The sequence below is a fragment of the Salvia splendens genome, chromosome 2 (assembly GCF_004379255.2).
Source record: "Salvia splendens isolate huo1 chromosome 2, SspV2, whole genome shotgun sequence".
NCBI lineage: Eukaryota > Viridiplantae > Streptophyta > Magnoliopsida > Lamiales > Lamiaceae > Salvia > Salvia splendens.
In genome coordinates, this window is record NC_056033.1 from 38,384,134 (window position 1) to 38,495,229 (window position 111,096).

The 111,096-nt window shown below is 39.9% G+C and overlaps 9 protein-coding genes and 3 pseudogenes across 14 annotated transcripts; 5 read left to right on the plus strand and 7 right to left on the minus strand.

The window, feature by feature from the left end:
- Nucleotides 1-1,777: 1,777 nt before the first annotated feature.
- On the minus strand, nt 1,778-4,661 carry LOC121792675 (annotated as a pseudogene).
- Nucleotides 4,662-8,720: 4,059 nt separating this feature from the next.
- LOC121779600 lies at nt 8,721-9,137 on the minus strand. The gene has a single exon (XM_042176944.1). The coding sequence runs from the start codon at nt 9,135-9,137 to the stop codon at nt 8,721-8,723; it is 417 nt and encodes a 138-aa protein (XP_042032878.1).
- A 372-nt stretch (nt 9,138-9,509) lies between these two features.
- Nucleotides 9,510-17,800, minus strand: LOC121779609 (annotated as a pseudogene).
- Nucleotides 17,801-18,910: 1,110 nt separating this feature from the next.
- LOC121792670 lies at nt 18,911-21,333 on the minus strand. The gene is made up of 2 exons (XM_042190705.1): nt 20,973-21,333; nt 18,911-20,619 (listed from the first exon to the last, which is right to left on the minus strand). The coding sequence occupies exons 1-2, from the start codon at nt 21,235-21,237 to the stop codon at nt 19,025-19,027; spliced, it is 1,860 nt and encodes a 619-aa protein (XP_042046639.1). The 5' UTR covers nt 21,238-21,333; the 3' UTR covers nt 18,911-19,024.
- A 7,731-nt stretch (nt 21,334-29,064) lies between these two features.
- On the minus strand, nt 29,065-32,384 carry LOC121792672. Of its 3 annotated transcripts, none has more exons than XM_042190707.1 (3): nt 32,174-32,384; nt 31,743-32,052; nt 29,065-31,152 (listed from the first exon to the last, which is right to left on the minus strand). In XM_042190707.1, exons 2-3 carry the CDS (start codon nt 31,843-31,845, stop codon nt 29,558-29,560), a joined length of 1,698 nt encoding a protein of 565 aa, XP_042046641.1. In that variant the 5' UTR covers nt 31,846-32,052; nt 32,174-32,384; the 3' UTR covers nt 29,065-29,557. The 3 variants fall into 3 exon arrangements, with proteins under 3 accessions (XP_042046641.1, XP_042046643.1, XP_042046642.1); XM_042190709.1 differs by having other exon boundaries at nt 31,743-32,099; XM_042190708.1 differs by having other exon boundaries at nt 31,743-32,384.
- Nucleotides 32,385-33,284: 900 nt separating this feature from the next.
- On the plus strand, nt 33,285-39,185 carry LOC121792700 (annotated as a pseudogene).
- A 2,011-nt stretch (nt 39,186-41,196) lies between these two features.
- LOC121792668 (WD repeat-containing protein 70-like) lies at nt 41,197-46,317 on the plus strand. The gene is made up of 8 exons (XM_042190703.1): nt 41,197-41,982; nt 43,191-43,403; nt 43,486-43,686; nt 44,484-44,591; nt 44,736-44,873; nt 45,012-45,263; nt 45,451-45,771; nt 45,847-46,317. Exons 1-8 carry the CDS (start codon nt 41,344-41,346, stop codon nt 46,012-46,014), a joined length of 2,040 nt encoding a protein of 679 aa, XP_042046637.1. The 5' UTR covers nt 41,197-41,343; the 3' UTR covers nt 46,015-46,317.
- A 588-nt stretch (nt 46,318-46,905) lies between these two features.
- LOC121792669 lies at nt 46,906-50,369 on the plus strand. The gene is made up of 3 exons (XM_042190704.1): nt 46,906-47,500; nt 48,486-48,572; nt 48,657-50,369. The coding sequence occupies exons 1-3, from the start codon at nt 47,138-47,140 to the stop codon at nt 50,157-50,159; spliced, it is 1,953 nt and encodes a 650-aa protein (XP_042046638.1). The 5' UTR covers nt 46,906-47,137; the 3' UTR covers nt 50,160-50,369.
- A 7,146-nt stretch (nt 50,370-57,515) lies between these two features.
- On the minus strand, nt 57,516-60,713 carry LOC121792682 (alcohol dehydrogenase class-3-like). The gene is made up of 9 exons (XM_042190718.1): nt 60,626-60,713; nt 60,398-60,534; nt 60,034-60,080; nt 59,622-59,947; nt 59,132-59,214; nt 58,988-59,063; nt 58,189-58,346; nt 57,935-58,096; nt 57,516-57,845 (listed from the first exon to the last, which is right to left on the minus strand). The coding sequence occupies exons 1-9, from the start codon at nt 60,657-60,659 to the stop codon at nt 57,729-57,731; spliced, it is 1,140 nt and encodes a 379-aa protein (XP_042046652.1). The 5' UTR covers nt 60,660-60,713; the 3' UTR covers nt 57,516-57,728.
- Nucleotides 60,714-70,911: 10,198 nt separating this feature from the next.
- On the plus strand, nt 70,912-76,396 carry LOC121792666 (receptor-like serine/threonine-protein kinase ALE2). Of its 2 annotated transcripts, none has more exons than XM_042190699.1 (9): nt 70,912-71,379; nt 71,584-71,664; nt 71,932-72,036; nt 72,112-72,219; nt 73,110-73,478; nt 73,565-73,831; nt 74,292-74,681; nt 74,808-75,048; nt 75,406-76,396. In XM_042190699.1, the coding sequence occupies exons 1-9, from the start codon at nt 71,331-71,333 to the stop codon at nt 76,130-76,132; spliced, it is 2,337 nt and encodes a 778-aa protein (XP_042046633.1). In that variant the 5' UTR covers nt 70,912-71,330; the 3' UTR covers nt 76,133-76,396. The 2 variants fall into 2 exon arrangements, with proteins under 2 accessions (XP_042046633.1, XP_042046635.1); XM_042190701.1 differs by having other exon boundaries at nt 72,118-72,219.
- A 121-nt stretch (nt 76,397-76,517) lies between these two features.
- LOC121792671 (FT-interacting protein 3-like) lies at nt 76,518-78,647 on the minus strand. Its single transcript, XM_042190706.1, has one exon. It carries the CDS (start codon nt 78,628-78,630, stop codon nt 76,792-76,794), a length of 1,839 nt encoding a protein of 612 aa, XP_042046640.1. The 5' UTR covers nt 78,631-78,647; the 3' UTR covers nt 76,518-76,791.
- A 6,000-nt stretch (nt 78,648-84,647) lies between these two features.
- On the plus strand, nt 84,648-89,440 carry LOC121792676 (WD repeat-containing protein 25-like). Of its 3 annotated transcripts, none has more exons than XM_042190712.1 (6): nt 84,648-84,776; nt 86,013-86,394; nt 86,553-86,705; nt 87,407-87,891; nt 88,283-88,710; nt 88,882-89,440. In XM_042190712.1, the coding sequence occupies exons 2-5, from the start codon at nt 86,097-86,099 to the stop codon at nt 88,685-88,687; spliced, it is 1,341 nt and encodes a 446-aa protein (XP_042046646.1). In that variant the 5' UTR covers nt 84,648-84,776; nt 86,013-86,096; the 3' UTR covers nt 88,688-88,710; nt 88,882-89,440. The 3 variants fall into 3 exon arrangements, with proteins under 3 accessions (XP_042046646.1, XP_042046645.1, XP_042046647.1); XM_042190711.1 differs by having other exon boundaries at nt 84,649-84,760; XM_042190713.1 differs by having other exon boundaries at nt 84,649-84,760; nt 86,577-86,705.
- The last annotated feature ends 21,656 nt before the right edge of the window (nt 89,441-111,096 follow it).

The following is a 111,096-nucleotide window of genomic DNA, read 5'->3' on the forward strand; positions in this document are numbered from 1 at the left end:
ACAAATATTTTATGAAATAAATATTTCACAAATTATATATAATACAAATAATGGAGTACTAAATACAAAAGAACTATAATTGCGTTTATGCATATATATAAAATTTTGTTTAAAAAAAAAAGAAAATCTCACTATAATCTATCCTTAAAAGACGCCTCTAACATTACATAAATTTTCAAGAAGGAAACTATTTATATAATCAGCCAATAATTGCATAATCATACACGTTTATAATTGTAATTCACGTATGTGCCTATTTGAACATTTGATGAGTTTATTAGCTGATAAATACTACTACATGTTAACCCAGCAAAAATAGTTGCCATTCTCATCTTCTTCACCAAATATTTATATATCTTCTTCACTTCAGACGACAAACATCTTCCTATCCAAGCTTTGCTCGTTGGCCAGTTCAACCAGTGACATCTCTCCTTTTTTCTATTCAACAAACAAAGAAGCAATAATGTAAATGAAAATTTTAAAATTTGAAAAGAAAAAAATATTTAGAATTACTATAATTCAACACAATAAATCGTAGAAACTATACAAAATAGTAAAAAAAGAAGAAAATAGGATACCTTTTGTATAATGGTTGGAGCTAATTCAATCCTAACAATGATTTGCAGTATTGTTGAAGTTGTCATTAGCAAGAATGAATTTCCATCAATTCTTCAACCTTCTTCGCTTGGTGGAATTCAATTGTCTTCGTGTTTCTATTTGCACAAAGCATCTTCGTACAAGCCAAATTTATAGAAAACGGGTAGCTCTTCGTATTCTTAGTGACTTTAAGGCCAATAGTATTTGTTATAAATTAAATTAATAACAAATGAATTATAAATTTTTTGACCTTTCAAATTATAATTCATTAATAAAAATAAATTGAATCAATAGAATTTTGATCAAAGTTGTCGTTTATAACTGCCACAGTATAAATTGATTGCAGAACATTAACTCATAGAAATAATTCAAACAAATTAATTGGGTGGTGGTGGTAAATTGCACTAATTCTTTAATGCCAATATTGAATAATGGTAATGGTAATAAATATGATAATGATAATTAATATTGTAATGATAATAAATATACATGATAATGAATTAGAACGTACGTGGCAGTTACAATTCCATGGTTGAATAAAGTAAAACTTCCACCACATTATTTAATCTAAATTTATTTTTTAAAATGCAAGCTCCAAATGCAATATTATCTAATTGATCCCATATCTTATGTATATTTTTTAATAAGGACAAAACTTATAAATATTTCAAAAAACGCCAAAATTAGTTTATTATATATATATAGATGGATAACAACCTATTACAAAAATATCAAACTATTACAAATTTTAATAAATTAAACATATTAATGGTGTCTGTACCATATTTTTCACAAATTGGGTGATATAAACTTCATAAATTTCATTTACAAACTCTACACATTTTTTACTGAAAATTTATTTTGCAGAATTTAAAACTATATAACGAGCACGGTGATCCATGTTATTCAAGATTGACAATTTCAGAATAAAATCAGCCACTAGTCCACATTTCTAACAGCATCCATAATAGGAAGGACTTCCCCACGGACTAGCACTAGGACTTCCAAAAACACCTTCTATCACGTCACTAGAACTTCTCACCCCACTGTCACATCACTAGGACATCCCACTGCACAATAGTGGACAAACACTAGGACATTCCGAAGGACAAGAACAATAATAAAAATTCACAAATTCACATATACGCAATTACAGAATTAAAATTTCGACACGAATACGGGCGGAGAAAGTGCAATAATAATTTTATTAAATAAAAAAAATTAAAATAATACTACAATGCAACAAAAAAAACAACAATTTAAACAAAGTTTAGCATGCCTTCAATCTTTATAGTTTGCCGCTAGCCGAACTGCTTGGGGGTCCGAGGGGGCGGAGTGTCCCCTGCCCGATATTATGATATGTTTTTGTTTTAGGCCTTCATTTTCGACGATCGTTGTGCATGAAATAAAGTGCAACGAGCCGGATATATAGAGTTGAAATTTAAAAAAAAAAACGAAAAATGCTCTCGTCCGTCGGGACGTCCGTCGAGTGCCCACAATAGCGGACGAGCGTCTTATCCGACGGACGAGAGGTCGTCCGTCGCGCGCTCGTCCGCCCCAATAGTGGACGTCCTGGACGGACGACCCGCTCGCCGGTCGGATGTCAGCCGGGATGTCCGCTATTGTGGCTAACCCTCCACATGGGAAAAATAATGATCTCACTTGTAACAATGAAGCATAAAGACAATAGGATAATACAAGGTGGTACCACTTGTCAGATCGAGCCATCTTTGGATAATTCACTGACATATAATATTATAAGCAGATTTATATGCTCGCATAATCAAATTAATTGTATAACTGTTAGATCTAGAGTCTAGAGAGCTTAGTATACATACCTCACCAGGAACCTCTATGCTCAACACAATAAGCTGACAGTATATCCCATAACTCATCATTGTTGGGATCGGTCTAGCCATCTATTTTAGGTTGTGAAAAATATGGATCCCATTCATGAGGCCCTGCAGCTCGATCTTCACCCGGTAATTCATATTTCCAGCTAATTTCCTCTATGAAATCATCATCTCTACGCCCCTCGATTGTGTCCTTCCTCAGTTTTGTCACCTTGTCAATGACTGCACAAACAGCCACGTCAAAGGCATCTCTAAAAGTCTCCAGCTTGGAGCGAGGGTCGGCATATATCAGTTGTGGGATGAGATTTATAACTGCCTCTCTCATTTCCTTCACTCTCTCTGCAGGAATTTGACTGAGCCTTTGCTCTATGCTGACATTCTTACGAATGTCATCCTCTGGAAGGAACACAGAATATATTGAATAGTTCTTTGGTAAATGCCAGGTGTACTGAATGTAGGCAGACCCTGGATGGGAAAACACGGGTATGCAACCAGCAAGCATGGAGTCAAACGCTGATCTTCTTGTGTATGAATCGCCTTGAGGTTGCATACAGAAAAGTGAGCTCTGAAACATCTGCATAATGCTACTCGGAGAATGACACTTACTTTCCCCAAAACCGCACTCCAACAATTTGCACACTGCCGAATTCTTGCATTGATCAATGATCTGCCCTCGGATTGATTTCGCATTGCCTGGACGGGGTGCTCCAGCGAAACAAAACAGATACTTCCTCTCAAGTTTCCTCATCCTATCCTGCCAAATGATCACATCAGCATCCTTAGCGGGATGGAAGTAGGTTGGATATGGAATTCCAAAATCATTTGCATTCCATGGACTTGATTCCACAACAAGCATAGACATGTTTTGGACGCTGGCATGAACAAAAGCTTGTTACCCCAGTCTGACTCTTGGTCAGATAGTCGCCTGAAATCCCACGTTATCCTGCCAGCCACGAGAAAGTGATCCTTTCCTCCCATAATATTCCATTCAGGCGTCTTTGCGAGCCAATCAACCAAAGCGAGAGACGCAGCATCCCTAGTTGATATGTTGTGCCCCCAAAGATACCTTGCAATATCTAACCCAGCGTAGAAGGGCACAAAAATAGCAGCAGCAAGTGAAGAGTCATTCGTCAAGCACTCATACTGCTTCATCCGATTACTGAATATCACATCCACAGCAAACTGATTAGTCGCGCACCACCCAGTATTCGAGAAAACCCCCTCAACATTCTCCAGTGGAGGACCTAGACCAGCGTTCGTGGTGAACTTACACATGTTGGTCCACAGGCTAAGGCTCCTACACTCCTTAAGCATATCCTCATTGAACCTTGGAGGAAGATCGTGAACATAAATATACCTCCCCCCACACGGATCGCTCTTATTCTCTACAGTCCTCAACGCCCTCACAAAAGAATAGGTCGGCCTCTCCTCTTGAGGCCTATGAATCACATTGTTAGACTTCTCTTGATCCCCAGCTCGATCTTTCGGAAAGCCCATAGAACGACTAACTGAGGAGGGATTCGGATAAACGGGCAGAGTGTTAACCGATTTAGCATCGATGAAAACGTGCTCTAATCGACGAGAACTATCAGCAATACCACCATTACCAATCACCATAAAATGAAAGTACAAGAGGCATAACCAAAAGAATGCTGATAATGCGGCTAACAAACAAAGCCGCGAATAATGCATTCTGCCATACCCTTTCTCCATCAGATCAACTATAACACAAGTAGTTGCGCAAAGCACTAAAAATCATATAAAAGGAAATCGAGATGCACCAGCACATAAACCCTAAAACAACAAGCTACAATTGAGATTCAGGATGCAAACTTTTACAGCAACAGAAATCGGAAAAATGCAGCCGGAATGAATTAAACAACACGAAAAAGCGTAAACGAGCGGAAATTCAGCGGAACTAACCAGCAAGAATAAGAATTGAAACGATTCAGCATGCGGTAATTTAGACGAGTAGAACTGTTACAGCTGATCTCACGCGGAAACTCATGAAGCTAAAAGAAAAAAAATCAAAAATAAAAAATATCTTATTGTAGTACAAACTAGGACTTTCTCTAAAAAATGTAAGCACAAAAAGGTGCAGAATGTAGAGAGGAGAGAATTTGAGGAGAGAAATCGCAGTTATTTATATTTCCATTCTCAGTAGTGAAGCGAAGTTATGGAAGGGAGGGAGGCGTATTGTAGCGAGGGACAGCAAGAGGCGTATGTTAGAACCCCGTACGCCGTGGAAATTATCTTTGTCGCTTGTCACACCGCCGCTGGACACGTGGATACATGCCAGCTCAATCATATAGTATTATAATACTCCCTCCGTCCCCCAATTTGAGTCACTCTTTGACTCGGCACGAGTTTTAAGGAAAAGTTTGAATGTGTGGTGTAATAAATGGAGTTAGGTAGTGAAATGTGGGGCCCCTTTGACTTTTGGTGTAATGAAGGGTAATTTTGATGTCCAAAAATGGTAAGTGGGAAGAGTGACTCTTATTGGGGGACGACCCAAAATGGAAAAGAGTGACTCAAATTGGGGGACGGAGGGAGTAGTATGTTGCATGAAATTCATGAAACTATTTAATTTAGAACTAAATGAGATTTATATATTCTACGTCTGATTTATATGTTGATATATGAAATCATTTAGAGTCGGAAATTGAGATCTATATATATATAATCATTTTCGAATGGTGTAGAATTTATGGGTAGCATAATTTGTTGGTGTCAAAAGATAGTAATTACGCTATAATGACGGCATACAAATAACACAAGTAAATTTTAGACAAAGCTATCACACTGTAAATAAAACTATTGTATTTTAACAAATATACTTGTTGGATTTCCATTATTGTGAGCTTCAAATTTCATTAAACAAGTATGTATATGGACTTTGTTAGCATATCCTAATTCTCAAAATATAATCTACTCGAGATAAAAGTGAAATTTCATTAAACAAGTATGTATATGAACTTTAATAGAATATCCTAATGCATGGTAGTGATCAAGATATAACTAATCTTAAGTGTATAACTAGAGAACAAATCTCAGCCACACATTTTAATGGAACAAATATTATTTATTTTAATAATACAAAATAGGCCAAGGGTATTTTTGGCCTATTTCCCTCGAAGCCGCTGTGCTATTTCCCTCGAAGCCGCCAATTTCAACGAAATCTTGCTGCAACCAATTCAACACCTACTAGTTATACCTCTAATACACCAATTCGTAAAATGGAAAGAAATCCCTAATTTGGTTGATAGAACCAGGTCGTTAACTGCAGCAGAATTCCTAGACAAAATTGATGATAAAAAGGAAAACGCACACACATACTCCACATGATCTATATATCTGAATGCGTGGAGATTGAAGAAGATCTACCAATTTGTTGGATTAAAGCTCCTGGAAAGCATGTCCTTTGAATTCTGCAAAAACTTTGATTTCTTCATCTTCCAAAATTTATGCTAATATTTGTAACTGTTCGGGCAGTAGAGATTAGAATACCGGATTATGCCTCGAGATTTATATGTACCACTCTTAGCATGATTTTACTTCACTTTTATTTACAAAACACATCACTCTTATTTTGATTTTACTTCACTCTTGTTAACAAAACACATCACTCTTATTCTGATTTTACATCACTCTTGTTAACAAAACACATCACTCTTATTCTGATTTTACATCACTTTTGTTAACAAAACACATCACTCTTATTCTGATTTTACTTCACTCTTGTTAACAAAACACATCACTCTTATTTTGATTTTACTTCACTCTTGTTTACAAAACACATCACTCTTATTCTTATTTTACTTCACTCTTGTTAATAAAACACATCACTCTTATTCTGATTTTACATCACTCTTGTTAACAAAACGCATCACTCTTATTGTGATTTTACTTCACTATTGTTTACAAAACACATCACTCTTATTCTGATTTAACTTCACTCTTGTGTACGAAACACATCACTCTTATTATGATTTTACTTCACTCTTATTTACGAAATACATCACTCTTATTATGATTTTACTTCACTCTTGTTTACAAAACACATCACTCTTAGCTTGGTTTTACTTCACTCTTGTTTACAAAACACATCACTCTTAGCATGATTTTACTTCACTCTTGTTTACAAAACACATCACTATTAGCTAGATTTTACTTCACTCTTGTTTACAAAACACATCACTCTTAGCATGATATTACTTTACTCTTGTTTACAAAACACATCACTCTTAGCATGATTTTACTTCACTCTTGTTTACAAAACACATCACTCTTAGCATGATTTTACTTCACTCTTGTTTACAAAACACATCACTATTAGCTAGATTTTACTTCACTCTTGTTTACAAAACACATCACTCTTAGCATGATATTACTTTACTCTTGTTTACAAAACACATCACTCTTAGCATGATATTACTTCACTCTTGTTTACAAAACACATCACTCTTAGCATGATTTTACTTCACTCTTGTTTACAAAACACATCACTCTTAACATGATTTTACTTTACTCTTGTTTACAATACACATCACTCTTAGCATGTATCGACATGCTTCTATGCACCAAAAATAATTCCTCTCATCGAAAAAATGCTAAATTAGTTGTGTTTCATTCAACTATTTTACCAAACAAATTTTGTGTTTGGCAAAGTATCTGACACCTATTAAAAATCAAGATCCTTCTGAATCTTGAGATTTTAAAACTGGCATTTCGATTACATTGACCAGTTCTCAAATTATGCACCATCAAACTTTCTAGCATATCATAATAACAGAAATGTGTAAAAATTTGCACAAAACAGAAAGAATGAGCAGCCAAAAAAAAGAAAAGAAACTGTGGTAGATAATCGTTTTTCGATATCAGCAACCAACAAGAGACATATCCACAAATAATTCACTCTTAGATTGAATTGAACCAAAAATCCTCCGAGCTTTTACCAATTACTACGTGACTACATCCAATTCAAATTCGAGATCAAAGTAGTAACAAGAAATTGAAAAGACATTTGACGCATATACAAAATGGCGCAACCAAATACGAAACCCTCAGCCCCCGAAACCGTAGAGCGTGCGGCCCTGCCTCTTCAAGGCATAGACGACATCCATTGCCGTCACCGTTTTCCGGCGAGCGTGCTCCATTTGTCGGTTTAATTTCCAGAACGGAGAAGAGGAGAAGATAGAAGAAGAATCGTGGGTTCCTTTTCAAATGAATTCAATTTGCTGATGTTGGAGTAAATTCAATTGGTTATGCAATGACAATAATACCCCTGACTTGTTATTATGGAGTAAATTTGTGATTGAGGGAGTTAATATCTCATTAAATTCAAAAATTAATACTAGCCATTGATTTTTTTGATCTTGTGGCTATTATTTGTTCTCTAGTTATTTGGTTAAGGGGTGTTTGCCATAGATCATGACCCTCCTAATGCATTTACAACGTGTATATCTTGTGTCAATCTGCGGCCGCACAATGGGTATTTAATTGAATTAATTATGATTAGATTTCCGCGACAAAAATACGATTAGATTGATTATTCATTAAAATAGTTATTTTTGGGATTTGGACACTAAATAATTAGATTAGAATAAAACCGGGTTGCGTGTCTGTTTTTGATCTATTAAAAATGGGTATAACCGTAAAATCTATTCCGCAGGTACTTGATTTGAGTTCACTAATTAATTACTCCACTTGACATTAAGACAAAACTCAAAATCTTGGAAACAAATTTTAAAACAAAATCAATAAAATAAAAGAGATATAAAAAGAAAAAGTATTCGAAGATATTAGAAAAAATATAACTCATCTTGTGAAAAACATATAAAAACTAGATAATTAATTTTGGTTTACGGACGGACGGAGGTATAAAAAAAGAAAATTATAGTTAGTAAATAATTAGTCAAAAGACCATAATTGATTTAGTTTCCACGAAGTACTTTTGAATAAATGATACTCAAATGATAGTAATAATCACTATCAGTACATTGGACTACATACTTTATTGATTTAGTTTCAATTTGTTTTATACATTAAATTTGTTCCAGTCTACGAGTATTAAAATTGGTATTAATATTTTTTTAACTTACATGAAATCTGAAGCTCAATTTATCCATCTAAAATTATAACGAAAATGAACAAATCTTTTTTTTAATTAACTTATAGATTTGACGACAACAACTAATATAGACCAAACCAAACCAAACCAAACGAGAGCGATGCTCATAAATTATGTTGTACAATATTTGTACGACATAATCAAGCGAAAAAATAAGCTAAGATTGAGACGATGAGCGTTACAAAGACAAGCAATAATACCAAACGAGTAGTAGAATCAGTTGCCTTGTTCTTGGTCACAAGGCGAATCCCTCTATCCAAATCCAGTCCTTCCAAAGACAAGCTGACTCCAGGGTCCCCCATTCTCACCTCACTGCCCAACAACACACAGTTGTTGATGCCTTGCACATCATTATTTATGTATATATTTATGCTGCAGCTTCCCCGTGCCTCACCGCCCTCATCATCCCCGCCACCCGCTACCATCGATGCTCCCACATTCCGGCCACTCAGCCTCACATTTTCGAAGGCGCCACGGATGATCGCCGGAGGGAAATGGTGGCTCATGGCTTCAGAGGACCTGAACCTGCTTTCTTTCTTGAGAGAGAAGTTTTTCATGGCTACGAGTTTCTTGATCATATATAGAGATTGGTGTTTATGCATAGAGTTTTATATATAATGAGGGTGTAACAAGGAAAGTAGATATTCCAGTGGAATGACTTAATAAGCACTCAATCAAACTTTTGGGTTGAGGGATATGCTTTACTCCTAGCTAAAGCCTAAACCCTAAGTTTGCTCCTAGCAAAATGCATAAATCATTAATCAAGTAGTTTAAGGGGTTTCTTTGATCATATTTTCCCTTTCAGTAAACATGTTTATCCTTATTGTTTAGGGAGTTTTTTTTTTCCCTCTTTTTCTATAACAGCACTACCTTCAATGAGGCCAAAATGCTGAAATAGGATGACCACAATTTCCTTCCCAACACTTCACTAGTGAAAATACTTAAGTTTTATTCACTTCATAAAGAAAATAAAACCTAGCTCTAAGTACAAATATGCTGCTGCTCTCTTTCAGTTGGTCATCACTATCAACCTCATCCTACCAAAACTTATTCTATTGTACACTTTGTGCCTCTGAAGGCGATACTCACACAGTCACAAGCACCCACCGAGATGGGAAACAACGATGGTGTGGTTCTCGTTGGAGTCGGGCTACAATCCAGATGGTCGGTCAATTGTCACCGGCTCTTCAGCCTGATGGATCATCAGTAGCAGCTGGAAGTGAAGGAGAGCAGGCGGAGTGGGGAATGCATGTTCTTAGATAGAACAGAGCCTCAAATTGAGGACTTGTATCAGAAATCCGGAACACCACTGGACCATGATGAGTACTCCGACACCAGCTTTAGGAACATGGACGATTTGTCCTCTAACAGTCGTGCTGGAGTATCATACTCTGCAACCCGACCTGCAAAACGTACACACAAATATCCGGAGGGATTAGTGTAGCTCCATGCATGTTCTGCTAGCAATCCCATTGGTAGGATTCAGTTTAGATAACTGCAAGATTAGTAACCCAAATATGAGATTGCAAACACAACATCTAGCCTTTCATCTAGATTGCAATGCACAGGAAAATATAATGGGCCTTGAATGTGAAAAAACAAATGAAACTGGGCAGATGCATGCGCTTAGTGACATGAGCTATTGGTGGAGTAAGAGATAAGAGAAACTCCATGAAAGTACTAACAGGACCTGCACTATTAACAATCATAACAGGTGCAGAAAGAAGGGGTCCGCACCAACATGTATAAGAAATTTAGGCTAACGCTTTTTTTTGGTTTGAAATATTCTCTCAAAATAAAAACCAAAGACAAATTTTCTTTTCATACACTATGGTATTCTTAATTTCGTATACATGAAATTATTACTAACGAACTCCTTCAGAAAAGACCATTTGTATGAATCTTGCAAGGTATGATATTCTTAATTTCATATACATGAAATTATTACTATCAAACTCCTTCAGAAAAGACCATTTGTATGACTCTCGCAAGGTAACGCATGATAAGTTTAGTATAAGTGAAAATCTGAAAGGGTATAGAAGCACACCATCACTGAGGACCAAAACCATGTCGCTGTCAATCACAGTTGGGATGCGATGAGCAATTGTGCATACAGTGCAGTCCTTAAATTCTGATCTTATTATCTTTCGGATGAGGTTATCCGTCGCAGAGTCAACCGAGGCCGTTGCCTCATCAAGCACCAAAATTCTCGCCTGTTTAAGTAAAGCTCGACCAAGTGATACCAGCTGTCGCTGGCCCACACTCCAGTTATCTCCATTTTCTATAACTGTGAACATCAGATGCAACAAATCACTTCTTGTTGCTCAAAACTACGTAGGTTGGGCTCATTTGCCACTAAAGAAGCTTGATTCAAGTTAACTACTAGGATAGTTGCGTACCAGGGTATCAAGCTTTTGCTCTTTTTGACGAACGACATCGCCTAGCTGTGATTCATCAAGTGCCAGTCGCAATTGATGTATGGAATGAAATCATGAAAATTTTCAAGACTTGGCACAAAAAACACCAAACATTGAACAAAATTCGTTAAAGGACTGGTTTTTTATATAATCTTAAGAAATCTGTTGCTCTTTAACACACAGCATTTGTGTCCAAATCCCTACCTGCCAAATATCTTGATCCGGATGCTCCCCAAGTGGGTCTAGATTGTCTCTGATAGTTCCTTCAAACAATGTTGGATCTTGGGGAATGATGCTCAGCCTGTTCCTCAGGTCGTGAAGACCAATTTTTGAAATATCAATATTATCTATAATTATTCTACCCCCGGCCGGCTCAATCAACCTAAACAGAGCCTGGATCATGGTCGATTTACCACTTCCAGTATGCCCAACAATTCCAATTTTCTTTCCACCAGGAAATATGCAGGAGACACCATGGAGCACGACAGGAAGACTCTCCTTGTAACGAACCTGTAGAGGACAAGATAGTCAGATAGGACTCTTTAAGTTCATCTCACTCCCAGTTTTACTTAATTCTATCACTGCTTGAGCGCAATCGGCTTATAGCATGCAACTAAAGACTCCATAAGTACATTACATGGAAATTTGGGCATATTTCAAATTTACAATGATCAAGCTAAAGGATGGACAGGTTTGCCTCCTTGGATAGGATATTTATGCTTAAACTTGACATCTAAAATAAATAAACAGGAAGGTAAACAGAACAAAAAATATGGCATACCTTTAAATCAATTAGTTCAATTGTGCCATTTTCAGGCCATGAAAATGGAGGTCGCGTGTCTTCAATAACTGCTGGTGCTTCGCTAGGTATATGGCAGTATTGATGAATCCTTTCTATGGATATGATTTTGTTTTCAAGCTTGCAAAAGCTAAGAATCCAACGTGATAAGCGGTTATTCATATTGAGGCCATATGTCACTGCAAGGCCAGCCATGCCTGACGAAGATTTTACAATTAAAATATTAATAAAGTGACCTGTTGTCCAGCATCTTCTTCATTATTTTCTCAAAGAATGTAATTAACAGCTCATATACAATAAGTAACAGTTAGCTCAACATATCTGTTATGTGGATTGTAGATAGACGCCCTTTTTTATCTAATGCTTACAAACAAAATAACTTTATTCATGTATGAAGTTTTTCATAATCATCACAGTAACATATACAAAGACAGAAGCCATCATCCCTTTTGTCTAAAGTTCACGCATGACAAGAAAATGTACGCTTTCTCCTCATTGAGGTAAAAGTAAAATGTTATAGAAAGTATCAACTAGATAAAGACTCGAAATAATCAACACTTTTGGAATGAAAGAAGAGTGATTTACTTACTTGGATCTGTACTTCCAGCAGGTAAGCTCACAAGCAAGACTATGCAAAAGGCAAACACAAATGTGGACAACAATTCCATGCGCAAACAAAGCCATTCTATAGCTGCAATGCTGCAAAAGAATGGACGAGCAAAGCAATCGAGAAGATAAAGATTCCTCTTCATGAATCTCTTTTCTTGCCCAAACCCTCTGATTGTAGCTGCTCCAGCAATAGATTCAGCAAAAAGATGAATTATTGGAGACTTCTGGATACTAACTATGCGGACTAGTTCTCTGGATGAAGCCATGTAATATTTCTGCATATGTAAAAGAAAAACAAACCTCATCTTATTTCTCAATAAATCTTGAAAAGGACAATTTTTTACACGTCATAGTAACAATATAACAGAATTGAACAAGTGCATGCTAATGAGATTCAAAATACTCATCATCGAAGTCATTCGAACAAAACCATGCAACACAAGACAAGTGATAAATCATTATACATATAGTTCATTGTGATGGATTCAAATATATAAGCAACAATATATTGCAAACATGCTGATCATGCTTTATGTGGCTATTTTGGGTATATATTTTACGTACATTAATGGCCATCCATGCATAAACCATAAACTAAAGATGATTATATTGTTGGTGCAGACAGGTACATGCATTTACTTAGTTTACAACATCTGAACCACCAATTTACATAGAGGGGAGAATTTTCTTGGCATAATTCACCTGCATCCACACGCAAGCAATTGCCATTGGGATAACTAGAAGCAAAACTTCCCAGGTCACTTGTGTCATTACACCAATAATGCCAAGAAGTTGAATGGTTGTCGAAGCAAAACCACCAAGTCTGAATGGAATATCAAGATCAACAACACTTTGATCAATCGACACCTGCTAATCACAGAAGATCATAAGAGGTGAACAAATGTTGAGAAATTTTGGATGTAAAAACAGAACGAGTGGGCATGAAAACCCCATACCCAAAGCCCAAAGTCAAGAATAGAAAAGGAAGAAGGGAGTGGAACATGGCTTACACGATTCAGTATTCGTCCAGATGGAGTAGAGTCAAAGAAAGACATTGGCGCCCTAAATACTGTTCTGAGCATTTTCATAAATAATTTTTGTGCAGCTGCAAGACCAAATGTAGCGACAAGAACAGCCCTGATAAATATGAACCAGGAGCTTCCAAAGGAAAGTGCCATATAAACACCAATAAGCATCATGCTACTGGTTTTAGGTTCGTCCCCAACAGTCTGTGGATTTGCCCAAGCCATCCACCAACTCCTAGCTATTTGAAGGACCTGAAACATTGTTTGGGCAAGAATAATCAATGGAATCAATAAACCCTTATATGCAGCTGCCATATATGACAAATACACGCGCTCCCGGTCCTCATCCTGCACAAGCTGCTTTTTCCTTGAACGTTTAAGCTTTCTTTTTCTCTTTAATTGCTTTCTTTTCTGATGAGGATACCCCTTCTTGGACTTCCTTTGCCAAACCAGTAATACTATTACTAGCTAAATTGGAATTTTCAACTGTGAGAAGAGACTTAAGATGATCATTTTCATCAGATTCTTCAGAAACTAGGTTGCAAAAATCCATTGCCTCAATTGCTTCATGATGAGCCTCTACCAATGTACTAAAATCTGTTCCTGCTTGCAAGAGTTCATCATATATTCCAGCTTGAATAACTGACCTTCTTTCATAACCTACACAATAAGGTAGAAGGGATGCTGAAAGAACAAAAAAGGTAATATGAATGTCTAACAACTATATATAATTAGTCTGAATCATTTATCTCCTATTTTATGAATGGGTTTGCAGCATGTGCAGTGTCTTCTAAAATTGTTTGCAGAAATTTCTCATATTCAAAGGATGATCCATGTCGAAGGCGGTGAAGAAATTGACCACAAAATCTGGACAAACTCAGCTAGTGCATAAGTTGATTATTTCCAGAGCTTATTAACGATAATTGAGAAGCCTAGAAAATATAGCAATACAAGAGTAGTTATACACTAGCTACACTGACAAAAAAATAACTTATTCTCTGTACTTTACAACGTCTTTTTTCTCAGTTAAGCTGATAAAGTCGGACGATTTTAGAAGGCTTGATCTCTGTAACAATCATAACTAGTTTAAAATCAATCCCATTAGATGCTGCCACTACCACAGTAAATCTGCCACTAGGCAGAAGTTTACTAGCATTCTCGTTCATGCTGAGCAGCATGAAAAATTTGTATCCTAAATTCCTAAGTCCTAACAATTGGATATCTTTCATTTATGAGGGAATTAGTTTACGAGAAGATCCAGAAACACTCACCAATTAACTGTAATGCTCACATAAGCATGGAAAGAATTCATGAAATAAGTGAGCATGGCATTGGAAGATGACGCAAAGCAACAGAGCACCCTAAGCAATAACTCTAGGCTAGTTAGTGACCATATAAAACTGACGTAAACCAAGGTCCAAAACTCTACTGTAGGCGACAACATAATTAAATGCTGAAGGCAATACCAAAATCAAGTCAGCAGCAGGTAAAAATTCGACTTGGTGGGTGACAAAAATGACAGTTTTTGTAGCTAGAGCCATGAGTATATATTCCTGCAGTTCCAGAAAAAAATAATTGTCAGCCAGATTCAATTTTCTAGGTCCGCAAACTGCAAATAACATAATAAAAAATTTTGGAAACCTTAAATAATTCTGAGCCAGTATGTGCATCAACAGCACTGAAGGGATCATCAAGCAAATAAATATCAGCATCTTGATACAGTGCCCTGGCAAGCTGCACACGTTGCTTCTGACCACCACTAAGATTTATCCCTCTATCACCAATAATGGTTTGATCACCATGTGAGAATAGCTCCAGGTCTTTCTTCAGTGAACAGGCTTGAATAACACTCTTGTATTTTGCCTTGTCCATGGGACTTCCAAAGAGGATATTTTCTTTTATGTTTCCTGATTGAATCCATGCAGACTGAGAGACATACGCTGCAGATCCGCAAATTCTAACCTAACATATACAGCCAGAGATGAGCAGTCAGATTCAACCAAGTTTCTTGAGGTTAACTATGAGAACGAAGGGTAGGCAGAAAGGAAAGAAAGTTAGCAGCCAAAACATCAAACTTACTTCACCAGAGATTTTCGGAATCTCACCGAGGATGCAAGAAAGTAAGCTCGACTTCCCAGAACCAACCACACCACAGACGGCCACACGCATTCCCTTCTCTACCTTGACATGTATGTTGGAAAGGGTTGGAGTAGGCGAACACTGATCCCAACAGAAGTCCCCATTTGTTATTTCTATGGCCACATTTGAAATGCCTCTGGGCAAGGTAGTGATTGCATCTTCTGGAAGCTCTTCCTCCTGCAGAAATGCAGAGATCCGATCAAGGGAGACTTTAGTCTGTGCCGTCATGGATACCAAGTCAGGAAAATTTCTAAGTGGTTCTTGCAGGATCCGGAAAGTAGCCAGAGCAGAAAGAACACTGCCAGCTGTAAGCTGACCACCTAACAAAATGCAAGTCCCGAATGTAATAGCTGAAACAAATATAGGAGAGCTCCAGAATATAAATGTGATGTAAGCCTGAGAGTAAAGAGCTTTCTGCAGATACTTGAATTCCACATTCCGCATTTCTTCCAGAATCAAGCGGTACCTATCCTCCCAAGCCTGAGATTTCAGAATTCTCATGTTCCTGAGGCATTCTGAAGTCTTCCTCATCCTATCATCCTTGGCGGCCATCAACTTGTCTTGATAGCTTTCCTGAATCCTTGCCACTGGAACTGTTGCAATAATGGATACAACAGTGGCAATGAGAGTGGCAAGTGAAGCAATTCCAACGTTCTTGTACAGAATTGCAAGAGCAAGGATAATCTGGAGAGGAAGCATCCATATATCATGCAGATACCAAGAAAAATCCCCTACTCTCTGAACATCCACGGCCATATAGTTGACAATCTCTCCACTAGGGTGATTTTGCCTAGCTGAGCTTGAAAGCTTGAGGCCTTTCCTGTATACCATTGCTGTGAGAGCTGACCTAACATGCATACCCATAATATCAACCCCAAGATACCATTGTCGGCTTGTTACAGTCTCCAACAACTTTGCAGTGAACAAAATTCCAGCAAGAACATAACCCTCATTCGGATAAGTCCCCTTTCCACACAGGTAGTCCACAAAGTAGCTTATCATATATGGTCCGACATATGAAACCAAAGTGTTCAGCCCAGCAAATATTGCATTGCGCCAAGCTTCTCTCCAGAAAGACTTGAGGATAGCCCAAGCTAGAGACGGGGTTTTCTGGGGATCCTTGGCTTTCAGTTTCTCCCAATTTGAGTTCAATATCTTGTAATTGGTCTTGGAGCGGTCTTTTGGTGCAAGCAATGGAATATCCTTAAGCTCCAGTGGCCTCTTTGCTCCAATTGAAAGAAGTGGGTCCAGCCATGAAAGAGAGATCAAACTGAAAAGCCCAGCTTCACTGTAAGGAGTAACCTTAAGACACCCTGCTTCTTCTTCAAGCAGCAATGGCTCTTGAAGATCAGAGTTCCTACAGACTTGGATACCAGTAGCACCCCCGAACGCAACGAAACAGATAAAAGCAAGAGCTGGGGTAACAATAATGTTAGCTAAAACATGAGAATCCAAGTGGCCTGATCCTTCTTTAAGAAATCCTTTACCATCTTCATACAACATACACAGAGAAATGATAAAAGATGCAATCCACCAAACTCTCAACAACAGTGAATATTTCTCAGCAGCCTTGTATTTACAGTAAAGAACTGAAAAGCTCAGCACAAACCAAGCTAAACTTAGAGCTGCAGGCAGCAATAGCACAGTCCAACCAGAATTTCCACTCTCACCTTGTGCAGCCTCCCGTATTAGACCAATTCCATCATACCCTAATACGAATATGTAAACCAACAATACATAAAAGCAACACACCACCGAAGCTTTGTAGCTTTTACCAATCACAATGTTATGAGCTTCCTCAACATCTGCAACTCCATTCTGCCTAACATTCCCTTCACTCCCAACCAAGTCCTCCTTCCACAGACGAGCCCTGCCAAAACACAAGGCAACATACCTTGCAGATACAATGAACACGAACACAAGAACCAGTGCCAAATTGAAGCAAAATGAGGCTAGTTCCAACAAGGACAGCTCCTTAAAGGCAAGCGCCACACCATTTGAAGCTCCAGAAACAGTCGTTTCAGCAGCCAGTAAAAGATTGATACCCACAATAATCACCAATATTCAAACCAAGAACGCCAACACTATGAACGAAGTCCAGTGGCAACGTCAAAACGGGCGAGGGATCAAATAGTGCGAAAGGGCATTTCACCATCTGGCAATATAATGCGCAAAGAATTGACAAGTCACGGACGCAGACAAAAACAATCTGCACACGGAAACAAATACATCTTTTTCATCAAAGCCAAATACAGAAACACAGAGCAGACAAAAGGGGAAAAAACAATAACACTCAAACTCCTCTCTCTCTTTCCTGCCAAATCATTTCTAAGACCATCCACTACTCTGTCTTTATACCGTCCCTTAACTACTATTTGACCACTATTTTGACATAAAATTTAACCTCATTATTCATCAAATTTACACTCAAATGTCATTACTTTCATAAAAATAAAACAAAACAAAATCTTAAACATACAAAAAATCAAAAGGGTTTCATTTTCCACTACCTCACTTCAATTATTACACACTCCAACAACCACTGCCTCACTTCAATTATTACACGCTCCACCAATTTCTTTAAACCCTTGACATAATGAAATCCTACTCTTAAACTGGGACGGAGGGAGTATTTATAATAAAAATTAAACAGAACTCTTATTTACAGGACCAAAATGATCAAACAAAAATTCTAATCCCGGACTGGTGGTGGAGTATTAAAATCGCGTTGTTCACAAATTTTTTAGTAATATTTAAATGTTGGATGAAGTATTAATTTTATGAATATTTTGATTAGCTGGATAGACAATTGTGTTAGTGCCGTGTGACAATATAACTCTGATAAAAATTGGTGATGCGATTTGTATTTAGGGGAAAAATCAATTTTGCACCATTATGTAAAGACATAGGTGGCTGGGTTGGGTTGGGTTGAATTGAGCCAAAATAAAAAAGAAGGCTACTAAACTTATTAGAGAGATAAAGGAAGTTAGGTTCATATACTAATATATCATGTGATTTATTTACTTTTTTTGATACTATGTGCATATCTATATAACTTATTACGATTTGGTATATCCGCCAACTCATTATTAAACTGGCACAGTCGGTCGGTTTTAAATTTTATAGATGGGGTAGTATATAAAGTATTTTTCTCATATTACACTAACCGTTCAACTCATTTTCTATTACATTTCTTAAAATTCATGCTAGGTTGAAAGGTGTTAAATTTTACGGAATAAAGATGTAATACAATCATTGACTTTTGTGAGTAATATCACGGATTTTAGCTTCAGCGTCATGCACATTTTTTTCTAAATACAAATAAATTAAGAAGTTAAACAAAAGGTGAAAGTTGTGATAACTTTCTTAAATTGATAACTGATAATTATGTCAACAACCTATATTACAGATTATATTAGTCATGACAACAAGATTTTGAGAGTCTTGGTTTAAGGTTACCATCTTTCATCTCCAAACCAATTGTTCTTCTCCTTAGGACCAGTGGGACCATCTTCGCCATAGAGCTCCAACGGCAACTTGCTGAGAATGTTGTTCATAGAATTCCTGAACAAGGGGGGCAAGCGTTTGACAATCTTATCCAACTCAGATTTGGAATCATAGACAATTCTTGGCCCCCACTTCCTCATATATTGTAACCAACAAGGTTCTTTAACTACATCTCCAAGATACTCAGCTGCAACGACTTCATATTGCCTACTAGAATCAATGAAATAGTCACTTCTAGCAGCATCGTTCCTCGCTCCAATCCTGAGTTTTGGATTGCCCTGGATGTAGGTTCCTGGGTAAGGATAGCTAGCATGACCATTTCTTGAAGAATAAATGATGGCTTTGTTCCCCTCATTAAACTCCAAATCATAAGCATCTACCCATTCACCTCCACTATGCTGGGAAAAGTATATGCTCCACAGCTCCCCGGTGAAATTGCTTATCCGAAGAGTGAAGTGCTCCCAGTCACCTACATGACGACCAACCTTGCTGAGGCCAATGCTCATCTTCCCAATCTTCAATGTGCCCGGCCCGTTGAAAGGGCAAAAAACCCACATTACAATATCCGTGAAAGTCCCTCCAAACGCTGGTTTAACATGTAGATAAAGAATGGCACTTTCTATGTTCCCATGCTTAAGTTTCTCCCTCCTACCATCACAGGGCAAATCTATCCAATAATGTCCATCATCTGACCCACCATAGGGAAGAACGGAACCTTCAGCGTCAATGGCCTGCATGGACTCACCCGTACTATACAAGAGTGCTCCATTTTGGAAGAACCATGAGACTGAAGATGGCAGATAGACCTCATTAGGGTGAAAGAAAACAGTAGGTCCATAATGCTCGACGATTGCATGAATTTGATCCATGTTGGGCATTGCATGTAAATTAGGATCCAAGTTCTTCAAGCATGCAATATCAAGCTCTTCCCCTAAACTACAGTTACTACACAATGCCCTGCAATAGAAAGTACCCGTGGATACACCTCGTCCATAAATTCCACGATTTAGAGGCCTTGCATTCCAAACAGTAAGAGGGACTTTCAAAAACTTGGAATACGTGCATGCTATCAAGGGACAAGCCTCACATGTATCAGTTAGGTCAGCACGAACACATTTCACCTCATTCGTCTCTGGTTTCTTTGACTTGTTGGTCACCACAAATCCCAACGATTTATAACCCTCTGGCGGCTGTGGTAACCAGAAGTAACCACATCCATCAAAGTTCTCATCTCCTCCATCGTATGAACTCCATACCAATGAATAATCCACAGGATCCACAAGGGATGGCATGTGGTCAGTCGAATGATCATGTCGACCAGCTGCTTCCCTAGCCACAAGAACAAAGCCTCGCAAAGGCTTTTTATCTGGTTGACAATAGTGACCAAGACAATAAAATCCATCAGGGATTAAAATTGGTTTATAAAAGCTAATGCTTTGTTTCCCATCCGTGGAAGGGTTGGAACACCAAATAAACTCAAAGTTAGTTATTTGGCAAACCTCTAATCCTCCTAATTCAATCCTTGAGGTAGCGAATCCACAACCTGTGTATATTTAAATCTAGTTAGCTCATAGCACAAGCAAAAACTGAATAGTAAAATCCATCATACCAATGGAATCAAATTGAAGATTATCAGCTTGATTGTTATGAGCAAGCTATAGACATCAGAATTTGAATTCACATAACCTAAAATGATCAGAATCAATCTTAGAAATGAAAGCCAACAACAAAGTCTCTCCATCTCTCTACACGGAGAGAAACAAAACAACACATAGTAAAGTTACAATAAAAAAACTAAAAAGGAAAACGTACAACGATCATGCAACATCTTCTCAAGGTCAAAAATCTAACAGCTACAAAGGCGAATCGATACGCTTGGAGATCGACATGACGTACCTTGGGGCCATTGTGGAAGGGGTTCAGGCAGAGAGAAGAATTCGGGTTTGGGTTGAGTGAGATCGGTGACATTGGTCCATGACAAACATTTACATCCCAACATCTTAAGCAACCGACACCAATTCAGGATAGCACCAAAAACCACATTAAGAGTTCTCACGATTTTGGTGAAAAAGTGGAATTGACTCAACGTAAATTGCGAAATGAATCGTTGATTATTTGGGAATTCTTCTTCATGCGATGTTCGTCTCTGTTTCCTCCTCATAACGATCGTCGGCCCTTCCGAGAATCGAGAATTATTGGTGCTGATCCGACCCGAGATCCGACCCGGATTTGCTGTGCTGGTTATTCGGGCTGGCCTGGTCTATCTGTCTTTATAGATTATCTTGACGCGTCGTTGAAAGTTGAAATGGGTCAAAGACAGCACGCAATGGATACAAAAATGCAATTATAAATTACTACTCTTAATTACATTATTTGCCCCAAAATGTCATAATTTTTTAATGATAATACGTAAATTTACAAATGGCATGTGACATAAAAGTTAAGTGGAATCCTATTCGATCCGACATGGTTCAATTTTTTAATAGCACGTGGTATAATTTTTTAAGGAATTATTATCATTTTTAAAAATTACTTCCTCCATCATTTAATATGTATCCCACTTTGACCTCACACAAGTTTTAAAAAATGTAAAAGAAATTATATTGAAAAAGTTCTTTCTATTACTTTATCATTTATCTACTTTAACTATTTATTATCATTTTTATAAAACGAGTGCACAAAAGTAACTGAGACTGCTAAAGTAGGACAGAGAAAATAGTAAAATGACGTGGATAATTAATAAAGGACGAAAATAGAAATCTGAACACATGGTGGGGGACGATTGGAGTACTATTTTAAATCGCATGAATGTTGCTTTCCATAAATACAATCGCTTTGTTCACTACATGAGTCATATTTAACATAATTAATTATAGGATAAATTGAAAAATAAAATTATTAAATTTTATCATTTTAAGTAAATTTTACTACTATCTTTTTAAAATACTAGTTAATTATTCCCTCGTCCTATAATAAAAGTCACCCACATCTTGTCATTTCGGTTTGTCACACAATAAGAGTTACGTATATTTCACTTTTAACATAAATGATAACTAGGTCTCACATTCCGCTAATTCACTTCACTCACATTTTATTATAAAACCAATATAAAAAAGTGGACTCAATATTCCACTTACTTTTCCAGTCCACTATACTTTATATTTCTTAAAACCCGAATGTGACTTCTATTATGAGACGGATAGAGTATATCATAACTTTGAATTTTTTAAATTGTCAAATGGCGAAAAATATCAGTAAGCTACGTGTCTGAATTTAATGATGTAGTGAATACATGTGTAAAAATTTAGGATGTGACTGACTATGTGTATTAAAAGACGTATGGTTGGGGATCAATCCCTACCTTATGTATGGAGCAGTATTAAATCATTGGGTCAGTTGTTCTATCCTTCAAAGTGCCTATAATTAGTACGAGGAATAGTAAGTGGAAACGCCGGTAGATACCATTGGTCTTTTAACAAAAAAAAGACTGTAGTTTAAGTATTTGAACGTTTTGTCCATCAATACATAATTTCTAGAGTGAACTACATGTTTATTCATAATTTATAAATTAAACTACATTTATAATATTATATTCATTAATACTTAATTTAACTAATCCAAATATGAGTAATAGAATGTCTCATATTATTTGATCTAAAATGTCATGTTTTTATTTAATTTTCAGTTTGTTCTATTTAATTTGAACAATGCAGGAAAAAATCAAATAAAAAACCAGAATTACGTGAAAATGAAAAATGTCATGTTTATTTATTTTTCAGGTTCAATTTTTGAAAAACCAAACAAAATCAGATTTATATAAAAATGAAAAATGATTCAAAATATCATGTTCATTCAATTTTCAAGTTCAGTTTTTGTATTTATTCTGAATGCTACAGAAAAAACCCAAATAAAATCAGATTCACGTAAAATGAAAAATAAGGAATTTAATTTTCAAGTTTCGGATTGAGTTTTGAATCGGAGCCTTGGGTGGTCCCCTCCTGCTTCGGCAGACCCACCGCCCAGTGACGTTATAGCAGAATCTGAAAACAAAAAAGGGAAAATTTGCATATCATCGTGTCACCGGCTGTCCTCATCCTCTTTGGCTCAGCCGATGGCAGAATCCCGCCATGGAACTTCAACTTGTCCTTCAAGAGCGCCTAGATGTTGAAATGCTTGAAGTCGCCGTACATTGACTGGTACGACAACAACGCTCTATTGCGCACATCGCTCAAGCTCTCGCCGCTTCCCTGCTCCCTCGAGCACTTCTCGTACTCCGCCGAGAACAGGTTGACTTGCTTCTTCACATGATCTCAGTGCTTGCGGAGCTGCTCCCTATGGCGCTTGTACGCGCTCGGCGGCTTCGCCTCATTGTAGTGCTCGGCGATGCGCTCCTAGTACGTAACCTGCTTTTGGTTGTTCGCAAATACCGGGTCCTCCGAAATATCCACCCAACACCTCGCCAAGACGAAGGTTTCAACCGGTTGGTAGTTCATCCTCCCGGGGGCGTACTCTTCATTCGTTTCCGGAGGTGGCAACTTGTACGCCCGGTGCCGATTCCGCTTCTTTCTGGCGGGGGCGGGGGCGGAGGGCGCGGTGGCGGCAGCGCGGCGGGAAGGGGCGGTGGCGGCGAGTTGGAGACGACTCCATGTCAGACAGACCGTACGAATCCGTACTGAATTCAGGATCGTACTGCGTGCTGGAGTCGAACGGCTGATATTCGTCAGGGTCTGTACCCGGCCAACTGCACCACCCCCAAACATCAGACTATTTGGACTTGGGTATTCACTGGAATTCATTTTATAGTGTAATTTGAGTGTGGAAAAGTGAATGGAAATGTTACAAATGAAGGTGGAGTATGGGGTATTTATATAAATAAATTTTTCGGAATAAAAAAAAAAAAAACAAAAACGCGTCGCATCGTCCGCGCCATCATCCGCTTCACCCACAGTGGGCGGACGATGGCGCTGACGATCTATAGCGCACCCACTGTGGGCGGACGATGGCGCGCCCGAGGCATCGGGCGGCCTATCGTCCGCCCCATTGCGGATGCTCTTATAAGGAGGAGGGTTATCCACACTTATATAGAGGAGTTAGGATCATCACCATGTCGATGTGGGACAAGATTTAAGAGTTTTAACATAATACTATATTAGAAATGGACCACTCACCCCTTAAAAGGTCTTATAAGGGCGAGGGTTATCCATACTTTTATAGATGAGCTAGGATCATCACCAAGCCGATGTAGGACAAGATATTAAGAATTTTAACACGCCACCTCACGTGTGGGCCGGAATGACACATCGGACTTCCATCACGTGGGTAGGAAAGAGAAGTGATAAAGAGATAAAATTCATCATCGACTTGGGCCCGCTTTGATGCCATATTAGAAATTGGTCACTCACCCCTTAAAAAGTCTTATAAGTGGGAGGGTTATCTACACTTATATAGATGAGTTAGGATCGCCACTAAGCTGATGTAGGACAGGATTTATGAATTTTAATAGCGCCCGTGGTTAATCCATCCATCGAGCCTGCATCTTTCCGTCATAGAGAAATTAGGGTTCAGGTAGAGAGAGTGGAAGATGGATAAACGAGATGAAGGAAGAAAAAAGGGGGGCGATTTTCGAACGGGGCGAATGAACGTTATTTTTGGGGTTGGGGAATGATGAATTAATAAAATTACAATCCTAGAACACATATATACTCCATCCGTCCACGAAAAATAGGACACATTATGAATGACACGAGTTTTAATGTGGAATTGGTAAAGTAAGAGAGAAGGGAAAAAAGTGAGAGATAAGTAGTGTTAGGCCATCCGCAACGCTGTCTCTTATCTGTCTCTTAACCGTCTCATCCCTTAACTATTCATGGGCCCCACTGTACTTTTCACTCCATCTCTTAACTAAGAGACAGAACCTGCAACCCTCCATCTCTTATCTGTCTATTAACCATCTCTTAACTTACTATTCATTCAATTTCATTTTTCATTTTTTTTCCAACAAATTCAATTAATAAAAAACACACTTCATTAAATAAAATAAAAATACAACTTAAAATCCTAAAAAAATACATAATTAAATTTGTGGCAAAATAAATTTAAAAAAAAATAATTTAAAATATAATTTTATAGAAATTAAAAAAACTACTCCGCCGGCGAATCATCTCCCGAAGGCGGTGGCGGTGCACTCAAGCTACCTGGAGGCGGAATACCAATTTGTCTTGTCATATACTCAATTCCAGCAAGATGGGCTTGGTATTGTGGAGGCGTCATGCGGGAAGTGTCCGTCATCGTGGCGGTCAAGTACATGGACAATAGGGTGTTCGAACACGAGCCCGAGCCCGCCTGGCTTGATTCGCCTCGGCCCCTCCTCCCTCTATCCGTCTTCCCGCCTTGGTCCTTTGCGGCCGACGGCGCACACGGGAGGACCCCCGGAATCGTCTGTCGTGCCCTCAACCTCCTGCGAGGTAGCCTTTTGTGCGGCGTTGCCCGAACCACCCCCACTAGACGAGTATTGGCCACCCGCCATGTGCTTCGTGCGCTTCGAGGTCGAGCCCGAGCTGGACCGCACACCGCCTGCCCACCTTTCCTTGTCTTTGACGACCTCCCAGACATCGACATGTCTGAATTCTTTGCCGATGTCGTCGAAGTAGACTCGCAAAGCCGATCTCAGAATGTCGGCTCCCGCGGCTCCGCTTTGGTAATGAGCCGCTTCGTTCTTGTAGATGCCGCAGAATTTTTTGACCTCCCTGTCGACTCGGTCAAAGTGAGCGCGGAGCATCTTCAATGTGCGGCGGCGGGACCCTCTTGGCTTGATCTCGTTAAAGGCCTCGGTGACCTTTTCCCAGAAGCACTTCCGGGATTGTTGATTCTCGATGATGGGATCGTACGAGACGCTGATCCAGACGTTGTACACCACTATCGTGTCCTTGCGGCTGCACGGATGCCGGCCTACATCCTCATCCTCCTCGACCGTCTCCGTCTCTTCCTCCATGGCGTCGAATGCCCTGGAGCTTCCACCGCCTCGTCCTCCTTCCGGATGGGGTTCATCCGGATAATCCCTGAGAATACCTCGGTGCGGAGGGACGAGCGTATGCATCCACATCAAAATGGGGTGGTCGGTACCCCCCGGCGTCGACGAGCCCTGGGTGCCCGGCATAGACGAACCGGAACCACCCAACACATTGTACATGCCCCCAGTCGCCAAACGCGTTGATGTCAAACCCGCCGGAGCCGCCACCGCCACCGCCAGAGTGTTCGTCGTCGAACATTTTGTGATGAGAGGTTAGATGAAAATTGGAGAGGAAATGAAGATAATTTGAAGGATTTGATGTGTATTTGTTTATGAAATGAGAATGAAATAGGAGTATTTATAGAGTAAAAAAAAGGAAACGGTCGAAAAAACGGTAATATTACCGTTTTCAATTTTTATTTATTTATTTATTTTAATTAAATTCAAATTTTTTTAAAAATGATTTATTGCGTCAGCGTGACGAAGCCCACTCTCGGGCCGGCGAGTGGGCGTCACGCATGGCGCCGGAGCGCGCCACGTCGCGCAAGCGCGTGGCGAGACAGCCCGCGAGGAGTCTCGGTGGGACGGACCTCTCGGCGAGACCGGGACGAGACGGGCGCTGCAACGCGTCTCGCCGCCGTCTCGTCTCGTCTCGGCGGGACGAGATACGAGCCACCCGCGAGACGCGTTGCGGGTGGCCTTAGAGCATCTCCAGTGGTTGCCCGTCCCACTCGGACATCCACTAGGACTTCCCAAAAATACATCCTGCCACGTCACTAGGACTTCTCATCCCACTGCCACGTCACTAGGACTTCCCCTGCATAATCCGCCCTTCCCATCGCCCTTCCCACTAGGACTTCCCGCAATAAAATAAATCACAATTATTTAACGGAATTATAATTTTGACACGGAATACGGGAAAATTATGTAATACATAGATGTCCGACTCGGACATACGGAAAAATTACATAATAAAAGGAAAAATTACATAATAAAAGGGAAAAAAGAAAAAAATACATAGTCCGATCGGACGTCCGACCCACAATGGCGCCCGTCGACTCGGACGTCCCGCGGATATCCGAGGACGTGCGACGTCCTACCTGCATGGGCGTATCCGACCTTATTTTCCACAATGGCGGACGTCAGGTCACCCGTAGCCGACGTCCGAGCCGGACGTCCGCCGCTGGAGATGCTCTTAGTGGAATGTTGGGTTCATATTATTAGTAAGTGAAAAGTTGTTGAAAACTTTTACCTTTTAAATGTGCTCTATTTTTTATGGACAACAAAAAATGATAAATATGTTCTATTTTTCATGGACGGAGGAAGTATATAGCTAGTTTAAACCAATGCGGATCTCCTACTACGACACTCACAATATAATAAAATAATGTTATAAACATGTAAGTGATGGTAGGAATATGGATGAAGTATGAGTGTTGGAGTAGGAGATCCTTTCCGAATTTAAACTATAGTCACGCTTTCCTAATCGGGGCTAAAATCCCAAAAATAAAAAATGCTAAAATAGCAACTTGAAATAATTATGAAAACATATCTTATGATAATATATCCATCAACAAACTTAAGAATTATATCACTATCTATTCAGACCACGAATTTTCAGACTTCTAAACTCAATATATAACCAATTTTAAGTCACAAAATAAAACCATGATCGAAAGTGTACCTCGACTTTTGCAGTATCCCACCCACCAATTAAAAATCCGATTCATTGACAAACATACAAGGAAAGGAAGAAAAATAAGCTTGAGCAGACGGTTTCTCCTTCCAAAAGCAGGGGAATATGTGCTTTCAAGATTACTTCACAGAGTAATATTTTAAACGTGTCGTGTGGTATATAAAATAGCATCAATATATTTATTAACTTTTTATATATTTTTTCTAGATTTATCTTTTGGCTTCTAGACACATTTACTTCATTCTCACACAACAAAATAAATTCGGCAATTTCAGTTTAGCGTTAAAGACTAAACTGCCCTTCTATTTAATTCGGACATGAATTAAATTCTAATTCGTATATTATTTTAATTCTTAATTTTCTCATCCTATCTCATACTTATGAAAAATATACTAACTATATTTGTTAATTATGCTTATTTTCCACATCGAATTATTTATGGAAAGTCCTGATTCTCCGATTTCCGAATTGGAATAGCAAATTCTGTCTAGGGCCAATTTTGGGGTGTTACATTTAACCCCTAGCTTTTCCAGATTTCACACCACATACCCCTAGCAAAAAAAGTTAACACCTTTAAACCCTAGTATTAAACTTATTCACGAATGAGGTCATTTTTTACAAATTTTTTTACTTTTTTGGGAGCAAAACACCCCTAGGCAATGGATGGCAGTAATAGAGAGAAAGCGAGAATAAAGAAGAAAAAATAGAGAGAATAAAGTAAGAGAGATGGTGGACTACGAAAATAGCTCAACTATAAAGGAAGTTATGACTGTTGACACTCACATGAAGGTAGGTAACATCAGTATGTTTACATTTTCAATTTTCGTACCATCTTTTGGGGAAGAATTTATTTTAACCAAGTGTATTAGCTCGTATGTTTCCTTATATTAGTCTCGGTTGTAGTAAAAGCAAGGGCGTGATCTCGACTTTGAAATAATCTAAGTATTTTCTTTTTGTGGAGGAGTAAAGTTCAAGGAAATCAATAGAAAGAATTTTAGAACAGAAACCAAACAGTTAGCCTCTGTAAGTTGAGCAAATTACAAATGCTTTGAAGATGAATTTTCATCGAACTCTGCAATTCGACTCCCAACACCAAGTAATAGCTACTGCCCATGTTTTGGAAAATAACATGCTAACTGATACTCCTACCATCAATAGTAGTGGTAGTAGTAGTAAATTCTTATAGCTACTGCCTAAACCAAATAAAGGAGATTAGTAAAGAACTTAGTAATGAGAGAAGAAAATAAAGTGTAAATCAATAAAACTCAAGTTGCAGTTGGTAATTACGTGCGAAAGTAGAACACCTTTTACTGATGAATTAAATAATACAGCTATAAAGTAAAGTTCATATACCTCAATACAACATGACAACAACAATAAGAGTCAGAGATGTAATCTGACCTTCAGGGTATCTTCTTTCTATATATATGTCTACACAACTAAGGAATATACTACCACTAGTTTACAACATACCAAAACTTCTTCAACTATATGTATTAGAGCAAAAAGATGATGACAACATTGTTTAACTCACCAATGTCACGATGATAACAGGAATTTGACACTAAAGCATAGTCTTCTCCAATTATAATGCTATGAACATGTATTTACATATCTTGTGTGAGAGTTTCGGTGTCAAGTTGTACCTTCTCTTTGCATATCAGCCAATGAAGGTCGCAATCATCAGTCGCCTAATCGGTTTGTGCTCGTTGTTATATACAACAGAATCTCCAATAGTTGTAGAGACAACAAGATTTTGAGAGTCTTGGTTTAAGGCTACCATCTTTCATCTCCAAACCAATTGTTCTTTTCCTTAGGACCAGTGGGACCATCTTCGCCATACAACTCCAACGGCAACTTGCTGAGAATGCTGTTCATAGAATTCCTGAACAAAAGGGGCAATCGTTTGACAATCTTATCCAACTCTGTTTTGGAATCATAGACAATTCTTGGCCCCCATTTCCTCATATATTGTAACCAACAAGGTTCTTTGACTACATCGCCAAGATACTCAGCTGCAACAACTTCATATTGCCTGCTTGAATCAATGAAATAGTCACTGCTAGCAGCATCGTTCCTCACCCCGATCCCGAGTTTTGGATTGCCCTGGATGTAGGTTCCTGGGTGAGGATAACTAGCATGACCATTTCTTGATGAATAAATGATGGCTTTGTTCCCCTCAATAAACTCCAAATCATAAGCATCTACCCATTCACCTCCACTATGCTGGGAAAAGTATATGCTCCACAGCTCCCCAGTGAAATTGCATATCCGAAGAGTGAAGTGCTCCCAGTCACCTACATGACGACCAACCTTGCTGAGGCCAATGCTCATCAACCCAATCTTCAATGTTCCTGGCCCGTTGAAAGGGGCAAAAACCCACATTACAATATCTGTGAAAGTTCCTCCAAACGCTGGTTTAACATGTACATAAAGAACACCACTTTCTATGTTTCCATGCTTAAGTTTCTCCCTCACACCATCACAGGGCAAATCTATCCAATAATGTCCATCGTTTGACCCTCCACTAGGAAGAACGGAACCTTCAGCATCAATGTCCTGCAATGACTCACCCGTACTATACAAGAGTGCTCCATTTTGGAAAAACCATGAGACTGAAGATGGCAGATAGACCTCATTAGGGTGAAAGAAAACAGTAGGTCCGTAATGCTCGACGATTGCATGAATTTGATCCATGTTGGGCATTGCATGTAAATTAGGATCCAAGTTCTTCAAGCATGCAATATCAAGCTCTTCCCCTAAACTACAGTTACTACACAATGCACTGCAATAGAAAGTACCCGTGGATACACCTCGTCCATATATTCCACGATTTAGAGGCCTTGCATTCCAAACAGTAAGAGGGACTTTCAAAAACTTGGAATACGTGCATGCTATCAAGGGACAAGCCTCACATGTATCAGTTAGGTCAGCACGAACACATTTCACCTCATTCGTCTCTGGTTTCTTTGACTTGTTGGTCACCACAAATCCCAACGATTTATAACCCTCTGGCGGCTGTGGTAACCAGAAGTAACCACATCCATCAAAGTTCTCATCTCCTCCATCGTATGAACTCCATACTAATGAATAATCCACAGGATCCACAAGGGCTGGCATGTGGTCAGTCGAATGATCATGTCGACCAGCTGCTTCCCTAGCAACAAGAACAAAGCCTCGCAAAGGTTTTTTATCTGGTTGACAATAGTGACCAAGACAATAGAATCCATCAGGGATTAAAATTGGTTTATAAAAGCTAATGCTTTGTTTCCCATCCGTGGAAGGGTTGGAACACCAAATAAACTCAAAGTTAGTTATCTGGCAAACCTCTAATCCTCCTAATTCAATCCTTGAGGTAGCGAATCCATAACCTGTGTATATTTAAATCTAGTTAGCTCATAGCAAAAGCAAAAACTGAATAGTAAAATCCATCATACCAATGGAATCAAATTGAAGATTACACAAGCACAAAAAGACAAGCATCCAAATAACTTAATACTGTATGATTTCACAAGGAGGAAAATGATTCTTCAATTCCTCAAGAAACAGAGTACCTTAGAGCACATTCTGTATCCACTATTCATCCTGGTCTTAACTCTAAAATACAAACCGTGAAACTAATCAACTATAAAAGAAACTGCACATCGATCATGAACACCAAAACCCTCAAGATTATCAGCTTGATTGTTGTGAGCAAGCTGTAGACATCAGAATTTTAGTTCAGATAACCTAAAAATATCAGAATCAATCTTAGAAATGAAAGACAACAACGAAATACCTCTATCTCTCTCACACACGCACAGAGAAACAAAACAACACATAGTGAAGTTACAATAAAAAAAACACAAATCTCAAAAAAATTACAAAGGAAAACATATAACGATCATGCAACATCTTCTCAAGGTAAAAAAAATCTAACAACTACAAAGGCGAATCGAGCTTGGAGATTGAGATGATGCACCTTGCGGCCATTGTGGAAGGGGTTCGGGCAGAGAGAATAATTCGGGTTCGGGTCGAGTGAAATCGGTGACACTGGTCCATGACAAGCATCTACATCCCAACATCTTAAGCAACCGACATTAATTCAGGATAGCACCAAAAACCACATGAAGAATTATCAGGATTTTGGTGAAAATGTGGAATTGACTCAACGTAAAAAGCGAAATGAATCGTTGATTATTTGGGAATTCTTCTTCATGCGATGTTCGTCTCTGTTTCCTCCTCATAACGATCGTTCCTTCCGAGAATCAAGAATTATTGGTGCTGAGCGACTGTATATGAGCGCAATAAATTGTTGGAACATGAACGGATAAGACCCCTTATCAATGGAAAATAAACATGAAATTCTCAATTTGAAAGAAGAATTGCAGAACAAAAACTAGAAATAAATACCCCTATATTCGCCAAACGGGACAATGGAAAAAATTAAGAATTTGGCCCTTGTGTTGTAGCGCATCGTTGTGGCGATAGAATTTCAGAACCATGAGAAGAAAAAGTGGAGATAGAGGGATGGAGGATTGTGCAGCTCTGGTTGAATAATACGGAAATACATTAGATGTTCACAATCGCTCATTTTAAGTCGGCAAATCATTACAAAACTATCTTTGAGAGGTTTTTACGAGGCTCGAAAAATTTAAGTTATTGAATTTGAAATCATTAGGTCATCAGCTATGACACCTAGTGCACCGCCTAGCCGAGCGCTGGCGCTAGGCAGTCCGCTAGGCGGTCCATTGCAACCGGCCAGCGGATTTCGGAATTAAAAACCGCCGAGCGCTCGGCGGTTTCACGGCGCTAGGCGGTGCGCTAGGCGATCCGCTCGGCGCTATTGCAGCGCTCCGGATCGCCGAGCGCATCGTTTTTTTATGAAACTCATTCTTGGTTGTTTCTCTTTTATAGAGACATCCGTAAATGTTTTATGTTTCACTTTCGATATGTGACAAACTCATTCTTGGTTATTTCTCTTTTATAGAGACATCATTGAATGTTTTATGTTCCACTTTCGATGTGGGACAAACTCATTCTCAGTTGTTTCTCTTTTATAGAGACATCCTTGAATGTTTTATGTTCCACTTTCGATGTGGGACAAACTCATTCTTGGCTATTTCTCTTTTATAGAGACATCCTTGAATGTTTTATATTTCACTTTCGATGTGGGACAAACTCATTAATGAGGATGTTGTAATGTTATTTTAATTTTAATGAAGTGTATTTTTTTAATTAATGTACTTTTTAAAATTTTAATATTATTATTGAATTTTCCTGTATGTGTGTGGTAAATTTAATTCCGTATTTTGTGTGATTGTTAATTATTTGTTTTATATAATTTTGAGTGATGTGACTAGGCTATGGTTAGGCTATGGCCGAGTTATTTGCTTGTTTTGATGATGTGGCAGAGAAATTTTTAATGTTGATGATGTGGCATGGGGAGTTTGTGGGTAGGCTATTGCTAGGCTATTTCAATTGCGGATGGCATAAGGTAAAATCCTGCGCACTCTCCAAGTTTATGTATGCCGTCCCTTGATTATGCATATGCCACTCTCTTGACTTGTTTTCGCTTTGTCGTTTCCTGTATTTTCTTCGATCGGGATGAGTATGTGCTAATATGTGAATTTCTCAAGTGACAGAATGGATGAATTGAAGCCAATGGACGCAGAGCAATTGAGGGAGTACGGCCACCAGATGGTGGATTTCATTGCTGATTACTACAAGAACATCGAGAGCTTCCCCGTTCGTAGTCAAGTTCAGGTATTGGTGTCGTATGCGTTGGAATACACCAGTTTTAAAATTGTGTGGTTGATTTTTCACGTTGAAGTTACTCAATGCTGCCAATTTTAAGTGTCTTGAACTCAACTATAGCAAAGTAATTATCGTAGTGAAATAGTATAAATTTGGTGCGGTCGAGGTTGGTGCTGAATGGATTTCTTGTTGATTGTTGCTTCTTTAGATTATGATGATAAAGTTTGGTTGTTTCTCTGTACAGCCTGGTTATCTGCGTGAGCTTCTGCCAGATTCTGCACCCGTCCGCCCTGAATCACTGCAAGATGTTTTGGATGGTAACTGTTTGAAATTTTTCCTCACTAATATTCTTTGAATACTGGAAATGTAGCGAGAGCTTGATATTTTGTGTCTGAGATTAAAAGTGTAGTATGCAAATGGTTGTAAACTAGAGAAGTTAATCGCAACTGCTAGAAGAATATTGATAGCGGCAGCATTCACCTGTAGTGTTTTCTCTACAGATATTCAGTCAAAAATATTACCAGGAGTGACGCATTGGCAGAGCCCGGAATTCTTCGCATATTTTCCTAGCAATAGCAGTATAGCTGGTTTTCTAGGTGAAATGCTTAGTGCTGGCATAAACATGGTGGGATTTAGTTGGATAACATCTCCTGCTGCAACGGAGCTTGAGATGATAGTTCTGGATTGGCTTGCTAAGGCACTTAAGCTGCCTGATCAATTCCTTTCAACTGGTACTGTCTGAAGTTTGTTCCGAAGTCTCAGCTTCGTTTCTATTCTGTGTTATGATAACATCGATGCGAGAATTTTGGCACCAGGAAATCTAACGGATTTACTCTCTCATAGTTTAGGATGGTGTAAAGAATAAAATTAGTCTTCAGTTGTCAAAGAGGGGAAATCTGAAGTAAGGCATGTTGTAGTATGGTAATGAACAACACATGCAATTGTCTGAAACAACTGAATTACCGCATTTATGAAAACCATAGTTTATGGCTTTTATTAATTGCCTGTTCAACCAAGAGTCCAGTTAAGACTAAAACCTTCAGTTGCTTACTTATTTTGACTGACCAAAATACTGGAATTGGAAGATTAATGTAGTCCATTCTAGTCTGTAGACTATTCTTTGACTCCACGTACTCTTCATCCACGATGAAAAACAAAATCATATGGCTAGTAGTGAGACAGACAGTAGCAATAAGTGTATTCACTTTGCTCGTCGAGTAGCATATGGGCCAATCACATTTCATGGCTCAAACATTTTCCCCCATCAATGTTAAAATATTTTGCTAGTTTAATCAAATTTCTAAGCACTTATTTTACATTCAAAGTTTGTGGCTGAGATACATGTTTCAGGACAAGGTGGTGGAGTGATCCAGGGAACCGCAAGTGAAGCAGTGCTTGTTGTTCTTCTGGCTGCTCGAGACCAAGTAGTGAGAAGGGTTGGGAAAGATGCAACCGGGAGGCTTGTGGTCTATTGTTCTGATCAAACCCACTCCGCGCTACAAAAAGCCTGCAAGATTCACATGTCTTATAGTATCCTAGAACTCAATATTCTTTCGAGTCCTATAGAATATATAAATATATCATGATGCCTTTGTGAATCACTTGATATGTGATTCACATGTTAGCTTCACATGTATCTGTCTATGGTACTAGAAGCTGCAGAACAGTTTGGTAAAGCCTTCAGGATTTCTCTAATAAAGTGTGCAATCTATATCTAAACCATGTTCATTCAGGGTAGCATTTTCTTAATTTTCACAGTTATGGCAATTCGGTTCTAATTTTTGCTCTCTCTGACAGATAGCAGGAATTTACCCAGAAAACTTCCGTCTTTTGAAAACAGATTCTTCCACTGATTATGCTCTTTCTCCTGAATCACTCAGTGAAGCAATCTCTCGGGATATTGCATCTGGTTTAATTCCCTTCTTCTTTTGTGCTACTGTAAGGAAACTATGACAACATAAGCAAATTTCAGTTCCTTCATATATGCCTGCTTAGCAAGTGCTATCACTTTGTTATTTTATTAAGTGCCAAATCTTTTTACTTGACTGAGTTCTTTTGGATGGCTGATTTCGCTTACTGATGCTTATTGTTCTCATATGGTTTTCTTCTTTAATTAATTCAAAGTAAATATAAATGAAGTTATACTAATTATTCAATTCCTGTATACTATCAACTACTATGAATTTTCAAATTCTTAACTAAAATTCTTCAAGGAATTAGATTTATGTCATACATTACACACTCCAAGGACATGATCATAAATGCCACAAGGTTCTGGTACTGTAAAGTATGTAATGTGGTTTATAAGTTCACTTTTTCATTAGCTGATTATGGATGTAAATAATCAAACTAGTTGTTTTCCAATTGACAATGAACTTTTCCATGCTTGACTACCATATGGTTTATCAGAGGTTAAAAATTCCACAAAGTGAACTGAATTTTCCTCGATCTCTGTAGGTTGGAACTACATCATCAACGGCTGTGGATCCTCTGACAGAACTTGGTAAAATTTCCAATGTGAGCTTCTAGAAGAGTTTGTGGAACACATCTAATTTTTTTCATGCATTAACAGACTAGATTTTGGTTTAATCTCGTCACTGCATAATGATTCCTTTAGGCTGTTCAACATGGCCTTGCGTTATTTATCAGCTATTAATTACATTCCCAGAAATCTTATAAAAATCTATAGTTCATCAACTTTTCGCTTACTAAAGAGAAATTCACGCTACTAGTATGTTTGTTACATCACATTTTCTTAAATTTATAAAGCTATTTTGATACACATGTTTGAACACACAGAGTAATTGGCTATGGTTTCATATTGATGCTGCTTATGCTGGAAGTGCTTGTATCTGCCCTGAATTTCGCCACTATATTCATGGCGTGGAAGGAGCCAATTCATTTAACATGAATGCACATAAGTGGTTTGTAACGAACTTTGACTGTTCAGCCCTTTGGGTGAAGGTATGTAATTGAAAATAAAATTATAGGTCTTGATATTCCTTTTAAAAACATTCTATTGAAATACAACAATCTTCTATCTGGATAGAATCATAGAAATGCTGAACAAGAAAAGTTGACAAGTTGGTCATATTTCAATTTCTCAAGCTCTTTACCTGAGGCAATCAGAACTTGTTTTGCTTATGATATTGTAATTCAATCATTTTCTGATTTCTACCTACTCCTTCTGTGATGTTGAAGTAATGATGTCAGCTTATTACTTATCATAATGACTTGCTAATTGTTGTGTAATTAAACAAGATCTTACAAATTGAATACAAAAAGTTTTCATAGATTGGATTGCTCTGCTAATATGCTAGTATGACTTCCTTTTATTCTGATCGGAGCAGTTTATGTCTTTTTCAACCAGGACAGAAGTGCACTAATCCAATCTTTATCAACGAATCCCGAGTTCCTTAAAAACAAAGTGAGTGTATTTCCCTCAATGTTTTTTTTTATATATTATGAGGGTTTTTTTATATATTCTCATTGTTTTTTTTAATCGATAATATGTAGTTAGTTTTGTAGCAATGTTGACACAGACCAGAAGTGCCAGCGTGTGCATGCCTGCGACCTGAGTTGTGTAGCTAGTAAAGTTTATTGATATTTTATAGTAATGTACTATGATAGAAGAAGTGACTTAAAAGTTTGCACCTTTTCAAATCTATGGATTCTTTTCCTTGTCAAATATGTGATCTAATAGTATATGTGGCTATCTATTCAGGCTTCTCAAGACAACAAGGTTGTGGATTACAAAGACTGGCAAATCCCTTTAGGACGCAGGTTCAGGTGAGTTATTGCAGGAGGCCTCTTCCAAAGCATCGAAGTAGCTTGACACTAACATACTCTACAAGTCAGAATACGTCTGTTACTGACTTACAGCTTGTGCTTTTATATTACTACATTTTATAACTTTTAATGGGGGTGGGAAGTTATGGTAGTTTAAATCAATTTTCTTTTGGTTTTAAAATCTAGTTCTCAACTCAAGGTCGAGAGAACATGAGTTAAACTACCTGTAGGAAAAATCATTTATCACTACAAGAGTCAATTAGTAAGAAATGTGGTATAAATCATGCATGATTCTATCAGATACATGTGGTAGTGGTCGATTTTATGTAATGGTCCAAATATGTGGCGTCTTAGAATATCACTTTTGTTGCCCGTAGGTATCAATAAATTTAAGTAGTAGCCATTTCTTTGACACAGTGAGCTAATCTTTCTTGGTGTTTATATGCAGATCTCTGAAATTATGGATGGTATTGAGACTTTATGGGCTGGAAAACTTGCAGGCTTACATAAGAAATCACATTGAACTGGCTAGAAAGTTTGAAGAACTTGTTAACCTTGATTCGAGATTTGAGGTAATGATACAAAGGGGAGTGGTCAATTGCTAACTCACTCTCTAGTTGTTAACTATAATTAATTTAAGACCATAGGATTTTAGAAATCTAGTGGTTTAAAATTTGTCACCTGTAATTTTCGTTTTTATTAATTAAATAAAAAAAAGATTAAAAAAAACTACCAAATTATGGTTTTGGATTAAAATGTCAATATAGTATTTTGAGAATGTCAACGCATTGCTTTAAGAATGACATTCTACATGTAGTATATTGTCATATTTTATATATTATGTTGACATTTGTTGCTTTACAAAAAAATTGAAAATTTTCGAAAAAAATTTCAAATTTTTTCTCGTTAGAATCTTCATTAAATTATCTTTAATTTGATATATGTTGCGTGAAAAAATAATTTAAATCGAGAAAGTTATATGCGTTTTAAAGTCATGTGATATTTTTCAAAATTTAGTTACAACTAATTTATTGTAAATTGACCTTAATACCCTTATTGACGTTTTTTGTTGATCGCATTGATCTATGCCCTTGATTTGAATATCTAAGGGTTATTATTTAATTATAATTAGCAATTAAATATTGAGTTAGTAATATAACACTCTCCATCTCCATGATATGATACAAATCAGTTATCTTGATTAACCACATAAGCAACTATTCCCTTCCCTTGTGTATTTGGTTCTCTCTCCCTTCTCCAGTAATCGAAACAGATAAATCAGTAACAGAACATCACCAGCAATGTTAAAACTGCACAAATTTTCAGGTTGCTGCCCCTCGGAGATTTTCTTTAGTTTGCTTTCGTCTGGTGTCTGATGTAGAGCGTGCTAACCAATTGAACCGTGAGTTACTGGAGGCTGTGAATTCGACTGGGAACCTCTTCATCTCTCACACGGTATGCCTTATAACGCTTGCTTTAGATAGTAAACCATTAATCACTGTCACCGATTTCGTTAGATTAGCATTTGGCACGACTTAGTTATTTTATTTTCCATGATATTTAGGTCCTATCGGATAAGTATGTACTCCGATTTGCTGTGGGGGGCGCCATTGACTGAAGAGAGGCATGTGCTTGAAGCTTGGAAGACATTACAAGAAAAGGCTGCTCTTCTGCTCAGTGAACTCAAAGAGTAAGGGTGTTCTTTAGATTAATTTCTAGTGCAAAGGTGTGCTCATTCTTGATGAATACCATTTTTCATCCATGCATTTGCTTTTCATTCTTCAAGGCATTTATTATTCACACACTACATGCACTATTCGATATACTATCAAATTTGCCACACTTTGTGCTTTCTAAATCCATTGGACTTCTCTAAAAATTATCGTTTCTTCAAGAGTCATTCTGTTACAAACTGATTATGTTAATAAACCTTAGTAAAATAAAATTGACTATTCCAACCCGAAATATATCGAAAAAGGATATAGAAGTATATGATATGTGAATTGTGAAACACTCAATGCTTGTATTTGATGTATCCATAAGCACATTCATGATTCATCTCCAATGCGGATATGGGAAGGAAGATCGGAAATTTGAGTACGAAAGTATTTACTGTCAAGTAAGAGATATTTGTATCTCGGGTTTAGGCCGGATGCGAATAAGGTAGGTTGGAATTTCGAGTACGATTTCTTCAATATCGAGTGAGAGGTATTCGTATCAAATGTTCATGTCATGTGCAGATACGATAAGCAATGCAAGTGAGAGTCGATTGAATTTTCTGATTTGGCTATCCTCAGTATCAACTAATCTACTGAGAGAACCAATGAGTATCTATTGTTACTAAAAAAATATTCAATTCGTCCGCGATGATCTATTTTGACTAAACGTGCGTTTTAAGAAAAGTGATAAATTGGTGAAAAGTGAAAAAATTAGTTGAACAAGACATTATTTTTTAGATATAGGGTTAATAGCTAATGAAATCATGAAGTTCGGTCAATTTAATATAAATTTGAAATTCGAATATTAAACTCATGACATTTTACTTTTCTTTATTGGTTTATTCATGTCCATCTTTTTAACTATATATTCATGGGTTTTTAGCCTATAATTACCCGAACTTTGAGTTTTTTCTTATTTTTCCCCTAAACTTTAAAATTTGAATATAAATGCATGAACTTTTGATGTTTCTTATTTTTCCCCAATATTCAAAATCAAAATACATATGGCAAATTAAAGCTTATGTGGCAATCAAAATTATACTCACATGTTTATATTAACTAATAAAATAATAAATTTAAATTCCAAATTAGTCATCTTTAAGCCCCCCTCTATTTCTTGTCTAGCTCTTTAGGAAGGCTCTGTTGCCGCTGCCGTCATGACAGCACCGTAGATGTTTGCATCTCCATCAGCCGTCTCCTTGCTCAGATCGAAGCTCGCACCTTCATCCTCCGCTCCTGCACGCACTCCTCCTCAAGCTCCCTTTGCAGCTGCCCCTCCACCTTCCAAAACCTCCACAACTTCAGTGGGCCATGAACGCGATCGCCTCCGACGCGCACCCCGACAGCATCTACGGAAACCACCACTCGCCTCACTGCTTGTTCTGCAATGGGGAGGACGATGCGAAGAGGATCGTGAAGAATTCGCTGTGGAAGAGGAAGAATTGAGTGCGGAGGTGGGAGATCTCTTGCCGGATCGAGTCCATTCGCGATTCCTTTTTCGACATTCTTCTTCCAAACAGATCCTCCTCCCTCTGCCAAAGCTTTAGCACTTAGAAGGAGGAAGTGCCCCCAGGCCCAGGCTGCGCGAGATCTCCGCCAGCGGATGGCTCCCCATCACCGCCGTACAAGCTGATCTGTGGCGCTGCTCCTTGTCCACCATCGGAATTCCACCACGTGAGCGTCTTTATCTTCCGCCATTGATGTAATCTTCCACAAAGATGGAGAGGCGGCAGGTTGGAACTTGATACACGAACATCTCCGATGTTTTCCCGACGACGACGGGCAGAGCCTTCACGAAGAACTTGACAAGAAAGAGGGGGATTAAAGATGGCTGATTTGGAATTTAAATTTATTATTTTATTAGTTAATAGAAACACGTGGGTGTAATTTTGATTGCCACATAAGCTTTAATTTGCCACATGTATTTTAATTTTGAATATTGGGGAAAAATTAGAAACATCAAAAGTTTATGCATTTATATTCAAATTTTAAATTTTAGGGAAAAAATAAGAAAAAACTCAAAATTCAGGTATTTATAGGCTAAAAACCCTATATTCAAAATGACGTGTATGCTGAAAATTTTGAAACTTCGTATTTAATATTCTAATTTGATAGTTAAGATACTAAAATGACTAAATTTTGTGATTTAATTGGAGTATTTTTTTAGCCAGAGGTTTAATTTGACCGAACCGGTAGAAATCGAAGTGACTACGCCAATCGGCCATGGCAGCGCGGCGGTGGAGCTTTCGCCTGTAAATTCATCCAAACTCAAAATTAATTCGACTGAATCTTCAATCAAAATTCCCATACTCTGCCAAGATGGACGATGAAGCTGATATCTACGAAGGAGTCAGAGCTCAATTCCCTTTGAGTTTCGGTAAGCAATCGAAATCTCAAACCCCTCTCGAACTCGTCCACAACGCCACCCGTCGGACCACCGGCGCTTCCTCCACATCCACCTCCTCGAATGATAAACCCTCCGCTTCCGCCTTCCCCTCGCTGTCCAGCTCCTCTCAGGACTGGATAAACTCTTTCAGAAACTCAAACCCTAGAAATTCGAGTAGGGATGGCGGTGTGGGTAAATTGGTTGGGCCTCCAAGGCCTCCGGCGGATTTGGATGAGGAAGATGAGATGGCGATTGGTCCGCCTCCTGGGAGCGGTGGCGCAGGAAATGAGGACGAGGAGCCTCGAATTGGGCCGCCTAGACCGCCTCCTAAGAAACCTGAAAATGATGATGATGATGAACCGACAATTGGGCCACCTAGGCCGCCTCCTGGGAAAGCTGAGGATGGTGATGATGATGATGATGGACCGGCGATTGGGCCACCTAGGCCGCCTCCAGGTGCTATAGATTGTGATTCTGATGAAGATGAAGAAGAAGATGCAGATGAAGAAGATGATGGCCCTGGATATCGAATTCCATTGAGCAATGAAATAATCTTGAAGGGGCATACGAAGGTGAAACATTTAGCTGATCTGTTCCCTTGGATTTTACTATTTTCAGTATGCTTTACACTGTCAACTTTTTTTTACTGTGAAATAGCAGCTAGTGTTTATTATCTTTCGCACTACAGTTGTTATATGCGTCTGATGTTATAACGTGGTATGCGTTAATTGCATCACAGTGAGATACCATATGCCTGAATTGGTTAGGGAGATTAAAGAATGGTTATTGTTGGTTGGATTTAAGAAAGTTATAAGTGTTGTATCGTGCATGTATATAAGGTGTCGCAGTTCACAAAAGTAGGCATAGAAATTTGGTGTTGCTGAGAAATTTACAAGACTCTCCTTATCAATTTAAATTCTGTCAAATCTCTCTCTCTCAAACTTAAGTCTGTGCAGACTGAGTGAACCTTCTATGTGTTTCGGTGCTCCAATGAAGTGAAGATACAAATCCTAGTGTCTTCAGTATGTCCAACCAGTCAACCATGAAATACTTAAACATTTTTTCTAGGATAATCATCATCCTCCTGACCATTTTTTTTATGAGTTTGATCTCCCTTAAAGTTTACTAGATTGTGTAGCCGGAACAGAGGCACTTCTTTTTGTGTCTTATGTTCTCCTTGCAGTAGAGTATCTTCGCTTAGATAACCGGATAAGTTCTCATTGGGTCATAATAGGTTTTACTATGAAGTTCCTGTACTCAATCCCCAGGCATCTGTCATATTCCTGGATTGTATGCATATTGGTCACAATGTCATATACTTTTGAGATTGTATATGCTGTCAAGAAGTCCTACCAGATTCGTTTTCATCAGAAATTCTGAACACAGAGTTTTGGTATTCTATTGTAGAGCCACTCACGTTAATATGGAAGGTAGTAGTGGCTTAAATAAGCTTCAAAGCTGAATAAGCAGTCCTATCAGGCATTTCTAAGTTCTCTTCCTTAATATATACTCCTTCCTAAAAAACCATGCGTCCATGTGACTCTTGTATCCTTTTAAATTGCAGCATATGTATTAAGAAAAATGAAAGATATTAGAGTATACCCCTTTGAACCTTTCTTAATTTCAGCAAATTTTGGATATTTGGGTGATTGGTTATGGTTTTAGCTGGATATATGAATGGGATGCCTCTCTGTTCTATGGAATCTCATGTTAGATTGCTAATTTTTTTTTGTCATTGGGATTAAGACTACGAGGGTATCATAACTGAAATTTTTCACAGGTGGTTTCAGCACTTGCAGTGGATCACACTGGATCTCGAGTTCTATCTGGCAGCTATGACTATACTGTTCGCATGTATGATTTTCAAGGCATGAATTCCCATCTTCAGTCATTTAGACAGCTTGAACCATTTGAAGGTCATCAAATTCGTGGGTTGAGTTGGAGCCCTACAGCAGATAGATTTATGTGCGTCACTGGATCAGCCCAGGCTAAGGTGATTCTGAATGACAGTTCACGATATTTGTTTAGGTTATACACATTCTGATCCAACTGATGTTCTTCCTGCTTTGGTGCAGATATATGACCGTGATGGACTTACATTGGGAGAGTTTGTCAAGGGAGACATGTATATCAGGGATCTTAAGAATACTAAAGGCCACATATCTGGGTTGACGTGTGGAGAATGGCATCCTAAGGATAAGCAGACTATCCTAACATCATCTGAGGATGGTTCACTGCGAATATGGGATGTAAATGACTTCAAAAGTCAAAAACAGGTAACTGCTTTAACCTTTCTGGTTGCTCACTCATTTGTTGGAGAGATTTGACTAGCACCTGAGGGTTGTTTGGAAGAATTGAGTGCAATGTACATAAAAGGCTGTGAAATCATGTTTGACACTTTCCGCCCATCACAATTCTTCAAACCTTCGGAAACTCTAGTCATGAATCCATTCAAAGACTCATCCAAAACTGATTACATGTACTGTGTATAGTATATACATATATAATAGAAACATAAAACTATATATGTCGTCAACCTTGAGAATACATTGTGCAGCTGCATCATTGTACCATCTATTCCCAAGCAAATTTCACTCTCATTATGGTTGGTTGGTTCTAATTATTAGTGTATCTCTGAAGAAAAAGCTAATTATGGCATAAATAATCAATTCATACACCATCTGAAAATCGTTTTCTGGTTTTTCAGAAGTTACTAATATTTGTTCAAATTATTCATGAGTTTAATGGGTTTCTTATTTTATGTTTTCCTACTTTCTTGGTTGAGTGGAGAGAGCCAGGGAAATGGCCACTATAGAGTTGTAAGTTAAGATAGAAGTGATATACTCTTATGTGATTGGAATTTTACTTACTCATAGAAATACAGTATTGGTTTCTTGAAAGAGAACATTCCATGACTGAATGGTTTCTTCATTCAGTCATTAAGTCTGTGTCTATTCTTTACTCATTTCCTAATGTTAACAATATTTCATGGTATGGTTGAAAACCTCCATCCATGATTTGTATATATGTACCTATTATGATAATTTTCTCATGCTTGTCTCTTAATTATTAGGTTATCAAACCCAAGCTTTCTATGCCTGGACGCATTCCTGTAACAACATGTGCCTGGGATTGTGAAGGTAAACGGATTGCAGGTGGTATTGGCGATGGTTCCTTGCAGGTAGGTTTTGATTGGTGTGCTGAGCTCTTCATTATACTATATGACTTCATCTTGTCTGTCAACTATAATTATACTAGGATAATGCTTTCTGGCTTGCCTTAATTACATTTAAACAATTACCAATTTCTGTGCCATGCTCTACAGATATGGAACATCAAATCTGGATGGGTAAGCAGGCCAGACATACACGTTGGAGATTGCCACACAGATGATATTACATCCCTCAAGTTTTCGAGTGATGGATTAATCCTTTTGTCAAGAAGCTTTGATGGTACACTCAAGGTATTCTAGATGCTATGAGGAAATCTACCAATTTCTTTGTTTTTTAATTCTTGTAGGAATGATGAAGTACTCCTATGGAGCCTGTTATTTTAAGGGTTGACCTAATATAGTTCTATCCATACCTGCCATGTGTACCAGGTCTGGGATTTGCGTCAAATGAAGAAGGCTCTTCATGTTTTTGATGATCTTCCGAACAATTATGCTCAGACAAATGTTGCATTCAGCCCCGATGAAGAACTCTTCTTGACTGGAACATCAGTTGAAAAGAATAACACAACAGGAGGTATGCTATGTTTGTACGACAGATCAAAAATGGAATTGGTGTCAAGAGTTGGAATATCTTCAACATATAGCGTTGTTCAATGTGCGTGGCATCCAAGGATAAACCAGGTAATTTAACTGTGCTTTATATTCAGAGAATCATACCTTGTGAATACTCAGATTTGAGAATCCAAAAACCTTCATGCATCATATTATTTACAGAAAGATTCCAGCCATTGAATATGCCTTAACCTGAAACTTTTAGGCTGTATGCACTAATCCGTCCGCATTTAATCTCTGATCTCAAACCCTGCAGATCTTCGCAACAGTAGGGGACAGACATGAAGGAGGAACCCACATACTATACGATCCGACCATCAGCGAGAGGGGAGCACTCGTGTGCGTTGCACGTGCACCACGGAAGAAGTCTCTCGATGATTTTCAGGCACAACCCGTCATTCACAATCCGCACGCGCTGCCATTATTCAGAGATCAGCCTAGCCGTAAACGTCAGCGCGAGAAAACACTGAAGGACCCACTCAAGTCCCACAAGCCGGAGCTACCCATGACGGGGCCAGGCCATGGTGGAAGAGTTGGTTCGACAACAGGAAGCATGCTGACACAGTACCTTCTTAAGGTAATGTGGCTTTTACTCATTCTCAAACAATGCTTTGAGAGACCAAGTACTCACATGTTTCACATTCTGTTACAGCAAGGGGGTATGATTAAGGAAACATGGATGGATGAAGATCCCAGAGAAGCAATCCTCAAGTATGCTGATGTTGCTGTCAAAGATCCTAAATATATCGCGCCAGCGTACGCTCAGACTCAGCCGGAAACAGTCTTCGCCAAGTCCGATTCAGAGGATGATGAGAAATAAGTGGTGATGATGGTTGTTATGTCTCAATTCTGAACATTTGAAGGGCGAAATCTTGTTATGGCCCTATATGTGGTGTTTTACTGTAGATGTTACTATAGTTGTACGTAGTACTATTTGATTTGTAGCAACTGCCTAGCCAATGGTCCTTTAATGAGCATTCAGACATGATAGATTCTGTTTTGGATATTATAGGGAAATATTAACGTGATAGGGTAACTTGGTGTATTTCTTTTTGAGATGTCCAGACCAAGTGAGATATTTTCTCTTTTTTTTGGCAATAACCGAATCTCTTCTTTCTTCTAATTTTTTTCTCTTTTGCCCGATTTTATTGCTATTTTTTTATTTCTCTTTTGCCCTATTTTATATACTCTTTTATTTTTTCATACTCTCTCTTTATCTCTTTTATTTGCTATATACTTATTTCCCTTCATTCTAATAAAAATATCTCGTACAACAAAATTAAATGCGTGATAAAAGTATTTCAAATGAAGATTATTCTTTAATCTTTTATGCCAAAGTATGTCAAGAGTACTACTTTTCTTTATTACTTTGGGGAGAAGGTAGTTGCATAATTTACAGGATTACAAAATATTTAATCTTTATCTATATTGGTCAAAATATTTGAAGTTTATACCAAAAGTTTTATTTTGTTATAGTATCGGTTTGAGTGTCGTTAAATTTGAGTGTCGTTAAATTTTTACCTACGCAACGACAAATATGAAACAATGATAAACTTTTTGTAGTAATATAAAATAATTATAGAACTTTTTGTATCACTATATAATAAAAAATTATTTATACTATGTATAATAAGGAGCTAATAATATCCGAATAAAAAAACATTACTCCTATTAGTTAGAGTATAATTAATGTAAAGAGAGCGATGTATTACCGTATTAGATTGTTGCCAATATACAATCTTTTTCTCTCTCCTCAATGTGCATTCGCAGCTGTGGGAGTTAGGGTTTCTTCACCGTCAGCAGATCTGAATTTCCCAATTTTTGTTTAATTTTACCATTTTTCACTGTATTAGTGCTTTGGGGTTAAAGCGCGTACGTTGTTGACTGAAAGGGATGAGCTTTTTCCAATTCCAACGAAGCTACTGAGAATCCAACTCTTCTCCATGGAAAACCCGGCTCCGATTGTACTGGATATCAGCTCCGACGAGGAGACGGTTTTCGGTGACGTCACAAAAGGCTTCGGCGATTTCGGCTATAAGGAAGACGGCGAATGGCTGTCCAAACTGCTGGTTGAGGTTGGCGGAAACATAGATGATGATTCGGACGACGTCGTTTTTGTAGGTGAGCTGTTCCCGAACACCACTAAGAAATCGAGATCAGATTCAGTGAAGGTTGCTATTGATGACGGAGATGATGACGAGTGTATGGTTTTGGATGGCGACCCCGACAATCCGGTGGTCGCCGTGAATCATAAGGATGACGGTGATGATTCCGATGATCTCGAGATTGTTGGGGAGAAGGGTGAGGTATGTGTTCCTTTTCATTTTCGCATGTTTGATTACATGACAATTAAATATGGCCCCTTTTTTGTTAATTTTTTGTCATAAACATATCAGTAAGTAAGTGAGCTTACTGTTGCTCTTAACATTTTACTGTGATTTGTTGGATTGGGTGAAGATGGTTGAATATACTCCCTCCGTATTAAAAAAATAGAAACATTTGAAACGACATGGGTTTCAATGCATAATTGGTAAAGTAGGTGAAAAAAATTGGTAAAGTAAGAGAGAGGAAGAGAAAAAGTAGTAAAGTAAGATTCTAAAGTTTCTATTTTTAAGGAACGGCAAAAAATGGAAATAGTAGCTATTTTTAAAAAACGGAGGGAGTATCACTTTTTATGTTCTTTGGTTTGGATTGTTTGTGTCTTATATAGCTTGATATCTCTGATGATGGATTTGTTGGGAATTTTTGGAGAAATTGATTCGCAGTTTTTACTTTGTACTATATTAAGCATGGTACTTTATATTTATATTTTTTGTTTGTGCAACCATTATCTTGGTGATAAGAAGGGCCCGGGGTCTGATTCTAGAGATTGCGTCGTGTTTTCTGATAAATAAGTTTATGTCTATGTGAGCATCATGTTTATTTGGTAGCCAACCATAGTAGCTGCAATTTTGTTTACTTCTTGAGTGTATCATGAAATACCCTTGGTTACTAGCTATGAATGTGATAAGGTGGGAACTGCAGCTTCTTGAAGTCTACTTCTCGAATAGTTGATCAGATAAAACGATTTCTGACATACTTTGTACTTTTCTTCGAATCCAGTTAAAGCTTTGGGAACCAAAAGTGCGTGTGTGTGATTGTGTGACTATAATGGTTATTATTTGGTATTTATAAGGCCTCTGTCATGTCTGCTAATTGTTACTGATTTAATCTCATCTTTGAAGACACTAGTTGTTGTTTTACTTTATTCGTTCAGATATTGGTTAAAACAAATGGCTACTGCATCTACAGGTGGCGTGCAGGGACTTTCCTCACCCTAGACATCTCTGTGCTAAGTATCGCTTTGCGTCTAACCGGCATGAGGTTCATTGTGGCTTGGTAATTTCTTTTATTTTGATATTTTGATATGTCTGGGGGAGAGTAGAAGGCTTCCATCTTTGATTTTGAGTTCCTTACTTTCAGTGTCACTGTTATGTGTGTGACGTATTGGCTCCATGTCTCCATTGGGGCACTGGCTTTAACAGTGCTGACCATTGCCATGCTAGTGATAAAGAGGAATTCTGGAAATCAGAGCGGAAGCGTGTGAAGAAAATTGATAAGCCTGTCGCTAATCACAGTATGATTACTGCTTGTGTAGAATCGTATTTCCAATCAATTCAAGTGCCGGGATGTGCTCCATCACAACCAAACTCTTTGCCTCAGAATCAGGGTGTTAACCCCGGGACAATTCGTCCTTGTGTCCAGTCATCCAATGTTAGTATGCCAAATGCCATGAACCAAGTAAGAAGCCAACCACCTGGACGTGTTGCTTCTAGATATAACCCTCTTTCGCCGTTAGCTTCAGTGCGGTCACACTCACAACCTAGAAGTCCTTACACCGTTACTCCCAGGGTTGCCCCTACGAACAAAAGCCACCCTGTAGGAAGCCAAATTCGAAGCCAAATTCCTCAATTCTCCCATCGTCCAGTCTTCAAACGTAATGGGTTGATTGGGGCTTCCACAAATAATAATAAGCATGTGCACAGGTCTCAATTATCTGGAGACCCAACTCTAAGCAGGCGTTGTGCGTTGCAAGCTGCTGTCACAGATGTGCGTCGAAGACAGGCTACTGTATTATCTTCTCGCCCTAACATGGATGCTAGGCATGCAAACTACTCTCCTTCTAATCCTCGGATGAACATGCAGCGACTTCCTAACTACTCTCCTGCTTTCACACCGCACCAATCTCTGACGCCTTCTCAGCCATCTGTTAGTGGAACCTCTCTGGGGTCACCAGGATTGCAACCCTACCCAAGTACTGAACCAAGAGCAGGAAACATTAGCAATTCCGATGGCCCCGAACCCTATATTACATCTGTGCCTGACAACCATGTTCCTTCTCAGACTGTTGATTCCTGTCACTCGGATGCTGGCAATACTTTCCTGGATCAATTGCATTCAAGATCCGCAATCTCCTCATGCTCCGGAGTGGTTAATGACTTTGCTCAACCTCAAAAACAAGGTCATCCTACTTCCTCGTTGGCTTATGGCCAAAATGATGTCCAGCAGCATCAGCACCTTACTCAAAGTGGTATGGGTTCAAGTCCAGCAGAGTTTGGCTTCTTTTGTGATTCCTCTGTCAACCATGGCAATATGCAGATTCATGCTGAGAACGGGGCATCAGCTGAGACCTCGCAGGTACAAAATATACAAGATGATCAGCCAAGCGTAACACCCTTGACCGTGGACAATCCCCCTCAACAGAATGCTGAAGTAGCTGCATATACCTCCCCAATGGATGATGCTGTCTGCCAGTTTCCTGAAAGTGGAGTACCTGGCTCGTTTGACTTTCATCTTCTTGACAGTAGCTGGATGTTTGAAAATCAGTCATTTGCAGGAGCTGTGGAAGCTGCTGCTTCACCTAACTGGAATGTATACTCACCTGAAACTGCTTTTGCCGATACAGGTAACTTGTTTGATATTTAAAACTTTCATCATCATGATGCTGATCGAAATGTGCTGGACGGGAAGGAATCGTGGTTCTGATGATGTTAAGTAGGCTGCTCAATTCAGTTTGCATTCTCCTTCTGTAAATTAAGCACACCATATCCCTCGTATCAATGTTCGGGCTAATTATATGTTTCATACAAAATGTTTTACCTTTATTTCAATTTAGTACAAGAAGTATTAAGTGTACATATTTCATACAAAAAGTTACATTAGTGTTTTAAACTAATACATTCTGGTAAATATTTTAAACACCGTTAGTTTATAATTTGTCCAACTTATCATCACAATAAAAGAATAATTGGAGATTTAATACAATTAATAACTCTAAAAAAATATCAGTCAATACTAATTCTTCCAGCAATTGATCGTGGTTTAAAAAAATTATGTCTCTCAATATGCTCAATTTTTTATTGTATCCTTTATAGAACACAGTATAAAATAAGTCCATATTTCATATTTACAAAATGACTAATTTGAGCTTCTAATAGTCAATAAGCCAATATTTAATTTTTACAAAAAAATTCAATATTTTTTAGTTATATTCTCGATTGTTACATGAGAAAGCTTTGAAAATAAAATGCAATACGCTAATTTGATGGTGAAGAGTGGTGATTTTTTTTCTCTGTGTTTTTTCATTTTTGTGAGTAATAAAAATAACTGTGTTTGAAATAATTAATGGAAAGTTTTAATTTAAAATTTTTTGTACAAATTTGAAACATTGATGAAACTTTTTGTATGTATGATGTAATTGGAAGTAACGGTGTTAGTAGGGATTTAACGGAATGTATTAATTTAAAACAATAATGTAACTTTTTGTATGAAATATGTAAACTTAATACTTTTGGTACTAAATTGAAACAAAGATAAAACAGTTTGTATGAAATATGTAACTATCCCTCCATGTTCTGTATAGTATTACTAGGAAGTCTATCCATTTCTTTAATTATAAATGTTGTAATTTTAGTTTGCAGTTTGTTTGCTGGCTACATGCGTTTTTATTTTTGACATTAGGCCATCCGCAATGGGGCGGACGATGGCACGCCCGATGGTCTCGGACGATGACACGCGTTTTTGATTTTCTATTTAAATCTCGTTTCTCATTCATTTGTACATACGAACATATCGACTATCTCTTTACATATTCTCTCTCAACATCCAACCAAAATGAATCTCGGCGACGACACCAATAGTTCTAGTTCGTCTGAGTCTGGTAGTTCGACGTCAGAAGCATTAGATGCAGCCGTTGAAGAGGCCATGACGGCATGCTATGCGGGTGCGGCAATGCAGCGCGAGGAGGAGGCGGCGGCAGCGGCGGCTGAGCAAGTCCATAGGCCTATTCGACATAGGACGTATGTCCGACGCGACCACCCGGAAGCTCACAGACGTCTGGTTGAACACTATTTTGCCGATCAACCACAATGGGGCCCGACTGTTTTCCGCCACCGGTTTAGAATGTCGCGGTACCTTTTTCTCAGCATTGTTCGGACATTGTCTTCACGTGATGAATACTTCACGTTTCGGGAGGACGGCATCGGCAAACCCGGCCTTACACCATTGCAAAAGTGCACGACTGCTATTCGTCAGTTGACATACGGCACCACGACGGACCTTTTTGACAAGTACCTCCACTGCGGGGATTCTACAGGCCGCGAGTGTCTGAAGCGCTTTTGTCGGGGGATAGTAGAGGCCTATGGCGACACATATTTGCGCAAGCCGACTGCCACTGATTGCCAGGGTCTGATGCAGATGCACGAGACGGCGCACGGGTTTCCTGGGATGCTCGGGAGCATCGACTGTATGCACTGACAGTGGAAGAATTGTCCGACGGCGTGGAGAGGCCAATTCACAAGTGGATACAAGGGCAGCCACCCGACGATGATCCTCGAAGCCGTCGCTGACCATCGACTCTGGATCTGGCATGCTTACTTTGGCGTAGCCGGGTCGAACAACGACATTAACGTCCTCAACTCGTCCACCCTCTTCACCGAGCAATGTAACGGCAACGGCCCGGCCATCGAGTTCACTGCCAACAGACGCCAATACCATATGGGGTACTACTTGGCCGATGGCATCTACCCACGGTGGCCAGTTTTCCTAAAGACGATCAGCTGCCCAATTGGTGAGAAGAGGGTTTATTTGCGCAAAAGCAGGAGTCGGTGCGGAAGGATGTCGAGCGGGCATTTGGTGTGCTCCAATCACGGTGGGCAATTGTGAAAGGGCCGGCTCGTTCCTGGTACAAGGAAGTCATCGCCGATGTCATATATGCGTGCATAATCATGCACAACATGATAGTCGAGAATGAAGGTGGAAGCATCACCGATTGGAATGAAGATGACCGTGCATCTAGCTCGTCCGGCACGTCGACCGAGACACCCGATAGAGGGTTACCGTTAGGCTTCAATGAGGTTCTATCTAGACAGGCCTCAATGCGCAACCAACAGGATCATGCGCAACTCATGAGCGACATGATTGAAGAAGTGTGGGCTCGTAACCGCCGTCGCTGAGTTTGCGTTTTTTTTAATTCGCATTGTAATGTATTAATTTTTATTAAATGAAATGAAGTTTTTGAAATTCGTATTTTAATTTATTAAGTTTTTTTAAATTCGTATGGATTTTGTAAATATTAAAAAAATGATGATGTGGCGCGCCATAGGGCGCGCCTTAGGGCGCCCCACTGCAGGTGGGGAGGTAGGAGGATAAAACTGATGACGTGGCACGCCTTAGGGCGCCCCATTGCTGATGCCCTTAGAGCTTCATGCTGCTGGAAGGGAAATTGATGAGTTATATCTCAGCATGTTTGTCAGTTAGGTTTGTTATCCCTCTTGGTTTAGAGCTTGTCAAAGTTGCTACTTCACACAAGGTTTGAATTTTAAAAAAATTAAAATATCAGCTTGTTATCGTATAGCCATGTCTAAATAACTAAAAATATCATAATCTTGGAACAAAAGAGTAAGAATAAATTGTTTGGTTATAAGCTTAAACGGATGTTTTTGCGTAATTGCCAGCAATAAGGTCAAGGTAATAAACACCAAAATCTGAAGAGGTAAACTTAAACAGACGGCATCATCCACAGTAGCAGAAGACACTCAAAACATACGAGCAATAAGACAGTGGAGTTGTATGGGAGATTTTGTTAAGAGCACAATTCTCTTAACGAAGAAATTCTGCGATTACACTCGCAACACACCAATCCGGCGCCCCGAACGTTGGGGTCGGCGGCTCAATTCGTGGCTGGCGCGGAGAACTTCCTCCGTCGGCAGTCTTCCAGGTTTGATAAGGAGTATTGCACAAGTAATGTGGGCAAATTATTTCTTCATTCAATTCATCGATGGATTTCCCCATACAATGATATAATCTCTCCTATTTATAATACTAGATACTAATACCCTAACTTAATGACCAAGAAAATAATATAAGAAAAGAAGATATGCAAATCCCTACTATATCTAAACTAAATAATAATAGGCTCGTAACAACTCCCCCACGGTTAAAATCCACCTTGTCCTCAAGGTGGGAACCACGACACAATGACGATCTTCGCGAAAATATGCTTTGGTGAGGCGTCTTCTCCTGAATCAAACACATATCGAACAACTAAACGTTTCCCTTCATCCCCTCCATCAAAAATCAACAAAGGAGACCCCATGTAGTCCGCAAAATTCCATCCCAAAACGAAAAGCTCGTCCATGCTTCCAAGAATGCTCAAACATGGCGTGTCATTGCGCGGAGGGATCAACCTAGCATCGGTGTCGAGTGATGTTGATCGAGGATTCAGCCGTGTAGGATCCCTAACATGCAAATTCCCACAGATAAAGACAATCTCCTTCAAACGTATTGGAAAGGACGGTGCAACTTTGTTTCCAACTAATGCACATCGATAAGCACCACAATTTTTGCTTAAACAATTCTCAACAACATCGTTAGATGTCATTCGAGCAGCATCGAGAGATGCGACGACCTTCTTCACTTCCTCAATGGAATCAACCTCCTCGTCGTCATCTAACAATGTTTCTTCCTCTTCACTGATATAGGGGCAGCATGGCGGAGAGATCACAGCGGGTGGGGGCAGTTCATCTAACAATCCGCTCTCCTCTCCTCTATCGTCGTCGGGGATGCAAGATGGAACTGTTGGGGGATGATTCGAAGATGGGACAGCAGCTACAGCGGGTAGTGGCGCTGCCGAATGGCCGTGGCTTGTCATGCTCAAGCAAGATGGTGAGCGTTGTGGTGGTGGCGGCGGGACAACAATGACAGTTAGTTGTGAGTTGCTAGATGGGTCATGGTCGACATCAACGTCTTCATCATATCCCTCAGAGTCACCATCATAATCAGGGTAATATATAGAAGCGTTGTCTTCATAATCCCGATTACCCATCGACACCCGAGCACCCGGCAGGTCCCAACAGGATGGTTGGCGAGAAGGCCCGTGCTGCGGCTCCAGAAATTGACGACGCGGGAACCCCCTGTACGTGGGCGGTGGCCCGTAACGAGTTTGGTGGAGGTGGTGCGGCCGGCATCTATCCGGTTGATATGGAGGCGGCGGTGGGTACCTATCCGGCTGGTGGTGTTGTGGCCGTCGGTACGTAGGCTGGGTGTAAAGCCGACGCTGCTTGTCCCAATCAGTGCCGCCACGATCAGGAAGACCGTTAGGTGGTTCTGGATCAGGCCGTTGTGGTGGTTGAAGCTTCCCCCGTCGTCGGTCCTTCGCATCCAAAAGCGACTCCAATTTGTCGAATCTAGCCATGATCTTCTCAAACCCAAGGGACAAGGGGTCGCCCGACCACGCCACGTCGATGCAGTTGTGTGACATGATAATGGAAAAAATTGGATGTTGATGTCCTTCCACGTAGAAATTGACCTCTAATTAGGGTGAATGGATGCGGAGGGTGAGAACCGATGAAAGCACCAGTTGTTAAGAGCACAATTCTCTTAACGAAGAAATTCTGCGATTACACTCGCAACACACCAATCCGGCGCCCCGAACGTTGGGGTCGGCGGCTCAATTCGTGGCTGGCGCGGAGAACTTCCTCCGTCGGCAGTCTTCCAGGTTTGATAAGGAGTATTGCACAAGTAATGTGGGCAAATTATTTCTTCATTCAATTCATCGATGGATTTCCCCATACAATGATATAATCTCTCCTATTTATAATACTAGATACTAATACCCTAACTTAATGACCAAGAAAATAATATAAGAAAAGAAGATATGCAAATCCCTACTATATCTAAACTAAATAATAATAGGCTCGTAACAAGATACGAACCTATATTATTATTATTTACTTTAGTTATTATTATTATTATTTAGTTTAGATATTATAGGGATTTAGCATATCTCTTTCTATATCTTTGTTTTCTTGTTCATTAAGTCAGTAGCATTATAAATAGGATAGACTGTTATCTTTTTAATCATTCAATGAAATACAATATTATTTTGGCCAAGTCCACTTGTGATTCTTTGAATCCCTAATTCCTTACGCTACCTGCTGCCCGACGGAAGGTCTCCGCGCACAGCCGGAACGTATATCTGATCTGTAGTCGTTGCCCGACGGGTTGGAACCCGCGCACAGCCGCCCAGATCTTTATCTCCGCTGACCCTCACGGGCGCCGGATTATCTTTATCTCGTTATTGTCTGTTTTATCGGATCGTTAGGGATCTAGGTCCTTAACAACTGGTGCTTTCATCCAGAGCTCAGCATCCTCCGTCTGCGTTCATCCATATCCCCAAATAAATCACCACCATTTCTACCACAACCACGATACAGTCCGTCGACATGTCATACGACTATGCCAGCTATTGCCATCGTAAATACAATTTCCCACAACTCGTGCAGCCGTTTCACCCTTGCCACACCCGACAGCCCACTTGCTGGGACCCACCATGGACCCGTCGGACCACTGCATATCAACATTCTTCATCCTACGAGCTAGATATGTACTGGCCATCACCGCCCAAGCGCCGACCTACCTGTTGGGACCCACCGGCGCAACAGCAGGACCGCGGCTACCCGACCGTTGACCGGCCCCGACGCTCGGAGACGTGCTGGGACCGACCTCGCCCTCGGGAGGAGGTGAGAGCGCGAGTCCAGCCCGCCTCCCACCAGCCCTGCTACTCCACCGAAAAGCCAACGCGAGACCTGTACAGTCAGCCCGCACGTGTGACCAGTCAAACTCCGGAGCAGCCACGCCTGCTGCTAATACGAGTCTCCCAGGCGGAGAAGTCAGAACGGTCCAGGTTGGGTCTCTGCTGGCACTGTCCCGAGAAATGGGTGATGGGACATGTGTGTAAACAACGCATTCTCTGTTATGCGGATGATGGGGAGGAGTTTGAGGAGAACATTCAAGATGAGAATTTCACCGAAGAGAAAACTGATAATACTCCCACGATAGTATTCGGTGATGATGTTCCGCATGACATTACCGATGTTCACAATGATGGCGCTCCTCTTGATGTTCAAAACAACGAGTCCCCTGGAGAGTTCCTCAAGAACAAAGGGATTGTCAAGAACGACAATGAGCCACCGCAAGTGCTCGTTGGGGTATCTGATGAGAAGATTGGTGAAAAGGAGGAGACGTTGCTAGAAGATAAAGAGGAGGAAGGTTCTATTGGTGAAGTGGAGAAGATAATCGCCTCACTCAATGTTGTTCAAGTGTCATCCCAAAATGTTATTGGAAATTGTTGGGGCAAGAAAGGAGATGGTGCTTACACCGATTTGCCCGTAATTGCTTGTGTCTATGTGGATTTGAATGTCGGTGATGTTCCAAGTATGAATCATCGATCAACATCGCTCGACAAAGATGCAAGGTTGATCCCTCCGAGTAAGGACATGCCATGCTTGGGCATTCTGGGAAACGTGGACAAGCTTTTCGATTTGGCAAGGAATTTTTCCGACAAAGTTGGGTCTCCTTTGTTGATTTTTTATGGAAGTGAAGACTCATCTGTTCGGTGCGTGTTTGATCCAGGAGGAGTTGCCTCGCCGAAGCTTTTGCTTTCATCTCTCCTTTTTGCTTCGTGGTTCCCACCTTGAGGACAAGGTGAATTTTAACCGTGGGGGAGTTGATACGAACCTATATTATTATTATTTACTTTAGTTATTATTATTATTATTTAGTTTAGATATTATAGGGATTTAGCATATCTCTTTCTATATCTTTGTTTTCTTGTTCATTAAGTCAGTAGCATTATAAATAGGATAGACTGTTATCTTTTTAATCATTCAATGAAATACAATATTATTTTGGCCAAGTCCACTTGTGATTCTTTGAATCCCTAATTCCTTACGCTACCTGCTGCCCGACGGAAGGTCTCCGCGCACAGCCGGAACGTATATCTGATCTGTAGTCGTTGCCCGACGGGTTGGAACCCGCGCACAGCCGCCCAGATCTTTATCTCCGCTGACCCTCACGGGCGCCGGATTATCTTTATCTCGTTATTGTCTGTTTTATCGGATCGTTAGGGATCTAGGTCCTTAACAGATTTCCATAGCAATGGAAGGCTAAACGATAGCTCATACTGAAGGCAGGTGTTGGCTGAACGTGGAACCATTACTCGAACATGTCAAGCACAACACGGAGGCACATTCCTTCATGCATCATATCGAAGGCTTTGTTGATCTCAGGCAGTGTAGAAGTGTGGGTGATGTACTCATCAACCTTGATTTCCTGAAAGAAGGGCATATGTATGGTGGGAAAAGTTGAGAATGGCAGGATAAATTAACTGACTAATTAAGGAGAAGGAAGAATGTACTCACTTTCTTTAGATACTTTTCGACAAGCCATGGTACTTGTGAACGGCTTTTGAAGCCACCAAATGCTGTGCCCTTCCAGACCCGGCCAGTCACCAGCTGAAAAGGACGAGTGGAGATCTCTTGACCAGAAGCTGCAACGCCCACAATAACTGATGTTCCCCAACCCTAAAAGGTTAATACAGAAAATCAGTGATCCCTGAATGTTTTATACGATCTCATATAATTTTGTGGTGTTATAACTTGATTTAGGTACCTACCTTATGACAGCATTCTAAAGCAGCTCTCATCACACCCACATTGCCAATGCATTCAAAACTATAGTCAACACCACCATCTGTTAGATCCACAATGACCTGCTGGATTGGTTTCTCGTGATCATTTGGGTTGATGAATTCAGTCACACCAAAGTCCTTTGCTGTGCACCACAATTTTCAGCAAGATTGGGAATAAAAAGATAGCACTTCTGTTAATACTGCTTAGTTGCTAAATAATTATTGGAATTGGGAAACAAATGGCATGACCCCTTGGTGATATTTCTTTTGTAATCAAGATCTATGAGACACTAAACCAAACAACAAGTAGATCAGTATTAGACACAAGTCACATTTGTATCACTTTTATTGGTCTTCACATTGGAAGAAGTCCCTAGGACATCATTAATTAGTTCTTCAAGCACATGAAACATATTTTACTACGTGGAAGCTACATAGGCATACAAACCTTTCATATTCCATATTCTGATTAGCAAAAAACAGCGCACCCCCCTAAAACACCAAAAGATACTACAAGAACAAGTAGAATATTTATTTTCTTGAGTCTGCTCAACAAAACAAGGACATTAGATAAAATTGAAAAGGAGGTTGGTTCATTCCAGAATGTCTCAAGATACACAGCTTTGCTTATAGCAAGAGAAAATCCTGAAGTCGAATTTTTACATGAGCTCTTTACATACCACAGTCTATGGCATGAGCAAAAACTTAGCACTCAAAAAATATCATGCACCAAAAATTTACTAATTAATTGCACAAGAAAGTAGTGGCGAAGAAGGTGAAGTACCTCTATCAAACTTTTTGGTATCAATATCTATCCCAATGATGCGGGAAGCTCCAGAAGCTTTTGCACCCTCTGCCACCTGAATCAGAAGTATTCATCATCTTCTCTGTATGATACAAGAAGTCAATCATACTATAGAAAACTCACAGCAAGTCCAACAGTGCCGAGACCAAATACAGCAACTATGGAACCTTGTTCTACTTTTGCAGTATTCCAAACAGCTCCAAGACCTATATAAAATCAATTATACACAACAATTAATAAATTGATGGTTGTGGTATGCTACTCATAAAAAATTGTTAAAAGTTCCCCAGAAGAAAGACTTTTTGAGTTGTAAAATCAATTAGCAGAAATACACGTGATCAAACTGAGTTTCAGACACTTTAAATCAATAAGCCAGAGTTGACTGGATACTAAATTTATCCATGCAATGGGCAGCAATAACTGGAGAAGTTACTGTAAAAGACACCAAAATTTCTGGTGTTCTTTATCCTGATTGTTTAGGTTGAACTGTATGAGGGATGAAGAAATGAACTAGATCCATTTAGAATTTCGGGTGTTCATAGACAACGGGAATTTAGCAAAAAACAACAAGATAACTTATTCATATTCAACCAGGGTAGGTAAAGATCCTTGCCTGTTGGAACACCACAACCGAGCAGACACACTTTCTCCAATGGTGCTACAGGGTCAATCTTGGCAACGCTAACATCATGTACAACAGTGTACTGACTAAATGTTGATGTGCCCATGAAATGATAGATAGGCTTTCCATTGATTGAAAAGCGGCTTTTACGGTCAGTCAACATAACTCCAACTCCAGTAGCTACCCTGACTTTCCCACAGAGATTTGTCTTACCAGATTTGCAAAACTTGCATTCCTTACACTCAGCCTGATAACAGGGGATAACATGATCGCCCGCTTGAACTTCTGTCACACCTTCACCAACACTCTCAACTATCCTGAGATCCCAACAGGAACATTTATCTGATGCTTAGTCAATATTCAGAAAAGCTAATTGTTCTTTAAATTTTAGCATTTAACATACCCAGCAGCTTCATGACCAAGGATGCATGGGAATAGACCTTCAGGATCCTGCAACAAAGATAATCAAGAGATCAAATTGGCTATAGATAGGATTACGCTGGTCACTTCTTTCCCTACTATTTACTTTTTCCTTCCATTCTACAGCTCTATTGCATTATTTGGCGATATGGTGCATTCAAACACTAAATACACCCAAACCCAGAGAAGACAAACAATACTCCATTATGAACATATAAATTTCACATTTCCGATCAATACGAACAAACTCCTTCTTCTGAATCTTCGCAAAATGATTGACTAATTCACTATCATTTGCTTACATGTTTGCACAAAATACGTACACACACACACACATTTGAAATTACCTTGCCGGTCCAGGTGTAGGCATCCGTATGACAGAGAGCGGTGAAGAGGATTTTGATCCTAACCTCTCCGGCTTGCGGCGGCGCGACCTGTACCTCTTCGATCACCAGAGGTTTATTTGGTTCCCAGGCCACCGCCGCTAATTAAAATTAAGGAAAAACTAATCAACAAAACACTCAATTGATTGGCATAAAAACGGTAAAACGCATAAAAATGAAAAGTATCGATACCTTTGCAAGTAATGACTTGACCTTGAGTAGCCATTGATGGAGAGAAAGAGAGAGATCTACAGAGAGTGAGAGTGACGACAGGAGGCGCCGCTAGCAAACATCAATGAATAATTAAATTTTATTTAGAAATCTAAACTATCCAATAAAAATAGGCCACATGGCGCAATGACCAACTCACTCCAATACTATTCTAGATAAATAATTTAATTTATGTCAAATAATATGTTTATTACCATTAAATTACTTTAATTACTATAAATAAAATTAAGTACAAACATTAGTATGTTCGCGTTTGATTACCCAGTAAAAATACCAAATCACTGTAAATAGTTGGGGACAAGTAAAGTAAAATAAATAAATAATTTGAACTCTTTTGAATTAATATTTGTATGAAATTAAATGTAATTTACAATAGTAATTGTTTTTCACAAAATTATACAATAAACTTTGTAAGTGTGATTAATAATGAATTATCAAGAATGATTATTATTCATGGTCCACTACTTTTCAAAAATCAGAAAAACTTGACGGGCCTTTCTTGTCCCGCTCAAATAGTGCCACTTTTTTGCTATTGGGCTGAGGATATTTATCCCACAAAACTTGGGTTTAAACATTGTGTGCGACTTTGGGATGAATTTTCATACCTAGTCTAATTATTTCAATGGACACAAAAAATAATCTTAAATCCAATTGCTTTGCATCATCTTCCTTTCTTCTATTAATCTATTTTCTTGTGCTTAAAAATTGGTCCCATTCACATAAAGGACTATTCATGTGACTATGTGAGTATGGGGTGGTGGAATTGATGTGACGGGTCAAAGGATATTTATAGTGGATGAAAGACACATATACATGTGAAATCACCTATATATAAAACCTTTTTCCCCACCCATCAATCCTCTCAACACACACAAAAAAAACTCTCCTCCTCAGTAAAATAATCAAGAAGACGAGAATTTCACCAAAATCAAAAGAGAAGAAGAAAAATCCCATCAGAGGAAACTTGAACACACATCATGGCAGCAGAAGAGCCCTCAAACTCATCACCACAAAGCATGAAAATCAGAGTCCAAAGCAACCCCTCTGCATCGCAGCTCTCTGAACTCGGCATCAAATCTTGGCCCAAGTAAGCCCTTTTTCTTGATTCTCTCTTCCTCTACTATTAATTGTATACTTAATATAGTAGTACTAATTGTGGTGTTGTTGGACAAAAAAAAAGGTGGGGTTGCTCTCCGGGCAAATACCAGCTGAAATTCGAGGCACAAGAAACGTGCTATTTAGTGCGTGGGAAAGTGAAAGTGTATCCCAAACACAGAGAAGGGGAAGAAGAGGCAGTGGAATTCGGAGCAGGAGATCTGGTTGTGATCCCAAAGGGGCTCAGCTGCACTTGGGATGTGTCCATCGCCGTCGACAAGCACTACAAGTTCGATGCTTCTTCTTCGTCTAATTAATAATTTAGAGGTTTGTTTATTCAACAATTGATTCGTGGTGGATATGGATTGATTGTTTTGTTTGTGGATGAAGGAAGGAAGTGTGTATTGTATTGTAATGTGGAATAGCGGTCAACGTGGAATGGAAGGGGGGAATTATTAGTCAATGCCAGTGGCGTTCAAACAACACTTTAAATGTGCCTTTTGACTGGTCAAATCATTTCATACTTCCTATTTCTAGTTACTTCTTTCCTTTTTTATTTTTTAGTTTTTAGAGCAAATTAGAGAAATATCATGAAGCTTGGTCTTTTCAAATACTAGTAATAAATTTACTAATTTGTATATGAGAGAAATTATGTAGTATGATTTAGAACTCAAAATACATTAAATTAATCTTATAACCTAGTACTATTTTTTACACATAGTTTTTGTGAGTGATATATGAATCTATATAAAAAAATCATGAATTTCGGCTTCTAAATCATACGCAACTTTCTTCCCAACCCAAATTAATGATAATTAAGAAAAATGTTAAGCTGTAATACAAACAATTAGCTGTATTTGAAAATTATGAGATTGACTAAACTTAGAGATTTTGTAGACAATTCACTCATTTTTAAAAATAGGGTGTCCATGACTCCACAAGCCACAATGCATGCATGGACTTAGATGTAAGAAGCGTTGGAGGTTGTCGTCTTGCTAGGTTGGCTCACATGGTCAATAAATTTTACTCGATCATTGAATGGCGCGTGCTTTGCACTCTTTGAACACGAGCATGAGCGTGCCATTTTTTCAAAGTCGAGGAAATCTCAATTGGCTAAATTAAAGTGCTAATAATTCAATTTTTAATAGTCGTTGACATCCTTTTTGTATATTTTATTCATTTTTATATTTGTAAATATCTTTTATGTAATTTGTTTTTACACCACATTTTAAATTTTCTAGTAGGAAGGGGCAGGATTAGAGGAGAAAAGATATCACATTGATATATAATAAATGTGTAATACCTAGTCTAGAAATAGATGATCTATTACCAAGTTTACATTGTAATCTTCCCTATATAATAAGGGAGTGGCCGAGAGACATAACACACAAGAAAATATACAAGAATCATCTTCCTCCAAAGCTCTCTTATTTTCGAATTGCCCTATGAATCGCCTAACTCTTGATTACCATCTTTAAGATGGTATCAGAGCAGGTTTATTCGGGCTTGAGACTCAGAAAACTTTCATCATCGTCTCAAATACCTTTCCCGACCCTTTGAACCCTTTGATCCTGCAAAAGCACAACCAAAAATGTCAGACTCAGATTCTGATAAACCTCCAAAATCAAATACAGCCGTAACCCTTTCAGCAGAACAGTTTGATGAACTTATGAGACTAAATATGTCTCAGAAAACTCCACCCCAACAGCCTTCATCAATTGAATCACTAGGCGAGGTACTCCTGGCAGAAAAACTCAACGGGGATAACTACCCGTTATGGGCAAAACTGATGAGTCGAGCAATCCGAGGGAAGGGCCTGGCATCTCACATAAATGGAGTTACAGAGCCCCCCCTTCGACAGACCTAGATTACAACCGGTGGCAACAGCGGGATGATTGCTGCTTCAATTGGGTAATCAATAACATAGACGCCAGCCTCGTTAATGAGGTATCCCAATACGAAACGACCTACGACTTATGGGATAGCCTAGCCACGACATATGGAAGCGGCGCCGATCAATTCCAGATCTCAGACCTGCACAGACAGGCATATAGCATTAAACAAGGTGAATCTTCGCTGGAGAGCCTCTGGCAGAAGCTCCAGGATCTCTGGATATCGATCGACACCAGGGATCCCAACCCAATGGAAACCCCTTCGAGCATTGAGAAGTACAACCAGCACACACAAAGGCATCGGCTATACCAGTTTGTGTGGGCACTGGACGATCAAAAGTATAGCAAGATCAAGCGAGAGATCCTAAATATAGATCCTATTCCGACAGCAAGAAAAGCTTACGGATTAGTCCGAAGAGAGTCTGTGAACGAGAAGTTGCTCAATCCAGACAGTAAGGAATCGGGAATCGGCATAGAGCTTGCGGTACACGACCGAAATCGAGCACCACAGCACCTCCATCACTCACCCAGAAACCCGAAGGACGAAGACAAAAGTAAATTAGTCTGCAGCCATTGTGGAGGCAAGAAGCATACCAGAGAGACATGTTTCCACATCCACGGGTTCCCGGAGTGGTGGAAAGAGATAAAGAAGGCGAGGCAAGCCCGGAATGCGGGTCGAACCGGTGGAAGCAGGGGAGGCGGACGAGCCTCAGCCGCCATAGCTCACGACCGCGCCTCCTACGCCGACAACTCGACGGGTGGCAGCAGCGGCAACAACGTCTTCGGCAACAGTGGGGAAATCCGAACCGAAGAAAAGCCCCCAATCACATCGGTTTCCATGGCTCAGACCTGGTCAGAAGGTAATGAACCACCAATTGGTGATCTCGCCGGCGGAATTGCCGACGGAAGCTGGGACGGAAGGGATGGAGGAGCGGCTAGGGTTCCCACAGGCGAGGGAGGAACGACGGCTAGGGTTTCCCAGAACCCTTGTATATCAGCCTTAGTTCCAACAATCACAAAACCCCCTCACACAAAGGAAAAAACCCAATTTCAACCCCCATCTTTCGGATCTCCCACATTTGCACCCAAAAAATTCCCTAAATTATAAATTGACCCCCGACCAGAAAGTATTTCTCAAAATGACCCCGCCAGTTCCCAGATCCTACAAACCTACCCCCACAAAATCCGATATTTCCAAAATGCATCCCAAACCTTGAACATTTTGCGAAAACACCCCCAGGTTGCAAAAACTTTGCAAATTATACCCCAGGAGTCCAAAATCGAAAAATACCAGCCTACCATAGCATGTCGTAACTCCTTCGATGCGTTAGCCTGTTCCTCTACCTCCATTTCTGGCCCTAAGGACACTCATTGGATTTTTTGACTGTGGGGCAACCGATACAATCTCGTTTGAAGCCTCAGACTTTGTTTCGATTACCCATTCCAAAAAACCCTATGTCCAAACCGCCAGTGGGGACCTAGCACAAGTTATGGGGGCAGACACCATAAATATCTCGCCAACTCTACGCCTATCTAATTGTCTTTTTGTTCCGTCTTTATCTCATAAGTTATTATCCATCAGTCATGTGACTAGGGAACTGAACTGCAAATTATTAATGCAGCCTCGATTTTGCATGTTACAGGATATCAAGACGGGGATGATAGTTGGGCGTGGCACTGAGCGAAGCGGACTGTACTATGTGGACGAGATAGCCCAACAGAGTGCTGCAATGATGCTGACTCCCGGACTGACTGACAGACAGCCTTGGCTTTGGCATCGTCGGTTAGGGCACCCATCTTTGGGATATTTTCGTCTTCTTTTTCCTGAATTAGCTAAAAACTTGAACTCTTTTCATTGTGAAACTTGTGAGTTGGTCAAAACCCATAGACATTCGTTTAAGTTAAACAATACGAGAGTCAAATCTCCTTTTGCTTTAGTACACTCTGATGTTTGGGGTCCCGCTCCTATCACTGGGGGCCAAGGCTTTCGATATTTTGTGCTATTTATTGATGACTATTCCCGCATGACCTGGATCTATTTTTTGAAAAATAAAAATGATGTGTTTGATAAGTTCGTAGATTTTTATAACCTTATTCAGACCCAGTATAAACATACCATTTAAATACTTAGATCAGACAATGGAGGGGAATTTGTCAACCATAAAATGCAAGAATTTTTTAGAGCTAAGGGGCTAGTTCACCAGACCTCGTGTGCGTACAACCCAGAACAAAACGGGTAGCTGAGCGAAAGAACCGTTACATTCTAGAGATAACTCGAGCACTCATAATTGAATCCAAAGTACCGAAATCGTTTTGGCCGGAAGCCATAGCCACCTCCGTTTATCTCATTAATCGTCTACCCACCGGCATACTTAACTTCAAAACCCCCCTAGATATTTTTTCCCAGCACTTTGAAATCCCATCATCACTGTCCCTAGAACCCAGAGTTTTTGGATGCTCAGTTTTTGTTCATATTCCTAAACACGAGCGCTCGAAACATGATCCATGCGCCCACAAATGTGTCTTCATTGGCTATGGAAAAAATCAAAAAGGCTACCGTTGCTATGACCCAAAAACTCGTAAGGTACACACAACCATGAACTGTAATTTTGTGGAAGAAGAATACTACTACCAATCTAGCGGTCAGGGGGAGACTCTAACCTTAGACAATAGTCAAAACAAGGACCTTCTAGATTGGCTACCTGACAATAGTCAACACTACTTAGGGGAAGAGTCGCCGGGGGAACCACAGACAGGGGGAGAGCCTGAGCCGAGTCCTGTCACAGACGTTGGTCCACCTGAGGAAGTTAGCAACACCGCCGGGCCGTCAAATCCGATAATACAGAACGACGAGCAACGTGACACCAACCAACCGGCATCCCCGCCTTCGATTCCTGAGGTAAACAGTTCAGATTTTGAGAATATCCCATCGGACGGTACTAACCTTGATAGGGGAAATGATGGAGAATGTGGAACTAGTGGAAGCAGTAACTCATATGAGTTACCCCCGAGGAGTACAAGAGCAGTGCCACCTCGAAGGTTCTCACCCAAATGGAAAGGGAAAAAGGCTAAGTACGCAATATCCAACCTTACACAGAGTCACCTATCAGAAATGGCACGGGCCTTCGAAACTGCTCTATATGAGGAAGAAGACATTCCCCAATCATTTGAGGAGGCAAGTAAACACAAACACTGGCAAGATGCCATGAAGAAGGAGATAAATGCATTGGTAAAAAACGGTACATGGGAGAAATGTACACTGCCAAAGGAAAAGAAGCCAGTCGGATGTCGGTGGATATTCACCATAAAAAGGCGAGCAGATGGTTCAATCGAGAGATACAAGGCGAGACTTGTGGCAAAAGGATACAGCCAGGTTTACGGAGTGGATTATGAAGAAACATTCTCACCAGTGGTGAAGATGGAGACTGTGCGAGCACTACTATCCGTAGCGGCAAGCAAAGATTGGAATTTACACCAGTTTGATGTAACTAATGCCTTCCTCCATGGAAACTTGAACAAGATAAGGAGGTATACATGGAGGTCCCGCCAGGTTTCTCTACAGAATTTGGAGAAGGAGAAATATGTCGGTTACGAAAAACTTTGTACGGACTGAAACAGTCTCCACGGGTATGGTTCGGTAGGTTCTGCCAAGCCATGTTCAAGCATGGATTCAAACAAAGCCATTCTGACCACACACTCTTCACAAAAAGAATATGCAACAAGGTAACATGTCTGATTATATATGTTGATGACATGAATATCACTGGTGATGATGTAGAGGAAATCCAGAGTTTGAAGGAAAATCTCTTCAAGGAGTTCGAGATGAAAGATCTAGGAGCACTGAAGTACTTCTTGGGAATAGAAGTGTTGAGATCCAAACACGGAATATTCCTAAGGCAGAAAAAATACATCCTAGACCTGTTGACCGAAACTGGTCTCCTCGAATGTAAGCCAGCAGAAACTCCAATGATTCCCAACCATGGTTTGAAGCTAGAGGAAGGAGCAGAACTCGCGGACCGAGACAGGTACCAACGGCTTGTCGGGAAATTAATCTATCTCTCTCATACAAGACCTGACATTGCGTACGCCGTCGGCATTGTTAGTCAGTTCATGCACCAACCTCAAACTAATCACATGGAAGCTGCATTAAGGATCGTGCGCTATCTGAAGGGTACTTTAGGATATGGAGTATTTCTAGCCAAGAGGGAAGACTTGGAGATTGATGGGTACACTGATGCCGACTGGGCGAGCAATCCAGTGGACAAGAAATCTACAGGAGGCTATTTTACCTTCATATGAGGGAACTTAGTTACATGGAGGAGTAAAAAACAGAAAGTAGTAGCCCTATCCAACGCCGAGGCGGAGTTCTGAGGAATGAAAAGTGGGCTCATGGAAATCCTATGGTTAAGAAGACTACTCACAAAGATTGGCTTCCCACCTACTCGAAAGAGTAAGTTATATTGTGACAACAAGACTGCAATTAGCATCTCAGAAAATCCCGTCCAACATGATAGAACAAAGCACGTGGAAGTTGACCGACACTTCATCAAAGAAAAACTCGATGGAGGCATCATTGAATTCCCGTTTGTCCATTCAGAGGAACAACTGGTAGACATTCTAACCAAAGCAGTTCATCCAAGAGTCTTCAAAGAAGTATTGGCCAAGTTAAGCATTGGAGATACACTTGCTCAACTTGAGGGGGAGTGTCAAACATACCAAAACAAGAACATACCAAAGGAAGGGGCAGGATTAGAGGAGAAAAGATATCAAATTGATATGTAATAAATGTGTAATACCTAGTCTAGAAATAGATGATCTATTACCAAGTTTACATTGTAATCTTCCCTATATAATAAGGGAGTGGCCGAGAGACATAACACACAAAAAAATATACAAGAATCATCTTCCTCCAAAGCTCTCTTATTTTCGAATTGCCCTATGAATCGCCTAACTCTTGATTACCATCTTTAAGACTATATAATTGCAAATTATATATAAAATAAATTGGAAAATAAGATATGAGATAGATACTAGTATGAAATATAGTTTGTGGGTATTAATGAATGGGAAAAAAATGGTATGGTACTTGACTAACAGACAACTGAGAGTCCCATAATAGACATGGGTTGTAGAAAACCAATGTAAAAATATTTATATTTATGAAAATATATATATAATGTCTTACTCACTATATATATAGTATATATTTATTGAAACAAGTTCTAACAACATGTAGTGGATGTAAATTTGTTGACCAGCTGATAGGGATTCCATTACTTCTATCCCAATTTATCACAAACTACCAACATAGTGAGTCCAATCTTTATTTTTGTATATATACTATGAGTAGTACTTAGTAAATAAATTAAATTGAAAGGTTATAATCAAATTTTTTATAAAAATTGTAAAATCTAATTGCTATCAACCTGCCACCTTCTAAAAACACAAGTTTACTAGAGTTAATGTAGTATGTGGAATATAATTTTAGAAAATCATCATAATTTATACCCCTGCTATGGTATGGATAAATTTCAATATTTTTTTAACCTTTTCCTACCTTTCGATATATGTTAGTGTATACCTAAACTTCAGTACGAATATATTGTACATTAATTTTCGGTATACCAAAATTATTGATATAAAAAAATTATGTATGTACATCGATTATGCCAAAATTAGTAAAATTTGACAATATAGAAAACACTTAACTAAACATGTAATATAACACATATTTATTTTATAGTTATATTACATAACTCACGAGATCATCATATTGTAGTAAACTATATATCTCACTTAAATAAAGAAATAATAAAGTAGTAGTATAAGAGAGAAAAAAGGACCTGGTATAAAAAATAATAAAGTAGAAAAAAGATACTAGTAAATTAAGTTTTGCTCTATAAAAATGAGTTCTTTAATTTAAGACATCAACAAAATACGCATTAATTATAATGAGAGGAGAAATACAAATAACCCATAGTAAGTTACTTGCATTGTTTGGATTACCGACTGCAACAAAGGTTTGATATTGTCTACTTTGGGTCAAGTCTGTATGAATTTATTTTGGATCACTTCCAAAGGCCTCAAACCGATTGAGGTTGGAAAAGAATTATATACACATTCCAACTTCCCTTAGACTTCCAAGTGGAATTGATTTGTACTCAACAAACCTCCCCTTAATCCCTTTCTAGTTTGAGATATTGGTCTCTAAAACCATGAACTTTGTCTAAATTTTGGTATTTCCCATGAACTTTGAAATTAGTCTACAATATCACAAACTTTGCATTTTATTTGGTATTTCCCAAACTCAATCAAATAAGATATATTCATCAACATCTTATTTTACGTAGGCAACCGTGATACATTTTATGATATTTTAAATCACTTTTTAAGTTCATACCGTGTAGGATAATCACATTGAAAACCACGTTGATTTAATTGTGTCAAGTGTGATAAAAAGCCTTGTAAGTTAGTCAAATATAGTAATAGACATGCCGTGGGGAATACCAAACAAAATGCAAAGTTTATGATATTATATACCAATTTCAAAGTTTATGGGAAATACCAAATTTTAGGCAAAATTTATGATTTTAGGGAACAATTTCCCTCTTACTTTTTTACCTTGCCAAGGCCGACTTAAACTTTTTTTCACACTATCGTTTATTTTAGTCAAATCTTAGTCATTTTATTTTGTTTCTGACTTTTTTCTTTTGCTTATCACTTAAATTTATTTGTAATCTTTAATTTCTGTAAGAAAATGAAAATAACAAACTTTATAGTATTAATTATTCACACGACAACTTTTTTAATTATTCACACGACAATTTATATAACTCCGGGAAATTCAATAGAAAATCACTTTATATTGTAATTCGTAATAATTATATTGTTTTATAATAATCGGAATGAAATGGTATTTATGCTCAATGACCCATGTCATAAATAACAACGTTTGAATTTCAATAATTTACACATTAATAAATTACTACTATAATGTGAGTAATTAATTAATTCAAAATGGTGTTGCATTTGTGTAGAGAAAATAAATAAAAATAATGAAAGAAGCAGAGATTGAGCAGACTTAATTAGTAAAAATAATCATCCTTAATCTTAAAACAACGAAAAGACAAATCACCCCAAAAAATCGGTTTTTCTTTGCTTTGGCAAAGGCCGTATCATTGGTCCGTGATCCCCACGCGCTCCAATTGTTTACTTTTTGGTAAATCTTGTAACAGCAGGACAGAGTGCTGGTGGCTCCACCGTCATTAAATCCTCTCTACCACCCGCACCCTCACTCTTCCTCTCTCACACACACCAAAGTTCTCTCCTTTTACTCACTTTTCTTTCCTCCTGCTTTCCGAACATCCATTTCTTCTACTGTTCTCTACATTTTCCTCACTATTTCCCCCCATTGCAGAAGCTCCAGCTTTAGATCTCCGCCGCACCTCATGGATCTATGAATTGGCCGCCGGAATTACCCGCATTGCCGCTTTTCAGCTAGGGTTTAGCATAATTGTGTTTTTTGTTGGTTTGGTGCGGGAAAATCGTTATGCAAACTCCACGCAGCCGGCGCCAAGTGAGTAAGAGTATTTGTCGGCGGGAAGAGCTTCAGCGAGTGTTCGGCGGCGGCTTGGTTGTTTGAGATAAAATGCACCTGAATTGCGTTTTGGAGAGAGAAGATGCTCCTCTTTCTGCTTCCTCTGTTCACTTTGCTTCCTACTTATTTCGGTAAATTTGGTACCTTTGTTGCTTAATTTGTTTTTAACATTACCTAGCTTACATGCTTTGCTAAGCGCCAAAATGTGTGTGAATATATTTTATTGCATTTTTGTTCATCAATGGGGGAAGTCTGTGGATGATTTCCTTGCCTCATATTATGTGGTGATGCATCAGAATTTTTGTTGATAGAGAAACTTTTCTTTCCTTGTCCAGGTACTCCTTTAGAATTCATCTACCTATCTCCATTACAGCAACCCCTGCCATCATCTGCAAGGAAGAGTTCTAGTGATCATGGTAATAACAACTTGTTAGAAGCTAATTCAATTTTTTTTCTTCGAATTTCTCCATATAACATGGCGCCTCTTTTATAATAAGTTTTGCCATTTAATTCAACTATAAAATATTGTTCCGAAATTTATAAATAGACATGCTAGTTGCATATGCATATGAACCATCTAAGTTTTCTTTTCCTTTTTCAAATTTCTTCCATGTCATATGTAGTAACCTTTCCAAACATATTGAATTTGATAGATGTAAAAATGATGTTTTTACTTGTCGCAGTGAGCTTAGAATCAATGAGTTCAACACTTAGTTCAATTCTTAGAGCCCGAAGGCACCATTTTAAGAATCCACCAGCAGCACCTGCTCCATCTCCGGTATCTCAAGGTATTGAGATGTTTATCTGTTAATATTTAATGAGAAAATAATTTGATTTTCCTTACTGATGCCACTTTATCTTAGGTCCAGTTGCTAGTAGGCCTACTACTGGTAGGACCAAGGGTAGGCATCAGCACCATCGGCATAAAGTCAGAGGTCCTGCAGTTTCTCCATCTCCTTCTGCTACTTCAGGTGGATCTTCTTATTGGCAATCCCTTTCTTTCTCACCCTGTCTCTTACATTACAGACATGATTGTTTAATGAAGAGAAATAGTGAAGTGCAATATGTATTCTAGGAAACAAACTTGGCATACTAACTTTGGCTGAACAATTTTCATGCAAATACTTACTGACAAATTAGACCTATTAAATGATGTTCTTCTGCAATGAAATTTTAGTTTACATAGAGAACGATGACTTCATAGTCCTTATTGCAATAAACCTACAATAGCATAATTTAGCCTACATGCTTGAGGATATTCTTTTGCTTCCTTGCATTGTTGTTCCATACTAATCATTTTTCTTTATTGCATGTTTCATGAGTGTAATGCGACGAGAAGCATATTGTTAGTTATTCAACCGAAAATTTACTACATTTTGGGAGATCATACAAGCTTTTTTATTCTATGCGACCAGCTTTTACGATAAGTTGTCTGGGAAAATAATTCATCTACTTGAATTCATACTTAGTCCAGGATGAAATTACACATGCTTATGTAAAGCATCTAGATTTAAGAGCTTCGATCTAAGGCTGCATACTTTAGCAACAGTTTTACTTGTCTTGATACTGATGGTACACTTCCCACAACTATTGCGACCCTGTTTTCATGTGTTCTTCCTTTACTTAAATTGGGATCTAAAGGCATTGCCTGCTAAGTGTCAACTTGACTCTTTTAAGTCTTCATATATTTATAGATATTTATGATTGTGAGTTTATTTTAAGTAGGGTTAGTGCCAATGCAGTAATCAAGTTATGTAGACTTGTCTTGAATAACGTGTAGTATTAATTTTGCTTGTCACCTTATTACTTGTGTTAGACTATTAGTAATCCTGGGAGGCATTTTGATGGATAAATGTGGCAGGTTGTGGTCAGACTTGCGCAGAGCCACTTACTTCAGCTCCAATTGGTTCACCCTGTATGTGTGTATTTCCTATGAAAGTCAGACTTCTGCTAGGGGTACCACTTTATGCTATCTTTCCGGAGGTCAATGAGATAGCGAAAGAGTTTGCAGCTGGCACCTATCTTTTACAAAGTCAAGTAGCAATAATTGGTGCTAGTGCTGATAATCAAAATCAGGACAAGACAGTGGTTGATATTAATCTAGTTCCTTTGGGGGAGAAGTTTGACAATACAACTGCCATCCTGACTTATCAAAGAATTTTTCACAAGAAAGTACCTCTGAATATGACACTTTTTGGTGACTATGATGTAATATACATTGCTTATCCAGGTGATGAAGAATCTTTACATTAATTAAGTTCATGTTATTACCATTTACCAGTTTTGTGTTCTAAATGTTATTTACACTTCATGCAGGACTCCCTTCTTCTCCCCCTTCTGGCATTATTTTTGGTGAAGGTCCAACTGGAAGTATTGGGGACAATCAATACCCTTTTACTGCAAATTTTGGTGGCAAACGTCAGAAAATGAAACCTCGGATAATCATTGTCATTTCTTTATCAGCTTTTGTGCTCTTGGTGGTTTGTTGTGCTGCAGTTGCTGTCCTACTGAAGTGCAGGAACACTCGCAGACCATCCAATGCTGTCGGTCCAGCTTTCACATCATCAATGAACAAAAGATCTGGTATGTTCTCAAGTTGTCATGCTTTATATGTGGTTTCATATATACAAATTGTCTAGATTTATTTTGCCTGTTTTCTATGTCATATGGAGTGAGCTCCTAATCTTTTAAAACATAAAAGAGTATGTTTGACTGCTTGACCATGTACTGACAAATATAGATCGTAGATCTTCTGGTCTTCTACTCATGCTTATGGTTATGGAGTTATTTCAATTATGTATTCAACTGCATTTTTTTGTACGGGAGAAATTGATCTTGTTTTGTTTGTTTAGATTTCAAGTATGTATTGAACTGCATTTTTTAGTTGCTTCTGTTTGGAAATTTTCTGTTTTAATACTCTGCTAGGTTCTACAGTTAGATCTCATCTAAGTAACGATCGAAGGTTAAAGGCATATGCCAAAGTGTGCAAGTGGTTACTTTGTTCTTCTGTAAACTTTGCTTATTTTCAAATTTTATGGTATAGGAATGGGGTCTATGCTGTCAAGTAGTCCATCCAGCTCAACCTCAGCTTCTCTGGTGTCTGCCATGCCTGCTTCAGTTCTTTCTGTTAAAACGTTTTTGCTGGCAGAGCTTGAGAATGCCACAGACAAATTCAGCCTAAAGAAGGTGCTTGGCGAAGGAGGATTTGGGCGTGTATATCATGGGCTTTTGCAGGATGGAACTGAAGTTGCTGTTAAATTACTAACAAGGGGCAATCAGAATGGTGACCGTGAATTTATTGCTGAAATCGAGATGCTTAGTCGGTTGCATCACCGTAACTTGGTGAAATTAATTGGCATATGTATTGAACAGCGCACACGCTGCTTGGTGTACGAGTTAATTCGCAATGGCAGTGTTGAATCCCACTTACATGGTATACCTTAAATCATTTTCTTCAACTTTAGAAGTATATCCCATGTCTTTTAGCCTCTTGATTTCAGTGACACATGAAAATTTGCTTGACAAGTCATTGACTGAAATTTGGCTGTTGATATTTTAGGTCCAGACAGGAGCTTGGGGCCTCTTGATTGGGATGCACGTCTGAAAATTGCGCTGGGTGCTGCAAGAGGATTAGCTTACCTTCACGAAGATTCTAATCCACGGGTTATTCATAGAGACTTTAAAGCTAGTAATGTTTTACTAGAGGATGACTATACTCCCAAGGTTTCTGATTTTGGTTTGGCACGGGAAGCCACGGAGGGAAGCCAGCATATATCTACCCGGGTCATGGGAACTTTCGGGTATGTTATTTCTAGAAGAAAAATCTTTTATGATACTTTTATGTTATTCATTAATATGAGACTCGTTAACATAAAATCATGCTGGATAGTTTTGAACTTGTTTGACACATTCTAATGTATAAATATGAAATCCCATCACTTCTCTCCTTCACCCCCCCCCCCTTCTTTCATCACAAAAAGTTGAAATAATGAAAGAGATCCTTGGTTTGTTGCATATTGTTTCTTTTTACGCTTTTCGCTCTCTTATTTTTTTTCAGTTTCTCTCTCTCCCTCTCTGATGTATTTGTATAATGTAAATTTAATCATACTGTGGCCCATCTGATTTCATATGCCTAATACGTATTTTGACTCCACCAGATATGTTGCTCCTGAATATGCAATGACTGGCCATCTGCTTGTCAAAAGTGATGTCTATAGTTATGGGGTGGTGCTACTGGAGCTTCTCTCCGGTAGAACACCAGTTGATATGTCACAGCCTCCTGGACAAGAAAACCTTGTAACTTGGGCACGACCCCTACTGACAAATCGAGAAGGTTTGGAGCAGCTAGTTGATCCATCTTTGGCTGGGAGCTATGATTTTGATGACATGGCAAAGGTTGCTGCTATTGCTTCCATGTGTGTTCACCCAGAGGTGACTCACAGGCCATTCATGGGAGAAGTAGTTCAGGCACTCAAGCTCATCTACAACGATACGGATGAGACGTGTGCTGATGCTTTTAGTTTGAAGGAATCGTCAGCCCGTGATTCAGATTTCAAAGCTGACTTTGCCCCATCAGATAGCAGCTGGTGGAATGGAGGGGGCCTCACTCCCCGATTGACATGTGGGCAAGCTTCTTCTTTCATAACTATGGAATACAGTTCTGGTCCGCTTGATGATCTGGAAAACAGACCGTTTTCAGCTTCAGGGTTGGTTGAGGGTGGGATGTCCTTGCCATTGAGACATGGAAATAGATCGGGCCCCTTGAGGACGGTAAGGAGTAACCGAGCATTTTACAGATTACAGGGAAGCATGAGTGAACATGGAGGAGTCCTCAACAGAAGTGCTTGGAATAACGGGAGCTCTGGCCATGACGCTTCGTTTTAGGGTGTGTTTGAAGATGTACAGTATCGAAGGATCGATCATTGGTTGAAGATGAGTGGTTTTTCAGTGTAGCATTAGGGTGTTGAAAATGGCTGAATTTGGTTGTGGAAGAATGGAAGAGATTCAATGGCTTCTAATTTTGTTAAATCTTGCAATTTGTTAACGCATACGGGCGAGCGGTAATGTGGACTCTCATTGTTTGTACATTCAAATGAATTAACTTTTCAGTTTTGAATGGCTTAATCCAATTGTCCATTTCTTTATGAATTCCAAGTAGCCTAAAGAATGTAGAAAGTGGTCAAAAAAGTTCATATTTTTTGTTTTTTTGATTCATATAATCTCTATTATATGCAACACTTTAAAACGAACTTAGGCACGGGCATCTCGATTTCCGATGAATGTTTTAAAAATGCCATCCAAAAGTTGATTTCACCATTATACATATATAGGAATAAGATCCCAAATATTCAACTTTACATCACCAACAAAACATAAGGCAACCAGAAAGAGAAAAAAGCAAAAGAAATAAGAAAGTCATTCCCCAACTAATCCACAAGTCTACAAAGCAAAAAAGTAAGTACGGAGTATAAAAGAAAGCATCATAACACAACTTAGCAGCAAAGATCATGATCATTCATCCTCATGCCTTAGTAGTTTCCACACTACAACATGCCATCCGCATTCGAAGGCAGCCTCTTGAAGAAGCTGATGGCGCACGACGGATGCCGGCTCCTAAACCTGGGCGGGCGAAGGTAATATCCTCCGCCCAGCGCCACCACCCACCTAATTGGCACCAAGTAGAACCCGAACGCCACCACCAAACACACCACCACAAACAAGAACGTCGCCCTCGGGTCCCTCCAGCTCAGCAATGCCTGAAACCTCTCCCCCTGCGTCGCCAAGTCCCCCACCGCAGTCTGAATCCTCGCCGCCACGCTCCTCAGTCGATCGTGCCTCATCCGCACCAACTCCGGACTCCGGCTCGTCGGGAACGAGTCGAACTCCTCGTCCAGCTCATCCAGATGCACGCTCTCTGCGTATGACACCCTAGCATCCATGTAGGGTGGATGTCGTGGCCTCAACCTGTACCGCCACATCCCCACCCCCGCCATCGTCAACAGCACGCATGGCATTACGATCTCCGGGACCATCACCGCCACCATAAACATCATCACAAACACAGCAGAGACCACCGGCCTCCGCCAGCTCCTCGACATCTCCATTGTCCTCCCCACCGCCACGACCCATCCCACCACCTTGGTGAGCCTGAGGAAGTTCGCCTTGCTCTTCCTCATGCTCCACACATTGGAGTCGTGGTCGAGCATGTACTCGACCACCTCCCTCCCCAGGGCAGGCTCAGCCCGCCCCAGCCTCGCCGCGACCACACTCATCGCCTGGTGGCGAAGGCTTTCCAGCTGCGCCATCGACAGCGGCACCACATAGTGCATCCTCGGAAGGAGCGGCGTGGCGTACATGTGAAGCATGTTCAACACATTCGCGCACGTGAACCTCACAGACAAATGCAACTCCCCCATTTTCTTCACCCCGGACGGGTGAAGCATCAGGAGAGGGTACGCGTGGGCGTACACCCGATCCGTCTCTAGTGTAGAGAGACGGATCCGCACCTTCCCGATCCTCGTGTCTCTGGAGCCAGCCCCCGTGACACGAGAGTTATCAAACAGACCGATCGAGATTACCGTACAAGGATCAAACACCTCCCACGTGTACTGCTCGTTCCACCTCGGACTCAAACTATCCACCACGGTTCGAGTCCTCACCCATTTCTGCCCATATTTAGCAACACAATAAGCATCCGCAATCCCTCCCTTCCCTTCCTTAACCTTCATTGGAACAAGATTCGACGCCCCCAAAATCCCAACCTCAAGAACCCCAATGCTAGGTTTCCACAGCTGCTTCGCCGTGGTGCGGACGTCGCTGCTGTACACGGTTGCCTCATCGAGCACGTGGTATCCGCCCTCCAGCGACGCACGTAAATGCACCCGACACCCGAACCCCACGGCCTTCCCCTCGCACGTGTCGAGGTTGTACCACCTCGACACAGCGCCTTTCTCGTCGAGCCGCCTCTCGACGTTGGAAACCGGGAGAGCCATCCTCCCAACAACCTCGTCGCGGCTCAGACCCAAATGATCCTCAATCGAGATCAACAAGTAGTCCTCAAAAGGCTCAGCCACAACAAACATCAAATCCTCATCCCAATAAGGATTAGAAAAGCTCCTACCCGAACCAAGAGATGCAATTCTCGTCTTCAAAACCTGATTCCCCACTTGAACTTTAACAAACAGCTCCGGATACCTCATCTTGTCTCCCAACACCACATCTTGAGCTTCAATCACACCAATCCTCAAATACCACAGCTTTGGAGACAAATAAACCTTGGATTTAATCGAATTCAAACCATCGAAATGGACATTAGCCGCCTTGGAATGCCACGCCTCTGAAAAGGCTTCATCAGCTTGAGTTCCGAACCAAATTGAAACCATAATGTTAAAGTATCCGTAGAATCGATATATTATTTCTGAATGAATTTACATTATACACGTAGCGTCAATATATAGGGCTAAGGACTCATCTATATGGTAAACCTAATTAACATAATTACATTGATTCCAAATCTCCTATACTTGGTAAAGATTGATTCTCGTATATTTTTTCCCTGATTCGGTGCAATCTTCTCCAACACTCCCCCTCAAGTTAAGCGACGGGGTTACCGATGCTCAACTTGCACAATACTTCCCGAAATAGTTTCGAGTTCACTGCCTTTGTAAGGATGTCCGCCAACTGATCTTCGGACTTGACAAATGGCATCTCCACTATCTTTGCTTCAATGTTCTCCTTTATGAAGTGTCTGTCAACTTCAACATGTTTGGTTCGATCATGCTGAACCGGGTTCTCAGAAATGCTGATGGCTGCCTTGTTATCGCAAAACAATTTGCAGGTCTTCGATGAGTCCAGGCCCAATTCTTTCATAATCCTCCTTAGCCATAGTAGTTCGGTCAATCCACTTTTGATTCCGCGAAACTCTGCCTCCGCGCTAGAGAGTGCTACCACCTTCTGTTTCTTACTTCTCCATGTCACAAGATTACCTCCAATAAAGGTGAAGTATCATGCGGTTGACTTCCTATCATTCGGATTTCCTGCCCAATCCGCATCAGTAAACCCATGTATCTCCAAGTTCCCGTGTTTTTCAAACAGAAGTCCATGATCTGCCGTCCCCTTTAAGTATCGGACGATTCTTAATGCTGCATCCCAGTGCTCTTCTTGTGGTGCATGCATAAACTGACTTACAACTCCCACAGCATAAGCAATATCTGGCCTAGTGTGTGATAGATAAATCAATTTTCCAACCAACCTCTGATATCTCCCCCTGTCGGCAAGTCTTGCGTTTTCCTTCATTTGTAACCCATGATTTTGGACCATTGGAGTGTCCGCGGGTTTACAGTCCACCATTCCCACTTCTGCCAATAGGTCGAGGACGTACTTTCTCTGATTTATGAAGATCCCCTTCTTCGATCTTAGCACTTCTATCCCCAGGAAGTATTTAAGGAGTCCTAGATCCTTCATCTCGAATTCATTGAACAAGTTCTTCCTTAGCTCGATCATTTCTTCTGTATCATCTCCAGTGATAATCATGTCATCTACATATATGATTAGACACGTAATTTTACCTCATTTCTTCTTAATGAACAATGTGTGATCGGAATTACTCTGCTTATATCCATACTTCTTCATCACCTCCGTGAATCTCCCGAACCATGCCCTTGGAGACTGCTTGAGCCCGTATAATGTCTTTTTCAGTTGGCACACCTATCCATCTTGGAACTCACTAGCAAAGCCTGGTGGGGGTTCCATGAAGACTGGTTTTGGTAACTCCCCGTGCAAGAAGGCATTAGTCACGTCGAACTGGTGAAGTGACCAATCCTTGTTGACGGCGATTGAGAACAAGACCCTCACAGTATTAATTTTCGCCACAGGTGAAAATGTTTCATCATAATCGATTCCATAGGTTTGAGTGTACCCTTTAGCCACAAGTCTGGCCTTGTACCTCTCCACCGTGCCATCTGGTCTATGTTTTATAGTGAACACCCATCTGCACCCGACTGTCCGTACTCCTTCAGGCAACTTGCCTTTCACCCATGTATTGTTCCTTATTAGTGCCCTCATTTCAGTAAGCATAGCATCCCTCCAATGTTTATGTTTCATTGCTTCCTCTGCCGATTGTGGAATTTCCTCTTCCTCATACAGTGCGGCTTCGAAAGCTCGTGCCATTTTAGCCAAATTCCCTTGCACAAAATTTGCTACTCCATAACGGCTCTTCTTCCCAATCTTCTCAGGGGAATATCTCTTTGGTGGTATTCCTCTTGTAGTCCGATGAGGGAGAACATACCCTCCAGTATCACTGTCAATCGTATTATCTTCTTCGGGGAAATCTGGACTCAAGGGGTTAGGAGAAACTGTATTCTCACTAGGATCGGGTTCAGGAATTACCTCGGATATCATCGAAGGAGGATCCGGGGACGGCGGATGAGATGACTCTTGTGGTGAGACTTGCTCGGTGGCAATAACAACTGGTTCTGTTGGATCCTCAATCGAAGAGTTTGGAAGTGGTACAACCCAACTTAGATAGTCTGGTGAACTACCTGGATCACTCTCCCCCTGACTACTAAGGTGGGTGTGGTAAAAGAATTCGGTTTCTAGGAAGTTACAGTTCATGGTAGTAATGACCTTTTTGGTGAGAGGGTCAAAACATCGGTATCCCTTCTGGTTTATCCCATACCCGACAAAGGCACATTTTGTTGCACAAGGTGATAGTTTGGTTCTCTCGTGTTTCGGGATATGGACATAAACGGTGCACCCAAAGACTTTAGGTGAAAGGTTCAGGTGTTGGGGAATTTTGGTCATTTTGGAGAGGGTATCGAGCGGGGTTTTTTTGTTGAGGATTTTGGTAGGGAGACGGTTCATGAGATAGACAGAGGTGGCTATAGCTTCAGGCCAGAAATGTTTGGGTACCTTGGATTCGATCATGAGAGCCCGGGTGATTTCAAGGATAACTATGTTCTTTCTCTCGGCTACCCCATTTTGTTCGGGTGTGTAGGCACAGGATGTTTGATGGATCATTCCCTTATCCTTACAAAATTGGGCCATAGAATTGTTAACAAACTCCCTCCCATTCCACAACTTCAGATTTATGTTTCAAAAAGTATATCCAAGTCATTCTAGTGCAATCATCCACGAATAGCACAAAATATCGAAAACTGCCCCCACCAACAATTGGTGCAGGGCCCCACACATCAGCATGTATTAAGGAAAAAATAGAATTCATACGGGTGTTGGTAAGCTTAAAAGACTGTCTATGGCTCTTGGCCAAAACACATGTTTCACATGAAAAATCGGTAGGAATAGAAATGTTTGGAAAAAGAAGTTTAAAGTAACCAGGAGAGGGGTGCCCTAGTCTTCGGTGCCACAGCCAAATTTCTTGTTTCGTGGTTCCGTGAGACAACATCGCATTGCCATGTTGAGCTATCTCATCCACGTAGTAAAGTCCTTGTTTCTCAGTGCCACGCCCAAGAATCCTCCTCGTCTGAATATCCTGTAATATACAGAAAGTGGGGTGCATCAGAAGTGTACAATTCAAGTCTCTAGTCACATGACTTATGGACATCAATCTCTGAGATAGCGTAGGAACATGTAGACAATTTGACAAACATAGAGTAGGAGATATATTGATAGTTCCCGACCCAACAACAGTAATCAACTCCCCATTTGCAGTTCTAATAATGTATCAGCAATTTCACCATAGCTACTAAAATCATTTCTATCCGGGGTCATAGTATCTGTGGCTCCACAGTAAAAAAATCCAACCCTTATTGCTCGTTCTATCATTATTATAAACATGAAATGCAGCGGAAATAGTTTCTAACGGTGCAAAGGGGTTGTTTGACACAAAACTGCAAATATTTGGGCTTTTTCGAGAATTTTCCATATTCTGGGGCCGTGTTTGATAACCCATAGGATCTGGGGGTCTAAATGAAATATCATGGGGTCCAATTTGTAATAAACATTTCTTCTTGGGGTCAAAAGTAGAGTAGGGAAAAATACAAGGGTTTGGTTTTAAACCAAACCCTTTACCTTCATAGACGGCGCCGCTCGTCTTCCTCAGCTCCTCCGCCCTCTCGGCGAAATGGCCGACTCTACGAACGCCGTCGCCGCCGGTCGAAGCTCCAGCCGACGATTTCCCTTGGCCAGTCGCTGTTTCCCTATTTCCGGCACCAATTCGAGCGGGATGCCCCTTCTCATCTACGCTGACCGCGAGCTTTGCTTGAGCTCTCTCATTCTGTTTCTCCTCCCACCACTTCGGATATCCGATTAGAAGGAAGCATTCCCCCCGGGAGTGTCTCGGTTTCCCGCAATGAGAACAGATTAGCCGGGATTTGTCTGGCCTGCTTCCCGGTCGGTGAGTGGTCGTGGTAGGTCGTGGTGGTCCGCGCGAGTTGGGGCGTTGGCTCTGGGCAGCGAGGCCGTGCCCAATTCCTCCTCCTGTCGACGAATCGGCTGCTCTGCCGTCGTAGTCTCCGGTGGGTAGGGGGGGTGTGTTGATACTCCTCCGGGCAGCCTCCCTCTTTACCCAACCGTAGGCCTCTCGGCCTCCTATCTTGACTTTCGTCAATCTGGACCAGATCGGGTAGTCCTTTCCGTTCAGTTTGAACGCGACAGTAACGTTCTTGTTGTTCCTTAACTTTGTTGGTGTTTCCAGATCCGTTTTTGTATCCTTCTCGGTGTCTGACATAGTTTCTGATGTAGGGTTCGATTTCTTTGGTTGATTTGGCTATGAGGTCGAGAATTTGGTATATTGTGGCTATGATGATATTGTTCTGAGCCAAGATCATTCTTGCTCTGATGCCATGTTAAAGTATCGATAGAATCGATATATTATTTCTGAATGAATTTACATTATACACATAGCGTCAATATATAGGGCTAAGGACTCATCTATATGGTAAACCTAATTAACATAATTACATTGATTCCAAATCTCCTATACTTGGTAAAGATTGATTCTCGTATATCTTTTCCCTGATTTGGTGCAATCTTCTCCAACACATAACCTCACCGGATCTCACTTTCTCCCCTTTCTTATCCTCCATCCTATACCACTGCGGCGCCAGCTCGCTATCCGGTGGGACCCGCTTCGGAACCTCGGAAAGATCGAACCAAACACGCCCCAAAAACTCATCTTTCTGGTTTCCCTCCTTCACGAAGACCTCCGCCGCCGACGACTGTACGCAGTCTCTGGAGAAGGCGAACACCTGATTCCACTCCGGATTGGTAGAGTAAGAGACCCTCTTCGTGATCCCTTTGTAGTTCCCGAGCTTCACCTCCGCCACCGCTTCTCCGGCGGTGTACGCCGCCGCCAGCTCCCTCGCCTTCACCACTCTCACGTAGAGATACTGCATTTGCTCCACCAGATCATAGGCGGAGGTCGTTCTCCCCAGATGAGGCCTTGTCTCGTGTCTCGCCGAGACGAGCTACGCGACGAGACGGACGCGAGATAGAGACGAGATGGGCGCTGCAATGCGTCACGCGGGGGTCTCGTCTCTCCGAGACGAGACGCGAGCCCGGCGCGAGACGCGTTGTGGATGGTCTTAGATTGCAAACACCAAGGATATTTTTTGGGGAAGTAAGACAAAACTATATCTCCATCTTTATTTAAATTATTTTAATTAAAGTGTTAGATAAAAGAGTCATTAATGAAATGAAGGCTTCAGGATTTAGCGGTATGAGGCAATTAATCAATCAAAAGAGATTTAGTCATAAATAGAATCTTCATTAATATGTTCATTTATGTTCACAGTCAGTATACAGGTAATTTAAACATTTGAAAAATAAGGACTATGGAATGTAAGTTGGAAAAATATTCACAGATAATGTCAGGAATTAAATAAAATTTCCTTGTATATTTCAAAGGAATAATTGTTGTACCATTTAAAGACAGATTTTCCCTGGCCATTTTTTTGAACACTAACAAAGTTGAGTTAACGTTGTAATTTATTACTATCACTTTTACCTTTTTTATAATATAAATTACCTTTTAATTTAATTTTTCTAAATTAAATTAAAATGTAGTTCAAAAGATATTTATCTCAGTCACTTCATCAATTAAATGTAAAAATTTAACATTGCCTTATCTTATTAATAGTGTATAAGTATAATACTTATATGTTGCAACTAAACTATAGCATTAAAATACATAAAAACGAGTGAAGCACCAATCAATTGAGTTGTTGCAATTTTAAAACATAAAAATGAGAATTATTAATAATAAAAATAGTAACACAAAACATAAGCTCACATGATTTTACAACACCTCAATTAATTATACTTGTAGTAGTTTTATTCAATAAATAAGTTGCCCAACAATTAAATTAGTTTAGGGCCCATATATTAATTTAATCAAGGCCCAATTGGCCTATCTTGATTTTATTTTTTCGATTGATGCTTTTTGTGTTCTCTCGCTCCCTCTCTGCAACAAACTCTGCGCCTTGGAACAGTTCTCGGCGGCGAGAGTCGACCGGAGGACCAAACGCGGCCGCGTAAAGCTTCTCGAAATAGCAGGCATGCTCTGCTCCAGGTCTCTAGTTGTTTGATTTTCCTCGTGCTGGTGATTGTACGGAATTTATGTTTATGATGCTAGTGAGGATACAAATTAGAAGGAAAAAATTAATGAATAGAGAAACCAATTTAGGATAGAAGCATTAGAGACTTGACTCAGCTCCTCAGTATATTCATCGGGGTCAAAAGTTCTAGAAGGAGACAGCTTATTGTCATTGGAAACAGAAACTACTTGCTGCTCCAATTAGAGAATTTCTGTTCTAGTTCTTTTCCTGCTTATTATTCTGTGTTATTGCTTCTCCAGTATGCTAGTTTTGGAATGTGGCTATCATTGATCTGAATTACTGCTGGTGGAGTGGGGGATTTTATTATACATATTTGTTGATAATGTGTTATCAATACTTATCATTGCCACTACCTGAACATAAAATCAACCATTTGTAGTTTCAGGTATTCTCTGATGTAGAGTAATATTCCTGATTATTCTTTAGATATCATGGCAGAGAATGATAGTTTTTTATAAGATTAAATGACAGATGTTGGTTCTTGGTACTGATTCTGAACTTACATAGTGTATCCGTGATGGCGGTTTGTATTATTTTGGAACTTCAATGTGGTGAATTGCTTCGGGTGGATGGATTTAATGACTAAAAACTAGATAAGCAATTGCAAACAATATGGCTGAGGAATTTTGCTTTTATCATTTTCCCTTTCTTTCCTTATTCACTTTTGGAATGGTCAAGCAATTTATAGTGGAGAATCAGTGTAATGTCATTGTATTTTATATTTTCGGTCTTAACTTGTGCTGTGCTGTATCGTTCATACATGTATGTGCTTTGGCACTTTGCATGTAGTAAAATGTTATCTGGAAGTTTAATTCGCTCCTCAATCATATTTTCATACATATACTGCTTGCTAAAAATGATAAATACATACGAAAAATATGAAGTGTTGACACTATGGTTGAGCAGCCTGTGTGCAAAGTGAAAAAAACTTATGTACTTTAGCTTGTAAAAATTCATATTTAGAGCATCTAATTCCTCTACTGATAGCTTTCATTTTCTGATGAATTAAGTTATGTTTTATGTTTCTATTTGGTTATTGATGTATTTGCATAGTGTTTTTGTGGTAGAATGAGATTATACATAGTTTGTAGCCGACCATTTTTACTGCTGAAGTTTATAGCTTATAAATCCAAACTTTCTAGTCTTATTTTCCAGCCTTGCATATTAATCTGATCAATTTTTTCATTCAGATATTAAAGTACTTTATCTTGGAAAGGTTTGCCCTAGTCTCAAAATTAAACATATGCTCACATCAAACAAGAACCCACACTAAAATGGATCTTCTCAGTAAAGCATACGCAACTGCTTCCGATTCCGATGAGGATGGTGGCACTGGGAGGCAAGTTGGTGGTGGTGGATTACCAGAGCAATGGGGTCCACTGCCGCCTCCTCCAAAACGCCTCAGACCCGAAAAATTATCGACGAGTCAGATCCAGATGGCCACGTTTCCTCCTCCAAGTCACCATGCAGAAGCCCCGATTGCTGGAAGATATATATCCAAGCGGCAAAGAGCAGCCACCTTGGATCCTGTACCAACTACTGGGAACCGGAGTTACGTAGCACCTTCACCAGGCAATTCCCGTCCTCATTGAACTTGATTAATCTCGGAGTAAATTGAATGTTTATAACGACTTCAAAATATCCTTGTATTTTATAAAAGTCAGAGCATTATTGGACTGAAAGAACATGTTAAGCTTTTCGTGATTGACTTTAAAGCTTAAATCGTGCAGTGAAGGGAAGCATTTCTGTTACAGATGTACCACATGCTATTTTGACAACACTGCAGCGTCGCACGAAGGCCAGCCAAAATCTAGTGTCTCTTTCTGCTGCTCTGGATGGGCACACGAGCTCTGTCAACACGGTGCAGTGGTCCAAAACTCATTGTAATTTTCATTATTGTCTTTAACTATTACTTTCAAAGTTCAAACAAGCTTCATTGTTGAACAGTGCTTTTTCTTGATAATTATTCTTATGCAGAGAGTTGATATGTCTTACAAATCAAATCTAGAATCTATCTACCATACTATATACTCCCTCCGTCCCATAAAAATATGGGACGGAGGGAGTATATGCTCATATTTTTATGGGATGGAGGGAGTATTATGTTGCCATGGCTAATTTTATCGTTCACATATTTCTTCAGAGGGCATGCGTTATTTGATGAGACCCCGTTTTCTAGCATTATAGGTCCTATTCTGTTTTCATTCTGCGTTGACAATGATATTTCGACTATAAATGTGTTTTGTTTAGATATTTAACTTAAGATAGTTCTTCCGCAAGAAAGTCTCCAGGATGTAGTTTCCTGCCAATGGCGCATTTTCTTAACCAGACTGTAGTGAGTTATAAAGGGTATTTGTTTTATGCTAGAGAACCTTTAAGCCCACATTTGGTTGGCGTTTACAAGCTACTTTCTTTTTTATTGCGTATTGATTTCTAGTTGTGGTAGAGGTTTGCTTATACTTCATGACTCAATGCTTAACCAAGTCCAGTCTCTTATGATCTTATCTGGTTGACCTATTGAAAAGACTTGACTTGAGTTTTTAAGCTATGAATTTCTAATTTGCTTTAAGATGTTACTTTGCAGCTCATCTTCTTGCATCTGCCGGCATGGATCATACTGTGAACATATGGAATGTATGGAGTGGAGGTCAGAAACGAGCATGTATGTTTGACTATCATCATGCAGCCGTAAAAGATGTGAAATGGTCTCATATGGGATTATCTGTACTCTCTTGTGGTTATGATTGCACATCCAGATTGGTTGATGTTGAAAAGGGAATGGAGATTAAGGTTTTTAAGGAGGACCAAATAGTACAAGTTGTAAGATTTTCTCCAAAAAACTCTGATCTTTTTATTTCTGGGGGATCAAAAGGTCACCTCAAACTGTGGGATATTAGGACTGGGACAGTGGTCCATGAATATGTCCGCAGTCTTGGACCAATCCTTGACGTGGAATTTACCGTTGACGGCATGCAGTTAATGACCTCAAGTGATGTGTATAAAAGCAATATCAGTGAAAATTCAATTATAGTTTGGGATGTTTCACGGCAAGTTCCTTTATCCAATCAGGTAATATTTTGTTGTCCTGTGTTCATTGCTATAGGCCATACTCATAAAATGAGAATCCACTATCATATTGTATTATGCCATCAATATAACAACATCCAAGTTCAATATGCAAGTTCAAATTTTCCTGTGCATAATCGTGCAGATGAATTAATGAAAATTGAAAAAAGGATAGGGAGGAGAATTCATGCTTTACAGTATTTTGGCCAACTTGATGTGCATGCCTTTGAATGAATTTTCGGGCATTCTTATGACATCTCAAACTGAAGTACTTTTGTATCGCTTTGTTTAGCCTTCAACAGGCAAGAAATTCTTGTTATAAACCTAACAACAGCTAAATACTATGTTTATATTTCAAAATGTTGTTCTAGACAGCTGATTTATTGTTTCCCAGGTTTACGCAGAAGCTTACACATGCCCTTCTATAAGATGCCACCCATTTGAGCCATATTTTATTGCACAATCCCATGGAAACTACATAGCTATATTCTCTTCCAGACCACCATTTAAACTTGACAAGTACAAGAGATACGAAGGTCATGGTGTCTCTGGTTTCCCTATCAAGTGCAATTTCAGTTTGGATGGGAATTTGGTGGCCTCTGGATCCTCCGATGGCTGTATCTACTTTTATAACTCTAAAACATCCAAACTTCTAAGCAAGGTAAAGGCATACGAGCAGGCATGCATAGATGTTGCATTCCACCCTGTCTTGCCTAATGTAGTTGCTAGCTGTAGCTGGAAAGGCGAGATCTCCGTTCTCCACAAAGATAGCAATAACAAGTGGAACGTCTCACCATAAATTGCTTGAGCGTGCTGAATCAGGTCCCTCCTTGAGACTATTATTGAGTTTTCTAACTATCTTGGTTTATAGTTTGCTATATTATCTCAATCTGCATCTTGCTCATGTTGCGCAAGTGTTTTGTAGAAATATGTTGCTAGAAAGGGTCAACTGTTTGTTTCTCTTTGTATTTAAATTCCCTTTTCTGGAAACAGATTGGAAACTCAAGAATCTGAATCATGTACTTAGCTCTTATGGGAACTTCAGACAAACCAGAGACTTAAGACATTAAGCAAAAGCAAACGAGTAGACCCTCCATGGCCGGATCAGATTCTGCAAATGCTTGTCTGCAGTGCTGGGAAATATAGCATGTTTGGAACGCTGCATATCAGCTATCACTTGCTACACCCTGAAACCTCATAAGTTTCAGAAAACCTCGGAGAAGAAGAAGCAGAAGAACGAATGCAAGCATAACACAAGGAAGGCTGTTACTGATGTTTGAAACTGATGAAGGTATTTGATTTATTCTACCATTATTATAACGTTAAATCCATGTACTAGTTGTTATTATACACACAAAATAAAATGAATGACAGACTAATAACCTGACTACATATTTTAAGTGTGTACTCATTTATCTGTAAACATTCTTAAAGATTGTTCTAAACCTTGTCTAGCTTTAAACTCCTTTGCTTTGTGCGTGCGTGTAAAACATGTACAATGTGATGAGCAAGCTCACTAGGCATTGAAAATTGTCTGGTGATTATCTCTCAATCTTGTGTTTGAATTGTCCATAGTACTTATATGTTTCAATTCATTAATATTATTTCTTCTAGTGAGGTGACTGTTTCAGGGGAGGATTATTTATTAGACATGTAATGTTAGGGGTGCTTAATCGGTTCTCCGGTTCTCGGTTATCCGAAACCGGAACCGACCGGTTAATTGAGGAACCGGAACCGGAATATCCGATTTCGGTTCCGGTACCGGTTCCTAACCGGGAACCGGGTTAAATTTTAATTTAATTTTTAATTTATATTTTATAATTTAATATTAATATAAATTAATATACGATTACTATTATTCAAGTTTCTTAATCCTATTTTATAATTTAGGTATTGACTTATCGAATATTTTTAGGTGTTGGACTTGTGTAGGTATTTAATTATTTAAATTTTTAGTAATTGGATGATGAATATTGTTGCTTTGTTAGTTTTTACTATTTGACTTATGTTTATTCGTACTTTTAGATATTAAGTTCATGAATTTTTATATTTTTAGATGTTAGATTATTAATTTTTTTGGATGTAATTATTTAAATTTTTATTCGGGTAATATTTTGAATTAAAATTAGACGACAAACCGATTCTTCGGTTCCAAGCCGGAACCGGTTGGTTCTTAACCGATCGGTTCCAAACCAGAACCGGTTGGTTCCGGTTCCGGTTTCGTTTCTGGTTCTTGAATTTCAAAATTTTGTAACCGGTCAACCGGTCCGGTTCTAACTGGAATCGGGCGAACAAGCACTCCTCCGTAATGTATCATTGAAAAATTACTACTCGTGTTTGGAGAAATTATTATTACTATTATTATATTAATAATAGTAATAGTTTTATAGGATTAGGCTGAATCAGACCAAACATGATCTTAAATCTTACTAGTATTAATACTCCTCTGAGGCCTAAAAATCGGTATGAAGTTGGGCCTGATTGAGGTTTTGCGAGCACAACTGATGGGCATATAGTCTTCAAATAATAAATACTAGCTAGTAGTATTTATCAATTTCTAAGAGCCCATTATTCTATTATTTGTATCGACTTTTCTGTTTACATTTTTGACAAATCATGAGTATTTTTTAGAATAGGGGTATTTGCATATAATTTTAAAATTTTTTGTCTAAATTTTGATTTTGCATATCAGCTTTAAATCTGCTGGTGAATCTTATTAAATTAATAATTATTCTGATTTGCAATTGTTTGCTAATTCAGAGGGAAATTTTAAAACTAAGAATCAGAATTTGGCAAAACTACCCTCATGTTAACTCATTTTGGAAGGTTTATTTTTTCACTATTTGAGAAAAGATAGGGGCCAATGAGAGATCCAAAACCAATGGCGGATTACGCTAATACTATAGTGCAGTAGCTCAGCTCCAATTATTTAATTATTTAGGGTAGTAGTTTATTTTTGTTCTTCCTTCAACATTCATTGTTTATAATGATTGTTGGGTAATGAACACCCATTCTATCTGTGTCTTTCGATACATAAGACATCATTTTTCAATGTCTGATTCAACCAGTTTCATTTTGCTAGACTCTTCATTTGTAAGAGCATCTCCAATGGCGGCGAGCGGGCCGGCTAGCCGATTTCCGGCGCTCGTCGGTCTGCTCGCCGAACCATTGTTACCGGCGAGCGCCATTTCGGCGAAAAAATCGGCTAGCGCTGGCTGATTCGCGAGCATTCGCCGATGCGCTCGCCGCCAACAGGCTCAGGACCGGCGAGCGTGCGGCGAGCGAATTTAAATTTTTTTAATGTATTTTTTTATGTAAATATTTTTAAATTAATGTATTTTTTATTGTACTTTTTTTAATTTAAATAATATTATTGAATTTTCCCGTATCTGTGTCGTACATTTAATTCCGTATTTTGTGTGATTGCCAATTATTTGTTTTATATAATTAGGGGTGATGTGGCAAGGCTATTGTTGGGCTATTTGTTTGTCCTGATGATGTGGCATGAGGATTTTTAGTGCTGATAATGTGGCAGAAGGAGTTTGTGGCTGAGCTATTGCTGGACGATGCCACTGGAGATGCCCTAGACACAAAAGTGGAAGGGTCAAGCTCAAGTGAAAGCACGCGCGTGGTAATCAAATATGTCGATATTTTATCTTTAGTTAGTTCCAGATATGAGGTTCCTTCAATATTGACTTTGTAATAAGTGCAATAAATGGGAAACAATGAGAAATTTCGATTGGTAGAGTTAGGGATAGGAAAATGGACCGGTTGATGATGTGGGAGATCACATGAATTCATCTAAATTCATTCTACATTTGAACTACACCCATGCCTATACACTACATATTCATCATTTTTGGACCATTTTGGAGACGTGTGTATTAATAAAAACAAAAACATAGGACCAGTATTGGACCAATTCCACCTGTGCCGCCATGAACTTCCAAGATTCTATTCACTATACTTGTAGTAGGCTTTGAATTATCTATTAGATGGAAATGAACATGCAGCCTAGTCAACATATGAGAAGAATATGTTTTTATTTCATTTTAAAGTATGACAAAATTGTAATTTTACAAGGTAAATTTATATATCAAAATGGCATTGTTTGACCTGTCTTCTTAAAAAAATTCTAGATGGGGCATGCTGTTTTAGGCAATCCTAAGGGAAATTTAGACCATCTTGGCCGTCTGGGGGAGCGGCCGACCCCTTCCCTCCTAAATGCCCGAAACAAGCGCAAAATCACACACCAACAAACCGACCCCCGACCCCTTCCCTCCTAAATGCCCGAAACAAGCGCTAAATCACACACCAACAAACCGACCCCGACCCCTTCCCTCCTAAATGATCCGTCATGTTATTCCTATCCAAGAAATGAGACTTGAATAGTTTAACTAAGTTTTTAAATGTGTAACTAACAATACTACTATAACCGTGTCATCACTAGTCTATCACCATCACCATAAAACTATTTAAGAAAAGGATACCATAAACACAAGTATCTATTATTGTGTTTTTATATGTAAGAACGTTCAATTAACATTATACATTTTCTTATTGGGAATCAGTTGCCATCAATTTGAAAGTCTTATAGTAGTAACAAATATTAATTGGAATCATTACATAGGTCTATTTTGAACCTATCTGTATTCCCAATACTCAATTGTTGATATATTGATAGTGTACACATTGGACTTAATAAAACACGGAATTGGTCTTTAAAAGTTTCTTGACATAGAAATTGATCGTAAATAGAAAAAAAATTTAATAATAATAATGGAGTTCATATTTGAAAACACACCAAGTTGTATATCTACTCGTTACAAATATTTTTGTGAGGGACCAATTTATGAAGCTGTAATTTGGTCCATCATACTGTGACAAAAAAAAATACTAATAAAATAAATTTTTGGTCCTTCACATCTAGTCTCTTTTATTTATTTGGGTATCTTACTATTCCAAAACTACATACTATAACATACACCTGCCTTTGTTGCATCTACTAAAAAAATGCCAGCATTAAAAATTCATCAAGTTTTGATTAATTCCAATTTTTTAAACCTATATGCATATTCCATATATATATATTTATATTAATATTTATATATTGTGTGGATGTCTTTGTGAAACTTGGTGGGATGCTCATAGCCAAATTTTTTACGAGCAATATAACAACATTTCAGAATAGAATCGATAACAAAGAATACCAAAATCAACAAGTTGTAATTAAGCTAACAAGTTGTGGTTTGGGGTTTAGTGTGGTGTAAACGTGTTTAAATTTTTGGGTCATTTTTAAGTAATGATATTATGGACCATCTTATGATTCAACTCAGATGTGACACACTTGATTTTAACACTTTTGGTCCCTCGCTCAACTATATGTTGACATTTTTTTACATAACATTTTTAAAATATTGGCTATTTTAAATGTAGTTGTCATATCAAATTGAACTTATCAAGAGTTGGATTTGCACACTGTTTGACCTAATTTAATGATATGTACGTATTGGTGTGTTAATTATCACTATATTTTTAAGAGTTATAATCATGATATAATTATTATTACTAAATATTTTTACGAGTATCATATCTTCTATGTTCAATTACAAATTTACAATTAAGACCACATGAACTTAAAATTGACGAGCAACATAATAACAATACATATCAATAAATAGATTAACAAAACAACAAAAATCAAAACCAACAATGTCAGGTCGGCGTATGCTATAATATACCTAAACAACACAATATTAGTGGTCGAAGAAAGCTAATCATTAATAGCAAGAATAAGAAGCTTATGAATATGAACAAAAACTAAATCAAAGAATTTAAATGTTCCATTAAGGAGTTTAATAAGTAGGAAATTCCTTCCAATGGGTTGGTCCTTCATGATTGAATGTTTATGGTCATTGAATGTAATTAATAAGTTTGGATATTGTAATATCCGAAAAAAAAAAAATATAGAATTTTATTCTTTTAAGTAAGGTTTGAATTTTTGTGAATATCTTGTTTAAGATATGGTTGGTAAATCTTATTTGTTTATTTTATTTTTTTTGGATATGTTTTTACCTAAGCATTTGTTAGTTGGGATAATTAATTAATCAATGAATTAAACATTCTAATTAACTAATTGTTTTCTCTCCCTCTCCCTCTCTTTTTCGAAAACCCCTCCCCCTCTCCCACTAATTTCTCAACCTCTCCCCACTCCTCACAACCGATCCAAAATAGAAAAAAAACTATCTACTCTCTCTCAACCTTTCCCTCTCACCGTCGCTCATTTCTCTCTCTCTCGAAGTTGTTCTCTCACCGGTAAGGCTTCTCTCTTTCTCCCCCTCGGTTCTCACCTTTTTCCTTTCACTCCCTCTCATCGAATCTTGGATTCTTCAAGGTGTTACTCTCTCTCGTTGTGAATCGGAGTCGGAAGAGGAAGTAAAGCGTTTGAACTACGTTTGAACTATCCGGGAAAGGTAACCCAAGACCCTAACTCATGATAATTTCAAAAACACATGCATTTAGGACGTTTTGAATGTTTTAGATGCTGAATAGGCTTTGTGATTATGTGTTTGTGTGGGGTATGTCTTCGGTGGTGACTGACAGTGGGTTCCGACCCCTTTTTGACTGAGCAAACGATCTCCTTTTAGTACGAAATTTTAACTGTTTAAACTTTGGTGTGTCTTCTGTGTGGTGTGTAAATTTCAGCTTCATTGGATGTCGGATGATTTTATAATGATTTTTGTAAGTAAACTGCGCTTTTCTGATGGATGTATGTTTTTGAGGGATGTATTTGTGTGCAATGGGGGTGATTCTGGGTGCTTCGATAGTGTGAGGTATGTGGATGTGTTTGGCCAGGGGATGGCTCGGGGAAAACAGCGTTTGGTTCGGGTGGTTTGTGTGTGTTGGCCGAGAGTTTTGGGGTTCGGCCTAGGGCAGTGTTGTGGAGAGTTTTGAAGGGTTGATCCCATGGGTTTGGGTGTGTTTTGGGATGTAGAATGTATGGTGGGAATGTCGTATAAGGTTTGAGAATCGTGGGTTGGGGGAAAACGGGTGTACACTTGATCGGGCCAGGTGCCGAGCCAGTGCCGAGACAGGTGCCGCGCCAGGTGCCGAGCCAGATGCCGAGACAGACGCCGAGCCAGTGCCGAGCCAGGCGGCCGAGACGGTCGGCCGAGGTGCCGAGCCAGGCGGCCGAGACGGTCGGCCGAGGTGCCGAGCCAGGCGGCCGAGACGGTCGGCCGAGGTGCCGAGCCAGGCAGCCGAGACGGTCAGCCGAGACACCGAGCCAGGCCGAGACGCCGATCCTTTTTCCGAACCTTTTCCGAGCCAAGTGAGCCGTTTGCACAGTGAGGGTATGCCGGGAGTATGAGTGTTGCGTGTGTGTCGTGTGCGCGTCTTGAGTACGTTGTATGCGTGTCGGGTGCGTGCGTGGTGTGTTCCGGACATGTGATTTTGTGTGATTGGCTTATAAGATGTTGTTAAGTGTGTGTACGTGTAACGTGCTAGATGTTGAAGTCATCCACGTAGGAATCATGCATTGTCGTTTAAACCTCGTCTTTCCTGACTCTAATTATGATATTTATTTATTTTTCAAAAGGGTGATCTTTTACGAGGAAATTGTGGTTGAAGAAGGGAACTATTTAAAAGCTAAGCAATTGAGGTGGGCTTTTCTACCCTACTATTTTGTGGGTTATCTTTAATACGGACGCTGTTCCGGAAATGTTTATGGGGATGAACTGTTTGTCTTGCCAACTGTTTTGTTTTGAAACCTATCTGAAGTGGTTTACCACATATGTTTAATCGAATTCGGGTCTGTTGGGCTGCGAACCCTCAGGCTAGTGTACACGAGATCGGGAGCCATCTAAGAGCAAGTTGGCCGGTCTAGTTGACCTGGGGTGTGGCCACGCCCCTTGTCACCCGTTGGATCAGATAGTGTATGATGGTGGGAATAAGGGTGGCAATATCTGAAAACGACTGCGCAGTCGAATTTATGAAATATGTTTTAGTGTACTTGGGTTATTTTCTTACACTTAAAACCCCAAGGTTACACTGATATGGCATGACAAACTATGATTTTGGCGTGTGTCCACTGAGTGCAATAAGTACTCAGCCCTGCATGTTGTTTTCTTAATGTGCAGGTTGAGCGACGATGGGGATGACGGATGTTGAGCAATTAAAGTCAAAATTGTATTTTTACTTTGCCTTTTGGATGGTGTCGTGTCGTCATACCCGGCATTATCTATCTCTTGGTCTTTTCCGCTGCTTTGTAATCCGATACAATGTTTTCATTTAAACTCTGTTTACTTTAACTTTAGAAATGTCGCTACAGTACATTGTTTTGAAGTGAACTTCCTCTAATTAAACGTTTTCGGGTCAAGTATTCTTGTTCTCCCCTTTCTTCCCCGCTTCTTTATTCCTCCCCTAGTCGCGGTCCACCGTACTTCCTATCCTTAGGAAATGCGGGCGTGACAGAGTGGTATCAGAGCCTAGGTTTTCTTTCTGCTCTGGATCCAAGAGTCTTTTTCTGTTTTGAGTAAGTTTTCAAAAGTGTCATTGGCTCAACATCCGACTCATCGCACTCAACCTGAAATGAGGTAATGAAAATTTTGAATTTTTGGAAAGTATATGGAAGTGGAGGAAATTGTGATTTTGGGTTTTGAAAATGATTTTTGGAAAGTTTAAGTAAATATTGATGCATGTGGAAGGGTACAAAGTGATGTCAAAAGTTGGAAATTATGAGAGTTATGAACTGTTATTGTGTGTTGAATTTATATGAAAGCATGTGGCTGATGTGTGATGCTATGATGACGTGAATGTTGATGTGAGCTTTTACGTGTGAATGTGTTGGCCTTTTGAATGATTGAACTTAGACGTGAGAGGTTTCACTAGTGCTTCTTGGACCTATAGTAGATAAGGACTTATGGCCTTTGAACACCAGCGGGCTTGGAATTAGAACAGCGATACGTCTGCATACACATATCTCTCTCTTCTTCGGTTATGCACCCTGTTTTTATATGCGAGGCGATTGTTTCTGTTTTTCTATAGATGGCGCGTATGTTCCGAACCCCGCGACGGAGTGATCGTGATAGACTTAGGGCACAGAGGGTGCTCAGGGAGTATAGAGTGTACCGGAAGAAGGATCACATACCGTTGATTGAGTTCGTAGCGCACTTCGATACCCTCTGGAGGGCAGCTCAGGAGTTCGGAGTGACAGAGCATGACGGCATTGAGAAGCTAATAGAATTGCTCCCTGACAGCTGGAAGGAGTGGGCTGAAAGAACGGCGAGGAGGTACACGTGGCATGAGCCCGTTACCGATGACATGGTGGGCGACATGGCTGGCTTTCGGAAGGCCGTGTATTGTGCACTGGTAGACTCTCGCGAGGAGCAGCCCCCACAGGATGTGCAAGAGAGGATCGTGTATTAGGACAAGTACGTGAGTATGTACGAGGATGAGCAAGGGTTTGAAGATGATTATGAGGAGGAACCCGAGGAGGCTCCGCAAGGGAACCCCGAGGAGGACGATGACGAAGACCCGGAGGAAGGGCCTATGGATGAGGATGATCGAGTCGTAGTCTAGAAATAGAATAGTTGATGTCTTTTTAGTTTTGTTTTTAGTACGATCTGCTCTTGGGAAACAACGTTTGACCTCCTTTCTTTTAATGAGAATTTGATTTTGATATATATCCTATGTGTTGCATCTTACTACATGAAGATTATGAGAAAATTTTGAGAAAGTGATAATTTTGGATGAGAATTGTAGTAACACTTTTTGGATATTGAATCAGAATGCCGCCAAGACGTGTACGCCAACCACGACAAGGACCCAACGTGGAGGCACCACCTCCACCACCACCTCCACCCCCGCCTCAGCAAGAAAGATTCATAGTTACGTTCTCCAGGCAGAATCCCCCTAAATTCGATGGACAGGGAGATCCCTCAAAAGCCGAAGAGTGGATACGCGGCCTCGAGCGTATTTTCAGGGTCATGGAGTGCACAGATAGGGAGCGCATTGCTTGCGCCACCTTTCAACTATCAGGTGATGCCGATTACTGGTGGGAGACTCGGCAAAGAACTATGAATCCTGCACGCTTGGAAGCGTTAACATGGGAGGAGTTTAAAATGGAGATTGATAACAAGTATGTCCCAAAGACGTACAGACGGGCCAAGGTGGTAGAATTCCACACGCTGAGCCAAGGCCGAATGACTGTAACTGAGTACAACCGAGCCCTCGCTCAGATGGCACGATATGCGCCCGAGTTGATGGACACCGACGAGAAATGGGCGGTGAAGTTCCGGGCCGGGCTCAAGGATGAGAAAGGCCGCATTGGCTTGTCGAGGAGAACTCTCCTACTCGGAGATCTTGACTTGTGCACTGGACGTGGAAGATGCACTCCCTAAACCAAAAGTGGTGGCGACAACAAACGCGACACCCCTACAAGCTCAGTCAGGTCATCAAGAGAAGAGGAGGTGGGATGGTGATCAAACTCAGTATGGTGGCAAGAGGCCACAACACATGAAGAACCCACCCTACAATGGCGGGAGACAGAATACCTATCACCCGAGGGCAAGCTTTCCGCCGAGGAACCCTCAATGTGGAAGATGCTTCAAGTACCACACCGGAGAGTGTCGAGACCCCAGATGCTTCAGCTGTGGTGGAAGTGGCCATTACTTCCGAAATTGCCCAAATAAGAACATGGGGACAGGGGCGAGACAGAACCAGTTAGGTTTCCGTCCACCATCCCAGGCACTACCTGCACCTCAACCGCAACAACGCCGCCAAGGACTGCCGTCGCAAGCAAGAGCCTACGCCTTGAAGGGGAAACAGCCGGCAAACGGGAAAGAAACCTTTGGGCAAGGAAACTTGGCAGGTATGGGCACACTTCTCAACATGCCTATAGTTGTCTTGTTTGATACGGGTGCATCGCATTCCTTTATATCAACTTCTTGTGTGGATACATTAGGATTACCTACTGTTAAGACCGAACCCACTACGAGTGTGACCTCACCGGTAGGCGGGACTATAGATATATCCCGATCTTGTGCGTGTGTGAACTTTGGAATAGGTGAACTCAGTTTGTTGGCTCATAATTTACAAGTAATGACGATGGGTAGCGTAGACATAATCTTGGGTATGGATTGGTTAGCGGAGAACCACGTTACCCTTCATTGTAGAGAAAGGGAAATTTCGTTTGAAACCCCAGGAAAAGAGCCGACGAGGTTTTACGGAATCTCAATGAACCGACGCAAGTCCATTGTCTCCGCGCTGCAAGCCACTACAATGATGAGGAAGGGATGTCCAGCGTACCTTGTTTATTTGAATGGGGAGGAGAAGAAAGACAGGAAGATAGAAGATGTGGCGATAGTGAGTGAATATCCCGATGTCTTCCCCGATGCATTGCCGGGACCCCCACCCGACAGACAAGTAGAATTCACGATCGATCTGGAGCCCGGATCGGCACCAATATCCAAGGCACCTTATAGGATGGCGCCAAAAGAGTTGGAGGAGCTTAAGGTGCAACTACAAGAGCTACTGGAATTGGGATTCATTAGACCTAGTGTGTCGCCATGGGGAGCACCAGTGTTGTTTGTGAAGAAGAAGGATGGAACGATGAGGATGTGCATCGACTATCGAGAGCTAAACAAACTGACGCTGAAGAACAAGTATCCACTACCAAGGATAGACGACTTGTTTGACCAACTTCGAGGGGCAGGAGTCTTCTCTAAGATGGACTTGAGGTCTGGGTACCATCAGCTGAGGGTTCGGCGAGAAGATGTACCCAAGACGGCTTTTCGAACAAGATATGGTCACTATGAGTTCGTTGTGATGCCTTTTGGACTGACGAACGCCCCGGCAGTGTTCATGGACCTTATGAACCGCGTGTTCCAACCGTATTTGGATCGGTTTGTCCTAGTTTTCATCGATGATGTGCTCGTTTACTCAAAGAACGTGGAGGAGCACAAAGCGCACTTGAGAACCGTCCTAGCAACCCTAAGGGACGAGAAACTATATGTCAAGTTCAGTAAATGCGAGTTTTGGCTCAAGGAAGTGAATTTTCTTGGACATGTAGTAACTTCAGATGGAATTCGTGTAGATCCGGCCAAGGTGGAAGCGGTGCAGGAATGGAAGTCGCCTTCTACACAAAATGAAATTCGAAGCTTCTTAGGACTGGCGGGCTATTATCGAAGATTCATTGAGGGATTCTCGAAGATAGCCAGGCCAATGACACAGCAACTGAAAAAGGGAGTCAAGATGATTTGGACACCAGAATGTGAGGCGAGCTTTCAGTTGTTGAAGGAGAAATTGACCACCGCACCAATTCTAGCTGTACCGGAGTCAGGGACTGACTATGCGGTGTACACGGATGCGTCGAAGGTGGGACTTGGATGTGTACTTATGCAGAAGGGGAAAGTGATTGCATATGCATCGAGGCAATTGAAGCCCCACGAGCTGAATTATCCGACACATGACTTAGAACTGGCAGCCGTGGTACATGCACTGAAGATCTGGAGACATCATCTCTATGGAGTCCGTTGTGAGATATATACGGACCATAAGAGTCTAAAGTACTTCTTTGAGCAAAAGGAGTTGAACATGCGCCAACGTAGGTGGCTCGAGTTGGTGAAGGACTACGATTGTGGTATAAATTACCATCTGGGAAAAGCAAACGTAGTGGCCGATGCTCTTAGTAGGAAGTCTCAATCACAGCTGGCCACCTTTCTTACTATCGAGGAGAGTCTAATCCAAGAGTTCAGTAAGATGCGGTTGGAAGTAGTGAGAATGCCCGAGACCGTGGAAGGAATAGTAGCCACGTTGGTGATGGAACCCGACTTAAGAGCCAGAATTGTGGAAGCCCAACGGCGAGATACGTTACTAGAGAAGATTCGCTCAGAAGTGAGGACGGGTGAACCCGGAAACTTTCGTGAGGCAGCGGATAATGGTCTCACATACAAGGGAAGGTTGTGTGTGCTTAAGGATGAAGGCCTGAGGATCGAAATCATGAGAGAAGCACATGAAACCCCATACGCTGCTCACCCAGGAAGTACCAAGATGTATCAAGACATGAAGAGGCAATTTTGGTGGAACGGTATGAAAAAGCATGTTGCAGCATTTGTGGAGAGATGCCTGGCATGTCAACAAGTAAGGGCGCTACACCAACGGCCCTATGGGAGATTGCAACCCCTTGAGATTCCAGAATGGAAGTGGGAACATATTGCAATGGACTTTGTGATAGGACTGCCAAAATCCCAGCGAGGAAACACTGTGATTTGGGTGATTATAGATCGTCTCACCAAATCTGCTCATTTTGTACCGGTTCGTGCTACTTATGGATCCAACGAGTTGGCTAAAATATATGTGCGGGAGATTATACGCTTGCATGGAGTACCAGCGACAATTACATCCGATCGCGATGCCAAATTTACTTCTAGGTTTTGGACGAGCCTGCAGCGCGAGTTGGGGACTAAATTGAATTTTAGTACTGCCTTCCACCCACAAACCGATGGGCAGTCAGAGAGAACGATTCAAGCCTTAGAGGATATGCTGCGAGCCGTGGTGCTAGATCGAGGTTGGGGTGGGGAAGAAGTGTTGCCTTTGGTTGAGTTCGCTTACAATAATAGTTACCAGGCGACGATCAAAATGGCTCCATATGAGGCATTGTATGGAAAGAAGTGTAGATCGCCACTTTATTGGGATGAAGTGGGTGAGAGAAGAATTCTCGGACCAGACTCTGTAGAAGAGATGATAGAGATTGTCCGACAAATCCGTGGGAGGATCAAGGAGGCACGGGATCGACAGAAATCATATGCGGATGTTCGAAGGACCGATTTACAATTCGAGGTCGGAGAAAAGGTCTTTCTGAAAGTTTCCCCTTCTAAGGGAATAACTCGTTTTGGTGTGAAAGGAAAGCTGAGACCCCGATTTATCGGTCCGTACGAGATTTTGGATAGAGTCGGCGCGGTAGCATACAGATTGGCCCTACCACCAAACTTTGGAAATGTGCACAACGTCTTCCATGTGTCACAATTGAGGAAGTACGTGTTTGACCCCACACACATAGTTCACCAAGAAGAGATGATGGTCCTAAATCCCGATCTAAGTTATGAGGAGAAGCCCGAGGCCATTTTGGATCGAAGGGTGCAGGAATTGAGGAATAAGTCAATTGTTTCGGTGAAAGTACGGTGGAGGAATCATGGGGTCGAAGAAGCAACATGGGAATTAGAAGATAAGATGAGAGAGAAGTTTCCGGAGCTGTTTGAGTAATCTAGGCAAATTTCGAGACGAAATTTCTTTTAAGGTGGGAGGAATGTAATATCCGAAAAAAAAAAATATAGAATTTTATTCTTTTAAGTAAGGTTTGAATTTTTGTGAATATCTTGTTTAAGATATGGTTGGTAAATCTTATTTGTTTATTTTATTTTTTTGTGGATATGTTTTTACCTAAGCATTTGTTAGTTGGGATAATTAATTAATCAATGAATTAAACATCCTAATTAACTAATTATTTTCTCTCCCTCTCCCTCTCTCTTTTTCGAAAACCCCTCCCCCTCTCCCACTAATTTCTCAACCTCTCCCCACTCCTCACAACCGATCCAAAATAGAAAAAAAACTATCTACTCTCTCTCAACCTTTCCCTCTCACCGTCGCTCATTTCTCTCTCTCTCGAAGTTGTTCTCTCACCGGTAAGGCTTCTCTCTTTCTCCCCCTCGGTTCTCACCTTTTTCCTTTCACTCCCTCTCATCGAATCTTGGATTCTTCAAGGTGTTACTCTCTCTCGTTGTGAATCGGAGTCGGAAGAGGAAGTAAAGCGTTTGAACTACGTTTGAACTATCCGGGAAAGGTAACCCAAGACCCTAACTCATGATAATTTCGAAAACACATGCATTTAGGACGTTTTGAATGTTTTAGATGCTGAATAGGCTTTGTGATTATGTGTTTGTGTGGGGTATGTCTTCGGTGGTGACTGACAGTGGGTTCCGACCCCTTTTTGACTGAGCAAACGATCTCCTTTTAGTACGAAATTTTAACTGTTTAAACTTTGGTGTGTCTTCTGTGTGGTGTGTAAATTTCAGCTTCATTGGATGTCGGATGATTTTATAATGATTTTCGTAAGTAAACTGCGCTTTTCTGATGGATGTATGTTTTTGGGGGATGTATTTGTGTGCAATGGGGGTGATTCTGGGTGCTTCGATAGTGTGAGGTATGTGGATGTGTTTGGACAGGGGATGGCTCGGGGAAAACAACGTTTGGTTCGGGTGGTTTGTGTGTGTTGGCCGAGAGTTTTGGGGTTCGGCCTAGGGCAGTGTTGTGGAGAGTTTTGAAGGGTTGATCCCATGGGTTTGGGTGTGTTTTGGGATGTAGAATGTATGGTGGGAATTTCGTATAAGGTTTGAGAATCGTGGGTTGGGGGAATACGGGTGTACACTTGATCGGGCCAGGTGCCGAGCCAGTGCCGAGACAGGTGCCGCGCCAGGTGCCGAGCCAGATGCCGAGACAGACGCCGAGCCAGTGTCGAGCCAGGCGGCCGAGACGGTCGGCCGAGGTGCCGAGCCAGGCGGCCGAGACGGTCGGCCGAGGTGCCGAGCCAGGCGGCCGAGACAGTCAGCCGAGGTGCCGAGCCAGGCAGCCGAGACGGTCGGCCGAGACACCGAGCCAGGCCGAGACGCCGATCCTTTTTCCGAACCTTTTCCGAGCCAAGTGAGCCGTTTGCACAGTGAGGGTATGCCAGGAGTATGAGTGTTGCGTGTGTGTCGTGTGCGCGTCTTGAGTACGTTGTATGCGTGTCGGGTGCGTGCGTGGTGTGTTCCGGACATGTGATTTTGTGTGATTGGCTTATAAGATGTTGTTAAGTGTGTGTACGTGTAACGTGCTAGATGTTGAAGTCATCCACGTAGGAATCATGCATTGTCGTTTAAACCTCGTCTTTCCTGACTCTAATTATGATATTTATTTATCTTTCAAAAGGGTGATCTTTTACGAGGAAATTGTGGTTGAAGAAGGGAACTATTTAAAAGCTAAGCAATTGAGGTGGGCTTTTCTACCCTACTATTTTGTGGGTTATCTTTAATACGGACGCTGTTCCGGAAATGTTTATGGGGATGAACTGTTTGTCTTGCCAACTGTTTTGTTTTGAAACCTATCTGAAGTGGTTTACCACATATGTTTAATCGAATTCGGGTCTGTTGGGCTGCGAACCCTCAGGCTAGTGTCCACGAGATCGGGAGCCATCTGAGAGCAAGTTGGCCGGTCTAGTTGACCTGGGGTGTGGCCACGCCCCTTGTCACCCGTTGGATCAGATAGTGTATGATGGTGGGAATAAGGGTGGCAATATCTGAAAACGACTGCGCAGTCGAATTTATGAAATATGTTTTAGTGTACTTGGGTTATTTTCTTACACTTAAAACCCCAAGGTTACACTGATATAGCATGACAAACTATGATTTTGGCGTGTGTCCACTGAGTGCAATAAGTACTCAGCCCTGCATTAATGATGCCCACGGTTCGAAAACCGGCGGTTCCGGTTCGGAACCGCCGGTTCCGGTTTTGGCGGAAGCGGAACCGGAACCGGACCGTGAGGCTATTTCACGGTTCCGGTTCCGGTTCGAAAACCGGGCGGTTCCGGTTCCGGTTCGGAACCGCCGGTTTTCCGGCGGTTTTGGCGGTTCCGGTTTTTGAACTGGCGGTTTCGCCGGTTCAATTTTTTTTTTTTTTTTTTTTTTTTTTTTTTTAAATTTGAAATTTGGCTTTATACAACAAATCGGAACAAGACAATGCATAATTCAAGCACAAATAAGACGAATAAGGAGAAAATGAAATAAATTTTATTGATTTTGAGTTGTAACGGACAACGATACATTACAATTTACAATACATAAGTATACAATACAACAACATACAACAATGTAATATAATTTACAAGTGTCGTCGGGCGTCGGCTCGTCGCCTCGTCGGACTCGGAAGGTAAATTTAAAAAAAAATGAAATGGGGGGGAAAAAGGAAAAATTGAAAAGGGCTTGAGATCAACTTAAACTTTCAAAGTTAAACTTTTCAAATTTAAGTTGAGTTGCCTACGTATCCACAATTTTATTGAGGAATCAAAGCCCACGTAGTTCTCTTACCTTGGGATCAACCCTTTTTTCTTGCAAAATGTTGCCCATTTTCTAAGCAAACACATATCAACACGCTATATACACATTGCTACATTTCTAATAGGGGCAATTTGATCTTCCAAAGCAATCAATGCAGCAATGTGTATATAGCGTGCTGATATGTGTTTGCTTAGAAAATGGGCAACATTTTGCAAGAAAAAAAGGTTGATTCCAAGGTAAGATTTCATAGATCATTCAGGATGCGGCTAAGTTGTACTTGAAGATCATTAAAATATATTCCGCATTTGATATTTATCAAATGGGGAATATATTTTAATGATCTTCAAGTACAACATAGCCGCATCCTGAATGATCTATGAAATAGGGGGAAAAAAAAAATTGAAAAGGGCTTGAGCTCAACTTAAACTTTCGAAGTTAAACTTTTCAAATTTAAGTTGAGGTGCCTACGTATCCACAATTTTATTGAGGAATCAAAGCCCACGTAGTTCTCTTACCTTGCTTACCTTTTTGGTCGGCAGTGCTCGCCGTTCACCGCCCCCGTCGACTCATTGCTAATGTTGAGTGCTATCGCTTCTGACCTCGTCATCGCCATCGGAAGAAAATTCTTCACCATCACTCTCTACACGGAAGTCGAAATCCGGCTCTTGTGCTCTCATGTCCGCCTTTGCCCAATCGTCAAGTAACATAGTGGCTTCCATGTTCTTGGCGGAGAGATTGCTCCTTTTGTCGTCTAGGACACAACCGCCGACACTAAAAGCTTGTTCAACGGCGACGGTGGAAGCGGGAACGGCGAATATCTCCTTAGCCATGATGGAGAGTATCGGAAACTCTTTGTCATGTGTTCCCCACCAATTAAGGACGTCAATTTGTTGAGTAGGAGGACCTGCATCTTGAAAAATAGAGCGCGATTCCAAATATATATCTAATTCACTAGTCGCTCTAGTCCTATTGGTTGTAGTACCGTATAGATCTTGCAATTGTGATACTACGTCGGGATCGATCATGACATTGGAAAAATCCCCTCCACCAAAATCAAATGTAGAAGGACTAGGAGGAGCACGTACCTGGTGAGCGGTGTTATACCGCATTTCATATTCCGCGTAGAGAGAACGAAGTGCACTATCTAACCTATGTTTGATTTCATCAACATCCGGAATACTTAGTTCGAAGCATTCTCCTCTTGTCAAGCCCATTTCGCGGAGTTGAGAAAAATCCAAAGCGTGCAAACAACCATAGTACATGTCTAAAATTTTATAAACACCATGCAACTTCCACTTTGGATCCAAGCATTTTGCAATCAAAAACACATTTGGAATACGTGAAAAATATTTTAACCATTTTTCAACCATGTAAAACAAAATAGCCTTCAACTCAACGAATTGAGTATTTTTCACACAAGTTTTAAAACCAATTGCCACATACATGCAATGCTCCAAAACGCGCACAGAAGTAGGATAATAAACACCGGATAACTCAACAGTGGCATTTTTGAAAGCGCGGAATAATCGAAATAAATCCATGCTGTGGTCCCAACAAGCGGGTATCAAAATCAAATCAGAAGGAACATGAGGACAACTTCTAAAAAAATCACATAAATACTCAATGTGGTTCAAAGTCGACTCCAACATATCATATGTCGAGTTCCACCGAGTTGAAACATCCAAACGAAAGTTGGTGTACCTGCATTGCTTACCATGACAATATCTCTTCCAAGCTCTACCAATAGGAGCTTTGTTATGAATCAACTTCACAGCAGTTCTAATAGGATCAACATACTTTTGCCACAAATCGATGGCATCTTGAACACACAAATTCAAAATATGGGCAATACATCGCACATGGAAATATTTACCATCAATAACAGGAGAACATGCACTGATTAAATCATCTATGCTAGCAGTGTTAGCGCTAGCATTGTCAAAACCAATAGAAAAAATTTTATTGATCAATTGAAATTCATTCAAAACTTGAATGATCAATTGAGCAATTGCTTGTGCAGTGTGTGGTGCGGGAAATTCCCGAAATGCAATCAAACGTTTGTTTAAAGTCCAACTGTGATCAACGAAATGCACCGTGATGCCCATATACGAATTTTTACAAAAACAATCAGTCCACACATCAGAACAAATAGAAACTTTATGCCCTAAGTTAATAATAAACGTACCTAATTGCGCCTTCTTTTCCATGCATTGTCGAACAACGGCTCGCGTCATTGAAGTTCGACTCAATTTTCTTGCAGCGGCATTATATACTTGCCGCATACTCGACTCAAAAGCATCGTTATCAAAAGCATTGAATGGAAAATGTTTCATAACGGCAAATCTAGACATCACATTAAGAGCATTTTTGTGATCATATTTCAAAAGAGTATTGCTACACATACCTGATGTTTGGGATGAACCCGTCGTCCCACTTCCGACTCCATGTTGAAAGTTGAGTTGAGTTTGGGTTGGAGCGATACCAAACTCGACCGGATGCGCTTTCTCCAGGTGACGGGTAAATGTACCGTACCCTCCACCCTTTCGGAATGTGTATACGTTTTCGCAATAGTTGCAATACACATTATAAGTGTTTGGATCGTTACTATCTTGTACCCTCTTGAAATGTTTCACGAAGATGTTTGAGGTTAAAGACCTTTCAGCTGGTCTAGGAGGTTGAGGAGGTTGTCCACGTCCACGACCACCACGACCACGCCGACTCCTTGGTGGTGGTGGGGGTGGCATTTCTTGAACCTCTTCTACCTCCTCCCCCTCCTCCTCGTCGTCATCATCATCATCATCATCGTCTTCATCAACATTCACGGGGGTTGGACTTTGTTGGGAATAGGCACCGCGACCGGGAGCACCACTACCGGTACCAACATAAGCATCGCCTTGGTATTGAGAGCGAGAGAGAGCAATAGCATGTGCCACATCTTGCTCTTCTCGAGCCTACAAAATAATATTTGTATTGTAAATACAAAATAAAATTATGAACAATAATGAAATGTAATTCAAAATTAATGAAATTAGTAGATAATAAATATTAACCTGCCACTCATCCATGTTCATTTGAGAAATTTCATCAATAACGGATCTCCGAGATGGCCTCTTGGCCTTTCCCTTTCCCTTATCAACACGACCTTCTCGGGATGAAGACATATTGGAATGGTATGTAGAAATGTAGAAATATGGAATAATATATTTTTTTTTGTTTTAGTAATTGAGAAAGAAAGACAACTTATAGAACTACGGGAACAAGTATAACTGTATAAGTGTATAACAATGCGTAATAAGAGTAGCAATTGCGTAATTAAATGGAAGCACAATAGCACAAATGAGAAATTGGAGACAAAGAGAGAGAATTGAGAGATTGAAGAGAGAAACTCTTATTAACACAAGAGTGGGGTGAATGTAAATGAGGATAGAGGGGGGTATTTATAGAAAAAAATGAGGGGGAAAATGGAAGAATTCGAATTTGAAATTTAAAAAAAAAAAAAAATTTGAATTTTCACAAAACCGGCGGTTTTGGCGGAAAACCGCCGGAACCGGCGGAACCGCCGGTTTCCGGGCCAAAACCGCCGGTTTCCGGGCCAAAACCGCCGGTTCGGTCAACGAACCGTCTGCAAAAGCTGCTCCATTGTCGCCTCGTGCTCCGCGCCGCCTCGAAAGTCACTAAACCGGCGGTTAACCGCCGGTTTTTTCCGGTTAACCGCCGGTTAACCGCCGAAAAACCGGCGGTTTCGACCGTTTTTTCAGCGCCGGAACCGGCCCTCATCCACCTGCCTCGATTTCAGCGCCGGAACCGGCGGTTCCACGGTTAACCGCCGGTTTCGAACCGTCCCGAACCGCCGGTTCGGTGACGGTTCCGGTTCGAAATATCTTGAACCTGAACCGGACCGCGAACCGAATTGCGCCGGTTCCGGTTCGGGAATATTGCGCCGGTTCCGGTTCCGGTTCCGGAACCGGTGGGCATGTCTACCCTGCATGTTGTTTTCTTAATGTGCAGGTTGAGCGACGATGGGGATGACGGATGTTGAGCAATTAAAGTCAAAATTGTATTTTTACTTTGCCTTTTGGATGGTGTCGTGTCGTCATACCCGGCATTATCTATCTCTTGGTCTTTTCCGCTGCTTTGTAATCCGATACAATGTTTTCATTTAAACTCTGTTTACTTTAACTTTAGAAATGTCGCTACAGTACATTGTTTTGAAGTGAACTTCCTCTAATTAAACGTTTTCGGGTCAAGTATTCTTGTTCTCCCCTTTCTTCCCCGCTTCTTTATTCATCCCCTAGTCGCGGTCCACCGTACTTCCTATCCTTAGGAAATGCGGGCGTGACAGATATCACACCCATTTATATCGAATGTGACTGCTATGGAAGATCTTCGTGGTGATCTTGGAGTAACTACACTCACCACCAACTCAAATAATTGGCATATCATATAATAATTTGGTAGTATATTTTTATGATGTTATATGTAATGTGCACTAGATAAGTTAGGTTTATGGGATTTGTTTAATTGTGACATTCGATCACAATTATATGTTTAATTGTCTCATTAATTTCATTTAGTTAGTTAGCAAAGAATGCACAGACTCAATTCAACCAACATAGATGAGGATCAAACACCACATATAAAGAGGGAGGAAACAACGAAAAAAATGTTCTTAATCTCTGGCTTAGTCTCTTAAATCATTTAAACGAAAATAAGGTAGTTTTGGGTTGTTGTCGGCATAACTTAATACAATAGATAGAACTTCAATTTTATTTGATAAATAAACGTCGTATTCATTAATAATTATATCTGATTTGGAATTTTCTACCTTATTCTTCTTTATTTTCTTAATCGGAATTGGGTATTTTCTAAACAAACGAAAATAATGTCTTAGATGGTCCATATCCAGTGCAAGTAATTTGGAATTTGAATATGGCTATCGTTGTTATCACAATAACAAAACCAATTAATTGAAGATTAATTAAAAATATAAAACAATTCCATGCGCTAGTATCTAAATGGCCATGGTCCAACTTGCATATAATGGGTCAAAACCACGTAATTAGCAACTGAATTAATCAGTAAAATGGAGAAATCATGGCATTGTTCTTTGAACTGATTAAATGGATTAATTAAATAATCTCAACAATCAGATGGAGGTAGTTGATTAGCATGATTAATAATAAAAACATAAACGATTATTTACTTCACATGTATGTTATAATTATGCTAACGTTGTAGATTATTTAATGGTTTGACTAATTTCTTGCTATTTAAGGCCAAATTATTCCTAACTGCACCCGGAAATTCTAATACTCAAACTTTATTAGTTAGTTACATCAAGAAATAAAATCAAGCCATGTTCTAAAATTTTAATTTTATATAAGTATTAATATATAGATACAAATATAGGAGTTACGACCACAATGATCTCCTACTTAATCACTAATAATGATACTTATAAATTAATATGCATAAATTCGCCATTGCTTGTTTGGTGGGAGCAGTCTCATCCGGATTGTTCATGTGTCAGGTCGAGCCGAATATAGTTGTGCGTAAGCTTGGTTCAATTAGTATCGAGTCGAGTCGAGTCTCGAACTTCGTTTATCTATTACCTCGAGATTCACGAGTTAATTCAACCGCAACCAAACTTTCTATTTAAATATATTTAGAAAATAGTATTGATTATTTATCTTATAAATAGATTATATATCCACAATAACACAATATATTCATTGGTTACCTACTATAAACAAATACGATCATTACTAATTATAAACAGATATAATTGTATCTGGTTAATAGTAATCTGAAGCTAAATCACCTAATGAATACCACACTACCACATTTTAATATACCATATTTATTTAAAAAAAGTAAACTAAGGTAGAGTAAGATTTAAGTGAATGTAAATAAATAAAGCAAGGGCGGCCTAGCTATATTAAGCAATGAAGATATAAATAACAAAAGCAATTTAGTTCAACGGCCATGTGCTACCTAGCTACTACTCTATCTACCAATTAGAAGTAAATTGAAAATTTTACAATCCATTTTTTTTTCTTGTTTTACACTTTTAACTATTGTAATCAAGAAATGAGATATATGAGTAATCGAGATTAGTCTT

Coding starts and splice junctions, on each gene's coding strand:
- LOC121792666 (XM_042190699.1), top strand. CDS start 71,331: ATGCTCCTCTTTCTGCTTCCTCTGTTCACTTTGCTTCCTACTTATTTC. Junction 72,220..73,109: donor ATCTCCTTCTGCTACTTCAG/GTGGATCTTCTT, acceptor TAAATGTGGCAG/GTTGTGGTCAGACTTGCGCA. Junction 73,832..74,291: donor ATCAATGAACAAAAGATCTG/GTATGTTCTCAA, acceptor TTTATGGTATAG/GAATGGGGTCTATGCTGTCA.
- LOC121792669 (XM_042190704.1), top strand. CDS start 47,138: ATGGAAAACCCGGCTCCGATTGTACTGGATATCAGCTCCGACGAGGAG. Junction 47,501..48,485: donor TTGTTGGGGAGAAGGGTGAG/GTATGTGTTCCT, acceptor CTGCATCTACAG/GTGGCGTGCAGGGACTTTCC. Junction 48,573..48,656: donor ATGAGGTTCATTGTGGCTTG/GTAATTTCTTTT, acceptor CCTTACTTTCAG/TGTCACTGTTATGTGTGTGA.
- LOC121792668 (XM_042190703.1), top strand. CDS start 41,344: ATGGACGATGAAGCTGATATCTACGAAGGAGTCAGAGCTCAATTCCCT. Junction 41,983..43,190: donor TCTTGAAGGGGCATACGAAG/GTGAAACATTTA, acceptor AATTTTTCACAG/GTGGTTTCAGCACTTGCAGT. Junction 43,404..43,485: donor CTGGATCAGCCCAGGCTAAG/GTGATTCTGAAT, acceptor GCTTTGGTGCAG/ATATATGACCGTGATGGACT.
- LOC121792682 (XM_042190718.1), bottom strand. CDS start 60,659: ATGGCTACTCAAGGTCAAGTCATTACTTGCAAAG. Junction 60,535..60,625: donor TCAAGTCATTACTTGCAAAG/GTATCGATACTT, acceptor AATTTTAATTAG/CGGCGGTGGCCTGGGAACCA. Junction 59,215..59,621: donor CGGTTGTGGTGTTCCAACAG/GCAAGGATCTTT, acceptor GATTTTATATAG/GTCTTGGAGCTGTTTGGAAT.
- LOC121792676 (XM_042190712.1), top strand. CDS start 86,097: ATGGATCTTCTCAGTAAAGCATACGCAACTGCTTCCGATTCCGATGAG. Junction 86,395..86,552: donor TTACGTAGCACCTTCACCAG/GCAATTCCCGTC, acceptor TAAATCGTGCAG/TGAAGGGAAGCATTTCTGTT. Junction 86,706..87,406: donor GCAGTGGTCCAAAACTCATT/GTAATTTTCATT, acceptor GTTACTTTGCAG/CTCATCTTCTTGCATCTGCC.
- LOC121779600 (XM_042176944.1), bottom strand. CDS start 9,137: ATGAAAAACTTCTCTCTCAAGAAAGAAAGCAGGTTCAGGTCCTCTGAA.
- LOC121792671 (XM_042190706.1), bottom strand. CDS start 78,630: ATGGTTTCAATTTGGTTCGGAACTCAAGCTGATGAAGCCTTTTCAGAG.
- LOC121792672 (XM_042190707.1), bottom strand. CDS start 31,845: ATGTTGGGATGTAGATGCTTGTCATGGACCAGTGTCACCGATTTCACT. Junction 31,153..31,742: donor CCTTCCACAATGGCCGCAAG/GTGCATCATCTC, acceptor AAATATACACAG/GTTATGGATTCGCTACCTCA.
- LOC121792670 (XM_042190705.1), bottom strand. CDS start 21,237: ATGAGGAGGAAACAGAGACGAACATCGCATGAAGAAGAATTCCCAAAT. Junction 20,620..20,972: donor CCTTCCACAATGGCCCCAAG/GTACGTCATGTC, acceptor AAATATACACAG/GTTGTGGATTCGCTACCTCA.